This window comes from Aythya ferina (assembly GCF_964211825.1).
Source record: "Aythya ferina genome assembly, chromosome: 8".
NCBI classification, from domain to species: domain Eukaryota; kingdom Metazoa; phylum Chordata; class Aves; order Anseriformes; family Anatidae; genus Aythya; species Aythya ferina.
In genome coordinates, this window is record NC_140304.1 from 1,681,201 (window position 1) to 1,794,198 (window position 112,998).

The 112,998-nt window shown below is 39.9% G+C and overlaps 2 protein-coding genes and 1 long non-coding RNA gene across 17 annotated transcripts; all 3 read right to left on the minus strand.

Annotated features, from left to right (window-relative positions):
• Window positions 1–2,982: 2,982 nt before the first annotated feature.
• Window positions 2,983–14,740, minus strand: LOC311440991. Its single transcript, XR_014695705.1, has 3 exons — window positions 14,550–14,740; window positions 3,633–3,767; window positions 2,983–3,337 (listed from the first exon to the last, which is right to left on the minus strand). It is a non-coding gene; the product is annotated as an uncharacterized lncRNA (long non-coding RNA).
• A 5,047-nt stretch (window positions 14,741–19,787) lies between these two features.
• ZNF644 (zinc finger protein 644) lies at window positions 19,788–73,757 on the minus strand. Of its 11 annotated transcripts, XR_014695525.1 has the most exons (10): window positions 72,121–72,306; window positions 52,212–52,267; window positions 39,629–39,701; window positions 36,888–38,937; window positions 35,906–36,461; window positions 35,125–35,730; window positions 34,774–34,871; window positions 32,379–32,501; window positions 24,903–25,005; window positions 19,788–24,431 (listed from the first exon to the last, which is right to left on the minus strand). XR_014695525.1 is itself a non-coding variant. In XM_084527823.1 (9 exons), exons 4-9 carry the CDS (start codon window positions 38,904–38,906, stop codon window positions 24,239–24,241), a joined length of 3,600 nt encoding a protein of 1,199 aa, XP_084383949.1. In that variant the 5' UTR covers window positions 38,907–38,937; window positions 39,629–39,701; window positions 52,212–52,267; window positions 72,121–72,306; the 3' UTR covers window positions 19,788–24,238. The 11 variants fall into 11 exon arrangements, 10 of the variants coding, with proteins under 10 accessions (XP_084383949.1, XP_084383950.1, XP_084383947.1 ...); XM_084527823.1 differs by lacking the exon at window positions 34,774–34,871; XM_084527824.1 differs by lacking the exons at window positions 32,379–32,501; window positions 34,774–34,871 and having other exon boundaries at window positions 72,121–72,305.
• Window positions 73,758–74,978: 1,221 nt separating this feature from the next.
• LOC311440662 (uncharacterized protein) lies at window positions 74,979–104,263 on the minus strand. Of its 5 annotated transcripts, XR_014695526.1 has the most exons (6): window positions 103,901–104,263; window positions 99,943–100,232; window positions 85,571–85,690; window positions 83,325–83,746; window positions 82,904–83,205; window positions 77,520–78,064 (listed from the first exon to the last, which is right to left on the minus strand). XR_014695526.1 is itself a non-coding variant. In XM_084527826.1 (5 exons), exons 1-4 carry the CDS (start codon window positions 103,970–103,972, stop codon window positions 76,943–76,945), a joined length of 339 nt encoding a protein of 112 aa, XP_084383952.1. In that variant the 5' UTR covers window positions 103,973–104,263; the 3' UTR covers window positions 74,979–75,690; window positions 76,918–76,942. The 5 variants fall into 5 exon arrangements, 1 of the variants encoding a protein (XP_084383952.1); XM_084527826.1 differs by lacking the exons at window positions 77,520–78,064; window positions 82,904–83,205; window positions 83,325–83,746; window positions 99,943–100,232 and adding exons at window positions 74,979–75,690; window positions 76,918–77,005; window positions 81,158–81,241; XR_014695529.1 differs by lacking the exon at window positions 77,520–78,064 and having other exon boundaries at window positions 81,646–83,205.
• Between the last annotated feature and the right edge of the window lie 8,735 nt (window positions 104,264–112,998).

Below are 112,998 nucleotides of genomic sequence, written 5' to 3' on the forward strand. Positions count from 1 at the left end.
GCCCGTCTATTCTTATTTTCAAAGAGCTGTCTTTTCCACGGGGATGGTTGTTTACCTCCTGACCCATCGATAGCCTATTAATACAATTTAATTCTGCAGTTGTTCCTGTTTAAGGAGTGTTTGGAGTGAATTGTTTCTTTTGTTTACGATCAAACAAACGAGCCCTGGTAATCTTATGTTTTATCTCCCTAACATATGGAAAAGCTATTTATCCTAGCCAATCACAATAAAGTGAAGAAAACCCCATTTTATGGAAAGGTATATATCACAAGTTTGTTCATCATTAAAGATATGATTACCAGTGAAAACCCTCCGAAAGTGGCACATTTATGATTCCAGGAACAGATGGGGACATCCATTTTCCTTGCAAATACTTTTGAAATTGCTCTACTGGTAGCAGTATAAAAATGATATACAGATGCCAGTGCCAACGAAGGCAGGACAAGAGGTCCAGATTTACACAGTAAAAGCTTCACATGCGCTCTGTCAGCTTTGATTGATCTGCGCTATACCTCAGAAACTTGTTGACTGGTAAAGGGAACAGCGCAAATAATTCACCGCAACAAGCCAGATAATTCACCCAGCCAATCGGTCTGCTCCACTTCTCCTGGCGGTGACATACGAGTCCTCCTCCCGCACAGAGATGCATCATTCTACAGCCTGGCAGCGCTCGGTGTCGCGGCGGGGGTGGGGGAGGCAGGCAAGAAGAGAAAGAAAGGGGGGCAAGGGAAGGAAGGGAGGGAGAAAGAAAGGTGGGAGCAGCGTACACAAAAGGAAAGGCGAGACAAGGAGAAGTTGGGTTTGGGTAATGGGCACAGCCATCTACCTTTTCCATGCTGAGCCCAGGCAAAGCCATTCAGCCCCAGTGGTCATTATCATATTGATTAAGTTCATCAGAGAGCAATTTTGGGTTTAACGCCAGCGGATTGGGAAGGGGAGCAAATAATTATCTAAGAAAAGCACAACATTCTTACCGCAGGGACGTTTCCCTGTTCCAGTTCATTGAGGGAGTTGATTAAGTTTAAATGAAGCAGACACTGGATAAAAGTAAGGGTATTGACCACTGGGCAGCGCGGGCTGCGCTTGAAAAGGCCTGATACATGCAGAAAAGCAAGATTTGCTAAATGCTCTAATCTTCAATCAAATCTTACATCAATACAGACAAAGTTTGGTAATGAGAGATTCAATGAAGCATGCGGGAGAAAGAATTAATCCTCTTGGTCTAAACTGGGTTCAACTTTGAAGCCTGCTCCGAAGGAAAGACAGTTATCTAAATGCTAAATAAGAAACTTATTGTACTTTTCTTGGCATGCTAATCTTTTGTCTATTTCATCTCTATTATTTGTATGCTTATAGACGGCAGTTGTCATGGTGATTATATCAAGCCACTTGTGTGCGGATGACTGCGAGGAATCAGGGTCTCCCCGCAGCCCCAGGCACAGCGCGGCGGGGCCACCCTCCCGTTCCCCCCCTCCCCCCCCCCGCGCTGCCGTGCGCGCCCGCGGAGTGCCGCGGCTGGAAGGGGGAAGCGGTCCCCATCGCCTGACAGCACCTGTCCCCCCCTCTCCTCTTTTCCCCCAAGATAACCCAAACCGGAGCCCATCAAGAGGTGCATTTTTTTTTTTTTTTTTTGAGCTTGCCTTGATAAGCTTTTGATGTCACAAATCAAACACTCGCCAGGAGGTAGATAATGGGGAGTGTGATCTCCTCCATTTGTACACAGACAGCGCTTTGGCACCGGCGCTGCCTTGAACCGGCGTCAAACCCCGCGGATGGCTGGACCCCGTCGCCGTCCCCGGGCCCCGCCGCTCCCCGGGGCTGGGCAGCCCCCGCCGCGGGGAATTAAGATTCATGACATGCAAACAGCGAGGTGAGCGCGCACTGCAGCCGCGAAAGGGTCGGAGGGAAGGAGGAAAGCGGCGCGGGGGGTAAGGAGGGAGAGAGCGCATGGGACCGCTCTGCCGCGCCTGCTGGCAGGCACCGGAACCGGGACAGCCCCCGGGGGGCTCAGGCACCTTAATACCCCTTCCGGCCCCTGGAGGACCGGCAGACTGCGTGGGTGCAGCAAAAAGGGGGGTTTCCCCCGGGCTCCCCGCGATGCAGTCATTGGAGCGCACAAGGGTGGCACCCGAGCTTTTATGCGTTTTACAAAAGTTGTCAAATTAATGCCGGATTAGGACTCCCTTCAGGATTTGTGGGCTCTTCAGAGGCTGGGAGCTGCCCCTACATCCCGTCAGTGCTTATGAAAAGCTTAAAAAGTAATAAAAGGGGGAGTGATCTTGAGAGAAAGTAACATGCATAACTCTTATTAAATGAGCAGCGAGCGGGGCTGTGAACTTGAATAACTGTTTGAACTTTAATTTGTTCATTAACAGGATTTGCCCCCGACTGTGAATGTTATTACTTCTCTTAAAAGCGAGGTGCAAATGCAAAGCTATAATGAAAGAGCCTGGCAAAAAGTTAAACGCCCAGTAATTACACCAGCCTCACTGAAAACTTAAAGTAACACAAAAGTGGAGACATCGAGGTCGGGCTGCTGCTCTCCCGGCCCGGGCAGCGGCGGCCGCGCACCCGCAGCACCCCCGGGACCTCGCTCGCTGAATGCGTTCGAACAGCTTGGAAACGACTTTAAAACATTACAAATAATAACAGAAATAATAATAATAATAAAGATAAAAAAGTGTACTTCTGTTTTCCTCGGTGGCGGAATTCTGCTTTATGCTTCTAACTGTTTTAAATTTTGAGTGAAACGCGGTGTCTGAAGTCTGATCTAATCTGCATGTTTGTATCCTAAACAGGGCACATTAGCTCCTCTCTCCCCCTTCACACCGACAGTAGATAAAACTCTGGAGAACCGGAATAAAACAAACTGCTACTCCTCTCAGAAAGTATATGACTTTATACTGATGCGTTTGCCAGTTAGCTCCGCATCGACTGCCTTTTCATCTGTCATTCCTTTCCTGTTTTTGTCAACTGACTCTGTTTTTTTTTTTTTTTTTTTTTTAATAGACTCACTTGTCATCTGCATCCTTCCTCAACAGGAACATGCAGCCAGGTCGCAATTAAATATACAGATACACGAGCTGTTAGCAAGACTTCACCCTCGTAGCCGAATCTGAAAGCAGCCGAGCCGGGGAAATGATGACCCTGTCACTTATTCTTCAGACTTAAAATGCGCCCAAACTCGCCGGCAGAGCCCGCGGCTCTCGCTCGGGGGCTCTCTTTTGTCGGCGCCCCTCGCCCTGCCCACGGCGGCTCCGGGGCTCTCCTCTTCCTCTTCTTCCTCCTCCGGCAGAGATGGGAAGGGGCGAACCTGACCGCAGCGCTTCACTGTCACCTTTCGGAGCAGAAGAAAAGCAAGACAGCGCTACGCAGAGTGCGAATGAAAACCCAGTGCCAGTCTCAAAGGCTCTCCTGCTCCTACAACAGTGTACTCAGGAAAGGGATCGTGCTGTCTTAACGTTACTAAGCTGAACTGTTTCAATTACAGAGCTGTAAATAAAGATATAGCTTATTTTATAGATCTAATTATTCAGTTTTTACAAATTTTTCATCAGGAAAAAAATATAGTATTGATACCCAGAAAAAAAACAAACAAAAAAAAAAACTTACATACAAAAAAAATTACTTACAAAGTAAATTAATTTCTTCAGCTACGTTTGTCCGTCCCAGCCTGGACCATCAGAACTGACACCCGAGGGGAGGTCTGCAGACAAGGAAGCTTCCTCAGTGTGAGCTGAGCAGCCACGAATGCAGCCTGGGCTTGACTAAGAATACAGGAGGAGAGAGCCAGGAAGGGGACAGCATTTTCTGTACTTTTACCGATCAGAATGGTTGTACCAACTAGATTTTCTAACACCACTAGGTCCAAAGACAGGAGCATCTTAGCCAAAAAAATACCTGGGACGACACAGTGCATCTCCTGCCAGAATCAGGGCACAACTCACACACCTGTATTCTGTGCCATGTTTGGGTGGCCTTCAGCTTCCACCCCCACCACAAAAGCTCTGCACAAGCACTAAGATGGTCTTAAGAGTGTGCCTACAGGAAAAAACCCAGCCTTCTAACCAGGCAGAAAAAAGCATCGCTGGCAAGGATTGCTAACTAATGGCACGTCCAAGTTGTGACTTGCTGGTAAATAGCGACAGTGGCCATAGGAGAGCCACGCTGTGGCTTTGGTCCTGCCAAGCCCTCACCCCAGTATCGACTGCTGCTTCTCCGGTGAGACCGACTGAAGCGGCTTTTTTGTAGGATCAGGGCAGCGACTGCTCCTGTTGTGTTAGGTTCCCCCCATCTAACCTCTGGAGATCGCTTTACAGCCCAAGGGAATCGAACGCAGCACAGATAAATAACACCGGGGGTCGGGCAGACACTGATTAAATTGTTGAACTTCACCAAGCGGACTCGATTAACCGCAGACTTGGCGCTGGATGTCACCTTCAGACGAGCACCACCAGCCTGCACGTTCCTGCCGTAGCCCCCTGCACGCCGGCGGGGGGGATAATAAAATGGAGCCTGACCGAGCGCTCCGGGCGCGGAGGCGACGGAGGCTGCTCGGAAAGAAGCCGGCTACTGAAAAGCAGTTGCCCCGAGTGTCTGTCAGCGTCAAAAAAAAGAGATTTTTAAAAGGCGAGGGGCACCCGGCCAGGCGGAGGGATGCTTTGCCACTGCGGCCCAGCGCCCTTACTTCCCAGGACATCCCGAATTCTGCTTTGGACACAGGCTGGCAGATCAGCCTTCTGTATTTGGGATGGCTCATTTCGTGCCACCCGAACTGCAGGCTGCAAAGGCTGTAACAGCCGTTCCGCAGGCTGCACCTCGCTGCTATTAGCTCTCCCCGACGGCAGGGCTGGCAAATACCGGCTGGCAGCGCCGGCGCCGCGGCTTGGAGCCACCCAAGGTGTGCGAGTCGGCGTATCCCGAAATGAGGACATAGACACTGCGCCGCGCGCCTGGTATTGAGTCGTGAAACAGTCAGGAGTTAAAGTCTTGATACAGTGGGGGAAAAAAAAAAAAAAAAAAAAAAAAAAAAAAAAAAAAAAACACTAGCTAGAGTTTTAAAGCCGAGAAGCCCTCAGGCTGTAGGGAAATCATCGCTGTTGATTTCAGCCGGAGCATCTGTATTTCGGTGACAGCAGGATCACACGCACAAAAACACAAAACAAGAAGTAAAACTGTTTCCTCTTCTGCAGATAAAATAAAATAAAGGCGATTTTGCAGCTTGCTAGGGAGGCGTTTGCATGCCACCGTCCTGCCGGCAGCGGCTTGCCGTGACGCGGCGGCTCCCGGGAGCGGGACCGGCCGGGGCGGGGAGCGGGCAGCGGCCGCGCGTGAGCGGCGCCCCCTGACGGCCATGGTGGGAACTGCGCCCGCCTCTGCCATGTCGGGGCCGGGGCCCGGCGGGACGGGGAGGGATGGATGGATGGATGGATCGATCGGACGGGACGGGAAGAGATAAGATGGGATGGTCCCGCCCCGCTCGCCGAATCCATAATCAAGACCCCAATTTTGTCATTTGGAAATACTAATTATCTAATCACACCACACTATGGAGCGTACTTGTCTGCCCAATTAGCTAGGACAATTATTAAAATGCGGCGGCCTAATTACGTCTCAATTTAATGCTGGCAAACCCGTGTATAGAGCAGTAATTAAAACCCTCTCCTTGCCTCTGCCTTTAGGGCAGGGGTTGATTAGGACCTGTCAGGGGCTGTGCTGAACCAAAGCAGTCAGGCGTATTGTGCAACATGACCCCACATTGTTAAGTGTGTCAACATATTAACCTGAATTCCCTTCAGCCCACATAATCACATTCAGTGGGAGGAAGAAAAGGGCTAAAACATGAAGCATTTTATTAAAAAAAAAAAAAATCTTTTTAATTAATGCTGTAAGAGATCTGACGCATTTTGAGCTACTAAGTGCTGCAAGTCATGTAAGACTGGTGCTTCTAATTACCAGCAAAGCAAGGTTTGCCCTTCTCTGGTAAAAATACTTCCCTCTCCTCTCATTTAAAGAAAATAATCTTTCTTTTGGGTAGTGTGTTTTTTAAAAGCCAGTTAGTTGGCTTCCAGTGATAAAGTTGATTACCAGGTTTTTGTTTGATGATGGAACACAAGTGAATATAGACATATGCGAGAATCAAACAGAAGACTTGAGGCGTAAATAAAACGGCCAGGATTTAACACTTGAAAGAAGTTAATAAATTTGAAAATTAAAAATCATAATATTGGGATAATTTCTAAGTATTTATTTTTTGCTCAGCACTCAAGTTTGATAGGAAGTCAGTGTTGAAACACAGGCAGGCAAGAGGGAGCATGAGCCCCATGGTCACATGTGTGCCCACAACCTGGCTGTGCCCTGTGCTTGCAGCAGCCCAGGGCCTGGCCTCCCCTAGCCATGGCCACCTCAGGAAGGCCCCACTGGACATGGCAGTAGTGGTGTTCCTGTTAGCATGTCCTTTTTTGGCTTGAAACACACTGTGCCAAGGGATTGGCTCCTTCTTCTCCAGTTTGCAAGCTCTCTGACATTTGGGGCTACAGAAACAAATGTTGTTTCCCTGGAAAAGAGGTGGCCCCTTCTCCAACTGCATGTGCCCTACATCTTGGAAGTGGCCCCTTCTGAGTCTCCTCAGATGGTGAACTGAAGTGCAAATCTGTGTTCTGACTTGTTCTCGTGGCTGTCAGCGTGTTTTCCTCTTGTCAGCAGCAATTGACTGGTCAGGTTCACCCTTGTACAGCAACTGTAACAGCTCATTGACAGACCAGTGACCCAGCCAGACCCGATAATGGAAAACTATTGATTTCTGTGGGCTCAGCAGATCTAAAATGAATGCCCAGTATAATGTCATCAGCTGTTTCTGACTCTGATAGAAAGACAAAGTATCAAAGACGTGCTGCCTATTCTGACAAGTTGCTCACCAAAAAAAATAGTGCCCAGAAGCAAATAAAGTGTCCTTTCTCAGTTTCTCCCCCTAGCAAACAGGGACCACTCGGTGTCTGCGTCAAGGCTGAGGAACCATGGTCCAGGTGTGCTGGGGACACTGGCTGCCCTTTCCAGTGAGCAGACTGTGACAGCCCCTTCAGACTTCCAACACCTGCCATGGAAGAACAACCGTGTGGGCACATGGCACAGCAGCCCTCACCCACCTGCCCAACTGCAGAGAGCAGGGAACGCAAGAGCAGGAAGGCTGCCAGGGGACATGGTGCTGCTCCTGCCTCCAGCAAAGCCAAAGACTTGAACAAGCCCGCAGCGCCTGAGCTGCGTGCACCCTGCTCCCATGCCATAACAAATAAGGCATAGGTTTAGAAGGAAGTTAGATGGTAATAAGTTCTGCTAATAAAAATCTGATAGAGATCAACACTTAAAGATTTGTGGGATTGTAACAGCTATTTGATATAAGGATCACTGTATTTAAGTTCAGCTAGGAAGAGGAACCAGTATGGCATCCTTCTCAAAAAGTGTTTAACTCCAGGGGACAAGGAAGCTTGCCAAGTTACTTTTTGGCCCCAGGGAACCCCATCCCAGAGCAGTGGCCTGTCTTTCCCACACAGATCGTTCCATCTGGGTAAAACAGCAGCCACAGATGTCCCTTGCAGCTAACCAAGCTCAGATCACAGCAGTACTTAGCAGAGCACAAAGTCATCGGGACACTCACCAGCACATGGTGGAAAGTCTAAATGGAACGAGGATCAGACAGATGCTGGCATCCCGTGTGACACCGCTACCTGCTGAGGATGTTTCAATGAGCCCCAGAGCCCTTGAGTGGGGCCTGGAGCTTTCCAGAACTCAGCACCTTCCAGATTAATGAATCTTCCTATAAGGCATGGGAGGAAAAAGCTGAGATAGCCCTGCAGATGCCAGCACTCACTCAATGCAAGATCCCATACCAGTGGAGATTGGAACAGCTTTGTGATCCTGGCAAAAAACTCAAGTGGCCTTAGAGGAAGTATTTAGATTAATTATGAACAAACAGTCCATTTTATTAAAAACACCACACACAGCCCTTCCTCTATGTGTTTTCACCTTTTGTAGCTTTTTGCTGTGTGGCTTCTCCGTGTGCATACTTTGCGCCCCTCTCCCCATTGCTTTGTCCACTGCAGGCAGACATGTCCTGCCCGTACCTCTGGCAGCCAGCATGGCACAGCGTTGTACCATGCACACATGTCAGGGGAGTGCCTGCATGGATTACTTGAGCATGACCACAGCTGAACACATTTCAGTTTCTGCATACGTTCATTTCCTATGTACATTGCACTGCACAGCCTAGGCTCCCTCTCCTCCAGCTCCTGAATCCACCCACCTCCACTCAAGCTTTTATTTCGTGTTCAGTTTCCATATGGTCCTCTCCAGCATCCCTCTTCACAGTGTCCCCTCAAGGCCTGGTCCTGAGGGGGTGAGCATGCTGCACCTGAGAAGCATTAAGCACAGCTGTGCAAATTACAGACTACCCTCTGGGTTTTTGCCTTTTTAATGATCATTTTGAATTAAATGAAATGTAAACTCTCACAGGTTTCTGTTTTGTTTTTTCCTCCCAAACAAAACCACAGCACATTTCCCATTAATGAGAACAAGGAATGGAAACCCTTCCTACCTCCCTCACAGGGGAGTGTTTCAGAGCATCAGTAGCTCAGGGTGATGTTCAAATCAGATTGTCATCTCTGGAGAGTCTCAGGTCAGTTCTCAGCTCCTCTTCCTGCCCATTTATTTTACCCCCAAATCTTGTGTTAAGCCAAGTGGAGCTAACACCTACACTCTGCTCACTTCCTAAGCACAAAGAACATGTTCAGGCCCTTGGACAGCAAGCTCCTGAGGCAGGGATTATGCTCTGTAGTATTACTGTTGTCATATTTTCCCTGCTGTAATGTTCCGAGCACATTTATGTCATTTATAAAATAAATTTTGCAGACATATTGAAATCCACAATGGCACAAAGAAAGGAGTAATAAAAGTAACCATGTACATTTGCTTCTGACAACAGTGTTGGCTGTGACAAGCCACTCCTAATCAGCAAATAAGTAACATAAATGAAATAGAGTTCTGAACACTTAAAAGAATAGGGAAGCTGCCCACAGTCCCCTTCCATAGCATAGACTTTATGGCTGCGTTCAGCTCTTCACCACCTGAGCTCTGATCCTCCTGTCCTCAGCACACCTCTCCTCATTCTGGTGAGCATGCACAACTGATGCTTGGTAGCTTTATCGTCTGTTGGCTTGTCCAGCCACAAAAACAAAACAAAAAACCAAAAAAAACAAAAACACACATCTCAACACAGCAAACCCCTGCAAGCACTTGCCAAAATTAGCCACTGGAAAACTTTTATCAAGTCCTTGTCTGTTCTGGCTGGTTCCTAACCACACCTCCAGAAGTGCTCAGTATGGGATCAGAAAGGCATAAAACATAAAAGGAACATAGATTTCCACATTTTTACTAAAGTCCTCCTGAATCAGTGTACATATATATGTATATATTCCATAGCATTCAGTATTTCAGTAGTGTTGAGGTGCCTCTGTCCAGCCCCTCCTGTTCTCAGGGATGAGCCTATCTGGCAGCCTCAGCCATACAGCCTCCCAAGGGAGGACAGAGCCCACCAGGCTGGGCTGAGGTTTTGTAGGCCGCTGTCATCTGACAAAGCCCATCCTGTGGTTTTTAACATTTACAAATAGCTCTGTGCAAATAATTGATTCTCCTGTAGAGAAACTGAATGAAACTAAAATAAGCAAAAGAAAATCCAAATTCAGATCAATCTGAAATAATTTCCAGTTTTTGTTGCTGAAATAAGACAACCTCTGTAAATTTTGTATCGAGGAAGGTGTTTTGTTTCAGCCAATATGTTGCATTTGGGGCACTTGCAATACGAAAAAAAAAAAAAAATCACAAAGGAAACAAGAGCTTAGATGCACCACAGCTGCTGTCATTCCCCTTTTATCCACTAACCCAGTAATCAGGGCACTGACCCAGGATGTGGGAGATCCATGTTCAGTCCCCTCACCGCCTGAAGGGATGTGAACCTCCTTCTCTCACCCCAAGAGCATGACGGGGAGGAAGAGCAGCTTTCTTTTGTCTCCTGGTGACTCTACTCCCTGCTGGACAGGTGCTCGGGCATTGGCTGGGCCATGGCTGCAGCTCAGGGCCACAGCCTGCACAGGGACAGATGAAACCCCAGGACTTGCCTGCCCCAGAGCTTTTGCCCTGTGTCTGGGCAAGCGCTGCATGCTCCATGGCTCAGCAGATCACAAGAGTTGCAGTAGCACTACACCAAGGTGTTTCAGGTGAATTCCTAACCAGGTCCCAGATGCGGCTGCCAATCCTATAAGGCAAAACCTGAGTTCTCCTTCCTAGACATGTCATAATCCCAGGGCTTTTCCCTGGTAAAGGAAAAATGTACCAAAACCAACTGTTCAGGTAAATATTATATTTCTCTAAATAAAATTTTCCCCCACTTTTCTAACCACACTTTGCTACAATTTTTGGTTATTCCCCAATTTTTTTTATAATATATTTCCTGTGATGTTTCAAAAGACTGATGCTAAGAAGAATTTCCTGTTGCACAGTTACTACTTTTACGTTATTGTTTTTTGTACCTTTTAAACATAATTAATTTTATAAGCAGCCTGCACTAGCCCAGGAACTAGCTATACAACACTGAGTACAGAAATGAAATCTCACATCACCAGCCTTATGCATGGTGGCTCTTCACACAGCAGTTCATGCACTTAATTTTCATAAATGAATGAAATCAACTGAAGTTCTTTTTTCTGAGTTAGGAAAATCTGCCACTGCAATGATACATTTTTTTTGTTAACTACAAAATTAATCATTTTAATAATTACTATTTAAAATTATTTTCTACAGAAAAGAAAGTCCTACTTTACACAATTTTTGCTCTTTTTTTTTTTTCCCCCTAGATGGTAAACAAATTATCTGGAATTTTTTTTATAAGCAGACTTTGGTTGCTGAACAGAAGTCTATAATCTCACAGTATTTGTGAATCTTTTATCACAGCAGACCTCAGGGGACTCCCCAGGCAAGTGGCCACATGAAGTCACCACTGGAGAAGGGGATTCTCCCATCCAAGTGTGAGGAGGACTCCTTTATAACAAACATTAAAAACCACTCTACTTTCATCTTGTGTTAAGAGCCTCTAGCACAGCATATTTATGGTATAATAAAACAGGGCTTCGGGCCTTTTATTCTCATATGCCAGTAACATTATTCTCCTATCATGCTTACACTAAATTACATAGTGTACAGAACATGTATCTACCTTCTCACAGCTAATAGTTTCAAACACGGTAAATGCAATAAACCTTCTGATACTGTTATCACACAAGAATTAAATCATGGCACAAAACTGGCTGAAAATAGCCCCACGACAACATCCATGTCCCCTCAGAAACTGCTAACCCACCTCATCCTGGCACGCTGCTCATGCAGCCGGTTTGTTCTCACTCAGTGCAAACTACTACCACTCTGATTATTACAACTTATTCACATTATCAAGAAGAAACTTAAAATGAAGTGCCCAGTACCAAAAGATATACAGACACAAAACTTGGGGGTTTCCCTTTGCACAGGGCTGGTGCTGCGAAGAGGCAGAGCAGGCAGCTGGCAGGAGCAGGGTGCTGGTAAGTGCAGCAACCACAGAGCCAATTGGGTGCTCCAACAAAGGACAAACTGTCTCCACAAGTAACACTCTCTCTCCTTTACACCGATTTTAGAAAGGATCAGAAACTTCGTAGTTGCTAGATTTAGAACTGGAAGCACTGAATGAATGACTTGTTCTGGGGAATAACATGAATCACAATCCACCAAGGTAACCTTAGACCTTTATCTCAAAAGTAATAAACATCTGGGATTATTATACCCACTCAAGCCATTGAAAAAAGGCTACTGCAAATTATTTGTATTTCATGTGCATGTGTATTTTTCATTGTTTCATTTCATTTTTGTATCAACCAAAAATATACTAAATGATATAGAAAAAGTAACTGCCTTTCTTCTCACAGTATTTTTGTACAGGAAATTAAAAAAACACCCAACAAAACAAAACACCCAAAGTCTCATGCTACCTATGCTACCTGAAGAGTTATAAATGGCTTTTTTTTGTTTGTTACTGAAGGCTGACAGCAATTGCAACCAAACAACACAGGGGCCCACAGCAGCCCGGTGCCCCCATGACACAGGTGCTTGCAGCCCTGTGCAGTGAGGTTACGCACCCAGACATAGGCCAACAGCCTCCTGTGCCTGGGCAGAGGCCCACAGCCTCACACACCTACCCTGCCTCACGGGCAGCACAGGAGTGGTGCAAAACCAGCATGGAGCTGGGTCTAGTTCCTGAACTGCCCTCCCGATCAGGCCAAGGACAGGAGCACTGAGAAGCAAAGAGCAGAGCCCCCAGCATCCCCTCTCAGTGACCAAGGAGTGCCCACAGTTGAAGTGAAGCGTAAAACATTGGTGTTTTTATGGGTTAGTGAAAATTCCCTGCTAAGAACTCCCCTATTTCTAACACCATATGGGGCACTTTAAATTTAGTCTCACTTGGAGCACCAGATGCTCTAATTACATCATCCTGGTCTTTTATAAGGTGTATTAGATAAGCAAATGTTTTATCTGTAATAAGTATTATCTTTGATTGTATCCATGATGGTTTCATTGCAAGGTTCAAGACTCCTCTTCAGCAGGCCTATTTGATGTTTTTACACCACTGAAGAGCCTCAGCGAGGAATTCCTAGGATGCGTTCACTGGTATCTGTTTATGAAAAGGCCCAGACACAGAAGACCATGAACACTTTGTGCTCATCTGCTCCATAAATTTTTCTGTAAGGCTTATTGTAAAAAACAGTAAATGACTTACAGCTGGTCAGCTGTTGCTTTCCATTTTCACTGCAATTGTTGCTGAAGGTGCTGCAGGTACAGCCCCTATCTGCATCACCTGGTTTGATACAATTCCTGCCCAAATTTCAGTACTGCATTCAAATGACTGTATCTGCATCATCCTCAATGATTCACTTTCTCTAGTCATATACAGGTGCTGGAAAGGGTTTTCAGCTCTAAAGTTCTCTTATTGCAATATCACATCAAAGAAGCTTTTCCCTTATTTCTGATGGCATTTTTATACTCTGCCTGGGACAATTAGAAATTCAGTAGCCTGGAGACTGATTATCCAGCACTAACAAATTTTCATATTATCTTTTTTGTTGTTGTTCTTAGATCGTTATGTATTTTCTTGCCTCCCTCTATCACCTTGGAATGCAAAGAAAACTTTTGAAGAGTACTTCTCTACTAACTTTCTTTAAGAACAGCAGCACTGATACCCAACGGGATGAGTGGCTGTTCAGATGTGACTGAACTCCATACAGAAGTATAAGACATGAAGCCAAGTATCTCCATCAGCTGAAGCATCCCATTCTGACACAGCATTAGCTTTCTCATTTACTCCAAATCAGACACAACAGAGCTTAATTCACTCACCTGATTCCTCTCAGGATGCTGCCCATTTCAGAGCTTTCATTATGCTTGAAAGCCAACTTATGAAAACAGTAAAACATACTTTAAGTGAAAAAGCACAAGCTAAAATTGGGATCATTTTCTGAGTAGCAGCAGCAGCACTGACACCCATTAAGCTCCAGCAACTTCCATGTTTGTTCCAGAACAATTCATTTCAAAAAGTGGATTTGGGACAAACAAAAGGAAGACAATTACAACAACATATCTTCTGCTCTGCCAACATCACCAGTCTCAGAGAATTTCAGGTCCTTGTGTTTGCTCTGCCTACTGTTCCATTAGCACGATGGATAAACCTCCAGCCCACGGCATGGGTGTCACAGAATCTTCTAGCCATTGATCCTGTTTGACTGATAACTTCCCGAACTTAGTCATCAGAACTTCTTTTGGGGCTGAGACCCATTGCCTTTAGGAACTTCACATGGAGAAAGTGTTCAGTGCCTCATCCCATGGTGGGCAGGAAATGTTCTCAGCATAAACAAGGCAAAAAGAGACAAGCAAGCAGAAGAAAACACAAGCACGATGCATTTGGCATGCACAACAATTTTCAGGGTCATGTCTTTCACAGCAGAGCTGATCTTTCTAGAGAGCTCCAGTGTTAGCTATTATCTACTTTAGTGACGCATTTGTCTCTTTTTAGTTGAGTGTTTTCTGCAGCTCTGGTACCTCATTTGCCTTTAAATTGTGTCTTCCATCTCTGTAGTTTGTCCTTTACGCAAGCAAACACCTGAAATCCATCTACTTTCTGAGAAAATATTTAATATTTGGTATTTCTGTAAAGTATCTAATTATTTGTTTACTTCACAGAATAATTTTGACCAACAAGAACTGTGTGGCCCAAATAAAGCCTTACAACTAGAGCCTATATCATGCCTGTGTATTTATGGCATGCAAAATAAAAAAATAAAATAAAAATAAAAAATGGTACTATCAGGAGAAAGAGGTGTAAGGGGAAAATCCCCATCAGCAGCCAAGGCAGCAGTTGAAAACAAAACAAAACAAAAGAACAGAGTGAAGTAACTGCAATCAATTCTCAAAGAAGTTACCTGCTGGAAAGTGCACATGGTGGTTTAGGCAGAGACTTCAGAAAAGGAGCTGCCATACACGCAGTTAGTGATGAGCTCTGCTCAAGAATCAGCAGAAGGAAAATAAATTCATTTTTCTTTAAAGAACAGCAATGCACACCCACGTGGATGCAATGGAGTAGTGGCCATCCTGCACATCCTTGGCATTGCTAGGCCATCAGCCCCATGGCCACACATTTTACCTATACTAACCTCGTTGCCTAAATGCAGCACTTCTGTGCAGCCCGTGCCACCCAGTCAGCACCTTATCCTCTGCACCTGTGAGCAACAAAAACGTATGGGGGACATTTATAGGCATGTGTCCAAAACCCCCTGTCTTTGTTTTTAGTCTCTTTTAAATGACATACTTCCACATGAGGTAAAATTAGGCCATATTCAGGCTTTTGTTATGAAAAGATGATGTGCCTACATTTAAGCAAATTTGGTAGGTCCCGCTGGGGGATGTGTCATTCACTGAGCCATGCTCCCCAAGCCTGAGCCAGATGGTTGATGCAGAAGCCTCTTACAGGAATACATCTCTATAGAGGATGATGGTGCACTGTACTTGGTGACCAGGCTGTCACTGAATGCAACTCCGTCACGGTATTTAAATCACATTAAAGCTTCCTTTTATTCCATACCCCCTTGTGATTTTGTCTCGGTACATTCTAATTACCAGCCTTGCTGCAGCACACGCATATTCCACTGCTCACTGTCCATCAGACTTTATGGGAAATTATTTTGCACAAACTCAATGAAAATATTGCAAAGACGGCTCTCTCCTTTTCACCTTGCTTTTCTCATTCTCTAGCATAAACTGTTTTATACAGTTTTGGTGGGGAGAGAGACAGCAAAATATTCATGTTTACATTAATTTTTAGAACCTGCAGATACACGTGTTAAGCCTTCCCAAAGTACTGGTTAATCGCTTTTTCTGTTTGCTTACTTAATAGCCAATCTTGACATATCAACATATTTTTCTGAAAGATGCCAGATGTCAGCTGTGTCTGTTTTTCAGAAATGCTACATTTCACATTCCTTATTCTCCAGCTATTAACTTCCCCAACAGACCATGTTAGAGGAGATGCACTTCTCTAATTTCTGACGTCTTGTACCATCTTTCTCTGAGCTGCATTTTCAGCAGCAGGCACAGTTTCTTCCTCTTGCCCAATACTCCCCAGCACTGACCAGGTCAGAGGCCATGTGGACTTTAATGATACCCTAACAGAGGAAGGCCCAGGACCTGGGCATCACTCAGCACCTCCACAGCAGCACCCTGCCATTTAGCCCCAGCTTTGCCATTTTCAATTTTCTAATTACAGCACCAACCTTACTTAAATGGGGATTTTGTACTATCTTGATTCTAAACCATGGCAAAATAGCCATGTGGTGAAAGCCTCTGTTCATGCTCTCTATCTCATTTGACCCAGCTCCTAGGCACAAGGCAGGAGACCGGTCCCATTCCCCATGCAGGCCAAGCCCAGCTCTGGGTAGGGAGGTCCTTCAGATCCATACCTCAAAGCTAGGCCCAAGGCCTCACCTTTGCAAGTCTGCCTGGAGTAAATGCAGACTTTCAATGGAGACCCTCCTAGAAAAAACTACACAACTTCCCTTGGGCAAGAGGGAGGGACTGTCAGAGACAGTCCAGGCATGGAAAGTCTAATGAAAGCAGGGAAAATGCTCAGATTTCTCTGGTGATAAATGAGCTGACGGAGACAGCAGTGATCGCTAGCACTGACTGCAGGCAGCTCGTGCTGCATCTGATTCAATTTTCAGGAACTGCTCAATTTGTTACTTTGATCCAAAAACAATCCGGGTTTTCCCTCCATGCTCAGCAACAGTAACTGGTACTGTGTACCATCACGCAGCTTCCTCAGCACAGTGCACAGCACACATTATAGCAGGGGCAACTGAAAACCAGGCCTTCCCCTTCTCCCCACACTGCATTAAATTATGCTCCAGGTGCTACGTCTTGCAGGAAATTACAGTAACCTGCAGGTTGCTGATTTTGTTTGCTGTTAACAGGGTGTGTGTGTGTGTGCTGCTCCTCAGATACTTCTGGCACATTTTTACATGTAAATCTGAAACCTCAGTTAAATTTCCTAAGAACTTCATGATATATATACTGCATTCATCATTTACTAAGAAAGGGTCTGAAATTTTTAATCTTGAATGTGTTTTCCCAGCTTTTAATACCTATCCCTGTTTCCCTTTGCTCACAGAAACTAACCAGCTGCTTGTTCACAAGAACCATTCAAGCAAATGCTCCATTTTCTAAATACTTCAATGTTTTCAGAAAGGCTGTCAGAAATAAATAAATAAATAAATAAATAAATAAATAAATAAAATTGGATTATTGCTCTGTGTAATTTCCCTTCCAAAGTCACTTCAAAATCTAAACACCTCCCCCCCGCCCCAGCTAGTCTCTCCATGTACAATATATCAGAAATCAGACCACTAGATATGTCTTTAAGAATACTAAGCAATACTCTGGATGTACTCACACTGATATAGCTCGTAGGACTTTCTCTAAAAAAGCTTCAGCAGTGATAGCCAGTAGTAAAATCCTAAAGAACAAGACAGACGAAAGGTGGAGAAAAAAAAAATCAAATGTGGACATAAACAAAAATTTAAGAAAAGGAAAACAGAACAAGCCAGGAATGAAGATAACACAGTCAGGTGAGCAGCCCAGTGAAACACACATAAGTATCATCCCCAGATGGGAACCCAGGCCTGAGGGCAAAGAAATGAATTTTGGCTCCTGGATGAACACTTCCACTCTGAGTTAGGAATCTTCGTTTCTGTATTCTTGGCCAGCTGAAGTCAGAAGGCACTGGTTTTAGTAGCAGAGGCTATTTTAGTTAGAAGGACAGGGTATAAAATGAGTGATGTTAAATAGTAAAGAGGAGAGAGGGTTATTTTTTTTTTTTTTTAGATGATGAATGGTAAACCCTGCAAGAGCAAAATCTGGAAGATTAAGATTTCAGTACCAAGTTTGTGACTGAGGCTGTACGTGGGAAGAGCAGCTCATGCTCACCCACACCACCAAGTGTCTGTGGATTTATAAACAGCACTTAAACAGCAACAGCAAACATACTCCAGATGGCAAAGGGCGTGGGTGGCCTTCCAACACAAGAACTTGGATTTAAAGCCACTTTTCCCTGTCACGGCCTATTTAAGAGTCTGGAGTTAAAATTTATTCCTTGGATGCTGTAGCAAGGCTAACACATGTCCTAACCACCTCTGTGCCAGGAATACAAAGCACACCCCTGAAGACTGAGAGGCACGAGAAATGCAGCCATCAGCTGGATTTTGGAGACTGTCAACTGTGCATCAACCTGAGGTTGGAATGTCTTTCCCTGCTTGCGATTTCTATTTCAACGTTCTTTTTTTCCTGCTTCTTTATCCAAATAAGGTTATTTTCTTTCTCCTACTTACACACAATTGTTTTTTTCATGGAAGACACAGATGAAAGAATTACTTCTTGTCAGCAAGATTACTACCTGGCTGACATGCAGTTCCTTATTTGGTTAAAACACAGGTTAATCGTGGTAGCTCGCATGCTGTTTTATCAATCACTGCCTTGCTGGAGCTGTCTCCAAGAGCACAATGGGATTCAGTGCTTCAGCGTTTGTTGCTACAGCAGTGGTGATGAATTTGGATGGCTTTCAGAGAGCTACAAGCATGATTCACAGCTGCTGCTGACTTAGATATACATAAGCAAATGTCTAAGCATGAAAAGGTTTGGAGTTTCTAATAAACAGATTCTGTGAAGTGGCAGACTACTGATACATAGAGGAACAGTCAGCAGAAAAATAACAAGCGTGTTTCATGTTGCAGGTCTCTGACAAAAGCAGAGTGATTATCATCATCATCACTGAACACACAAGCCTGAACTCTTGTGAGTTAAAAGTGAACTTCTAGGTGAAAATATAGGAGACAAATCTCCCCAGTGCTGCCATTTATACAAGGTGAGATGTACAAATATTTAGGAGGTCACGAGAAGGCTCCAGCCCCCCAGCTCCCCCGTGCAGTTGCTCAGGTGTAGGTGAGGGTTCTGTGCTGTTACTGCTTGTTTCTTGGGTTTTAAATTTGGAAAAAAAAAATGCACGGAGCCTGCCTGCCTGAGAAAAGCCTGTCTCTCGGGGCTTTTCAAAGAAACTGCTTTCACCACAAGAGCATTCCTACGAGGATGCACTTATTCATTTTTTTTTTTTTTTTTAAATTTCTAGATGAATTAATAGCACATCAGTCCAGACAACAAATGCAAGCCATATTCCTAAGTAGTGCCACACTGCGCAGACCCACCTGCCCCATGTTCTGGCCCCGCAGAGCTGTCTGGGCTGGTGAAGCCAGCCAGAGGGGATACCCTGAAGGACAGGGCCACAGCCATACCACTGCACCCACACCAGCCACTTAGACCACACTTTCTTTCTACTTGTTAAGCCTAAGTTTTACAAAAAGGTTGACGCTGACTTACACTGCAATAGGGGAACGGGACACTAAAACTAGGATTTTTTTTCTTTTTGAACAAAAGGTTGTCAGCCTATTGCCCACCTAGAGATGAGAACAAGCAATGCTAGGTTATTAATCCTTGAAACCCACTCTCCAGCTCTTTAAAAAAAGGAGGGGGGAGGGGAAGGTGGCTAAATGTGGTCAACTTCTACATTTTTGGTGTGGTGTGTACATACATACGGTTGTGGTATGGCAATTAATCCTTCCATGGTACAGCTGAGGCTGAGAAGAAATGGAGAGGGCCCAGGGGCACACCAGAGGCGCTGACAGGGTTTTTCAGTGTATGCTGGGTCTAGGCCTCTCCAGAAACCTCCAGGCAAACTGATGCTGTAAGGGATACAGCAACAGCTTTAACCTGGGAAAGAAGGTATCAGCAAAACTAGAGGATACAAAACAAGATCTAGGGGGGCTATTTGCAGATGATAGCCATAGTTACTCATGAAATGATGAATTCAGCTTCAGACCTGGGCACCTGGCTCTGGTGATGTTCCCTACAACCCTCAGATCTCAGTCTACAACCCTGGCATGTAAACACCACCTCTCTCCCTCCCTCACCTGTTTGCATTTTTAGAAGGCCATGAGCATTAAGCCTTGACATTTGACCCATCCAGCAAAGCAGATCCAGGTAAGAGTGAAAGCCCTCAATCTAGCTGAAGCATGCTGTGTGGCTCACCTCAGGACAAGAAGAACACCAAGAAGCCTGCATTGTTAAAAAGGAACATTTTATTGCAAGATATTACAGACCTGGCACTACAGCCAAATTTTTTCCATTACATTGAAATTGCTACCCATATATCAGGCAACAGCACCTACAAAGCATGGCAGATTGAAATATCTGAACTCATCCTTTTAAAATAAATTCTGACCTAAACAGAAGCTTTTTAAAACACAAACCAAAACAAATTCAAGACTATATAAACCGACTTTTGAAATATGAAACTGGTGTTTTAGTATCTGGGACACTAACCATTGTGATAAAAAGTAAAGTTTGTTAATGGTATTACTTAAGAGATGAGGCTCCTTTCACAGCCCTTTTGATTTAGTGAAAAACAAGTATTTGTTATTCATTGATAATTTTTCCACATATTTTCCACCATTTTTTTTTTCTTGCAGATTTTCTAAATCGGGTAGATTTAATGAATGAATAACCCTTTTAAAGTATTACTGACATGCAGGATAAACTTGAATGGGCCCAGAAAAAGCATTCATTTCAAAATAGCTTTGTAGGAACAGTCTCATTAAGCTGACATCTCCAAGCTTCAGATGTATGCACATCCTCTGAGCCTCAGGTCATGATTCACATTCTTCCTGTGATGCACTTACCTCTGAGACCTTGGTGGTTTTCCTGAGCATGACTGAAAAGGTAGGACTTTAAGCAGGCACATAGCTCAAACATGAAAAGTCTGGCCAAGGACATAAATCCCAACTGTCAAAATCCCTGTCTGTTGCACATTAGGTGCTCTCACTCCCAAGTAGTGTTATTGTCTTCTCTATGCTTTTTCTCCCATCAGGAAGAATCATCAGCTTAACCCTGACACCACTGAGGGGTAAGGTGAACCCCAAACAAGTAACTTTCATCTGCAGGCAGAGCTGGACTGCCTCAGCTTGTGGGTGCAGACCACCTAAAAGGAGTCACACACTCCGTATGAAGCAGCGCGTAGCAAACAGGACTGAATGCCTAGTGATGTTTTACTATCCACCTGCCTCCATATCCAGTTTTCCGTGCATACAGCCTAGCCACACTACCATTTGGCAGGTACTCCAAAATCACATTTCCAAAGTCCTACAAAGCTCTTTTAAACGAATGAAATGGTACTGGGATTAGAATATACAAGCAGTCATCTTACGAAGTGTGGGATTGGACTTTTACAGTTTCCTGGCTTAAGCATTCTGAAAATTTTCATAATTTTCCAGAGGCTGTTACTTGAAAGAGCTTTACCAGAAGGTATATTAGGTACTGGAAGAGAAGTGCAACTCCAGAACCATGGAAGATTGTGATAAGGAACCAAAACCAACTGAACAACCACAAAATCACTAAACCACTGCAGTCTTTAGTCTGAAGCAATACAGCCAAGGTGAACAAAGGCACACTCATGCTTGTATGTGCAATTACAGAAGTCCAGCTCTTTAGCACAGACTGCCATAGACTCTCTATAGCCTAGCAGTAAAACCAAGACAGTAAGACCCAGTTATTGATTCCAAGGTATATGTGTGCCACACACATCTCAAAACATGAGATCTGTACAATAAAGTGACTGGCTTAATCAACTCTCTCCTCTACCCACTTAATTAGAACCTTCCTAATTCTGTTAAGGTGGGTTTATCTTCTAACAACAAAAGATGTGCATTTCCAAGCAATAGAAACCAAGAAAACAAATAGTCCCCCTTGAAGTCTAGAAGCTAAAGAAAAAGCTTAAAGTGGCTTTTTTTTTTTTTTTTTTTTTTTTTTTTTTTTAAGATCATTCAGTCCATATCAGCTAAATATGCAATTAATTTAATGATCAGAGGACTTCTAGGACTTCTCTCTATGTATTTCAAACTCTATTGGCAAGGTCCTGATGCAAGCAGGGCAGGAGCATTAACAAAAACCACACAGCTAACTACCTGGGCAGCTCCAATGATCACACTGAGAAAACCTGCCACTGAAAACAGCTGCTCCTAACCTAAGAGCATCATTTTAGAAACTAGCCAGGACCAGAGCTTCCTGCTTTTCAGGCACAACTTTACATTTTTGGTGTTACAACAAAATAGTTCACTATTGGGGCTTAAATAATTAAATAAAATTAACTAGGCTTACTATTATAAACCTAGTTTAATTCTTTTGCTACTGCTTTTGCTACTGTTTAATTCTTTTGCTACTGCTAAATTTTGCATGGTATGGCTTTGCCTTATAAACATTCTTAACATTAGATATAATTTGCACTTAATTGATTTTTTCATGTTAAACAGACATAGAATATGGTGCTCACAGGCACCTTTTTTGGTGATGAGTAAACAACCACTCTATTAAAGCACTATAAACTTTCAAGATGATCTGATCACTTCCCTCTATTCTCTGCTTTAACAACATGTTGCTGTAAATCTTCCAACTTTCACAGCATATTATAAAAAAGTCCACAATCATCCACAAATTTAGAATTTTTTTACTTAGACTGTATACACATAATTCATCTGCAATACACTTCAACATTCTAGTTATCTTTCCTGAAATCTCAAACGTAATTTTATCCCCAGCCTTTAGATGTACTGATGTGTGCTTTCTGATTAAACAACAGTAGGAATACATTTGGACAATAATGCTTATGTTACCTGCAGGAACTTTCACAGTAAAACACCTGATAGCACTAATTTAATAATAACCTTAATAGATACTGGATGCCCTTGTCTCAGAACGCCATCCTGCACAACTGTTTATTTTTCTCATCTATTTTATCAGAATGTTAACAAGCCTTGTGTGTTAACCGCACACACACAGGAAGACAGACATTTATTCATATTTTCCACGAACCAAATGTAATATGTCTGAACACATCATTTTATTGCAAGTAAATGTATTTTTACTTAAGATCATGTGAGCATTTTAATCTCGTCAAGACAAATCAGTTTCACAAACTTAATTCACACAAAGCAAATAAACGCTTCACATTATAGACATGTAGATTTTCTTTAAACCTTTTTATTTAGAGATTTTTTCTGGTAAGGAGATATACCATAGGAAAGCAATTTCACTGGCAGTGAGGTATGTATATACTCTACCAAAATACTCCTCTTGTTTTAACTGCTTTTAACTTTATTTACATATAAAGAAAATATCAATGCATATCCTTGGCTTAACTACAGTATTAGTTACCCTATATGAGTAAAATGAAATGTTACTTGCATACAAAATTGATTTGTAGAGGAATCTGACTTATGATTTAAACAAAAATCATTTTCTGAAGACAGCTTGAATGAACAAACACAATTCAGCATGACCAAGACACCTGCACCATATTTCCATCCTCACAGCACATTTATTTCAGTAATTCTGTAAGTAGGTCCTTAGCATGAGCATAGTGTTACAGTTTTCATACATATAATCACATCCAAAACAAGCTCTAAAATTTAAGTTGTAAACATTCTCTTCATATGTAGAAACATTTCCATCTGTGTTCAAATTTTCTAAAATGATCAATCTTTTAAACAGAATTATAAATGAAAAAGTCTACTCTAACCATGTAGTGAGCGATGCTTACTAGTACATTTCTACAGTGTTAAATAAAATAGTAGAGAGGCAAACTTCTGTAAGCATGTCAGACCTTAAGTAAATCATCATAAAGAAACAAACTTGTTAACAAGATGCTTTGTAATAAAGAAAGTTGGATTGAAATCTACTATGATACAAAAACATAAGGGTAAATACCATCTTTGTTGACAAGTAGGAGGTAGCATGGATGCACCACTTTGTTGTCAGTGAGAAATGCAACTGAAGTAAAGAATATTTCCTTACCACAAATTTCCAGTATTATGTACATATTTATCTTAGAAATTTGTTTAAACAAGTTTCCCTCCACTTTTTAGTACAAAAAGCCTCATGTGATTTAAAAAAAACACTTACACACCTAGATAGAAGAGTACTAATTGCCCTATTTGAATGAAACAGTCTCTTGAACTATGAAGTACATGGTATTTAATGCCCTAATTTGAGTAAATTGTATTAGCAGTTCTTGGTATTATACAAAACACTACATACATACAAACAAAATATAATAATATCTTATTTTACTATGTAATTCTTTTTGGAATAAACAGAGCCTTGATTTGGGTAACACTGCAGAGAACATGTTTTTTTTGTTTTTATTAAAATCTGTCTTAAGTACCCATGTGCAACGATTTAAAAATGGCTGCCATACATGTAATGGTCTTGTATTGATAGTGAACACAGTAACTGACAAAAACATAATAAACCTTAAAAACACATCTTCCACCCTATATAAAATATAAAGACTACTTACTGTAACTGTTAAGTATTCAATTTATTTTGATGTTACTGTAATCCACTTCCTCTATTTTTGTCTTTAGGATTTATAAACATAATTTAGTGTAACAACTTATTTAAAAAAATGACGAAGTATTTCAAATTTACATCCAATTCAAATTTAAAATGTTTCCTTGTTCTATGATGCTGCTTCTGCCATCAGTAAAGAAAATGAAGTTTCAGTAATTGAAGCAGGTTTTTTAAGTAGCGATGTGACTTCAACCATGCCAGCTCCAGTCCGTGGAAGATTTGCGTTGACAATGTGTCGCTGCAAGTGCTTTATCCAGTCTTCTTGAACAGACAAAGGTCCTCGAAAGACCAGACCACAAAACCTACACAAATATTAAAATTATTCCATCAAGATATATCTAGCATTACTGAAAAATTACGAAGTCTTAATTTTTCTCAAAGTCTGCTTCTACATATTTTAGCCAAAAACTAGTAATTGTGTCCACTTATAGTAATCGCGAACACAAAACATCATGGTTCACACAACTTATACTCTTACATTCGTAACACTAGCAATAGTAATCTGTTCCTCTTAGGGTTTCTTTTGAAGAACAGAATACTACTTTAACATGACCAGTATGATTTTAGCTAGAGAAACAGGAGTTGGCAATCTAACAACTAAGCATGACTGATTCAAATCCTTTTCTAAATTAATGAAAATAATCACCTACTTTCCCTCCCCCCCTTATTCAATTTAATCACAAACACAGTACATGACAATCTTAAATATTCCTATAACTAAGATTAGTAAGCTCTTCAAAACATTTTATTTCCATTAAAATAACCCTATGTACCTGCATCTGAGTATGTAAACTTCATCAGCACTATGAGGTAATGGCAGCATTTTTTTCTTGCTTCCAGATCTTGACCTTGACTTCTTTTGCTTACAGTCTAAAGCTAAGAAGAGAGAAATTTCCACATATGAAAGTGATATTTCAGTCAGTGTTGAACAGAGATATTCAATATGTATCCCCTAAAGAAGTGGTGAAAAGGTATCTACCTCCTTGTTATTGTACATTTAATTATAACAATTACAAAGCAATTATTGTGTGCTCTAAAAAAAATTACTGGTGAAACATCTGACATATTTGAAAAAAAAAAACAAAAACACTGCACTTGCTCTTTTAAAGACTAGATAATTGACATTCAGCATTAAACTGTTGTCTTAGTACCAGCAGGCACCTACTAACTTATTGTGGAATTGCACAGAAACAAAGTACCATTGGAAATATCCTTTCATTCATAAAACACTGTCAAAATCCTGGAATTTGTCTTGCAATTCAAATAACATCGTAAGACCATTCATGCACAACCAGGCTGCACCTTCACAAAGTTGTAGCTTTCAGGTAACACAATCAAGAATTTCTAGTTTGAACAGAACACTTGTCATTTGTTTTCAACGAAGAAAAATAAAGTTTGTCTTTTTATATACTATACTAAGAATTTCAAACGAAGCTTCCTCCTCACTCCTCCCTGAACTCTAAAGCACCTTGTAAAAACTATTTATTGATCCTTTTCAGATGGAGATGGCATTAGAACAATCAACAGGGATGTCAAGGCCGTTCTTTAAATTCAGTCTGTTTGAAACATTATTTGGCAGTAACGTGTATGAACAGGAAGCACGAAGCACATAGAAAACAGTTTCAATTAGCATTAAGGTCTGCCTATACCTCCCATAAACAGATGCATCAGGAATCTGTACCAAAACCTGGAGATTCTAGGAAGCTGCCAGTTGGGGGATGAGGGGATTAAACTGCATTAATACTGTTATGGTGAAAACAGCTGATAAAAATCAAGAAAGACAAGAAGTTTGGGACTGCTCAAACTGAGAAGTGGATCTAGACACACTCTACTCCAAAACACAAGACACTGATGCTAAAACTACACAGAAACATGAAGGACAGTAACAAGGGGTATTGATACAAAAAAAAAAAATGTATGCTCTGCTACTAAGACATATTAACAGTAATATACAAAAGTTTTTAAACTTGTCTAAGTTTTGGCTCACATAACAGAACCACTAAGCATCCTGAAGCATAAGACATCGTCTGTGGGGCATAACATGGTGATTCGAAGAAATATGTCTTGATTGCATCCTTCATTTTTCTTATCTCCACCTAATGAGTACCTCTCAAACATGGCTTTAGCCCTGTAGCCAAACTCTGAACTTCTAAACATAGCAATCATTTTCCACTTCCATCTGCAGATTCAAGATTCTTACGGTACCTTGAAAAATTAGAATGATTTCTGGGGGCTTGAAGGAACCAGAGAACTAGCCAGACTGCAAACAAGTAGAAAGCAGACACCAATCTAAAGAAAATTCCTTCAGATCCCAGACAAAGCCATCATTAAGATGATCCTCAACAGTGTTTTTTTCCTGACAGTACCAAGGAAAGCAGTCTCAATACAAAGCCAGTAACTGAGATAGAGAAATGGCCAAGATAACTTCTGAAGAATTCAACAGGTAAGGCATTCTTACCGTTTTCATGCTCTCACCAAATGATATCCTTCATACAATTTGGAAGGAAAAAAGCTAACTATCTTTAAAAGCTTTAGGAATTACCTAAAGTAGTATTAATATTTCACATACTGCAACACCAGTAACATCACCAGAAATGTAAGCAGACAAAATACTGAAACCTAGACACCATTTCTCTGAAGAGAATTACTTGTATAAGCGAAGACTTAAAGCACTTGCTATAGCAAAAGCTTTGCTACTTCTGATTTTGCAGAACATCAGTGGTAGGTAGGAAACAAAGTCATGGTCTTATCTGAATGCAAACACATCCAAGTTGCACTTGATGTCTGTTAGCTGATTTCAGTTGATACAAATGAGTAAACCAAACAGTAGACAGCAGACTCCTTCTAGAGAAGCCCACAAGTACTTGAAACAAGAACTAGCTCATTTCCTTCATACTGGCAAATTTAAGACATTCATTCCCATCGAGAATTTTGATGCTGCTCACACGTATCCCAAGCATTTTCAGAGAGTCTTCTTATTAGACCTTTTTTAGTTTTCTGTAACAGAATCCTGAATAGTTTCAAACATTGGTCTAAAAATTTTGGGTAGACCTGTGCGGTGCCAGGAGTTGGACTTGATGATCCTTATAGGTCCCTTCCAACTTGGGATATTCTATGATTCTATGATTGGTATAACCTTCTAGGAAAAAAAAAACAAACAAACTCTGAACAACTATGTAATCAAATTGACAGCAACACAGATAAACAGAAACTATCATAATATATCAACATAGGTAGTTTCTACTTCCTTGAAAAGTACATTTTTCCCAAGAACAATATGAAAACAAAGCAAAAAAACTACAGACATCTTCTCTAAGCCATTTGCCACAGATGCTCTAGATAGAGAAATCAAAAAACAATGAGCAGAAAATAACATGAGACATCAAGAAAAAGTCAGATTACTTGAAGAATGCACTGAGTGATTTAGACAAGATTGGAAGCAGAACATTTGCCCAGCAAGAAGCAGTTACAAAATATAAATACAAAAAATACCAAACCTGTGTTCTGCAAGGGTTATTTTTTGTTCCCTTTGTCTTTTGACCTAGTGAATATATTTCTTTACGTTTTAGGGAGCACAAAACAACACATTTTGAAGTTATTCCACTGAAGCAGAAAGGTGAGGAAAAAGTATAAGCTCTGGGTAAAGTTTATTGAAACTGTATTTCCAATACCAGTTATCAAAGATTTGTATTGTCTTTGGTAATACATATCTTTTGACTGCCACATTAATTCCACTTTTGTTCATCCAGACAACAAGTTTAAATGAAGTTACATGGTCACACTTGCTTATACACTCTTTTGGAACAATGCTTACAGATGTTTGCAAGCATGAAATAAGGCTTACCATTGTATCACCCATAACAAAGCATAGCCAGCTTCTGACCAAAGCTCTTCCTATGCCATTAGTGTAACAACAGATAACCTCAACAAAAAGTTTTTACCACATTCAGGAAGAGACCAAAGACAAATTGCAAAATGCTCTTGCAAAATGCATGGATATTCAGACCACACTTGCAGCAAACTTCCAGAGACAGGCAGGAACTACCTATCCTATTGCCTACTTTGTGGCTAACACAGCTCCCAGAACTATCGTCCTGCATTCTCCATAAAGGCCCAGTTCTCTTTACAGGTCTCCTTCCATTTGTCCACCTGCTGCTTCCAAAAGCTTTTTGCAAACAACAAGTTATACCGCTTCATCAAAACTCTGATACAACGTTGACAGTGAGAAACAACTCATTTAAAACTGAAGATAATGAAACTTTGGAGTAAACTAAAGGCACTCGCGTTCAATTTGAAATCACACTGTTTAGAAAAACATGCTACATAAAAAAGGCTGTGTATAAAAAACTACTGCATCTGTGATAGCTTATCAAGACCTTAGAAACAGATGGAGATATGAGGCTACACTGAGCGTGCCCAGAAAAATATGAATTACTGAAGTCACAGTCAGAGGTCCTTCATCCCATGACATTTAATCTGAGCTTCAAAACCAAACCTTATCTATGCTACCTTATACTCTCCACTTCTTAATATCCCTTGAAGTAAAACACCTTTCATTTCAGGTAGACTGAACTTAGGTCCTTATTAAGGCTTAATTACTTCTGTCATAGTGGACGTAAGCTAACACAAGTTGAATAATTGCATACATAAATGGGTCTAATTAACCATTTGAAAACACAGCCAATTAAAAAATAAAAAATATTTCTTGCATATTTTTTCATTAATTCGTCAAATTCAATCATTTTCTGTTTTGTTTCATCATTACTAAAGAGTAAAATGCAACTAAAAGACATTCTTTTTTAAAAAAAACATATGTATGTGTTGTATATTTATTTATTTTTTTAACTCCAGTAATGTGGTCTATGAAAGACTTTATATGATGCTACCAAATTAGCCTGCTGTGTGGGCTGATCAGGTGTAATTGCAACAGCACAGAATGAAGACATACAAAGACAGCAGATCTCAGATCTCCACTATGGTTGCACATGCTTCTCCAGAAGATTCCCTGAAGCTACAATTTTGCCAATGCAGTATTAGAATATTTGGAAATGTTGTGGCCACAGGAATCACTGCTTCAGTCACACTACTGGCTCAAAGGTCAGACTCCTTCACTGTATATTATTGTTCTCTCCCAAACTTCTGAAAAAAGTTTGTTTCTACAGAAACAAAGACTGAAGAAGAAGAGAGTGATGATTCCCAGAAGATGACAGCTAGTAAGAAGTGATTTAGTATGTGAGAAGAGTAAAAGAGAAGATGTAAAAAGCCAAGGTGTGAGACAGAATCAGGAGACTTCAGGGAGGAAATACAAGTCTGGAAAGAAAAAAAAAGGAAGGAAGCTGGATATCCAACTGCACCAAGAAGGGCAAGATGCATTTTGAAAATTTTGCACAGGTCTGATACTCTAGAGATAATCATAAGAAAGAAGTCAGTCTGACACATGCTCTGAGAAATACAAATGGGTGGTTACTCATCAAATCAGTTATAAAAGGAAATTAGCATCTATTCAAAATAAGAGATTAAGCCATTACATTGTTCAAAATTGGACACCATAACAAAAAAATATTGTTCTAGTCAAGACATCCAAAGACCAGTATGTAATCACTAATCAAAAGCCAGTAACCATACAAATCAATCTAGTCAGGTTTTTGCTGTACGTTGGATAGGCACAAACTACTAACAAACACTAATCTTGAACTTCTTAGCCAACAGCCTAGAAGGTTCCACTTTTTTTTTTTGAGTTTATTCTTAAAAGTTTATTATGCAACTATTTCTATTATGTAACTAAAAATGTCAAGTTGCATTCAGAAAAAAAAAATGCTAACATTCAACTAAATGCAATTGAAATACTGATTCTGAAGAAGCAGGGCATCTGCTAGAAAGGCAGTATGGTAACAGTCAATATTGAAAACATGCAAACAAAATGAAAAATTGGAGTATAAGACTAGCACATATGCTAATGTGGCCCTGGAACAACTCTCACTTTGGTGACTCATATAGATTGCTGTATTTCTCTAGCACCTAAACAGCTTCCCTAACAATTATTAAATCATGAAAGAACTGCAACATTCATGTTTACAAACAATTTTTAAACTACAGCCAGAAACAGAGATAAACATTAAGCCAACGCAATTCCTTTACAGTACTTCTGTTTGCTTTAGAAGATTTAAGAAAGGCTTTGTGAAAACAGGAAAAAGTAACCTGTATAAGTGTATTCTCACTGTATCCGTAGAGGTTCCAAACTGAAGTCAGCTCTAAATTGCTCTCAACGACAACCATTTTTAATTAAAAAAAAAAAAAGTGATCTCCCCAAGCACAACACTCATAGCAAAACTTAAAAGTAGTGTATGCTAGTGAAATCTTGCATTTAAGATATTCTCCTAAAAAAAACAAAAAACACTATAAAGTGGAGTATCAGATAAAACCACTGCCTAAAAGTATATTTTCTGATCTATCAGACACGCATTGAGCTTACTCAAATGAAAAGTCATGGAGCAAACTGTCAAATTTACAAACTTTGTGAAGTTACAGAAGTTTTAACAGTAATGACTAAATGAACAGATGTATATTGGTTGCATAATATTACAGATCTGACAGGTCTCCCCTTAAGACACCTATATCAGTAAAATGCCTTCATATGCATGGCACAGGCTATTTATCTAGCTCAGGTCTAGCTTCTGAGATCAAAAGTATGTTTGTTGGTTTTATTTTTTAAGTTCCGTTTCTAACCTCATTTTAAACAAACTTCTAGATCCAATGATAAAACAACACCCAGAACTTTTAAGTTCTTTTTAAGAAAGCATCAACTGCTCTGAGGAGTATGCCACTACTAAGCTAGCTGAATGTTTCTTAACAAAACAAAACAAAAAAAACACCACACAACACAAAACGAAACACCTTCAAAGCACCTTTACAAGCTACATTCACATTTCCTACTTAGCAAAAAAGAACCTGAGGTACAAGGATCTTGTCCAGGATCCAGTCTCTGTGTACTATCCTCTTTGCCACAATGCCTCCCTCCATTTAATAACTGTTAATTTTGATGTGCAATTTATATATATGGTTACTGAAAAATATTTCACTGGTAGGTATATAAGCAAAATAACTTACCACAGGGCTAATCAAAGCATCAAATCACAGCAGTGTTAAAATGAAGTCCACTATCATCGTCTTTCTATTGTGTAAATATGAAAACTTTCAGAATCACTAACTAAAAGCATATACTCCAACAAAATGGATGTTATTACATCTACTGTTTTCATTCTACTAAATCTACTTTGTTACAGCATTAACTTAGCATAACAAGATCAGGCATTGACTGGCTCAATGCATAAATATATTTAAATATTTCTTTTAGGCTTCTGCAGAGAAAGCCTGAAACTACTTTTTGTTACTATATGTAGCATAATGAATTATGTCTACAGATAAAAAAAAGTAATGATATATTTTTTCCAGCATTATGTAAATCTGTGTTTGTTGACACAGAAAACTAATGGTTGCCCATTTCAAACTTTGTATCTTTAAGTTTTCCTCACTATATTCCATCTCTGCTCCTGAACTTGCTGCTGACCATAAAAAGTCCCACTAATCTTAGCAATACTCCAAGTAAACTCAGGAATTTGCCTACAGCCAAGAAAACTGAAGGTCTCTGGAAAAGTCAAAATATGTAATTTCAATATAAGCATTGTATTAATAAAAAAAGCATTAATAGTAGTGCCAAATGATGTACTACACTCACTCCATTGTCAGTCACTCCATAACTGGTTTGTCAGCCAAACAAAAAATGAAACCAGCTACATATATTATGTTGTTAGAAATACACAAGCTGGAAAACTATTTGTTTCTCCTATTTTAGCTACAGTACTCTTAGTAATTATATGTAATATAATTGCTTTTTTTTGTTTATTTTTTGAGGTACTTATAAACACTTTGTTAAATGCCCAACTAGCTGGTTTTGAAGTTGTGGTATTGTGGGAAAATGGATTTATATGAACATCTCTTGGTTTTGCTTACATACCTTAAGTGTTGGATCCAAAATGAGTAAGAATGAAAATCAGACATGAGAGTGGACAACAGCAACATACCTTTGTTTAAAAGTTGCTGAAGTTTTAGGGCAAATAATTTTTTTATTTATTTATTTTTAAACCAACGGAAGCTTCAAAATTATTTGGAATTAACAAATGCTTTTGTCCAGTCTGATGAAGAAAATGCATCATAGACAGACTTGCTTTTACATCTGTAACAAAACATACCTGTCCCAGTCAAAAGTCCAGCACTCTTCTTTCGTGCATAAGCGCGTAAGTGGTTGGACAGGCTAACAGCACTTGTAAACGTCGTATTGCAATGCACACACGTTCTAAGCTTCACAGGCATACCTATCATTCAAAAGAAAACTATAATCCAGTTCTCTCTTCAAAAAAATGAAATTCTCAAAGCGTTGTAAAAAGTTTTCTGTAATAAAGATGGTTTAAAATATATTCACTGCATTGATGCAATTGTTTAGTATATTAGAAGGATTGAAGTTAACCATTATTAGTTTTCCATGTAGTGCTTTAAGCCAAACCTTGTTATTTGAACAGAAAGAAGGCAACTTGAACCCCCTAGGCTACTCTGCATTTAATACCTAATATGAAATTCCTACAGATCTCCACGTTATGAAGCTCTATTCCCAAAATAAAACCCTACAGTTTGAATAGCACAGTTCTGTTCAGAAATTTCAGAGCTTGCAACATTTCCAATAAAGAGAATTTTAAAAGTATAGTTGACAAAGTGGTAATTAAAACCCATAAGACTAAAAGGCTCAACACTAAATTAGGCTGCTGCTGAAGGCTTAGAGAGAGGTGGTAAAACACATCACTGAACAGCTGTTAAACAAAACATTTTGTTCAGTGCATTTTCTATTCATTACTTTAGATGCGCAATCAATAATGAAAGTTAATGATTTGAAGTTTTTTGCTAAAATCTCTGTGCTAAATAAATAATCAACAAAGCAACATGCTACTTATCACAGGAAAACAGTGAAAGTGAAATAATACTGAACTCCTCACTTACCAGACAAAGAAACCATTATAACTTCTCCCTTGCTCAACTTTACCATCATGTTCTCCATTTATTTTACCCAAGATACAGTGTTTTGGTCAACTAATGTTTCCAGTTCTCTGCTGATGAATCATTAAAAGAACAACAACAAAAAAAAAGCTATATCTATCCAACTGGAAAGCCTCAGTTTACAGGAAAGGAAGAATCCTATTCTCCAGCAGCCCACAGAAGACATGCTGTTTTTTCAGGCAAGTTACAGAAGAAGAGTATCTGGTTGGTAAAAACAAAAAACAAACAAACAAAAAAAAACAACAACAACAAAAAAAAAAGCCACAACTTTTTCACTCTAAAACCAGGATTAAAAAGATTTGCCTTTTTAAGAAAAACTAAAGTATTTCAACTTGATGTTAAATATTTTCTCATTAACTCAACTGGCACAGTGCATTTGTTAGTTGTCAAATTCCATTACCTCAGCCACAGATAATTATAGGTCCCCATTCATAGCTGTTAGTATTACGCAAGCACATGTTTGTTTTTACCTGGTTGTTCATCACAACCAAACAGGTTCTATACCTAGTATTCAGCAGTAAATATTAAACAGAAAGCAATACACAGTGTCAGATTTGGCAAGCTACTCCTTTAGCATTGTTTTTCAAATAATTAAGCCTGTCAAAGACACACTTCCTTTATTAAACAACCTCCTGTCTTAAAGGACAACCATATACATCCAGAAGACATTAAAGGTAATTCTGTTCTGCCTCTGTCATTTTAGAAAGCCACCTTTGTTAAGAAATTGATTGCCACACTTTCATAGCCCCCTAAAAGAACTTCTGAGCACGCTGGACTTGTTGCTGTTATTTCTTTAAAGGAAGACGAGAGTATATGTGAAAAAGTACTACGCAGTGCCAGTTTTACTAACCTACATTGAGTAATAACAAGAAAACCAAAAGAACTGAAAAAGTCATGGGTATAAAACTAAGATCTTACTCCTCAGTTTAAAGAATCCTGCAGCATTATAAGGTGTTGTCCAAATAAGAAATATATAAATGCAAGCTCTACATACACATTAAAAAGGATCCTGCACGAATTCCTCAAGACTAGAAATAGCTCTGACAATTAAAAACATTCTAAAAAAAACGAACATATTAGTATAGATTGTCTAGAAAGTCAATTATAGAATTGTTTCATTAGCACAATCCTCAGCGGATGGGGACACCTTTGTCCATATCAGTCAGGGGCTGAATATTAGAACACTGCTGACTACAGCTGCTTTCCATCAAAGCTTAAACTAGCACACATCTTCACTCAGGATAGACAGGCCCTAAGCAAGCATGAGTTTCCCCCAGCAGCCACGATTTTAAACCAAACAAGAATTAATCTATGGTGCAAGAGTCTGTTTGCCTAAGACATCAAAATTAGTCAATAGATATTAATCAGCTTAAAATATTATGTGCTTAAAATGTCATTAACAATTCTGTCGGTTTGAACAAATGCCGCTTTGCACAAGTCTCGAACATTTAAATGAAACAGCTTGCAAACCAGCAGTTTTAAAGCCCAGAAACAGGGTCCAAGCCCAAACACTTCAGAACTGTTAAGTCTGCCAAATACCTCAACTTATTGGTGGTCTAGGATGTGTCTTCTTCCTTACTGAGGTTCGTTTTGTGCCCACTTTGGATTGGTAAACTCAAACATATGCAGAAAAGGAGCTACATTCCATGCAAAAAAAAAAAACAAAAAACAAACAAACAAAAAAAACAACCCTCAGTGCTGCTGAATATTCACTTAAGAAAAAACATGCAAGAAAAATTTGCTGTGCTACCTCTCATGGTCAGCATCCTCTGGAAATGAAATAATCAAATGAACAGAATCCCCCTACAAAGTACTGTGTACTTGTATGTTTTCTGTGAATTAATGCGTTCTTTGGAAATGTTGTCAAGACAGCGAGAAACATCATCTTACCTGACTGCATAGTCAAGTCCATTTTTTGTGGCTGATACATCAATGGACTGTCTTCATTTAATGGAAGAACACATTTCTGAACAAACCTCTTTCTCGCAGTTTGATTATGAATCTTTTGAGGAGAAATATCAGGATTCCTTTCTTCTCCTAACCTTTTATTTTTCAGAAGTTCTATCAGTGTAAGTGACTGATTTTTTTTTTCATCTTGTAGTACTGCTTTTGTTTCATCACATTCATTTAGGAAACTCAGCCCTTCTTCCTCCGATGCAGACACAGATGTATCTTCAGTCTTTAGGCCATTATGGTATGCTTCAAGAGGTATAACATTCTGAGATAAGAAGTCATCATTTGATGCAAATTTCTGAGCAACAAACGGTCTGGGAATAATGCGGCGACTATTCAAAGCCTTTAGAATTTTTTCATACTTCTCTTCGTTTTGCATCATCTCATTCAGAACACAGATCGGAGACTTGTGAGCATCCCACTTGGTTTTGCCAAGCCTCTTCAGGTGTCCGCGCACATGATTTGACAATCCAATTTTAGTATCAAACCAGCCTCCACAGAGCTGACACGTATGCTCAGAGGAAGTTTCAGATTTCTCAATTGCTATAAAGAAAATAATTTTCATGTATTTTGACAATTATGTACTGTTAAATATTACTACGGCAAATCATAAGAACAGGCTTTACAACAAAATGAAGCAAGTCTTGTTTATTGTTCAACTTAGCATCTTTGTCCCCTCTAATTTACACCCAAATTAAAAAACAAAAGAAACACATACCTTTTCTAACACGCTTAACAGGAGTTCCTGTTCCAGTTCTTTTAAAATGTTGCATTTTGTCACTCGTTGCTATCTGTTCTGGTGAAACAACATGACGGGCTTCGTAGCTCAATCCAGCTCTGTGAAGATGCCCTCTGACATGATTGGACAATCCAACACCTGTTTCAAAGGTTGCTGGGCAGTATGGGCAGGACTTCTTTTCAAGCGACAAATCAGTCCAATGGAAAACTGAATTATGTTTTGGCAATGCTGATCCTACATTTTCTAAATTCTGAGGATCATGCAGCTCACGGAGGAAGTTACTACCCTCAGCATCTTCATAATATTCAAAATAAAAGCCATCATTCTGCTCATAACTAAGCGAAGATTTATCAACAGCTTCATGATCTTCTATTTTACCTTTGAATATAGGGAATAGGCTTACATGCTCCTGATTAATATCACTGTAAGATTCATCCTCCACAGAGTGTGTAGTGTAATCACATAGTTCAACATTATCCCATGAACTTTCATCCTCCGTTTCATAGCTGTCTTTTTTTTCAGCAGAGTTAAGTTTCTGTAAAACAACAACAGTCATTTTATGCAGAAAATCTGGATAGCAATCCAAATCATTTCCTGTAACAGAGCCTTCCCTCTTGGATTCTTTAACCACTCTTTTTACAGCTACATGCCTATGACCTTTATAGCCTTTTGCCCTTTTGCAATCAAGATTATTTGAATCCATGACAAAACAATTATTATGGGGACTTCTACGTAAAGAACTGACACAGTTGGACTCTTCCTTTTTTAAATGCAAAGGATAAGAGTCACTAGATTTTTTAATCATCCCGTAGTTTTCATATTTGTGTCTATATAAATAATTATTGCTTGTTTTGACACTAGCTTTCTGCTTTGCTGCTTGATGAAAATATTTAGGTTTCTGGTCAATGCTATTTCTAATCAAAAAGGTCTTGTTTGTAGAATTTAGATTGCACACACTTACAGATGACTGTGAAACGCTTTTCCGGGCCTTCTGTATCCTGTAGGGTCTCTTGTGAAGTTTGGTGAAGTTACTGGACTGTGAAGTAGAGCCAAAAGATCTTTTTACATCCTGTTTTAAAACTGAGTTCTTCGGAAATGTAGAAGATTGTTTCATCAACTGTTTTGTCCTGCTACCAAAATCTAAAGATTCTTCTATAATGCTGCCTTTCCTCTTTTCCAGTCTAAGATGGCTACGAAAGGGATCGATGCAAGATGTTGGATGCAGGTATTCCATGTGTTTTTTTAAAATGCTTCTAGCCGAAGTTGTAAATGGACACATCTTACACATGTACGTTGCTGACTTTTTTGAGGATCCTAAATATGGATCTTTCATGGATGCCTTTTTCTGTGATTTCCTCTGGGACATGTCACTACCAATAATGGAACATTTGACTACTGCTCCATGAGCAATCCCTCGATGGCATTCAAGTTCATTTTCTGTCACAGCCATGAAATTGCATTCCTCACAGCAATAGTATCTTTTATCTTTTTCATGGGTCTTTGCATGCTGCACAAATGTTTTGGGACAATTAGTACCAAATACACATTGGGGACACTGTAACCGTGCACTCCTACCCTCATCCTGAAGTTCTTTAAGCTCACGGATTTCTTCCATCAGTTTCTGCCTTCTTTCCTGGTGAATTATCATATGTTTGAGAAGTGAATTACGATCTCGAAATGTCCTTCCACATTCCCTACATGCATAGGGCCTCGGGACATTGAGATGTCGGAAATGGCTGTTCCCATCTAAATGGTACATCATATGCCTATGCAGATGTTTTTTCTCCCTAAAATTCACATTGCACTTTGTACAGGGATAAAATGATGGTTCATCAGTACTGAAAGTAGATGGTGATTCAGAATCATTCTGTTCACATTTATTTTTTAAAGTATTGGAAAGAAAAGTGCTAGTGTGAACAGGAGAAGCATCTTCTGCACAGCTACCAGTGGGACTATAAATGAGTTGTTGGATAGCATCAACAGCTTCCAGCTCTTCATCTGTGGATTCAGGCTTTACTTTATTCAATGAATATTTTTGTGGTTCTACCATTTGTAGCTCTTCATTCTGTTCTAAGAAGTCAACACTTAGAAGTTTTGATTTACTAGGAATATAACCTGTATCACCAAAACAGTCTTCAGTATAGCGTGTTATTTTACTAACGTCCATTTTTCTTTTTCTCTTTTTTTCTAAACCTACTTTACAGTGAATTGGAGACTTCTCTATTGTTTCTTCATTTGTCATAAGAAACTGTATAAACTCTTTCTGTGGATCCCAGCTGGGATCACATGTCGATCTGAAACCACCTGTACCTGAGGAAATGCCTGTTAATGTATCAACACAATCATCTTTTACCAGTAAATTTTTATCATCCTCACAAACTTCTACTTGGCCTACTAAAGTGCTATCTACACTATTACCTACTGATTTCTGTGAATCACAACCAATTGAAGCAGAGGTAGGTAGATTTTTAATGGAATGAGTCATGTTCTTAGCATGTGCTACATCAGGTAACAAAAATAAAACTTGGTGCTGATTTGATTTTTGTGTTGTACTCTTTGCAGGCAGCTGAAGGTCTTGAACCACTGTCAAAGTTGAGCAGGAATCTGTATGATGACCTACAGGCTGTCCAGTGGTTAATGAAACACTGCCTTTATTCATAATGGAAGTCTTAGTTGAGGTGGAGTGTGAAACTGGTCCATTAACAGCAGTTCCTCTAGACAAGATAAAGTTTTCACTAGAAACAGTAGGAGCACCAGTGTGTATAAATAGAGAAGTCTGGCCTCCACTTAAGGCTTTTTCAGATAAGTCCCTTGATAGCTCCTCAGGCAGAGTCAGTGTATTGTTCTTCTGAAATGACGTGTCACTCTCTTGTGATTTAGGAATGCCACCTTCTTCCTCAGATATGAAATTATCACCACACAGAATTTCTTCTTCTTCTTTAGCACCAGTGACTTCAGTATTTATCTCTAAGTCATCCATGTTGCTGGTCTGTCCATTAAGCACATTTAGACTGAAGCAAAAAAAAAAAAAAAAAGAAAAGAAAAGAATCAGGCAATCACAGAAATAAAGTGTCAATTTTAATTTACAATATTTTCCAGGAACAGCCTTCTTCACACTGCAATCAGAAAAAAAATAAGTTTTGAATAAGAACATGCATTTTTAACAAGTTTAAGATATTCAAGACATGTTTAAAATTTATAAATGAAGCAATCAAAAACTATGCATTTTTTTGCTATGCTACATTACCTACAAAAATACAAAACACCTACAAGCAAGATGGGAAAAAAATGTGATTAACAAAAACTGAGCATTCTACATGCGCAGTAACATGAACCCAGAGTTTATCTTTAGTTGCTTTCTAGAGGCAAAACAAGTTAGCAGTAAAAGCTATCCAGATATCTGCTAGTTATTTCAGTGACTTTTTTTTAAACCATACTTCCATTTAGCACCTAGGAAATAAACTAATTTTTACGTATCTCAAGGTATCACTTTTTTCAATTTGTTTGTATACAACTGACATGATGATACACACAAGCTTGTAGAGTGTTTACTTTGGTATTAATTGAGAAAACACATAACAAGCCCAATTTTGAACATATGATTACTGATGGAAACGACAAAGAATCTAGAGTTAATCAAATTAGAGTTGTGCTAAAAGGAGTCATTACCTAGACTCTTTGAATTAAAATGTTATAACTCACAACAAATATCCATGGCTCCCTGCAATGGTCCTTTATTGAAATCAAGGAAGACCATGCTTGACATCCTTTTTTCCTAAAGAGAGAAAACAAGCTGATTAAAGGATACCATTTTCATTTTTTTACATCACACATCAAAATGAGTTTAGAATTTCAATTCAACATCATGACAGTTATCCATACAATTCAAAGCTAGCTATCACTTAATGGAAATTCTCTGCTACTGCTTTTGTTTCAAATCAGCAAAAAGACAAAAATAAAATAATTTCATCTTCTAAAAGTTTGTAAGAAACAAATCTTAATATGCCATGACTTTTTTTTTTTTTACTTTTTTTTTTTTTTTTAACTGTTTAGAAGAAAAATAAGCTGTATTTGGAGTACAAATATAATGGAAAAAACTTATTGCAAGAAGTTAAAACATTATTTTCTTTGCTACCCAATTACTGAATTACCCAATTTAGAAATATGGTTTTATTCTATGCCAGCTATGTAATAAATATTTAATATATGAGAAACAACACTATTTTATTACGTTAGTTATAACATGCCCTTATGCAAATGTTCTACTAGAAAGGCCACATATTCAGCTTCCCATTTCTTAGACTTCTGAATTTCTTCGCTGTTTTCAGATGGGTCAGTTTCTACCACAAAGAAGACCTCTATTAAGATCATATTCAGAGCTTTCACTATAAAATGGTGATAATGCACCACACAGCAGGTGTCTTTACATCACATACACAAGTTGGAAATTGGCAGTGCAAGCCTGCACTAAAAATCAGTAAAGCGAAATTTACAGGAGGGAAAGCTCCAAGAATATACAACTACTCCAGTAATTTTATCACTGAGTAATGTAAGCTTCATATAATATTAGCAATGGAGTATAAAAATGTTCACAAAAAAATTAGAAGCAATATAGTAAAGTCAGTTTTGCCTGCAAGATAGTGCATTTTCCCTGTTTTGCTACTGCAGAAGTAGACAAACGTATGCTCAGTCAATTTGAGAGCCTATATTAGCTTTTCTCAACAGGAAGCAATGTCGCTAACGAAGTGGTAAATTCAGTGTTAATGAGTGGCTTCACTGTTACCACCTGTGAGGTAAAATCTTCCATGTTCCAAGTTCCACCCATCTGTTCTGGTGTTAGGGGTTCAGAGGAAGAACAGACGCTTCCCATTTAAAGCAACCTCATTGGTACCCCCTGAACAGCAGGGAGGCAAACTGAGAACATCGTGCCTGCTTGGAGATTGCAACCCTCATTATCAGAATGGCTCCTGAAAACTTTTCACAGGTTCATGTGATGAAGACAAAATCATGTTGCTCCACATACAAAAAAACATATGTTGACTTTAAATATTAGTGTTAAAGCTTGAGCTAAAACAAGGTGGATAGGGCACCACACAACCACCTCAAACTTGAGAGTCCCTTCAAAACTATCCTGAACAAGAAACATTACATCGTGCAATCATAAGAGACTCATTTCCATATTGTGTATTTATGGAGATTGTGAACTATTCCATATGGATCTGATTAGAAGACTTCTATGGTAATACAGCTGTCCCTACAGATTTCAGGCTTTGAATTAAGCCTGAAATGCTTATCATATTGATAATATCACTGTTACATTTTAATCATTTTCTGCTAATTATCTTCTCTCCCCGCCCCCCCCCCCAGCTACCAGAGTGGTACAATTCACTATTATACACCCAGGACAAACGCGAAAAAGTTCTAACAGTGTGGTCCTAAAGAAAACATACAAAAAATATTGTTAAGTAACATTAATAAGTAACATTAATTAAGAGTATTGTGATAACAGTGAGCCACATGCAATACAAGTGCAGAAAATTACTCCGTGGCAATGATTCCACACAATACCATCATTTTTGAGGAAATCATTAACTTGTATCACATTCAGGAAGCCTATGGGTGGTAACCCATACTGAAACACTACCTAAACGTGAACATATTGGGAGGAAAAAAAAAAAAGCAGAAAGAAAATCAAAGCTACTAGCTACTAGCATTTAATCAAGGCTATACAATATTCTTTGCATATTTCCATCACTGTTTTGTAAGTATTGTTTTCTATACCACATCACAGATGCACACAATATTAATTCTCTTGAAATGCATGGTAAATAAATCCTTAATGTAGTTGAAAAAATAAACTTCAAGTTTAAACTTGAAATTTAGTATTGCAAATAGTGTTTGTTATAACTGTATGGTGTTTGCCCTGGTGAGTTACATAGTGCTTACATTGGAGATAAGTACAGAAGAGCAATGCTCAAAAAGCCTAGCCTACATAAACATGCACAATTCCAGGCTCATACTATTGAAACACTTTACCTAAAAGGCCAAATTCTATTCAATTATTTTAGCTAAACCTGGAATCACTGTCACACAGTAAACAGTTATTTTTAATTTACATGATACATTGTTTATTATAGCGGAATTATTTCATACTCAAGAGTAAAACCCAACCAATTATTTAGCCAACTTCCACCCTGACTTAATTAACTACTTTTCAATTTACATATTAATTTTTAAAAATACTGTTTTTCTTCATAAAATATCAGTTTCAAATAATAATGAGTTCTGCAGATATGACTGCCTGTGGCCAGATACCCTAAGCATTAAAAAAGTGTAAGGTCAGATCTGTCTTCAAGATGACAGATCATTTAAATGCCTTAAGCTAATCATATTGTCTCAAAAATCTTGAACATCAGTATTTTTGCAAACTATCAGCACTTGCTATAACACCTTTACTACACTACATCTTGAGGTTACTACAGAAAAAATGAGGTGATAATTGCATATTAACATAATTATTCGGTAATCCCTCTCAGCAAGCTTCCCAGGTCACTCAGTAATTCAGATTAGATGCAACCTTCTTGTCATCAGATCTATGCTGTCCACTTTCTGTTCATTAATAATTCTTTTTGATAGGAACGTACTTAATTCCACTGTTCTATGTACATTATTAACTGTATTTATTAAAAGTAGGTTCATGACATTTCCAGGTTCCTGTTTCATAATGACAACCTTTGCGATGTAGTAGTGTCACACACCAAATTTTATGCCTTTATGCAATACTAGTTCATTAAAGCTTACACTCCAACACTGTGCTGTCGCCTACTAGCAGTTATAGCTAGATGTTTGTCAATTTCTGTTACAAAAAAAAAAAAACAACACCTTATGTTATGCAGATTTACAACAGATTTGAGAGCACACAGGAGGTGAAAAATTAAGATGGAAAAAATTGACTGAGTTTGTGAAAAGCATGAAGTGTGTTTATGTATTTTGATACCAAGTTTCATAGTCACAGTGACTATTAAATGGCACAAAAACTTAAAACCCATCTCCCAAATAGACTGAATTTACTCAGCCTAATTAAATGAACTAAAGAAACAAATTATTTCAACAGTGTTGTAATGAAGGCGAAAAGCTCTGTTTGTCCTGTGCCAAGTAATTTGTCATAAATGAAGTTCTTTAAGCAGATATGTGAATAACCAGGGCACTTGTGATTATTAAAGAGATAGGAAAGGTGTTTCATGCTTGCACTGATTCCATTTAATTTATTTCTTCAAGACTTTGCTATGTAAAGAGAGAAAACTAACATACCTCATCTCTTTATCCGCAAGCATTCCTGTAATAAAGCTTTTTCAAATGACAGAAGATACAAAAAATGATGGAACCAGTCACAGATTTTTGAGCAAGAAGCGGCAGACCTGAGAGCTTGTACGTTGTGGCACCAGACAGAAGCAGAAGCTCCTTCCGTTTTGCCTAATTTGCAGTCTATTCCTATATTAACTTAGTTATGATCCATGTCACACATTCTGTCAAAAGTGAAATGTTTAAGAACCTTTGGAAAATGAAGGATTATGCAGAGTAAGTTTTACCCAGGTCAACTGAAGGAGTGGGGTGAGAAATCCAAAACCCTTGCCTCTCAAATAACTAAGTGTATTAGTATAAACTAGCTGCACCTTCAGGGAAAAGTAATCTTTTTGGAGAGCATCTTTTTACGTGGGCAGATAGTGACAAGACAAGGGAGAATGGCTTTAAACTAAAAGAGGGGAAATTTAGATGAAAAGTTAGAAGGAAATTTTTCACGCAGAGGGTGGCGAGGCACTGGAACAGGTTGCCCAAAGAAGCTGTGATGTCCCATCCCTGGAGGTGTTCAAGGCTGGGCTGGATGAGGCCCTGGGCAACCTGGTCTGGTGGCAGGTGTCCATGCCCAAGGCAGGGGTTGGAACTGGGTGGTCTTGTAGTTTCAATCTAACCCAAGCCATTCTATGATCTCACTTAGTGAATATCTGGACAATATTTTTGCCTCTTCCATACAGTAATTCACACTCTTCATACCTACTGAGTTTTGGGTGTTATCTAACAAGATCAATATCCAAAGCTAGTATGATTATGGTATTGTAATAGTTAGAAAAATACATATTACTAGTTTCCCTCTTTATCTAAAAGCTATCTTGATCCACCCTCAGATGGAAATAGAGCTATAAAGCCTGACAACCAAAGGTCAAGTCAGTGACTCACCTTGCCTTTCTCCAGCATGTTCGCAAATTAAATTGTTGAAAATACATTCCATTCTCCACAGCACAGGTGGATTATTCTTAGATTTCCTTACTTAACTTTGAAACCTACAAATTCATCTGAACACTTCTGGAACTTAACTTCTGCAGCTAACATAGGGCTAGTTTAGTATGCACAGCACTTATAAATGCTGCCCTCCCACACCTACTCTACACGCAAGCATATGATTATTAATCTAACTAGTCTGAGCAGTTCCACTGAAAATTAAGCTTTTCTGATTCCAATGTTTACATGAAAACATAAACATCATAAAGTTCCCATAGCTAACGAGACTCCTGTATTAGGTAATTTTCAAAGCAGCATGAAAATACTCCAATGCAAAACTAAGAATACAAAAGTTGCCACCATCCACAGTAATGACAATACTACAACCTATTATGCATTTTAATATTTATTTTTAAACTGCACAAATTGCTCCCAATTCCTTAAAAAAGGTAGGAACAAGAAATTATGTAAACCAAGATGTAAAATTCAAAATGAAATTCACCAAGATGTCATATTGCTGTGGAAAAAGTTGACCAAAGAGAAATTTACAATTATACAGGAGTAAATTACACAAAGTTCTCTCCAGGAGCTTGCAAAAGATCAACATAACTGAAGAAAGATAACTGTCATTGCTCAGGAATGGAAGATTCCCCACCAGCTTTTAATAGCTAGACAGCCTTACCACAAACAACAGGTTTCCTGCATAGCCTGTGAGTCAAACTCAAAACTGCTACTTTGTGTGGAAGTCTCAGATTTGAGACAGATATGTTAATTCTAATTCATACAGTAGCACTGCAAGTCTTAACACTACAACTACCATTTACCTCTCTTGTTGACTACCAGAATGTATAGAGATTAAAACTGATCTCAAACAGTTTTCTGTATTTTTTAATACTGACTCAGTTTGAAACCAATCCAACTAATTAATTTCTCATCTGGTCACACGTTGCCTTAGATTTCTAAAGCTATTTCTACTCTAAAACACATGCAACCAACCTCAGTTCAAAGTCTGACATTAATGTCAAACAAAAATACTGCTTCAAGGTATCAGGCGGAAAAAAAATGAAATTATAAGATTTTACCTGTATTGCAAAAAATCCAAAACATGATACAAAATAATCAGAAAGAAATAATTAGTTTCTTAGGAGCAATTTACTAGTTTTTAGAATTCAGAATCTTCTAAACAGTCAACACAAAGACATTAAAGTCTACAAAATCTTTAGGAAATAAAATGCAACCAAGGCAAAAGAACTTTCTTCATGATGAGAAACTATCAAGTTCAGATCTTTAAGGAAAAGTGGGCTGGTATTCCACTAAACCATCACCCTACAAAAAAACCTGTCTATTCATTATACTCAGGAACATCACACTAATTTTCGTAACACTCATTTACATGAAACTCTGTTACTAGTGAAACTTCTTCAAAAACTGTGTATAAAATAGAAAAAAAAAGTTTCTTTAAAAATGTCAGGCTTTTAGAAACTTGATTTCTGGTCTAGAATGTGTAAGAGTAATATTTAACATCTCATATCTGCAAGGCAACAGTTTACAACTGAAGCACGACTGTCTTACAATTCAAAAAACATATCATTGCTGCCACCAACCATTCTCATTCTTATTTCTTGAATATTGATTTGCTTGGGCTGCGTTTGGAGGACTGCTGCCAGCATGCTGAGGGAGGTGATCCTTCCCCTTTACTCTGCACTGGTGAAGCCACACCTGGAGTCCTACATCCAGTTCTGGGCTCCCCAGTACAAGAGACATGGAGCTACCAGAGAGAGTCCCCTTGAAGGGCCACTAATTTGATTAAGAGATTGGGGCATCTCGTATGAGGAGAAGGCTGACGGACTGTTTACCCTAGAAAATAATACGTGATCAGTATGGGATGTCACCCACGTGTGCAAACATCCGAAGGGAGGCAGAACTGCACTTTCTTCAGTGGTGTCCAGTGACAGAAAAAGAGGCAAACAAGCACATGAGTTTCCACTTGAAAATAAGGAATTTGGTTTTTTATTTTTATTTATTTATTTATTTTTAACTGCAAGGGTGACTGGCAGAGGTTGCCCAGAAAGTCTCTATCCTTGGAGATATTCAAAAGCCTTCCAGATGTGGTCCTAGGCAAGCTGCTCTAGGTGACCCTGCTTAAGAAGAAAGGTTGGACAAGACCTGTAGAGGTCCCTACCAACCTCAACTATTCTGTAATTCCGTTTGAGTACATTTTTTCCACAGAGTATCCCAATTCTCACTTACCTTACTCCCCATTAAGAGTGCTACTTACATTCAGACTATCTGCTTTTATCATTTATTGTAAAATATCAGAAATATAAGCATAAGTATCTTAATTAAAAGAAGTTTCTGAACACTACCTTTAGATTTTCCATTCTGACAGTTTAAGAAATCAACAACAAAAAATCAGGTACGTAGGAGAAGTGCATTTTCTCTACCCCACGCTAGGTAGAACATATCCACAGCAAAACCCTAATTCTATGTCCCTCACCTCCAGTGTTCCTGTTTTCCAGAGTTCTCTCTCACTAAATAAAGCAATAATATTATTCTGAAATTTATAAACCTGCATTTTCTAAGTTCCTCACCATTTTTTATTAATATTTCTACTATTCAGGACTTTCTACAACCGTTACAATTACTTTTCCATAGGATGAATCCCCTCTTCTAGGCCACAATTTGCTTTGATGTCTTTTTGATATATCACACCTCAGAGAGGCCTAAGGACGCCAGATTCTCAGTGTCAGCTTTTCAGGCGATACAAGAAAAGTATTTCCTCATCATCCAGCCCATTGCCATCAGTAATGCACTTTTGTAACTGTAGTCACAGTGAGTCAGAAATTTCCTAAACAATGTGTTTAGGAAAGTACATGCTTTCTTATGGGCTCTAGTGCTATCACTACAGTACTCATGAGAGGGAAAAAAATAAATAATACAAAAAGAAAAGGAAAGACCTGCTGTCATTGCAGAAGATTTTGGCTTGCAGAGAAGAGAAAGTTGTCTCAACATGTAGCCATATACTGTCAAATTACTTTGCTGTATGTTGGAATTATGCTTTTCTTAGCAGCAAAGCCAATTTAAATGACTCCTGCCTTCCTCTACTCCTCCACATTTCTTCTTTCAGTTTATCAACAATTTCATTACCTAGCTTAAAAGGCTGGCATATACACTGCTGAATCAGCACAACTGACAGGCAACAACTAAGAGTAAGGGCACAAACTTTTCCTAGCTTTGTTGACAGAAAAATCTAATGGAGAATCCTTTCCTAAAACTTGCATCAATGAAAAGTAAAAATGCAGAGAATTGCAGAAGGCAAAAAAGTAAGTTTTGTCAGTCCCATATTTACCTGCAAAAGGCATTATGAGGAACGCTACTATGAAGAAATTTTATGCTCTAAAATTACTTGAAGTATACTATTCGAAGTAAAATGCTAGAAATAAATGCTACAATAATTCAACTCGGGAACATTAGGTATTACAATTTCTGAGAATACTACTGATGTAAGAAATTACCTTAAATTACGTTTTAGACATTATAGCTAGATTTTCCACAAACACATACAAAGACAAATCCTTTCATTAGGTTAAACATGAAGCATTTTCATTTCTAAAACTCATCGCTGACTTTTATAAAATTCAAAACAAACCTACTCTCCTTTAAACCATAGTTCTGCAGATTCAAAGCCAGTTTATTTGTTCAGACAGAAGTCATTCTTAAGCCAAGTACTGCCACCAAGTGGTGATGAAATTTCATATGCAAATCTAATGATTCCCCAAATGCAGAGCTCACAGAACTAAAAATGTTTTCCCCAGTTCCAAGTAAGTGACTGATGGTGTACTAAGAAAAAGACTTAAAACTAATCAGTCAAAGCAGAACTGCATATTTTTCATAGTGAATCAAAAACCGACTTTTAATTTAAAACAAAGTTTTTTCCTACATTTAGGCACTTTTGGTCAGACACCTTTTGTGAGCAATGGAGAAAAAAGCTTTCTTCCACTACAAATCCAATACACATAAGCCAAATGACTCTAATAATTAGCTGTTTTCCATAACTCTGTGCAAACCCCCAGTGATTACAACTATATGGCCACAGAAGTCTTGTTTTCAGGGTACTCTCAAATTTCAGAGAAAGTCAAATTCAGTAACTGAAGCAGCTCCACCTGCCCCGACTTTTAGCATAGAAACATCCAGCATTTTATTTGCACAAGCTTTACCCTTTGTTAATAGAAAGAGAACACAGACAGCCAATTTTAATTTAACTATTCTGAGGAATATTTCTCAAATTCATTAAGTTTATATTGTTATCTGCACAAGTTATTCCTGAGGTGTTATACCCAAAGATCATTGATGAGAACACTGCACAACAACAACATGATGCCACATAACAGACTTACAGTACAACGCTCTTAAAAGACATTAAAAGAGTTAAGCTCAATTTTATTGGCATATATCTTAAAATATTACACACCATTCAACTTTGGGGAAAATTCCAACTTTATTTCCCATTACACTGAAAAAAAAAGTGGTAATCGTTTTTTTCCAGCATGTTCTGAGACCTATTTAGCAATTTCTCAAGTGTTTTTTCTCTTATATCCATTTTACTGCACACATTTTAATAGCATCACAAGTTCTAGAATTTTATCTTCTGCTGACATAGAGACTTACCCTTTAAAGCATGCTATCTTTCCCAATTACAAAAATACTTCTTCCTCAAATAAACACTCTGCTTTTACTCATTTGCTTTAGAACTTCAGTGTAATGAATGACATTTAGTGACTCATAACTAGGCAAACCGCTTCTAATCAACCTCTGTATTCTTTCAGTGATCAAAGGTTAAGAAGCTAGCGAGATGGTAAGCAACAGTGCAAAGAAAGCCCAAAAACTCTCTTGTGCTTTTTTAGATTAAGATGAAAATATTCTGTCCACTTGGAGACTGTTATCATCCTTACTTGCAAACGTATGAAATTGAGTTTTTAGGAGACCTGCAGCTGTATAATATTGAACTTACACTTCCAACTAATAAGAAATGTAAGTCAGTCCCCTAATAATTGTTCTGTTTTTGTTTTATTGTAAGTAATTTATGGCAGAAAACAAGTCTTCATAGTAACTGAGACAATCTGAACAGTAACATAAATTGTGTAAGATTCCTGCCTGAACCAAAGCAAAATAAATCAGGCATGCCTTATCCTGTGCCTCTAAATATAACCTATCCTTCAACACCTGTGGTAGTATTATTCATTTATTACATTTTCTGCTTTTAGGTAAAGCAATATTAAATACGTTCAAGACAGCTTCTGGAAACAAGTGTGGTTTTGCATGGGGTCTCAATTGGTTAAAACTTATCCTAACTCTACAACCAATTATAGAAAAATTCAGCACAATTATCTATCCTCTGTAAACTTTCCTGTTACATAAAAGTAACCCATTATACTGTTAACACACTGAGACAGATTATTGTTCTTAACTTTCACCCATATTTAAAAGAAGATAGGTTTTCCAAGTTCCAGATTGTGTCTTTTGAGCTTCACTGGAGGACCTAAGAACAGAGACTACAGTGACCCCAATAAGGGACATGCACTGTTTGTAAATAGTATCGTACACTTGTGTATTTTTAACTGACAACAGGTTTTTTGATTTCCAGAAGTCAGGTCATCTTACTATCTACATTTGCAATTAGGAAAACAAGTGATTGCAATTAAAGCAAAAAACTCTAAATTCATTATTCACATAAAGAAAACGTTCAGTCATTAGGAAATGCCTTCTTGTAAAGTATACAAGATGTTTGAGTGAATCATTAAGAGACTTTTTCATCTAGTGCTTTAAGTGACATAAGCTTACGCGAAAGGCCAAGCCTGCACTGAATTGTGTGAGTTAAGTTCATTGTTTAGAAGTCTACAAGACACTGCAGTGTCTACACTATTGAGTGGAGACAGAAGACACACAGTTGATAAGTACAGGCTGTTTGTTAAAATCTTTCAGAGTTGTCCTTGCTGCCATTCTCTGAATCTTCTTCAGCTCTATGTTGCTTTTCAGTCACAGGACTAAACTAGCACCAAGCTTCGATACAGTTTGTTCATACCATACATAGCACAGCATTGCAAATTCAGATAAATGGATATTTGTTTTTTGGTTTGTTCCCTTATAATATGTAGCATTTTCATTGATTTATTGACTATTCAATTGTCATTTTCATAGTTCCATCAGAACCACAAGATCTCCTTCAATCAATAACAGTATTGATCAAATGTCATTATACTGTTTGCATATATTCTTTCACATTTTTCTGTCCTCTTGCTGTATATGCAAGAATACATACAGGCTTTCTCCTCAGAGAACAGCTTAATTCTATTGTACATAGCTAACCACAATTAAGATGAAAGGTCTTTGGAATTTCATTCAGAAGACTGATTTCACACTCAAAGAACACAATCAGTTACTTTCATGTTGCAGACTTCTCAACTAACTTTCTGTATTTACACCAACAACAAGATACCACATAAATTAAAGGGAAAATGTAAGCTAAGTACTGAAAGCATCAGAATACACAATGACCAATTTAAACCTTACTGTGAAATCACATCACCTGCCTAGCTAGGATTCTTTTGTTTTAAGCCCAACCTCAGATAAAGAAATTTACTTCCTTTTGCAGAGTTACATTTATTCCTTTTCTCAAAGCAGCACATTCTATAAACCTGCAGTGTCAGTCAAAGGCATAAAATATTCCTCTACACATAAGTATATGCACACTACAGCAGTATAGCTTGCTTTTAATTCTTTGTAGTTCAGAAGACAATTCATAATTTAAGTCCTGAATCAGTTACACATTATACAAAGAAAAAAAAAATAAAAGAATTGTTTTCAATTCCTCACAAAGTATTCTGTTAAAAATCAACATTTTACAGTTGACAGTAGTAGCTCTAAAAGTCCTAGCAGAGCAGAAAATACCAACAAAGCAGGTCATGCCAATTTTAAAATGCACATACTACATTTTTTTAAAAGCTGTAGTAAGTCTAATATTAGAAATGAAATACAAACTCACTTGAGCAAATGGGACTTCCCTCTCACTTCTTCAGAATACAAAGTCACCATGAGCAGCTAAATTCTAAGATAACAAACCAGTCAAGAGCAAGCAGAAAACTTGAGAATCCAGCTCTTATTTGCTAAGGAAGCCTGCATACCCAGTTCCATCAAGACCCATGTCTACATTAATGAGAATTTACTTTGCATTCTTACCTAAAGACGCTCATGAAAGAATCAGGCTAAAACAGATGAAACCAAATTGCTCTTAAAAGTGTTTAATGTAATTTAATGGAGAAAGATTAGTTTTTATAGTCCAAAGTATTCCCAAAGTAGAACACTAAGCAACATGAAGAGAAGCAAAATCTGTGTTTAGCTAAGTTCCATATCAAAATAATTATTGTAATAGCGGGGTGTGGACAATAAGTGTTGAAGTAACAGATTTTTTTGTTTCCCTGACTGCTGACAGCTTGCAACTGCAAATGGACACCCAGATTCCACAGTAAGCCTTCATATGCTTTGTCTTACAAATAGCTCCCAAAAGAGCTAAGGGCAGGATAGGATTTTTTTTTTTTTTTATTTTAATAATTTGCTGTTTGGTAGCTGGTCAGATTTATCACAGTTATTTATTAATAGTGTAAGTGTTTTGACAATGCAACATACATTTTCAGTTCTTAGAAACTAGGTAGGTAGTATGCAGGAAACAAAATTAATCTCAAGTACTCATAATTCTGCCTCTCGATAACTAACAGAATGCCATGATAGCTTTTTGACTATAATAGTTTGCAGGAAAAATGTCATGATAATTTTAAGTACTGGGGAAGGGGGTGTTCCTGTTTTTGTATCATAACACTGTACACATAAATCACAGTAATCCAGATACAAGTTGCAATACAATTCATTTTTTCAATGACTTTTTGTCCTCAGTGTTTAGCTGTATGTCTAACGGACCCAAGGAATCCAGGGAAAAAAAAAAAAATCTACTCACCTTTGTTTGTTTTATTTGTACTAAGCTGTGAGATCCACTTCCGCATTAAAACAAACCTGCAAAGTAAAACAAAAATTTACTGCACAGCTGTCATTGTTTTCTGCTTGTGTTCTATAACACCAGCCAAGAAAAGCAAAACAAGAAATTCCTACCCACAGATGAATTCTACCAGTTTTGTCTCAGGTTGGAATATCAAAATTCTAGTGTATTTCTGTCAAATAAGCATGATTTTCAAATAACAAATGTTGTTTCTAATCTACCAAGAAACCATATCAAGTATACGTATGCTATTAAAGTAAGTGGGCAGAAAAGGGGGAAAAAAGTCGCATTACAAGAAAAGTTCTCCTGCATCCTCTGCCAGTGCCTTCACACTCAGCTATCTTATTTTCACCAAATGGGGAATGAAGCACAGAGAGGAAAATGGCTACAAACAAAAACAATTTTCTAACCTTCTTAGTAAAAACTATCAGCATATCTGGAATTAAGTGTTGGGACAGTTTTAATACCAGGCCTCACCAACTCCTTGCTTTTCCTAGGAAAAAGTTGTGTTAACTATCATTTTAAGGTTAGCCGTCCCATTTAAAAATCTTAAACTACTTTGCCTTCATGAAGGCTGATTAATGTCAGATTAAACATTCTATTTTCAGTTTTGCTTATGGATCTTCAAAATAACTACACAAGGAAACTTTTCACTTTCTAGTTGGAGGCATCAAGCTAAATGACCTCTGGAAGATGCTCTGAAAGTCACTGAAGTTGCACCAGATTTGGGTACAGAACTGGTTTATTACCAAAGACAACCAGCATTCAGCTTTCCAGCAGAGGTTATTCGTATATAGACTAAACCCATGTATCTATCACCAGAATTAACTCCGGAAGAGATACGTATCCTCACATACTACCTAAAGATTCCTCTCCTAAATTTGTCAGTTTTTTGAATCTGAGTTCCCCAGACAGCCTGTCTCAAAGCCACCCGTCTAAATTACACAGGCAACATAGTTTTCATGGTTCCTGACTCAACTGCAGACCAAATCTTTGCATCGAAGGACTGAGCCCAGACAACCGAAGGCGACAACTGCAGTAATCCAGCAGGCTGTAACACTTTTTTCATGGAATACCTTATTCTGGACCTAGCAGTTCGGACTGTTGCATGAAACCGAAAGCCTTAGCCTACATAATCTGGAAAGCATCTACTCCTTAGATAAAGCTTAAACACAGGTATTCTCAAATGTAGTACTCTTTGTTCACAGGGAGCTCACAAAGCACTTCAGGGGAAAAAAAAAAAAAAAAAAAAGTGGGGTTACCCTTTATTTACATCTGGCACAGAAGCAACGAGAAGGGAATACAGAAGATGGACCATCATAATTAGGATATTGTCCAGCTGAAGGGAAGGTGACATAAATTTCACCATGAGACTATCAACAAGCAAACTGCTGAAGGACCAAAGGGCTGGCCACCGCAGCCCTGCATTACAATTCTGCAGGGCCCTTTGAAGTTTATCTCCCCCTTTAGGGATTTCAAAACCTCTGGTGTTCAAAGATTCACCCCACGGGAGACGCTACCTGCAGGGGCATGCAAGCATTTCAGTGCAGGCAATGCAACCCACAGTGAGACACACCAACCTTAGCCCACACTACTGACAGCATCATGACTCGCACTGTTCAAAGTGGCCGAACCCACACTACTTAACCAACACTCACCCCTCAAAGTCCTAATGCTGTGAAGGACAATTCCTCTCACTCCAGCACAAACAATCAAATCTTAACACCTACTATTCATTTCAAGAGTGTTGACACTTGAAATAACCGAGCACCTGAAATTCTCTCCCAGTAGATCCAAGAGAGGTACTTCTCCAAGACTCCTCAGGGAAAGGCAAAGATTTCAAAATCACAAATGCTTTGCCTCTGATTTTTCCTGTCTTAATTCTCATTATCAGGAAAGGAAGTGGAAATGAAAGTGGCTCTCCCTCACCAGGTACTAAAGCAAGCATCACAGGGGACTGGGAAGCCAGTAAGAAATGCAGTTACAGTGCACTCACCTCGAGGCGTGACACAAGGGAAAAGTGGCCCACAGCAGTAAAAGGACCGCTACAAAAATGTTATGCTTCTGACCACTGACACACAGCTAGCCTGTTCTCCAGCAGAGAACAGCAAGTAGGAAGAAAACTGCAAAGGCAGAGATGGGCAACACCTCACAGGTACCCCCAGTGATATTAAAGGGACACGGACTCGAAGTGTCTAAAAGTACAAGCATTTCTCATCAAACAATAAATATGAAATAAGGCTGGTTTGTGGGCAGGGATTTCGCTTTGTCCAGTGGGAAAAAAAAAAAAAAAAAAAGCAGCATATCAATGATACTTCTTTTCATACAACATTGGAAAAAGGCCAAAGCAGGCACAATTTCTCCAGTTTATACGCAATGACTAAGTCACATACGTGGATATTGCTCAAAGGTAGAAGCACAGTCATGTGCACGCTACAGAAAGAGAGAAAAAGATTCTCAAAAAGCATCTGAGGAGTAAGCTAAAAATATGCAGGCTGTAAATTAATTGTTGATGATTACAACACACCAGTTAATAAAATGAAATCTTTCTGACCAGCTGGAGATCAGCTCCAAAAGCTTCCATTATACTGCTTTTCCAAGTATACAACAGTTATAGTTGCTACCCCCAAATTCAGGTTCATTAACAACAGTTAACTACTTTCCCATCTATACAAATAGCAGAGAACACTTCATCCATGACTCGTATCAAGCTCACAGCCATTCACAATAAAAGGTTTACATGATGACAAATAATCTGAGTTCAGACATGAGGTACTTCACAAAACTTGTTCAACTACCCCTTTGGTCATTACCACCACATTTTATTTTTAAGACTAAATTTGCTTTTGTTCACCTCTTATTCAAGTTATTAGGGTCCTGCTTGCAATAATAAAATATCTCCTAAATCATGCCCTTCTCTGTGGAGAAGTGTTTGAGAAACATAAGAACGCAAAGGTGTACAATGAAAAAATAAAATTTGCAGTAATCCTGCTAAGGGTTCTGATGCGTTTTTCTACCATTTAGTCCTTATCTGTAATACAAAAATTATTTCCTAACAGATCTGTAACAACGGATACTTCTACATCTATCCAGGGAAAGACCCTTATCTATCTCTAACCACCACCTTCTCCTGGAAAGGTTGCAGTCAGGAACATAAGGACATAAGGTGTTTTTGTTTTGTTTTGCTGTTTCTTTAAAGTAAGGAGCTACAATGTAATATAAAACTTGCTTTTGCCTCCATAGCTGCTTTTGATTTGAGGGGAAGGAAGGAAGACAAAAAAACAAGGGCTAGAATAAAATGTAAGAACTACTTTTGTTAGTGTAAGATGCAAAAACCACAAAACCAATATAAGAACAATATAACAGTATTAAAATGCAAAAACACAGCACAACACTTGCAGCTGTAGTCTTCACTTCAAGTACTTACTGAGATTAACATGACTTCATTAGTTGGTTGAGAGTGACATTTACCTTTATTAGGACACTGACGTCCCAGCAATAAGATCTGCTAAATTCAAAGGTGGTGGAGAGATTTGACAGGAGAAAGGATTGAAATTTCCTTCTAATATCTGATACAGCTCTGGAAATCTTTTATAATCTTACAGAAATCTAACAAACCTAACAAGGCAGAAAAAAAAGCTAACAGAAAGCAGAGGTTACAAAAAGCCCAGAAGCTGCTCCAGTTAACATCTCACCCACAACTACCAAGGATAAAATAATTTCAGAAGAGGACTGAAAAAGGAAAAACCTAGCTGACAGTAGTCTCTTTCAAATCAGTTACTATAGCTGAATACTCACTGAATACAAACCCAGACCTCCATTTTATCAACAAGTAGCGAGGAATAACCTCATCTGTACAAAATGTAGCTTCAGCTCTCTGCTAGCAGAAGTGGTTTTAATGCATTTTGATTTCTATTGAAAAGTATAAACCTAACTTAACATTCAGTACCGACAAATATATAGAACTAACATTCAGTGTATGCTAAACAAACACCTTGAATTTGAACATGAGATTCTTCTCTAAAGCCACAAAACTAATTCCCTTTGACAATTTGCAAGCGTTACCTGAACCTGTACTACACCAATCAAATGAATTATAAATGCCACATATTTTACCAAAAAGTTAAATTTGCAAAGGAAAAAATCACAGTTCTTGCAATAGTTATTGCAAAGTGTTATTTACATGCAGGTACCCTACTGCAGTCATAATTATCCAGACGTATAATTAATCATAAACTTAACACTTCACAACCTACATGGAGACAAAATTTAAGTCCTTTTATTGGAGATGCTTCTGCCTTCAAAGAGTCTTCACTGAATAAAAGAAAGCAAGAAAACAAGGGACTGAGAAGACTGCCTCCTGCATTTTCAATCTCCTGCTAGATTTTGAGTTATATCTGAAAAAATAGTTCAAAGAAGCTACAGTTCTTCAGTTATCTATTCACCACAGTAAAACGCAGAGGCACAGTTCCCAAAGCTGTGGTGAGGCTTTCACATGGAACTGCTGAAATCTTTCATTTTCCTATTCACAGGAAGTTTTGCTTTTTTACAACACCCCATATGGGACGGCGAAGCACTTCAAGGAAAAGTACGACAGCATAGGAGATGAACACATCCGATCATCTGAAGCTGTTTCAGTCCAAACAAGATGATTACAAGTAGATGAACGCAACACCAATAGGATTATCACAGTGGAGAAAAAAAAAAAAGTAGTCAGAGAGAATAACTTGATAAAACACAAGTTTGTTTTTTTTTAAATCAACTTATCAATCAAGTCAAATGACAAATTTAATTATTATTTCAAAAATGTCTATTACTTAGATGAAAAAAATGGAAAAGCCCTTGGAGGGAAAAACATTCTAGGTAGGCTGGGGTTTGGACTAATAGAACAGCCGTTAGTTAAAAAGGTTGCTTTTCATCTCCATCTCTAAACAGATATAGAAGTAAGCATGTAGATGTATACACAACAGGCACACAATCGAGATGGAAAGACATCTACAGAGAAACAAGAGGATATGAACAAAAAGCAGAAATATTGAAGAGCTGTTTGCTTTGAGCATGTATCATCCAGCAAGCAAATATATAACAATCAACATACAAATGAAAGCATCATAAAAGTACTAAATTCAAGTATCAGTTTAAAGATAGAGTTCTGAAAACATTTAGAACTTCCAGACTTCAAGAAATAATATTAATATATCATCTCTGAAGGGTACTTATCAATGCTGTTTCCCCACCAAATAAGCTGTAATATTCTAAATACTGTTGATATTCAATGTTTACAGTCCATCAATATTCAACTAAATTAAATGGCATCCTCATGCCATAACTAAAAATGATAGTTAACAGAACATAAGCAATAAGCTATAGAGAAATAATTCACCTTCTTTCTACATCATTTCTTTACCAGTTTAAAGTACTGGTCGATATTGCACTTGCATGATAAACACCTGCAAGTTTTCAGTCATCCTGCAGCCTATTTATCTTGACCACATGAACTAGCTCATGGTTCCCTGCAGTTACATACCTTAACGATAACCGCTTCTCTCAAATAGGATTCTCTCAAGAAAAGTCTAAAGCAGGGTGACAATGCATCTCCATTTCACTTCAAACTACTGACACAGTACACAACCTTGGCATCATCCTTGACACTGAACACTTCTCTTTTCATTAGACTATCTCTTCAATCTCTTTATCTCTTCAATAAGTTACCTGTGCAGTAACTGCCTCAGCCCTTTAGCTATGGAATTCCTCTCTCCTCCAGCCTGAATTACAATGTGTTCCTTCACTGTATCACCACATATGCTTTATATACAGCACTCCAAAATACAGCAACATACCTCCCGACCATGAGCACTGCATGAATGTGCTCCAGAAAATAGATAGAGTTACAAGAGATCTTGTGTACTTCACAGAAGCTGGTCATGGTTCCTTCAGAATTTCTAGTCTAGGTTTGCGTACTTAAGTTTCTCAGCTGAAGTAAGTTTTCAGAAATTCAAAACAGAAAGTTTTTTCACTACAGTACTTTTTCCTGAAGATAGTCTTTCAACACCTGAGGCAGCACCTTCCACTTGCTCATTTTAATAAAATATCTTGTTCCACTTCAAAGTTCATTTTCAGAGTAGCCAACTGTACTGTTGTTGCATGTTTGTAGTGTCATCCTCTCTTCTACAAAGCCCACTGAATTTTGATAAAACAAAAAAGGAAGCAAAGCTGAGTGTAAGAGTCAAAAAGTTTTCACAGTTGTGTACATCCCCTTTCATATATCATGAAGCAACAACATTCCATTGTCCAAATGATTTAAAAAAAAAAAACAAAAAAAACAAAAAACATATTATGCATTTTCCTACAGTCACGAAAGATGTGATTTATGTATTTGGCACAAGTTTGAGATGCAGTAAATAAGGCAGGAGGATTCTGCTGAAATGAGTCAGAAGATTGTTTTGTACAAGATTGTGAAGATGTGAAATAGATTCTAAGATAAAAATAATAAGCATGTACATTCAAAGTAAATAAAGCATATACAGTACTTAAGAAATACCATGCTTTAAGTACAGATACTCGCATTCCAAGCCTTAGGCAACCAGATACTAAGGGCCCTCTCAACTTCTTACCAATGACCACTGAGTAATCTTTCAGAAGTCCCCTTAATACAGAACTGTTACCAGCTCCATCTCTACTGAATGACTTGGGTGCTTTTTCAGTCAGGACATCTGACAGAACTTCTCAAGAAATTTAAAGCACTGCAGAAAAGTGGAACTGCTATAGGTATACAAGACATACCACACATATGGGACTTTGATGAAGAATAGACAGTTTATTCTCAGCCTATACCCACCCCCAAGCCTGCCACCTGTGGAATCCTGCCACACACAAAAATTCATCATTTAGTCTTCACACATCCCCTTCCTGACTGACCTCTTCATTATACCCCTTCTGAAATTCTTCAGCGTCACCGTGTTCTTCACAATTAATGAAAAAAGGCAAAAAGTTCATTCCAGAATACATACATTTACATCCCCATGCAAGGAAGTATAATCCAGATAGCTGCATGCATATCACTCTTACATACACCCCTTTCTTATTTTTAAATTTTCAAACAAGATGTAGGTTTTCTCTCTTTTTAAAGTTTAGATCAAAATACAAAACTGTTTAAAAAAAAAGATTTGCTAAAAAAAAAAAAACAAAAAAAAACAAAACAACACATTAAGGGCTTAATTTCTGGAAAACAGAATTACATTGACACATACCAAATAATTTGCAAAATAGCATTAGTTTTCTTTTAAAATGATTACCGAAAGAGATCACTTACAGTACTTCTTTTTCCCCTGCAAGTTGCTTTTATAAAGACAAAGCTATTACTAAAATTTAAAACCATTAAGTAATTTATTTTTGTAGAAAACAATTTTTATAATTATTTACTAGAAATTAGTATTTCCAGTAAATTGATTAATATTCTAAAACAAGAAGCTTGATGATATCCATTAATATTTAAGTGGATTTAAATCTCTGTTTCCAGTAAGGACTCTTTAACCTAAAAGAAGTATCTTATGCAACGTATCTAACAGTAGATGAAAGCAGCATATTAATAGTCAAGCCATGTTGTTACTGTAGCAACACTGATTTTGGGAAGCCATTTTCTCTTCAGCTTTAACACACTTCCATCACCAACAGTTCTTGCTACAATCTCTGTTTAAATCCCACAGCGGTAAATTGCTTAAGTTTTCTCTCTGGCTACATACTTTAGGATACCTCCCTCTAGACTATATTCTTTAGTCAAGTGTACTTACCTAACAGCATTCTCTAACGCTGTACTCTACATGATTTCAGCTTACACTAATGAAATCATAACAGTATGGCAATGCACTTTTAGAACAAGTGAATTTCAGAGACTAAGCGGTTTACAGCACAATGGTAAAGAAGAAGAGCAATGTAATTAATTACTTCAACCTTCAGGCTATGAGAACACAGTCCAGTACACGATTACTCAAGTAGCAGAGTGTATCCTTGGTCATTACACTAAGAGCAGTGACAGAAAAACCCTCAGATCAGAGATGACAAAATCAAAGCAGGTGCTGTAGCCAAAAGCAATTTCTTAGTAGATTCACATCTCCCTGGATTTTCTGTTAGAAAACTCATCTGAAACAAAAATAGCATGCACATTCATTTCCAACTCCTCCTCTACACTTTTGCAGTCTTAAAAATGACAGCACCTTAAGCACTTTCCTTGCTTTCTTGCAATGCCATTTTTAGAAAGGGCAGAGCCTAAAATCCTACAGCTCAAAATCAGTGATAAATTACACTATTTTCACAGAAACATAGAACTGTTTAGGTTGGGAAGGACCTTAACTCCACCTAATTCCAACCCCATGCCATGGGCAGGGATACCTCCCGCCAGACCAGGCTGCTCAGAGCCCCATCCAGCCTGGCCTTGAACACCTCCAGGGATAGGGCATCCACAGCCTCTCTGGGCAGCCTGTACCAGTGCCTCACCACCATCTGAGTGAAGAATTTCTTCCGAATATCTAATCTAGAACTATTCTCTTTTAACTTAAAGCCATTACTTCTTGTCCTATCCCTATCACTCATGTCCCTCCCCAGCTTTCCTTTAGGTCCCCTGTAGGTACTGGAAAGCGGCTATAAGGTCTCACTGGAGCCTTCTCTTCTCCAGGCTGAACAACCCCAGCTCCCTCAGCCTCTTTTAATAAGAGAGGTGTTCTGGCCCTCTGAAAAAAAAATATATATATAATTTTTCCATTACAGTTTGAAAGCAAGAAGTTGTGTGAGGGTAATAATAAGAAAGTGAAATACACTCCATTCACTGCAGCAACGAAAGGAAAGATAACAGAAAAGATTAAACTAGAATTTCTGAAAGTTGCCTGCAGGAAATCAACCTGCAAGTACCTCAACTAAACAGGATCCTACATCCAGATGCATTTCCTCACGAGCTAGTTGTACTTCAATGCATGGCTATCTTAGGATCATGAGCTGTAACGCCCATCAATGTCTGGTGAGGCAGCATTTCTGACACTTCTCATAGACCACAACAGGAAAGGGAATCTCATGTTCACAGCCTTAGAGGAAGCGTATATTCCACGTACGTGAACCTGCAAAGTCTAAGAAAAAAAATTCTGAAGATTTCATGCACTTAGATTTCCATAAACATTTGTAAAACTGTGCTTATAAACTAATAACAAATATCCTGCATACAAGGGCATAAACTTGAAATGTAGATAGGCTTATGTTGACCAGTCAGTAAGTTAGTATGGCTGAGATATTTTATTCTGATATCCCTACGATGGTAACCTCCAGCAGAGGACAGAACAGACACTGGAGTATTAGCATCTTTAAACACCACAGTTAATTCCCAGTCTGCTCATCAGAGGGCTAAGCTGTCACTATAATGAATGTCCCAGGAAGAAGAAAACTACATAATCACTTAAGATATCTATCTATGCCAGTACCAGCATTCTTCCTACAATAGTTTTGTCCATATAAAATACACATACAAAAATTTGCTTTATACAATTAAATTCAACTACTGTTTTTCAGATTTGAAAAGAAGCTGTAAAATACTTTTGTTTCTAATTGGGTTTGTATACATTCTATTCCTTGTGATATATGAAAGACTTCTTTGAAGAGTTGCACACAGGTACCAGTAATGTAAAGCTGCTTCTTCATTTTGCAGGAGCCTGCTTTATGAAGGCAGCAGGCTGCTTTGGGTGATAGGGTCAAGATGCGTCTCCCCAGAAGTGTTCAAACCCAGGCTGGATGGGACCTTGAGCAACCTGATTTAATGGAAGGTGTCCCTCCCCAGCCATGGTGATGGGGTGGACTAGAAGGTATATTTAAGTTGCCTTCCAACCCAAACCATTCTAGGATTGTATAGTAGGCATTGAATTTTTTTTTTTTTTTTGGTTAAGTAAAAACCCATTCCCCACTGAGCTACTCAATGTTCACTCTTGGTTTGGTAGCACTTTAAGCTTCTGACATTGTCTATCATATGGAAATGCTTCTCTCTTTGAACATATGCCCTTTAAATGTTTGTGGACTTTGTTTCACTGTTCACTTCCTTTTGCTTAGTCAGAACCTGGGCAAAAGTTTTCTATCTTCAAATAGTATTTGAAATAATTTTAAATTGCTTGAATTATTTGAAATAATTCTTCCAAATACACAATAGCCAATGGACAATCTCAATCTTTCCAATGTGTAAAATAAAATATTTTTAGTAATAAAATATCTGAGATTTCAGTTGTAAGCATGTAGTGTTTCATGTGCAGACATCTTCCTTCATTTGCATACACAGAGTATACTGCTTTTTTACTGCCTTGTCACACCTGCAGAAATAGATCTTCTGGCCGCGTTTCCACTACCTAGCAGTAACGCAGACCAGTCAATAAGCTGAGGCAGGACCTACAGGTTCTAACAAATCTATTTAAGGTCACAACATTCATGGCATACCACAAAACAGAAACCCCATTACACTGCAAGTGTTCAGTGACTTCATCTCCACCTCCTTAGCTGTTCCATTTGGCCACGTGACACACATTGCCACTTGTATGAAATATCGTACTCATGATAAAAGTGCTGATGTATCCATCACATGATGGATTACAGCAACGAATACCTTTGTTCTGGCTTTAGGAAAACATCCTCCTGGTACGCCCTCAAAGCAGCTGTGAGACTTTCAGAAGAGGCGACAGCAAAAAGGAAGCCACGCTGGTTATCCTGATGTGTGCATACCCTGTCCACTGGCTGTAGTTAGGCGTCTGATCTAGTTGTGGCTTTACAGTACACTGGGTTGTCAAATACACACATACCACAACGCTGTAAGTTCAGTTTTCCTGACCAAAACAGATTTTCCAAGCAAACTTTATAAAGCAGCCCAAGAAACAGAACAGACGTGAAATATATTCCCTAAGCCTACTTCACACACTTGACACTGGGTTACAGGAAGACTGCAGAAGAACAGGACCTGAACCAGCTAAAAAATAATTCAAAAATCATTAAGTCATTTGTATAAAATCAAGAGTATGAAATAAATACCCGCACATTTGGCACACGCCACACACACAACCACTCCATTTCAAAACACTGAAGACATTATGTCTGAATGGCTAGATTCACTAAAGAAAATCTAAAGAACAAGTAAAACAGAAGCTGAAAGAAGTTAACAACAAAGAACAGGCCAGCTTTCCCAGTATTACACTTCAGAATACCCTAACTAAAGCTATTCCCTGACTGTATTTAAACCTAGCAGAAAGTTGCTGGGAATTCATAATGTTTAGAGGAAAACAACATGACATTTGCCTTTACTTTTTTTTTTTTTTTTTTTTTTTTGGAGTTACAGGTTTCATAAATACTCAGATTTGTAAAGAAAGAAAAAGTAAAGAAATCAAGACTAAAAAAAAAAAAGTAAAAAAGTAAAGAAATCAAGACTAAAAGTAAAAAAGTAAAGAAATCAAGACTAAATAAAGGGAAGGATTTTTTTTTTTTTTCATTTTACCATTTTTTTTAAATCAGTTGAGTTGCCCTATTAAGAACAAAGTGTGAACTCTGAATTAAAAAGTATTGGTAACAAAAGGTTAAGCTTCATAGTTGAACTTCAATATTTATATATTCTCATAAATAAGCTGTTGATTAACATCATACTTCTTTGATTTTCACTTCTGAATGCCAAAATCTCCTTTACAATCAAAAAGAAATGCAAATGAATCAATAGTGATAGAAAACATTAAGAAAAAGGACAACCTTAAGCATATTGGAAAAAATACACTTTTTCCTGCTGAAAACGGCTTTCCAGAAGATGACTTTTTTTTTTTTTTTAATGAAGTTAAGATAAAACTGTTTGGAGGAATGAAAGTGAAGTCACAGGCAGATTATTTTGAATAAAATCACCCTGGGCCCTAGCATTAATAGTTATTTGGAAGTTGGAAGCGGGATTTGTTTTAAGATCATAGAAACCACAACACAAGGAATCACTTCTCCTCCTTTGTTATGTTCTCATCTCTTGACAAGAAGTAGGCACCAGCATTCTTCAGAACCAGCTTACTAGATGGACCTAAGGCCACGTCAATTTGAAATGCATTAAATAGAATTTCTTTTAAAAGAGCCCAACATCCTAAACACCAAAACGATCATGTAAAAGGAATTGAACAAAAACACTTTTCTATAAATGTCTTGGCAGACAAAAGAACAACTCCCTATTAACACTCCAAAATGGTATAAAGAAGTTATCAGAGGGGGTACTGCAGTACTTGGCCTGCAGACATATAAATTCATTCTTCTAATTCCTTAGTGCATACTACTGGATTTCTGAAGAGACCACAGAACCTGGATATCTTCTCAATTTTCCTAAATGACAATAAATTACCCTAGACATAGCCTTAATTTAGAACTTCATATCTTGTTCTGCAACACAACACTCTTACATTCAAAAGTAATAAAATAAGATTAAAATAGTTCATCTCTATGTGAAAATATTTGCATAGATAGGCAAAGGAACACACACAACTTCTGCAGTGATTACAAAATAATTAACATCTAAATAATTTTTGACATAAAGACTTGTTATACTACCTCTTGTATATCTTCTTCTCTGTTCACCTCTGCTACAACTTCAGTGGACTCAAAAACGTAAGCTAAATTAACAAGATTTTAAATAACTAAACTCCCAAACCGACCCATCTCAAGTCAAACAAACCTTACAGAATCCTCAATCAAGAGAAGAGATGCAGAAAACAAAAGGGGAACTACAGCTCTCAATTCCTACTACCCTGTCAAACATTTAAAGAACCATCTGTGTTGAAAGATGACCTCTTTCAAGAAGGCTGCAATAATTTTTTTTCCTCTCTGCAGGATCAAAATCGGAGAGCTCTCTGTATTTTAGACATTTCTAAAAAATAATTATTGCTGCATGTGTATGGTATTTTTGGAAATGGTAGGACACTTCAGCTATATAGTAACTCAAGTGGTTTCTCCCCAGCATCACTTCTATTTTTGGTTCTTTTCCTTGTGCAGAAGTAATCCCTGTTAACGCACATGACTGGTACAATGGTAAAAAATAAAAATAAAAATAATAAAATAGCAGTCTTTCAAAGTAGAGTGGCAGGCCTGGTAAACAATTTTTTTCTGTACAAGCTGTTCCTCTCCAGTCCTTATCCACACCAGGAAAGGAGATGGACTTTTCTAATCCTCCAGCACTTTCTGCCACAGGTATAGCAGTGAGAATCACCATGAGCTTAACCAGTAAGTCTTGCCACCTAGGGAGTTTGGGAACAGGGACTCGTAATTTACAGGAACATGGCACTGAATACTTGTGATGCACTTTATCTTAAAAAACTACCAAAAGAAAACATCTGTGAGAATCTTTGCTAAAGCCACTCATCAACACCTTCCCATCATAACATGTGTCACTGCTACCCAATACAGTCAAGGCTTTATAAGGACACGGAAAATGACAAACGCTATCCCAAAGTTAACAAGTCAGACAAAACAAACCTTCTGAGGTTTCTCCAATGCAAAGATATAGGAAGAATATGCAACATGCTGTCTCTACAGTCTTCGTTTCATGTACTACACAAGCAACCTTTCCACCTCAGTTTCACCAGCATTTCAGCTTGCATATGAGAAGCAAACTCTCCTGCCTCCCATTCTACAATTGCTCCAAAGCTTCCAAGTTTTTCCTTCACAGCTAATTGAGGTTAATTCACTAGTATCACATGCCCCCCCAACTTACCCTCCCACCTTTTCCCCAGAAGAAAATTGCCACAACATAATTTTTTTCTTAGTTATTAAGTACCTAAGTAGGGGGCACTAATTTCTACTTTGTTTTCAACTTCACAGAAGATGAAAAACTGTTTTTCTAGTTACTTCAGAGTTGTAACCATCATCATTATTTTTATGCACTGCAGTTGCTTTCACTAGATGCAACAGTTTCTCGGTTTTTAAAATGTTGCTCAAGAACAGAATAGATTAAGTGATGTCACTGATGCCTATTGGCATTTTCAAATTCCACATATAGATCCAGTAATAACAACAATAATAAAGGAGCCAGGAACTAAGCAGAAAAGGACGGAGTACCCACTTCACTGTGGGCGAGAACTGAGCGAAGGCAGCTGCGAAACTGTCACTTCCCACTCACTGCGATAGCACAAACAACCCCGATTTTCTCACAGAAGATACACTCATAACTATAGCATTAAAACAACAAAGCCCAGCACTTCTGTGTGAAGAAACAAGGTTATTTGTATCAGAACTTCTCAAGCAAAGGCTGTCCTCCCTTGAAAATATAGTTTCTAATATCAAGTCAGCTTATAGCAACAAAATAAAATGCTTTCGGAGCACAGAATCTAGTCTCAGGTTCCCTAAGATCATGCAGAAAAACAGTTTGTTGGCAAACAAAACAATCATAAATACAATAAACTCTTCAGTAACCTACAATCACTTTTTTGCTGGTTGGGAACCTAATTTAAGGGTCTACATTTTATAAAATTCCTACCCCCTTTTGATTGAAAAAATATAAATTTTTAATGTTAGTTTAACAACAGATGCAGTCTCTGAAACTCTACAGCCACAAAGCTGTGGGTTTATGCCTACATATGAAGATGAAGAAAGACACCAGCAATAAGTATTATAAACATTAAGTGCTTTTGCAAAAAGAGAAAGCCAAGAATTACTTCAAATCGGAAACGCTCCTAGAAAAGCTGAGTAGAATCAGAAACAAACAGCAGATATACTCAGAGGCCTGCTGCTCATGAAGGAAAAAAAAAAAAGTTGAAAAAGAAAAAAAAAGGCATCCTACAAACCAGGATGCTCTAGGAAGAAGAGCAAAACCAAAACCAGACAAAACCAAGCACACCAACTAGCACCCAGCACCCCAGGGACTGCAGCAGACAAGAACCAGACACCTGGCCACAACTTCTTACCAGCAGGAGCACAGCAGCTTCACAAGTGCTATGCTTTATAAGCAGCCATCAGTAAGAGTTTTCCAAAAGCAGCCCCCCAACCTCCTCTGCAGGCCTTTGCTGAAGGGAAACCTCAATGAGAAAGCCCAGCGCTGTCCCAGTCAGGAAGCCGACCTAGGAAGGTAGGTGGGATAAAGCACAATTCATGCTACCAGTGTGCCAGATGTTACTCAGTGAAGGAGCAGGTTGGACAGATTCAGTTACTACTCTTCAACGTTACAATGATCTGATCACATCCTAAGGACCTCTGCACTATTCACTCAAGCAAAAAAAGGACATGTAGAAGTAAAAGGTTGTAAATAAAGATAATCTATACAAGACCTGTAACATGCATCTTGCTTTGTTTGTGTTCTACCACTTACTTGTGGGAAGCACTCTCCCAGGGCAGAGCTAGCAGCCAGCCCAGGGAACCTGAGAGTTGCAATGATCGCAGTTCCAGTCTTCAGCTACAAGAGGACAAATCAATATAGCACCTGTTTCCCAGGATGCATCCTTCTCCCTTACAGCTGCTTTGTGAAGACTGAAACATTAAAGGCAGGCAAAAACCAACAAACAAAACAAAAACAACCTTCAAATACTCATAAAATAACAACCCTTTATAAAAAAAAAATCTGATGGCAAATACCAGACCGTAACTTTTTTTTTATTTATTATTTTTCACTCAAAAAACAGTAGGCCCTTAAATCCAAAGTTTTTGTAAGTATGGTACGTCCCTAACTTGCAATGTCAAGCCTACTGAAGTTACTGCACACTAACAACAGGCCTACTATATTCCCAAACCCAGCAACCTGACCTTTGTTCTGATTTGAGCACAGACTGCATCCTTTGGATTAAGTTTCAAGAAATACTAAATTTCTAAATAAGCCACCATCCTTCATCTAGTTACATGTGAGATGAAGCACTCAGTACCAATCAATACATGCCAACTAGAGATTTACCTTTTCCAATAGCTGGGCTGAGTCACAGTAAGAACAGTAGTTTCCCTACCAACATTACCACAAGTGCATCAATTGGAGGGAGAGCTTTCTGTGTTACCAAACTGGCCAAGAAATGACCAGTTAATATTTAGCATAACAAAATGCACCTGAAAAATGCATACTCACTGTTAAGCCACTCTCTCTCCCCCCCCCTTAACTTCATTGGCAGCATAAGGGCATTGCTGCAATAGTTCATCAACCTAACAGCTGCTGTGTACAGTTAACAGTGGCAGGAACGCAGCACAACAAGGAGATACTATTATTTGGGTTATTTGCTTACTTTTAAATTAAAGAAAGCTTGCTCTCTTTCAATGAACCAACACCATTTATGAGTAAATACAATATCATTAAGAGTAGACTTTATACCAAGATTAAATACTCATTACATTGCACACTAGGTAACATGACTGATCCTGTGACTACCAGGCTACAACAAAAAAAAACACATGTAAGTCCATGCAAACTCATTACATGGTCTTTCTTGACAGACAGCTGTGATTTGATCATCAAATTGCATGTTCTCTAACACTATTATTGCATTTGGCTTCATTTTGGTCATTTCAGTAATGAGGGAAATCACTGCAACTATTTCACATCCTCACACATCAAAAAGAAGCCCTTTCTGCAGCTTGGTGAACAATATGGCCGTGACTCTTATACCATCACTGCTTGTGTGAATTCTCTGCTACTAGCTGACAGAAGTTTAGGTTTAGACAACACGCTGTATACAGGCATAAAAAGCTATTTTTTTAATTAAGCATAAAAATGATGTCTTTTTCAGGATGGTACAAACTGTGGGGATTCCCTTAACCCATACAGACCGGTGTTATCTTTATGCATATGAACCAAAATGACCAACATACACAATTTCCTTGGGTAACTTTAAATCTTTTCCCAGTAGCTATACCAAGTTTACATCTACATTCAACAAAGCAACAAGGAAAAACACTTCACTATCAAAAACCTGCTTATATTTAGTGCACTCAAGGATAAGTGTATTCTGAGAGAAGAAAGACTTGTTTGGGTTTATTTTACCACTAATTTCTTCACACAATGAAGTTGTGTGAACACTAATTTCAGGTGAAGGAATCATGCTTTGGAGGCTCTGCCAATTTAAACCAGTCTAAAAGTCAATTAAATTGAGTGCAATCTTGTTCAGATATAACCTAATTTTATTAAGTGATCTTTTCCCCAGTCTCTTAATATATAGTACAGAATATCAAAATGTAGAGCACAGAGGGAACCAGTTCAATTTGGCTTAAAATAACTATATCATCAGAGTAGTGCATTTGGCATTGAAATGATACAATAAAAAAAAAAAAAAATACAACACAAAACGAACACACCTTAACAGGTAGTCCTGTAACAGCTGCATCACTTCAACTTTGTTGAACACAAAACGTTGTTTTAAGCTATAAAAATGTAAAAAGAAGGTGATGATCCCAACTAGCCAAATCAACAAGGCCTGTCAGCAACTGCTCAAAGGACTTTCATTCAAACCAACCTCAGGGGAAACCGCAAAAGAAGTGGCATGGCTACTCTGCCTTTTTCCAATTTTAAGTTCTGAGATCTTTTGCAAGTTGGTAAAAAAAACAACTGAAAGCGTTCCAAGTTAATAGGTGTGTGTGAGCATGCATGCGCTTTATTATTACTAAGAATTTTATTTCCTTTTCAGTTGTTTTCTCCAGAAGTGCCTTCAAAAGGCTTGAATGAAAACGTTTGTGCATTTGTAGGTTCTGCTAATGTGTGCAAGGATAGGCACAAACTATTGATTCCAACAGAAATTCCACTGACAACCAAGTGTCCATATTCAGCCTTCACTGTTATTTTCAAGTGGAAGGCATTGCCACTATTGTTTAACATCCTGTTTATTCAATTGCTGATACTCCTATTTCAATCAGTTGTTGCTCTAATAATTAACCTTACAAGGATGCTTCAAGTCATCAGTGCCTTTTCTTCTTACTAGCCATGTCACCCATTGAGATTTCAAGACTGTAGTAACCTCTTTTAGCATTCACTGGTAAACTTTCATACACATTTTCCTGGGCATATACCTTCAAGTTGCTACTCATTATAGAATAGATGCTGGATTTCAGGAAAAAAAAAAAAAAAAATGTTGAAGTAATACACCTTTGTCCTGAATTTGTTAAATTTGTTAAAAAAAAAAAAAAAAAAAAGGATCATTTTGAATATGACAATATACCATACAGATCAAAGAAAAAAAAGAGTTCTCTCTATAAACAAGAAAAGTTGGTGACAGTAACTGTGAAATCAACTCCTCCCTCCCAACTCCTTTTCCCTGCAGAGCTTTTTTTTTTTTGTATTAAAACAAAACAACAAACCTCTGCTTGAACAAGTGCTAGATGTTGGAAGACAGTACTTTGAGGGTTCCCTCCTGTGGTTATAATTCATGTATAACTCTGCACCACATCCCTCCGCAGTTACGTTAGACAGGTTTGCAACATCAGCTTAGATTATAAATCAATGTAATAGGATTGTCACACTACACTGCTCCTCTATGTGCTCTACTTAAGCTCCTCTCCCAAAAGGAAATCACAGAATTTTCTCTGCATCTAAGTGACCCACTAAAAGCTTCTCAGGACCTGTTTCACTTTGTCTAATCAGTTCATTTATTCTGCCCTCAAGTCATCTGCCTTACACAAGTCAGGTAGCAAAGAATTTTATATAGGAGAATCACATCCAGTTGTCAAAACTCCCAAGTACCTCTTACATGTGAAAATTCTTCCATTAAAGACTTGTTTTATAATTTGAATGAAAAAATATTTAACAGCTTTTATAAAGAAAATGTATTGCGCAAACTTGTCAGTAACAGGTAAAATTCTGCAGTGGAATTCCAGAGATGCTTATCAGCCTCTTGGAGTGTTTGTCGCATGTGTTAATTCATTAATCTACACAACACGAAACAGCTTCTTCCTCTAAAATCTGGTGTACATTCATTCCCCATATGCATCTCAAAGAGAAGTTCCATGACACAATCTTCATAATTAAACTATGTGCTAGAAAGGACAGGGGGGTCAGAATATCACTGCAAATGAGATCTTGCTTAAAGGGCCAGAGTTGTACAGCACGAACAGAAGCCTATTTTGATATACCATGCTTACATTCCACTGCCTCCGTGACTTGTCAATTTACAGCCCGCGTTACCCACTTCCAACAGAGTAAAGGCTGCACATAAAGGAAGGAAGAAAACTTGGTAGATCGCAGACGGCTCAAGCCGACGCCGATCACCGCACACAAACTTTGCGAGGCCCGTCGGCCCCCGAGGCAGACGGCAGCACAGCCGCACGACCCGAACGCCGCCGCCATGCCCCAGGGCCCGCACCCGGGGCAGGCGGCGGGCCTGCAGCCCCCAGCCCTTCGCAGCGGTGCCGGGCGGCTCCGAGGCCGGAGGGAAGGGACCGGCCGAGGAAAGCGGAACCCAGGCGACCCGGAGCGCCCCGGCCGTGCCACTCGGTCTCAAGCCGGGCGGAGCCCCCCAGGGTGACCCCGGGCCCCGCCAAGCCGCCGGTGGCCTCCTACCCTGGCCGTGCTGCGGGCGGTCGGCCCGGCTGCGGTTACCTGGTCCCCGCGGCCCCCGCTGCGTGCGGCCGGGCCCCGGCGCCCATCCCCGCGCCCCGCCGAGGCGGCCCGGAGCTGCCCCGCTCCTCCGCGCCTGGCAATGGCGGCGGCCGCGCCGCCTCCCCCCAGCTCCGCGCTCACTGGCTGCGCCGCTTCATGTGACCGAGCGGGGCCCTCCCGGCGCAGCCCTTTGTGTCCGGGGCACCGGGGAGGCCGCCCGCCGGCCGGCCGGCTCGGGGCGGGGGGGCGGCTCGGCGCCCACGGAGGCCGCGGGGCCGGCGGGGAGCACAGCGGCCGCCCCCTCCCCGCCCGCCTCTCCCCGCGCCGCTGCCCCGACCCCTCACTCACCGCGGCGCAGGCGGCAGCGGCGGCGCAGCAGGTCGGAGGCGGCCGCCATGTTCCCGCTGCGGCAGGGTGGAGGAGAGCCGCCCGCCAACCGCCGCTCGGCCCCGCTCCGCCCGCGCTCCCCCCCCACGCTGGCCGGGGGGGGCGAGAGGAGGGGGAGGGCGGGAGGGGCGGGGGAGGGCGCGTAGGAAAGAAGCCTAGCGGGAACTCACGGGCTCGCCGGGCTGTGCGTCACGCCGGGGTTACGTCCTGCGCGCGCCGTCATGACGTCATCGCGCAAGCTTCCCGACCTTCCCCCGGCGTACACACACACACACGCGCGCGCGCGCGCACCCACCGAGCCGCACACGCGTCCGGAGGGTGGGGGGGTGCAGCGCGCATGCGTGCGGTGTTCCCGCGCCGCCGCTGCCCAACCCCCTCCCGCGGCCGGGCGGGGGGCGGCAGGGGACGCGCGGCCCTTCCCGCCCCGTTAGCGCCGCTCCCTCGACGCCGCGGGGGCCGCGCGCATTGGCCCCGCGGGGCCGGTGCCGGCAGCGCCGTGCGAGCAGTTGGGGGCTGCCCCCGCAGGCACTCAAAGAGCCCTCCCCGAAAGGGGAGTACAGCGCGCCCCGGCGCAGCCGCCCCTTACCTGCGTCAGGCTTACCAGGCTCGGGAGGTCGGAGCGTGTGCTGCCTCGCGGTGCCTTTCCCACAGAAAGCAGAAAAGTAGGTCAAACGCTGAGGGAGCCGCACAAAGGAGGCAGAGTCCTGCAACAAGCAGCGTCTGGCAAAAGATGTGACAGGGCAGCGTGAGGCGGGAGCATGAAACCCGAACGAAGCAGCAACGCGAGGGGAGAGGAGAGCCACGGGGCAGTCTGTCCTTCCCGAGGGAACAAGTAGGACAGGACCCTAAGAAAGCAGCACTTGGTGCCAATTTTCCTTCAGATTGATGGTTCTGCTGGCAAACCCCGACTCAAAAGGGCAGGGCTTCAAGCGAGACAAGTAAACTGGTGAATTAGAGACTGCTTCGATAAATTTGTAAATTAGACTTTTCCTGCAGATTTGCTAGGCCCAAAAGATTTCACACTAGAGTGAGGAGTTGATAAGGCAGCTTCAGAGGTGTGAGCGGCTGTTGCTGAGAGCTCATGAAGACTTGAGAAGAGGAAAAGGAAACACATAGCACATATAATTCAAAGGGGAGCATAGGTAGAGCCAGGAACTGCCAATCATTCCAGCCTCCATTCCCAGGAAAGTACTGTAGGAATAGAAATGTTGGTTTTGCAGAGTAACATTGTTTAGAAGGAAGGAGTGTGGTACTGAGATATGCTTACAGTGATAAGAAAGCTTAAGCAGGTGACCTTGTAAAATGCAGACAACCAGACTCCTTAGGACAATTAGGTGAAAATCACAGTATTAAGTCAAGACAGATAAGTGAAGAAACATTACCACTTCAAACAGTAAAAATGGCAAAAGGAAACTGAAATTTGACAGGCCAGCTACTGAAGGCCATGCATTGTTTGTGAAGCATCAGATAGATTGTGAACCTGGATTACCCACTCAGTGGGGAAACAGGGGAGGGTCCTGTCATCAAAAAGTATATAAACTGTGTTTTGGAACTAGCAGATGCGCTCTCCTGCTTGTGGGGCACCCGCCATTGCAATCGCAAATAAATTACTACTTCACTGGGATCCTCGCCTGAGCCTAAGTTACTGGCTACGGAGTGTTTCTCACAGTACTGAAGCAAATAATCACACATCTTTAAGTATATGGTAGCTAATGAAGTGGTAAGTTACAGCCAACGTGGATTTGCCAATAAAATCATATCAAGCCAAACTCTGAAATGACTGCAGTGGTGCAAAACTGCTCAAAAAGCAATGCTTTACTTTGAAAAATAGCAGAATATAGCAAATATGGTTCCTTAGGCCTGGATATGTCCTGGGTCTGGTACCAAGTCTCTAATTACATGAATGATGGGGCACAGTTTACATTGATTGGATTTGTTGGCAATACCAAACTGGGGCAGCTGGAGGAGAACCGAATAGCAGGGCAAAAATAGAACTCAAAATGTTCTTGATAAACTGGTTGCAGAAATAGGATGTAATTTAATAAATGCACATGCCAGTTTCTACATTTAAGTAGGAAGATAACTGCACAATTACAAGACTAGGAATAGATAAATAAATACCAGGTCTTTAGAACAGGGACTGGGGATCACAGTAGATCACAAACTGAATGTGTGTCAACAATGTCACGCTGTTGTGAAAAAAGCCACAGTACAGGGAGGTGTGTAAACAGAACTGTTATATCTAGGATGTACGAAGAATTTATCCTCATATTTAACACTGGTAAAGCCTTGCCTGGAATACTGTGTTCAGTATTAGTGCTCTGCCTTTCAAGAAAAATGTGTCTTTTAAAATAGACCAATAGAAGAGAGTCAATGAAATAAACAAACAAAAACAACAACAACAAAACAGGAATTTCAAAAGATGTGACACTAACTGAAAATAGGAATGATTAAAATTTCCTAGTCTAGAGGAGAGAGGACCATAGGAAGAAAAATACATTGTTCACTAAATCCACCCAGGAGAAGACAAAAAGTAGCAGTTTCAAACTGTACTGAAAGAAATTTAGGTTAGACATTAGGAAAAGTTTTACTATGGTATGAATAAATAAAACTGCTGTATATTCTCTGGAGGGTTCTGGAAACTTCATTCCCATTTTTTAAAGCTGAGTTAAAAGATCAGAAGCATTGGACTCTGCTGTGAAGTAATGAAGACACACCAGGCAGGCAGTCAAATTTTTTTTCAGTATCATTTTCCATAACAGCAATTACTATCCAGGTATCTGTTCTGATCTTTTTGGTTTTTTTTGTTTTTTTTTTTGTTTTTTTTTTTTTAATAGAAATCCCAGAGACATTTAAAATTTAATGTGTTGGTGTGATCTTATGCGCAGGTGTAGATATCCCCTTTGGGAGTCTTTGTCATATTGAATTCTGTGTGGCAACATATGTCACATGCTCAGATATTTTGCTAATTTACAAACTTTATATAATGCTACAAATCCCACATTTACAAATAATGTGTTTGTTAGTACTCATGTAACTAGTGTGAATTAAGACTTTTGCCCTTGCTTTCTCTCTCTCTTCCCCCCTCCCCATAGTAACAGATGGTTCTTTCCCCAGAATCCGTTAAACTTTGGGGTTTCTCCGGAGCTTGCCAGTTAGAAGGCAGCATGAACAGTTTATATTATGGGACTGGGACCTACCAAACTCATCTCATTAGTAATGATTCAAAGGCCATTAAATAGGACAATTTTTAATCTCCACTGAGTTCGACTGAATTCAAACTGATAGCCCACAGGCAAAAGGCTATGAATTTCATTAACAGTACCCTGAAGCACTTAGTCCCCTAATGAGTGCTAATGTTACTCTTCTGAGAATTAAGCTTGTTTTCTGAAAAGATACATTTATGAAATCAAGTTCTGATATTTTGGAGCTTGTATGTATGGTTTTCCTCTGCTCTTAAACAAAAGAAACATTATCATCTCACACAATCAACAGATTTCTTCTAAGAGTCTTGGTAATATGTTCTCCAGGCTAACAAAAATGCAAACAAAAACATGGAAAAGCAAATATTAATACTACCTCTCCATTTCATGCTAAAAATATATACATATATTTTTAATACCAATTATTTTAATGTAATCACACTCACTTATATTTTTAAGCAGTAGTAATTCCTCCTTCAATTCTGTGACAAATAATTGAAAGAAAATACCAAATTCTATGAAAGTAGTAACACACAGAAGAAGATGCAGTGTTGTACTATAACAAGTAAAATGGATAGCGTAAGGAAAGCTGAACTTTAATTCTACTGCTGCCAAATCTCCCAATTTTATTAAGGGCTTAAAGATATTTAGCATTTTATTTAGTACCTCAACTTATTACTTGACCTAAAATTCCCAGTTCTATAAACAGGACTGAACTCTATAAAAATACATATGATTCACACATTGTGGATACAGATTCAGTGTGAATTCATGGAGGCCATAACTGCAACATTTCATCAAAATGGCAGTGTGCTAAAATGATTAAGACTATGTCCAGTCATGTCACAACCCTTGTTTTGATTTCTGATTATGCCAGCTTTGACGCGTACACTTTAATATGTGAAAAGTGGTAGATTATCTTAAACATTGCATGCTAGGTTAAAACAAGTTGAGAAATATATAACAAAAAAAATCAGTCTAATTTTGGGTGACAGAAAAAGGCTCCATTGAGGCCCTCCAAGATCAGTGAAAGAATGTGCACAACAAATAAAGGACCGTAAAATATAACTTGAAATTTAAGAACCATACTGCACAGTTGGCTTTTTATTTCCATGAATTCTGTCTGTGAACCTGTATTATTCCTCCACTGATGCAGACAAGGCCTAATAACGTTTAAAACAGCAACTGAAAACCTCTTGAGAAAAGGTTGCTACCTAGTTCTGCTTGGTCTTCAAAATGGTTTTATAAAGCTTATACCAAAGCAGGCTCTTTCATGTTAGCAGCAAAATATGATTAATTGAAACCAATTTGGAAACTGTTTTTTCATATAAACATTTTTGTAGATGATACTACAGAGGGAGAGTTGGAGCAGGTCTAAACTGAAGCATTTTGAATGAAAGATTGCAAATGCCTCCTTGCAACACACACAGCAAAATCCCAAATGCCTGGAGGGAAAAACTTTTTAATGATAATTTCTTACATTTATATAGCACCTTTTATTCCCTGGGACCCCAAGCACTTCATTAACTCTATGCAAAAAAGTAAAAAGATTCACCATGGAAATGTAGCCACTATATGCATCACTCTGAAAATTTCATTTTCAGTTGAAACATTTCTTTCAATATCAAAATACTGTCGTTATCCTGTACATAAGAACAAAAACAAAATCAGAGAAAATATTAGATTACATAGTTTTGAGACATAGAACAATTTAAGCCTGTATGATTTGCAAATAACAATGCACTTATGTAATGGATACATTGCGTTAATCCCATTTCCCCTCTCCATTTCTACTTCTATCTCATCTTCATACTGTCACCTTTAGTAGAAAATTTTGTCTTCTGTAACATTCCAAAATGGGAATGACCCTTGATGTCAGAATTTCAGACAAAAATTGGGTTTATAGGAAAAAGTAGCATCTTTTATTAAATTCACTACTGTGAAGTGAAAAAGTAGAAGAGTTTTGGAGTACTTGAGACCTAATGCCTTTTTTTTTTTTTTTTTTTTTATAGCTAAGATGGATGTTTTAAAAAAGCATGCTACCTCTACTTATAAGGTTTTTCTTGTCATCATTTGTAGACCCTTAGAATCACAAAAACAAGCCCCCAGAAACATCATGTGAAAGATCTGTGTGTTACTGCTCACCTTACCACAGAGTTTTTCTTTTCATCCTACAGAGATGTTTCCAATTTCTTGGCCTTTCTTACAACGATACCATTTCACCAATATCAACAAATTTAGGAACTCAATATACTGGTCATTTTTACAGAGTAATTAGCATATTTCTACTGAAATTTTGAAGAACTAAAAGCAGAATTAATTACAGCAGTTTGGTTTACCTCAACACTGTAAAAATTGAAAGGGGAAAAATGACAACTTTTGTTTTTTGTTTGAGCTGTTGATTCATGTTCCGTTGGCTTGCTTGTTACACAGGCTCTTTTGAAATACAGTTGTCAAAGAGGACTGTCTAGTCTTTTTCAGACGGAAACAAATCTATTTTATTCAGAATATAAATTTATTCTCTGCTATTAATCAAGATATTTTAATTTTTTTTTTTTTTGTCAGTATCAATTAAACTTTTAAAATTACCTGTAAAACAGTAAGAGGGCAGTAAGAATGTATAGGTGAAGTTATATGTCACTATAGCCTTTGACTCTCCGAACAGTAATTCCAAGATAAGGTTAGTCCTGAAGTACAATACTCTGCAACAGAAGGATATTTGGAAACGCTTTCTGGGGAAGTAGTTTTACTTGCCACTATGAATTGCCTTTAGAACCATCATACTGTTTTAAATCTCTCACCTAGGAAAATATTTTCAAGTTAAATTAATACAGACAACTGCCACTTTGTTTTCATTTTTCTAGGTTTCTGTCCATGGGCAGTAGCTGGAAAATACAGTATCTGTTGCTCAGACCTGCTCCTGTTGGCTAAGACTATTCCAGCAATTACAGAACAGCTTCTGTCACAAGGACACCAGCTATGTATCCAGCCTCCCACAGTTGCCTCCTCTTTTGAGTCTTGCCAGTAAGAAGTGTTATTGTCATCTCTCACTGATCAGAGAGGAGCAGCTGCTGGGACAACACTGTCTGCCTGGCACACAAGGCTCCATTCTTCCCTGCTCCTCAGGTACCACTGTAATAAATATTATTAATTAGAAAATCCTAGATTAATTATCAATAGACCAAATTAACCATGGTTTTTATGCTTATTTACTTTTATCTTGCGTTATTCTAATCCATCACACATTAAAAAGGAGATAGTTAATCCTACATCTTTGTTCCCTTCAGGAGGAGCTGACACCTCTTTTCTCATGTCTGAGTTACTGAGCTCAAGTCTCATACAATTCAAAGATCACAAGAAGGTAGATTAGAGCAGGAAAATACCACCATATATTATAGCACTCACCTTCTTGAAAACAACAATGTATTGCCTTGGAGGGTTGCCATTTGCATCATGCAGGAAGTATTAATATAAGAAAATATGCTATGAGCAACAAAACTAACAGATTTCTTCCTGAGTCTGCTGACTGAATTATAATTTAGTGAGAGAGGAAGAAAGCTGCAGCAGCAAACTGGCCTTCAGCAGATGATGGAAAGGACCGAGATATAATAGGTATAAATAATCATAGTTTTGCTTAACCCAGTCTGATGATTCAGTTCACATTATACTCCTGAAATAGCTCACAGAGAAGACAGAGTAATTTCAAGTTCTCTCTCTCAATTGTCACACCAGTAACCTTAACATACCCCTGCAGAGGAAGGGGCATTAGAGTCCAGCTCCTATCACTACCAACCTGATCTTCGACATGACCACCCTATGCTAACAAAGAATTGCCTATGAGAATGAAATTGCACTGGGCCTGTAGGGTGACATGTTCTGGTCTTCCAGTTGTGTCACGCCCCACCTCTGGGACTGGCATTAGGGGCACACCTATGACTAGGACACATACTGGAGTCCTGAGCAATTTTAATGTGGGGAGTTAGTAACAATGACCCTTTTAGCCATGCTTCATCTCCAAATTTGTATTTGTGACTTCTACATATTCCAGTGAAGGACCCAGGTTGCACCACACAGGGAAAGCCGCTTCCCTCAGCTGATCACTATTTCAACACCCCTACAAGGGGATAAAAGTTTTTGCAGCCAACCCCCACCATTTCTGTACTTCAAGGTCACCTGGCCATACAGAAGTAAGGACAATGGTCCAAGTGAAGACATTTTTAACAGAAAATGTAGCCTTTAGAAGGAAGTGCTCTATGTTGAAAAATGAAAAAGAACAGGATCTCTCAGTTGTGGTTGGCATTGCCAGGGTGTCACTACATACTAGGCAGGATTTCAAACCGCCTTCTTTTCCCCACAGCTTTCTATTGTTCTGCCCTGCAGCTCCTGCATAGTAATTGTGAATTCTTGCATTAAGTCAGATGGACATACACCCTCTTGTCCTTATGCTTGACACAAACATTCACGTCAATCTTTGTTATCATCCGTTTGTAGAGCTCCAGAGGTTTATGCATGGGAAGACATAATAACATTACTTAAAGGAGAAGTAAAGAAACAAAAAAGCACTTTATTACTCTTAATCTAAAAGTACCAATGAGCTTATTTTGTCTTTAGATAAGATCACAGCAGCAGAAAGTGTGTTTGATATGCCATACCTTCTGTTTGTTTCTTAATTGTAAGGAGTTTGGTTTTGATCAAGACAATGAATTATGAATATAGCTGAGTTTTCTAACATCAGAGATAAAGCTTAAAAAAACTACAAAAGCTTTTTTAGAGTATAGTGTACTGTATAGGTACGTGTATATCTTCAGGGCATGAAAACAGACATCTTTGCAATTGAATCTTGAAAAGGAGGGAAAAATATATGAAACTGTGATAGTTTCTGACAGGCTTAGAGTTAACATCCAATTTTGAAAAATTATTTATCAGATTTTGTGGTTGCACAGTATCAGTATATAGCATGGTAGGTTTGTATATCTCATATCTCATTTTGACCACTGGAATATAAAGTCTCCTCTTGTAGAATAAAATTAATGTCAAAAAAGAAAAGAGCAAGTTAAAACCTAGGGTTATTACTATGAGAGATTTGTTACTCAGGAACTTTTTTTCTTTCCAATCTCCCTGCCAGTCCCTCGCTATACAAAGAAAGGAGAAACATCTCCTTGTTTCTCAGCTCGGCTACATCCTTTACCCCTCATCTACCAGAAAGTATCTTCAGTGCAATGATCAAAGCTATATTAAAACTTTTGCTTCTCTCTTGTTCATCCAGTATTTCCAGATCATATCCTGCATGTACTCTCAGATGAATTATTTGTTCAGCAGTTCACTTGCTATTATCCCTTTCGAGAAATATTATCTTAGGTATGGGATTTGCAGGCAGATCTTATAGTATAATATTGCTGCTTTTAGTATGAAGCTCATAGGAACATAAAACTTCTAATTATAAGCTCAGTGAAATAGCTGCAAAGACTTTAATGAACTTTCAGAAAGGCTCAAAGAAAGAAAATTCCAATACTAATTTCCTAGTAATAGAAATCTACATATTAAAAATAACTGTAAAATAATTATTTTGGTATCTTGGAATGCAACCTGAGTAGAGGTTTCTCAAACAAAATAATGAAGAAACTTAGAGGAACAGTCATGCTCACTTTTAAAATTTGTCCCAGTTTCACATTTCTTGGCTTTGGATTCCAATGATGTGTTCAAAGCTCAGTGTGCGGAAATGAGCTCAGGTAAGGCTTTGGGAGTGTATTTTTAGCTAGAGCATGCAGACAATTCATAGAGTGAAAATGTGCTACCTGTAACAGCAGAATAGTCAGTAGAGTAGTTCCATTTGGGGAATTGCAGCAAAAGAAGCTATGTCTGAATGTTGTCAGGAATCTCTGAAATCATATTAAAATTAAAATCTCTGAAAGTATGTTAAAATTCCTCCGTAAGAATTTATATGTGAACGATCATTCAAATATACCTTCAGCTTTGAGTAGCAATGTTCATATTCTGCTTTAAAACAGAATTGTTTTTACTTGCTCTACTCAAGGGAATCTAATTTTGAATCATTACAAGAGCCAATGAGGTAACAGCAATTTAAAATTTCATGTAGACATCTTAACCAGCAGGTCCTTTAAGCCAATCAGTGTAAGAGTGAGAGTATTTTAAAAGTATCCCATTTATGAGTAAGCGATAACCATGTCTTTGTCACATTCTACCAATTACACATTCTAAAAGAGGTTGGTGTCATCACAGTTCTGATAGTACATTAGGAAGCGCAGCTTTTCACAGTGGCACATGCTGAGGAAAACAGTGTTTATTAGGATTATTTTAAGACAATGGGTACTCACTAAGCATGAATTGTATATGATCACTTTCATCATTCACATTACAGTTTATCTTATCCCTTATAAAGAGATTGAGATCATACTAAGAGCTCATTTTAGTCTTAGATACTGGCTGGCAGGAACTAACTGAATTCAACTCTCAAGCCTGAGGAAGGCAAGCAGTAGCCTACAGCACACAGCACTCCCAATCTGCAGCAGGACAGCGCAAAGGGCAGTTGTGGCCAGCAAGGGTTTTGGGGAATGCTGACTGCCTGTCCTTTTAGAAGTTTCATCTGGTAGGCTGAGGAAAACTAGTAATGCCTAACAAAGTTTGCACTGATCAAGCAGCTCTCCAGCGGGCTGTGAACACCATCTGAGAGGACAGTGCTTTTGTTGCTTAGGGCCCCCCAACAGATGACAGTGGTTCTCCACAGAAGTTCAGGAGGCTGATCCCAGATGCTAGCAAGAGGGAAGGGCTGGAAATGGCGGTGAACCTCCAACACACGGAGCCACCATTTCTAAGCCCAGGCACCGAGGAAAATTGGAATTTTCTTTCATTGAAAGAAAGAAAATATATATATATATTTTTTTTTTTCTTGTTGAAAGCTCAGGAACTTTTATGTTCCTCCTGCTGAAAAGGGTCACTGTAAGTACAGCTTGGGCAGAACAGCCAGTTAAAGAGTCCTTGAATGCAGAGGAGATGGGAGTCAAGGCAGCAACACAGGGGCTGCCCCTACATACCATGAGAGGGCTCTAGCTCTTTGTCACATCTGCATGGCACAGCAAGTGAGGCACATCTGCCCCACAATGCTAACAGAATTCCATGTAAGGCCACTTGAGTACTCACATGATATTAGCAGATTTCCACCACATACAACCCACAACCTACACATTCCCTACCTTTATATATATAAAAAAAACCCTCACAGATCACCATCCTTCTGGTCTCACTGCAGCAACCCATTGTGAAGAGCTGCCATTCCTGAGGCTGGGGAATGCTGGGCAAGAGTGTAGGAGGCCCTACAAAGGCAGGGAGAGAAGTAAAGCCTCTGCACCAACACAAAGCTAGTCAGCATCGACATATCATGCTGTGTAAAATAACCCCCACAGTTAGCAAAAGCACTAAGAATGCCTCATGTGCTGCTCCCTCACACACCAAGAGCATGCCTGCACTGCCACAGGCTGTCCTCGCTGAAATCACATTTGGCCCTACACACACATCACCAGTACCTTCTGGGACAGCACGGAGGTCACTTCAAAGTGAGCAGCTGCAGGAACACCGAGTATTTTCTAGTATTTCTCCTCAGCCCAGCACTGATGCTGAGGGCAGTCACAGGTGTGGGGAAGGGCATGAGAAGAGGTGGTTCTGGATAGGGAAATGGTGAACCAAGCCCAGCTTGCTGGCTGGGAGAGCAGGGCTCCTGCTCAAACAATCACCAGGAGTACTTGGTTTGCCTGTTAGTCCAGTCTTTGCATGCAGGCAGCATCTGACATATTTGAGGATATGCCACATGAGCTTGTTGAGTCTGTACCTGTGGAGAGATAAGCAGAGCCTGAAGACCATATTCCTACCTATGCTTCACCCTCCCTGGGATAGCCAGCACCTCTGTGGCCTCTCAGTAAATTCTCGGACAACCTACTCAGGCCTTACCTACGCTTCAGAAACAGACTCTGTAGTGCCCTCCTTTTTGCAGACAATGCAGAGAAAGGGGTCACGCTTCCTTCTGGGAAAGAACATTGTTGCTCCTCTTCTGGGTTAATAGAAGCAAGAAAAGCTCATCTTGTAGCTGTGGCTTCTTAAGTGTGGGGGAAGACTGTCTATGAGGTGGCCAAAGTGCTTGCAGGTGGTAGCCCAGGGCCAGGTGGAGAAGGCTGGGTGGGGGAGGCACAGAGGACATGTCACTGCAGACAAGAGGGCTGCATGGGCAGATGGTGCTAAGCAGGTCTGAGCAGGTAGGGCATGCTTGCAGGTGCAGAGCTGCAGTACAGGTGCCAGGCCATATGGCTCTGTTGAACACATATGAGGGTGCTCCAGGGAGAAGCACTGAGGAGTGGCGGTAGTCCAGACCATACCTGGGAGATAGGGGGGCAACAGAGAAGGTTTCTGAAGAATGTCCCCCCAACATCCTAGCTGGGACACTCTCAGGGAGCCCCAGAAGGCATACAATGGACAGGCAATAAAGCCTTAATGGCAGCACAGGAGCACTTCTACTGGGCAGAAGGTCGTAGCTGGCTAGCTGGCCTCCCTGTGCCTGCCAGTTCTTCTGCTCCAAGTCGGATGAGGACACTTCACTTGCAGGGCAGCTGAATGAACAAATTCCATTTCCCAGTAGGAACAGGAAAATTAAACAGCTTGAGGAGTTCCCACTGCTTATTTGGAAATGTCTTGTGAGTGATTAACTCACATCCTAACCATGTGAGCCTTTCTTCCAAAGGTCATACAATTTTCAAAAGCATGCCTTTGATGAAGTGAGTGAAAAAAATCTCAAATCCCATATTAATTTAGAAATTACAATTATTATTTTTTTTTATTTTTTTTACAATGGGCTAAGAAGAAACTATATAAGTAGGAACTATCATGAAAGAGCTTGTAGAAAGAATCCAATTCATTTATTTATTTATTTTACTTCAATGGAACTACATGTGTACAGGGGCTCATTTTGTCCAGATTTAATCCTTCTCTTTTGGGCCTGGGAGACTTGCAGAAGAAGAGCCTGGACCTCTTTTCACTTTGTTTTACAGGAATATTATTTTGATTATCATTCTACTACTATTTAAAAACCCTAGAAGTTCCTGCAGCTGTTTGGTCATATAATAACAGACAGGCTCTAATTTCTCATGCATGGTACCCAGCATGGTGCATCAGAGAAAAGGCCCCAAACCTGCTCCTGAATTCTAATAAGTGTGTGTGTCACTTTGTAGGAGATCAGACTCCTGTTCAAATTCTGCGAAGTCTACAGAACAACAGTTGCCAAATGACAAAACCTATCAGAAGAAAGAGAGTAAAAAGGCATGTCTTTGTTTCAGAACTTCACGGCTTCAGTACTGGCAAGAGAAATGACAACGTTTCCAAAATAAAGCCAGTTATCCACTGTAACTGCTATTAAATATAAACAAGGACATAAAAATAGAGATGTTGGAAGCCAGGATAAGAACATTTGAAACAGTAGCTATGTATACAATGACAGTTTTGTTAGCATTGCCTGCTCCTGGGGCTGTGCAGCACCACCAGCTGTGACCGCACAGGGAACAGAGGCAGGAACCTCTAGGGCCTCCAGCATCCAACCAGCCAGGGGCAGCCCCAGGTCAGGTGGTTGTGCAGTGATGCTGCAGCCTGGTGGAAGCAGTAGCAGGACTGCAAAGACATGCATCTTGCTCCCCTTCACTGTTGTGCAGGAGACATGCTATGCAAGGAAGCAGCAAGACTGCTTTTGCTGCCATTTGCCCCAGTAACTCCCCTCATCTTATCTGATGCAAGCAAGCTAAATTCACAACAGCAGCCCAGTTGTTTTAAATGCTCACAACCAGAGAAGAATGGATTAGATCTATTATGTTGCTGTGGCGGTAAGACAATACATGCTAGCATCCTAAACCAGATAAAATAACTTGGAAGATAATATAAAAGTGAGAACTTAATGGGCATCAGTTAGTCTCTTAAAAATATCACTATTTTCCTTGCATAGAGACAGCTGTTGAATAAATGCACTGCTCAGCACTGATCATCCATGTGACATGGTAGATGAACATGGCATTTTCCTAAGTAAGAATTATGCTCTTGCTTGTACACAAAATTGCATCCATTTAATTTAATGAGTAAAGAAATGGATGTAGCACAGCCAATACACAGACAAAATTCAGGGGGTAAAATAACATTACATGCATCTAGCCAAGACTTACAATTTTAGCAGCCTTGTGTTCAGTCCAAGCACAACATAAAATGATTGAGCTCCTAGATGTGAGGAAGAAGAGAAAGAAGACTGATCCACAACCTGTGGAGTCCGTGCTGGTCTTTCGGAGCTGTGAAAAGAAAACAAAAAGGATTGTTCATCTGCAGAATTGCACTTAACTGCTATGTGAGATGTAGTCATTATTGGACTACTCCATGTGAGACGTGGTCATTATTGGACTACTCCTGGTGTTTCAGTTAAACAAAAGAAATATGCTAAAGTAATTAACAGATGTCATTAAACTACTGTGGTGTTGAACACATATTGCACTTAAAAATAATGAATGGAGGTAGTCCAGACCATACCTGAGAGGTAGGGGGGCAACTCATTATTTGGGTTGACAATTCATTATTTAAGGTTTTATGGTAATACCTCCATGGTAAATATTTCTACAAATTCTGATGTCACGAGTAGGGAGAAGAAGTCTGCACATTACAAACGTCCACAAAACCAAAGAGTTGTCAAAACAAAATGAGCTATAAAAGTAATATTATTAAGGCGACGTCACTCTCATTAAACACCTAATGATGCCACAGGCACATTAGTAGGGAAGTGCTCATGAGGATCACAAAGAATTAGGAGAAAATAAATAAATAAATAAAAATCCTACCCCTAAAACCGCTTGCCAAGCTGTTTGTTAATTCTGCTGCAGGCAGTTTCTTGAAAAAGATGGATACGTGAGTGGAAACAGTCAGTGGCTATTAGATGCTGATGATGGAGAGGGCAAACAGAACAATTTATGCTAGAGATTAAGGGCTGCGTTTTGCTTTCAGTTATGTCTCACGTCTCAACATTTCATAGTGTTTAAATTAGTGTTTAAATGAATTTGTTACATAAGGCATTTATTCTGTCTACGCTGCTCAGCAGCCATATTCTGCTTTCTGGTATGGACTGTCTTGGGAAAGTTGCCAAGCTGTGACAGAGCAGTGCATAAAAGGAAATCATGCTCATGTGCTGGGGGTGGGGAAAGCTGCAGGTGAACAGATCCAGTGCAGCAATGTATATACAGGCTCCTGTCTCAAAAACTCAGGGTTTAAATGAAATGGGAGCCAGTACACTTTTACAAAAAAATGCACAGGGCACTAGATGCACTAGAGACCCCAAACCATCTCATTCATTTGCTCCAGGGAATGTATGAGCACAGTGCAATAGGATTGCTCAGGGCTGCACAGGCTGCCACCTTAGCAGATCAGAAGAACAAACAAGTATTTCCTCTTAAAATGCTGGAAAAGCCCCATGCAGCTTTGGAGGCCATTCCTGACAGATGCTGAACATCTCCTTTACACTTGCAATGGATCTGGAGCTTTTAATTAAAGACAGAGAGAAATGAGGGTGGACCCAGACTCTTATGGGAGTAAGCTACCACCTACCTGCCAGGACCTGCCCAAAAGACCAGGCTCTTCCTACAGAATTCGGTGAATGCCCTCATTGTTTCTAATATTCATTATTCTATTTATTAATATCCAAGCTCTAAGGTAGTTGTTGCCGTTTCATCTCTAGACCTCAAAGTGCTTTACAAAGGAGATTATTATCAACAAAGGCACACAGACATCTACATTTGGGCTTTGGCACATAAAGAGCATCTCAGTTCACCAACACAGTAGATTTGCCAATTGAATCATAGAATCATAGAATATCCCAAGTTGGAAGGGACCCAAAAGGATCATCAAGTCCAACTCCTGGCACCACACAGGTCAACCCAAAAATTCAGACCATGTGACTATGTGCACAGTCCGAACAATTCTTAAACTCCAACATGTTTGAGCTTTACTCTAGCCACCTGCCCTGGAAACAACCTCCAGATCTTAAGGGGGGTCGGGGGAGCCTTTTCAGCAGAAGTTCAGTGACACCAACACATACAGAGCATTAGGCAGTCCTGCACAACACACCTGGCTGAAAGGGCTCTCAAGGAGACTCTCATCTTGAAGTCTACAAGATGAACACTGGGGCAACCTCTGGGCACTGCTATATCAGACCAGGATTTGTCACCACGAGCTATTTCTGTTGATTAAAGCAGCTAGCACTTTTAACTGCTCCATACCTGAAGACAAGATTTACCATCCTTTTGCCACCTTCAATTGTTATAGTAAAAGACAGGTGAGAAAATGTGCTTGGGCTGACATTTTTTTGGCAGTTTTGCACTGCACACAGACTAGGATTTTTCATCTTAATGACCTGCAGCTGAAACAGATGTTTTGCTTTAGTGTTTTAAAAGCACTTCACAGAACTTAACACTAATTTATTCTTTCACAGTGCAGAAAAAAAAGATGTTTGATATCGTTACTCACATAACAGAACAATGTGAAAAATAGAAACAGATGTTTCTCGTTTAAGCATGAATAAGAAGGAAGTGAAAGAAAAAAGATGATACAGAGGTAATGATTAAGAGAAATGTGAGGGCTTGGTTAATTCAAGACAATTTCTTATGGATCTCCAGTCAGTCCTGAAAGATCTTTCTAACAACTTGGTCCCTGATTCAGAAAGCACGTGAAAGTGCTTAACTCCAGCTGTCGATGTTGTCTCACTCGCTTCATTGACAGTATTTTTAAAGCTGAATAGCCAAATGAATGTTTTATAGTTAGCAGTTGAGGATGGAGGGATCAACAGCGTTGTTCCTGTAGATAGTAAAGCACTGACTCTTCATAAACTACAGACACCAAAATTTGAATATCAGCACAGAAATAAAGTCAAACTGAAAATCCTTTGCTTCTTGAAACCAGAAAGGTTTGTTTTTACTGCAGCACAGACAATGCATCATGAGACCCTGCAGCAGCAAGCAGGGCCCCGTTACATGCTCCCTGCCAAGAGACCCAAATCCCCCAGGGCGGCGGTGCCCAGCAGCTGGGCCCTGCTCCTCTGGCACTAGCCTCTCACCTCCTGTCCCCAGCAGGAGAGCTCCTGCTCCAGCTGCAGGGCCCCTCCGAGTAGACACCTTTAGGAGACCTCCATTGACTCCGCATTCACTGCAGAAAAGCAACCCCTTCCCAGTCCTGATTTGTGTCTGGCAGGATTCAGTTGCAGTCTGAAGAACACACCTTTCAATGTTGGTGCGACTTTTTGTCTAAAATTCCTATGGCAGGTGAAGGATCCAAGCATGCCAATGCAGACCATTGGGCTTAGAAAAAAATTGTCCCCCTCCTTACTTCTTTCCCTCCTTTCCTCCTTTCCTTCCTTTGAAGTGGAGCCTAGGCCCAGAGCCTCCCCAGGGCTCGCCTGGCAGAAGGCAGGGACAGCCAGGAGAGAGCTGCGGGATCTAACTTCCCCCCCGCGCCCCCCCAGGAGAATCCTTCCAGCGATTTCAGCACACCAAGCGCCAGCTCAGTTTTCACTCTTTGTTACCCCTGAGAAAATGACGCTGTCTCCAGCCTCACAGAATTATTTTTGGTCCATCTACACCAGCACATTCCACCCTTTCCAGGGCAACCTGCCCCAACCAGCCTTGCAGAAGTGTAGCTACTCCTGGTGTTCCCGAAAAGGAGGAATGGCAAAAGAAATGTTCAGATTCTTTATGGATTAAAGCACTGTTAAAAAAAAAAATAATCCCTTTGTTTCCAGACTGTACTAACCTATTAGGAACCATTGGATAGAAATACAGAGCAGTATATAAGTTCTTTTACAAAGGAATACTTAGAAGGAAAAATTGAAAACTAAGATTCAAATTCTTGTTTGTGTTGTAAAGAAATGTCCCAATTCTAGGAAATTGTCACCTTCCACTCACTGTTTGTAATATTAAAATAATGTTTCTGAAATTTTCACTGATTTCAGCACAGTTGCTGAGAGAGATTTGGCCCTGTGTGCAGTCCACAGACTGTGTATGCAGAATTAATAATCTCGCTAACATTACTATGTGCAAGTGCTCCTAGGATGTAAAGAGATTTGTATTTCAGATTAATATTTTACAGGAATTTTGTGTGTACATGATAAATGAATAAATGGAGAGACACAAGGGGACATGCAGAACACGTGCTTCAAGTGTGAGAACCGCATTAATTCTTAAATGTTTGCAATGGCCACAAGATGATTAAGGAACAAAAAGATTTATAATTGTAATTACATAGGAGGAGAGAGTAAGAGAAGAAAAATGAGAGATCAAGGCAGCTATTTCATGTTACAGTTTCTCCAGCTGCAGAGCTGGCTTGAGATGTTCTTCAAAGCCTCTGGCCCCCATCCTGTATATGCAATGTGCCTTCCCCTGGCTGCAGATTACCATCCCTCCAATTCTGCCAATTCAACCGTTTGCATGTTCGAGCTCTTAACCAGCTCTTAATCACAACGCAGAGTCACACCCTTAGTCTGCTTGGTCTCTCACTCATTTTCAGCTGCTATGTAACAAGAGGCAATACCAGATCTCAGCACTGATACAGTGCTGTGATATGAAACGGGCACAGAAGGGAGACTGAGAGCAGGTCTCAGAGCTGGGGTTTGAAGGTTTGGAGAGATCACTGTTTCCCCGCTGCTTCAGATCCTGGGTCACCCCCTTCCCCACCTTTCCAGTCATCCTTGTTCCATTGAAGTTATATTGCTACTCTGGAATGGCACAAAGCTCTCTCATGCTTCAACTATAAAAAAAATATAATATTGTATTTGTCCAAAAACCTACATAAGTAAAAGAAGATCCCTGAGGGAATATTATTAACTGCCTGCTACTTATCATTGATGGTTATTCTCTGAGACAACTCTCCTGTTTAATCTTTATGCTCTCAACAATAACCCTCTCTCTTTTTGATCAAGTGTTTAATTTTCTTGAAAGATTTTCTCTGACTTTAGTCATTATTGAAAGGGATTTTAATTTTACCCCAACTCTTTAATGGCTAAATCTTGCATATCCACTATTTCAGATAGGGGTATTTCAGTTATTCTAAGTAAATAGTTCAAGGATTTGGTCTTGATAGGTAGCTGGAAAATTTCAAATCAAAACAAAATTGAAATTGCACTTTCTGTTCCACTCCAGAATAGAATTTTTAGTCTCCCTGAGTGACCTGTCAGTGCATTGGAATAAGAAATGGATACTGATAGCCTGCTACAGAGCATACTCCTGTGTCAGGGAGTTTCGTCAGCGTGAGTGGCAGCCCTTTATGTGAAATCAGTTAGCTGGTTATTTCATCTGCAGCTGATCAAAGATAAACAAGATAAAAAAGACAAAGGGAAGCAGTGATGTAGAATGCATTCTTACTTTCCTAGTCTCCACAGGCAGTATTATCACCAAATTTCCTCTAATTGTTTACAGTAGAACTTTAAAGAAAAGCAATGGAGAAAAAATAAAGAAAAAGCCAGCTGAGGTTCAGAGAGCAAGGCCCAGAAACCTTTGAAGCCTGCTTGCTTTCCCTTCCCACGAGCATCTTCAATTCTTGCCCATAGACACTGTAGCTCTGCAGCCCAGTCGAAGACCAGGTTATGAGTAAATATCTAATAATATTTAGGAGAGCCCCCTTAGGAGATCCCAAACTGTTCTGGAGCCAGTAAAATATTAGGTTGGGCCCTTGAATTTGTCGACTCTATTCCATGCTCCCAATAGTGGCTTACTGTCTTTGCTTGCCCTGTCTGAAAGGGCATGTGTGAAATCACAGAGCCTTGATCTGCTCTCTCTGTGCTCTGTTCTGCTGTGTGCCGTTCCCAGAGACCCAAGTTCAAAATGAGAGCTCAGCATGTCTTCCTTGCAGGTTGAAGGAAGATGGTCCTTCATTCATCTTTAACGCTCCTTTTCTACTATAATCCATCTTCAGAGGTACCCTCTTGGCATGGAATCACTCACAGGATGAAATCAGACAGGTGCCAAGAGCTGCACAGGGCACAGCTACTCCGTGACCGGGAACTCCAGTGAGGAAAAGACTTGAGTGAAAGCGAGTAGGGCCAAACACACAGCAGACATGAGGGTATGTAGATCTAAATCTCTACAACAAACTCTTTTTTTTCCCATCTGTAAAAACGGCATTGAAACACTACCCTATTTCTCAAGAAAGTTATTAGGGATAATAAAATAATTGACGCTTATATAATACCATATTATCACAAAAATTGTTTCCCTAAACCAACATACTTTCAAATATTTCAGTTGAAGGCAAATTAATTTCACAAACAGGTACAATACAGACTATAAATGAGGGCTAGTAACTTCAAGATGATCTCCTTAAGATGAATCCAATATTGCAAAGTCCTTCAGAATATGTATTTACTTCCCCTGTTGCATTTCTTTTGAGGCAGTTGGACTCAGCAGCCCCATTTGCTTTCTCAGCATTCAATGCCAGAGTACACAAGCTGTACAGGTGGAAAGAACACAGCAAGAGAGATATGTAATCACCAAAGAATAGGAGCAACAGACTTAAAAAGAGCAAGATTCTCACAGCAGGTCAGCTGAAGTGGCAGCTGCGTGTTTCTGGGCTAGTACCAAGTGTCCACCACCACCTTGCAAGAGCCTTGTGACTTTAGATTTTATCTCCACTGACTGAAATACATAAATATTTCTAACAGTACTGCTGCTTCTCAGAAAGCATCAGTTCAGCCCCAGCATAGGACAAACTTTTTCCAACACTATTTTTCGAATCTCCAAGGGTCAAACAAGAGACGTGTGGAGAATATTTCTGTGCTGCCCTTCACAGTTGCATTCAGATCTTCCCTGCTTAATGAGCCATGGGCAGTTGCTCTGAAACAGAGGACATTAACAGTTCAGAAAAAATAAACCCTTGCAGATTAATCACCTGGCTTCCTCGTGGGCCCAATTCCAATCAGCAGACAGTGTGAAAGCAAAATATCACCACATACACTGTCTGACTGATAAGCACGTTAGCTGATAGCTATGCCTGGCTTTGACAAGCATGTAGTATATGCGTCCTATTCCATTGTTCATTTCAAATAAATAACAGAGGACTCCAAATGTCACTATATTCACAAAAATTGACAACTGTTTAGCCATCATGATTCTCTTTGCATTCCCCTTTCTCTGTGCCAGTGAAATAATGTCTATTTCATACTTCTTGACTTTTAAAGTGAATGTTTTATTGCTTTCTAAACAGCAGTAAACTGCGGTTTAAACAGTAAATGTGATGGACCCAGAAGGGTCCACCACACAATAATCCTTGTACAGACAAGAATCTTGATTCACCTTGAGAACTACACTTTGCTAGAATCTGGCCACTAATGGTTCTGCTCCTTGGTAAACCACTAGTAGCTTTATTTTTGCTTAACCCATCCATTCCATCTTAGTACAAATGTGGTAGTATGAAAAAGAAACAGGATTAAAAGTTGGCCAAAGGAATGGCAAACCCTTTGCCTAACCCTAAACATAGCATAGGCGGGACACAGTACTTAATTCTCTAGAAACACAGAGAAAGGAAACAGCGAAACAAGTTGTGCTGTTACCACAATCTGCCCCATCGCACAGCAGGCAACTTAGAAAACACAGATGGGATATGGCAGTAAACAGTTAAACAGACCTGAACTGCTCCAGTTTATGTATCAGCAATAACTGCCTCATCACCATAACCCAACTCTTTTCCCCTGTCTGCTCCAGCCTTCCGTGGTTTAGGAGACTTTTTGAACGGTGATTCTATCATGAAATGAAGTAACTACCAGCTCTACCTTTTATAGAATCATAGAATCATAGAATATCCTGAGTTGGAAGGGACCCTTACGGATCATCAAGTCCAACTCTTGACACCGCACAGGTCTACCCAAAAGTTCAGACCATGTGACTAAGTGCACAGTCCAATCTCTTCTTAAATTCAGACAGGCTCGGTGCAGTGACCACTTCCCTGGGGAGCCTGTTCCAGTGTGCAACCACCCTCTCTGTGAAGAACCCCCTCCTGACGTCCAGCCTAAATTTCCCCTGCCTCAGCTTAACCCCGTTCCCGCGGGTCCTGTCACTGGTGTTAATGGAGAAAAGGTCTCCTGCCTCTCGACACCCCCTTACGAGGAAGTTGTAGACTGTGATGAGGTCTCCCCTCAGCCTCCTCTTCTCCAGGCTGAACAGGCCCAGTGACCTCAGCCGTTCTTCGTACGTCTTCCCCTCCAGGCCTTTCACCATCTTCGTAGCCCTCCTCTGGACACTCTCCAACAGTTTCATGTCCTTTTTATACTGCGGTGCCCAGAACTGCACACAGTACTCGAGGTGAGGCCTCATTTCTTACTCACCTTCAGTCTATTGTTGGGTCAAATCTCAGTCCCCCTGAACTCATTTAGCATATTAGCAAGGAAGGGTGAACACTCATCCTCATTTCTTCCCCTCACAATCTACCAGCTCGTTTCCCAATGTCTCCATTGTTATAGCCTGTAGAGGCTACAGGAGCATGCTGCTTTGATTGCCTCTACCTTATCCTTCCAACAGGTCATGCAGGTCAGTGGCATACCTGGAATAAACTGGCACTGTTATTTCAATTGTCAGTCATGCTTCAGCTGGAAGGCAGAGTCCTGTTAGCAGGGAGACTGAAGTGCTGTAGAGCAAAGCAGAGGACAGTAGCCTCTTCGATGGCAACTGTGCGCTTCAGCTCCTGCCTGTTAACAGGTATCCACGGGCACTGCTGTTCCCCTGCTCTGTTTCCCTTTGATTGTTTTGCGTTGCTATTGGAACACTTCAGTAAACAGGGCCCCTGTGACCATGCACCACAGGCTAGATCCTCCACAGATTAAAAGCCAAAAAAAAAAGACAAGGTGTTTTTCCTGAGATGAGGGTTTGGCCCTTTATTCTTAATATTTCTCTGCCACCAAGCAGGGCCTCATCAGGCAAGATGCTGAGCGCACTGGGTCTAAGACCAAGTGAACGGAGTACACACAGCACCACAGATTCCTAGAAAAGGTCCTTTACAAAGAACAAGCTGGAGTTACCAGATGAGCTGCATGTGGACTCCCCATAAATACAACAGAGCTTCAAACTGGACTTCTTTGTAGAATTCCAGCCTGTGCTGGAGTCACAAGCTCTCAATCTGTGCACATTAATTCCTCACTTCTTTGTAGAGGCAAAAACACTGCTGAGAGGGATGCAAACATATTTGCTTTATGATGACGCATAAAGACTCTGCCTGGATTCTCCCAAACAAGCTTTTCCTTTGCTTTAGTGGCATGCGAACAGTGCACACTGCATGTTTTAAATGGGATTCGAGTCACTTTTTTCATTGCTACTAGAGCAGGTACTGCTGGAGATAAAAGCAACTGTCTCAGAAGAGCAGGTATGACATCTGGTACATAGCACCAAAAATAAATCTTTAACTTCTTCTCTTACCTGCCAAACCTGCCCCAAGGAAATAAACCTGGGAAATATTACAAATGCACACTGCTCTCTGATTTCAAAGGAAGAACTGACCTATTTTTTCTTTGCCCATTTTAAACATTTCCTATGACAAAGTCAGTTTGCTAAAACAATAGGTTATGTTTGGAGTAACCCAAATCATGACAGAAAACTACATGTATATGACAAAGCCAAGTGGCCTGATGTTTGCACAGGAGGTAATTTGCACTGTTAACGCTATTTATAGAGCAGCAGCACCTTGGGCAACCAGTCAAGCTCACCACACGTACTTGGTAGGCACTATACAAACGTGAAATCTGATGGTCTCTTCCCTGCAGTGCACTCATACTTGGGATTTATGAAGACTGATTGTGTCAGTCACCATGCAATTTGGGAGCGGTCCTTTGCAGAATTATTTTCTCTGGTCATATTTGCGTAATAAATATTTTCCACATCCATTCAATAGTCTACCTGGCTTATAAGATGGGAGATTTGTGTATTGGCGGAGGTGACCTACTTAAATCAGGAACAATTAAAGACCCGCTTCCTATTTACAGGCTTGACTAAGGAACCACACATACGCAAAAAAATATCAAACAAGAAATCAGGAAATGTTTCTCAGTGCTACATTTCTGGTCATATGGGAGGGTCTATAGGGGGGATCAAAAAAGGCAGTGCTTGTGATTCTTTATTAGCAATGTAAATAGGACACATTTGGAGGCTGTCACCATCCCAATCACTCATCTGCTTTTATTAGTCTTCGTTCTTTATTCTTATTGTCTTTGGTTTTCAGCGCTCGTTGTTAAGGTTACTTATGCTATAGGCATCTGTTTAGCATACTCTATATGAAAATGCAAATGGAGATGAAAAACAGTAAAATAAATATATGCAGTTTCCATATCACATATATATTTGACTGTAGCATGTCAAATACAAAAGAATTGTTTATCACTTCGAAAGTCTGCTTGTTTGTTACATGCATTTCTTTTTTACCAGCAGATGGCAGCTTACCATTATTTTAAATAGGTTCCTTTGTTAATATCTGATATTTTTAAGTTCTATGTGGTTTGTAAAAAGCCTTGAGCCCATCTCAAAGGTAATCTTTAATTCAACTTCCTTGTGCATCATCCACTCTAGAAAAAGTAATCTGGACTGAGATATCGTTTCAGTTTACAACCCTGCTGTTGACTGAAGCTAAACATTATCTATAGAGTTACCTGACAGCAAGTTCAGCCAGCACCAGCAGGCATTATCCAGCCTCAAACATTCACTGCTGCCACCAGCCCCCTGAGGTCCACTTTACACTCCCTGACTCCCATCTGCACTGGGGGAATTGCAGACAACGTAATTAATACCAGTAGCAGTACACACATAAAGGATGTGACTGTACAAAGGGGCCCGTGGTTTATCTACCTCTGTGTCACTTGGGCACTGTCTGAATTTTAGATAACAAAGAGTTAAAACTATTGTCGTGGCAGCAGGGAGCTGCCTCCAGCACTTAAGCAAGGAGGACCATGGGCACAGGGAATCTGTGCCAGGAGACACAGCCTGCAGGGTGCTTCCAGAAACCCTGCTGCTGCCCAGGACCACCCCCTAACCCAGTCAGAGGCACAACTACAAGACGATCCTGACTGGTCTTGCACAGGGCTGACAACAAGCGCTTTCCTGGTGAAAATTTCCAGCTGTGAATGCAAATAAAATGAAGGGATAGGTCTGTCAGTCACATGCTGCTTTAACATGGGCACCTATTTACCCTGGGCATTGCCTGACAGCCCTCACAGACACAGTATTATCAACCACATCCTACAAGCAGGCACTGGGGAGAGACTAATGCACCAGAAGCCTCATTCTCCACTGAAACTGTGGCAACACTGCTCAGTCTGTGTGAGCGCGACTCCCCCCGCCTCCTGCCCCAACGACTCCCTCCTCCGTGTCAATACCAGCATTCAGGCCAGCCCGATGAGGCTGGATTTGTTCCTCCTCCAACTCTGCAACCCACCACAGCACACAACTGCTCCTTTTGACAGCATCAGACACAGAGATTTTTAGAGGATTGAAGCAATCACACGGACCCCAGCTTCTTGCAGGAAAATGGCAAAGGAAGAGCAGAACTCCTCTCACCTTACACAACAGACACACCAGCCCAGCCTTTTGTGATGTGATGGTATGTCAGGCACATAGCCACTTCTGCCAGCTCTTCAGCCACTGAGCACGATGGTGGGTTGAAACAGGCTGCAGAGAGAACAGGAGTGGGAGGTAGGAAAGGGCTTCCCTCACCTGCCCACAGGCTGGGGACAGACTGGTTTTGTGGGATTTTGTTCCTTTGTTTTTTCATTTTGCTTGCATGGCAAACTGCCCTTTCCCTAGGGCTGCACAGGTCCTCTCAAGTCCTGCAACTTTTGAATTTATGTGTTCCTTGTATTCTCACGCTGAAGTGGCAAACAGGTTACAATATAGAGTTGGTTTTGCACCTGTTAAACAACTAAACAAATCTAAAAGTTCCTAAACAGCTACTAGTACTGCTACACATCAGCCTGTGGGCTATCTTGGGAATGCAGGAGGGTTTTTTTGTAAGCAGTCCCACTTAGCCTCTTTCTAATGATTTGCAGAGGGAGCGAGAAATTCACCAGTGCTAGTAAATTAGAAGCTGAAAACAAGTGCCTAGATGCATTATACAAATGGAGAAAGAAAGGTGAAAAACATGGGGAGGAGAAAGGAAACGTGACATTATTTGGGAAAATCAGGAGCCCCTTACACTGCAGGGAGTAATAGGACACACATGTCCATGATACCAGGCACAGGCTGACCGGGGAAAGGGCCAGGAGAAGCGCCCACACTTCTGTGCCACTGGATCCTTTCACAAGATGGCCCCCATACAGATGGGGCTGGATCCACCTCAAAACCTACAAGGAGGAGCAACAGGATGGCAAACAGGAAAGGAAACTGCACTTTGAATATCACAAGAAACCACTGACACCAAGATGAATGATGTGCTGCCAAAAAGTTCATCTGGGACTTTTAAAGCTAGGCTGAACAAAATACTCAAAGATGTGCCAAGAGAGACAGCTCAGCACTATCAGGACTGACTAACAGGCTAATTCTGAAGATTCATGAAGATGCAGAACACTGGGTACCCATCATGAGGTCTGCATAGGCAGAGCTGTGCTTGTAAAATAAGACTGATAAAATTCCATCAGTCTTTTGTAGGAATAAAGAGCAAATGCATGTATCACACAATGACTTTTAAGCCTTTCATAGTTCCTGAGACAATCATACAAGCAGAAAAGACATATCAATCAACCTCTTTTCCATGTGCAACTACATAGACAAGAAGGTGTCCAAGTGAACCTGAAACCATCCTATTAACTTCTGTTTCCAGCTGGGAATTACATTAAGTAATATTCAAAATAGATTTAACATCAGTTATTACTCTGTTTGATTATTGCATTTCTAGGATAATGGATTTCAAAATTGTATTTTCCAGTTGATGATTAAAGAGCTACTTCTAGGCTTCCTACCTTCTTTAATAAAGTAAGATTCAATCTAGTCTCAAAAGTTGAACATTAATATAAAGGAGATTTGTTGTCATCTTAGTAAGCGTTAGCAGTAATCATTTAGCATTCCAATTACTTTCCCACCTAAATCTCATCTACTCACTTAGAGAAGCAAACTGGATTTCTTATACACGTCACCTTTATCTTGCAGGCACTCAGGGATATGTCCCAGTGTTGGACCTCAGCTTTTCTGCTCTGCCTGGCAGAGTGAAAGCAGGTTTGCGCCTGAGGGCAGAAGGAGGGCAGCTCTTCACGCCTGTGACACACAGGTACCCCCAGACCTGAGCAGCCTGCTCCCTCTCAGGGGAGGCGGTTGTGTTCAGGGGAAAACACAGCTGGCTCACTGCATGGTCGATGTAAAAATAGCACCTAGGAGCCACATTTGATGCTGCAGTGTGTAGCCAGCATTGGAAAGCAACACACTTTCCTCCAGAGTGCAAGACAAGCAGGGATCCTTTTAACTGTCTGATCATGCACATCAGCAAGCAGTGGAAGTCCATTTAGCTAGCCTTGCACTTCTTCTATGCACATCATCACCTTTATGTTGCAGGGAAAGTCCCAGCACTTGCCTATGACTATAGCGTAGTCCCCAGAAAGAGGGGCCGGGGGAAGGAGGAACAGAAGACATATCTCTTAGCAACGTGCAGAGCCGGGCCCTCTCAATTTCACCTTGTAGAGCTGAGGTTAGCTCCTGGCCTTGCTGCTGGTGAAAACCAAGGGAAAATCCCACATCCTGATGAGAGTCTGAATCAAAACTATGCTCCATGGATTTTTTCTGGCATAGAGTGTTGCTTAATCTCAAAGTTGACCTTGCTAAAATGCGAGTTCTGATCACCACATGATACAGGACAGAGAATCTCTTAATTTACCCAGAATCTGCCTCTAGGCCAAGAGCACTCAGCCTCTTCATAATCTGCACTATGTCATATTAAAAGTTAAATCAACAGCAGGACTCAACCTAGGTTTGCCACTCTCCAAACGTGCACTGCATAGGGAGGAAGGAAGAGTTGCAATCTGAGCCTAAAAGCCAGGGTGTGCATTTCCTCCCCACCACCATCTTTCCCCCGGCTTTATGCCAAAAGCAGAGCAGCAACCAGGTGACTTTATCTGCTATCAGCACCTTCTGTTTTTCTGTGTTTCCTATCAGAACACAGAGAAACCATGATGCTGAACAACTACAGAAGCTCACTTTGCACCAAATTTTCCACCTCCCTTGTTAGGCACCGTGCCAAACTCTTTGCCACTTGAGTGATATGAAAAGCAGATGAAGGCTGATCAAAAACTGCAGTTTTGCCCATGATATGCAGCGAATGTATAATTAGAAATTAATATTTATAGACTATGTTCCTCTATCATAATTTTTCTGCCACAAAGTATCGCTACAATGTCACTTAGAAGACTAGAAGGGTTGAGGAGAAGTCTCTGAGTGGAGAAAAATGGCAGGAACAGAAGCAGATCAGAGCCTCACCGTACTTGGCTCTAATGGGACAGTGGCCTGCAGGACAGGGACAGAGCAGCCCAAGGGCAGGAGAGCTTCAGGACGTTAAGTACCTGGTGGCTGAGAGCTGGTGCAGCTGCAGCAACCAAGACAGGTTTGTCTTCATCTGCTGTGAGCAGGGCTGTGGGCTCCTTCCCGGTGGAGGCGGACGTGGGTCAGGTCACGTGCGGCTGTGTCCCTGGAGTCTGGCTTCCTGCAGCATGCTCTGCAGAGGGCAGCAGCTCAGGAGCTGAAGCTAGTGAAAACAACTCAGCCTCTCTCACGTCACATGTCTTACTGCATGTCCCTGCACAAGAGCTCTGCCTTTGCCTGTTGTTTTTTGGGTAAAGTCCTAGGCATGAGCCTGGCACCAAATAAAAAAAAAAAAAAAAGAGCTTCTAAATAACTGGATGCTTTAAAATATTTGTACAATAGTGTGTGTATCAAATCTGAGAATTTGAGAATTAAATGTATGGCAGAAGTTCACGATTTGACTGTGTGAAGGAGGCCACATCATATCAGAAGCCAATCTATGACTAAAATCAGGAACAAAACAAGACCTGGTCACCTACAGAATGGAGAACACCCTCAAGTGAAGCAAAGAGATGAAACAAAAAGAACGATTTGTGTCAAATACCCTTTAGCTCCTGGCAGCACATAAACTCCAAAAGGCCAAACTTGCTTTTGTGGCAACTTTTCTCTGACTAAGAACTTGGTGTTTTAGTCCAGCACCTGAGGAGATCTTTTGGACAAGCTGCATGCTGCTACATGTACATACTCTGCAATTCTACTTGGCTGGAGTGTTGGACAAATGCAAGACTAATACTCCATCCAAGACTCATCTACTGTGGAACGTATGATAGAGCAAGTATACGCTGGCTAGGTCATTGGGTTCTATAAAGTACAAGTGTGGCAAGGGTTACAAACAAAAGAAATTGCAGGACGTTATGGAGTTTCATTTACAGCTTGTTTATTGAAAGTAAGGATACTTACCCTGGAGTAAATTTTGCTCAACGAAACTCAAAGTTTAAGTAAATGCAAATAGCCTACCATGAAAATGTGAAAAATAAACAAAATTTAATTTAATTTGAGCACCCAAGCAAGTCATTTGCAAGTCTTTTTAATGTTTAGGAAGAAGGCTTAGTTCAGTCTCTACAAATGGTTTTACTTACTTCTGTTACTTTCCATCTCTTGAGGATAATCTACTCCTAATAAGGACAATTGCTTAGATTTATTACCCCACTGAGGTCTCATTAAAGATCTAACAAAAATCCTATTTAAATGAAAGGACAATAGAATCTTTAAAGTCAGTGTAGAGTTTAATTAAAACCTGAAACAGCACCCATGTCTTCATGCGTAAGAAAAGCAAAAACAGATTTCAAAGCTGTTAAACTACATGTAATTGGCATAAACTATCCATTGAGCCAAAGTTAAAAAAAAAACGTAGGTTATCGCATGAAATTTGGAGTCTATTAATAAATAACAAACCTGATAGAAGTGCACGGCACCACTTTTTTGCATGCATTTTTTAATTTCCCTAATTTGCTACGCATATCTTAGAGCAAACATGAGACATACTAGCTGTTAAGTTGAACATATCCAAAAGGGACAAAAAAAGAGGCTGACTGAAATCAATGCATTAACATGCACCAGTATTTAAAAACGTTTCACGTTCCCGAAGAGAGCATGTAAACTGCAGCAATCTCAGTGCAAAACTGCTGTTATCTGTGTTCCCATGTAGTCATTATTCACACATAGGAGTATACAGTTCCTACAGTGCATTTTTTATGCATTAATTCTTTAAAACCCCAAATCACTGACATAAATACACAAGGGGGACCTCCCTTTCAAAATTTAGCATTTTATGAACTCTGGAAGGGAACGTGAAGATAAATGCCAGTCTGACACAGCTCTCCTGTAGGGGCCTGTGAAGCCCTCTGCAACTGCAGGCACACCAGAGCCTCCCTGGGCCAAGAGCCCCCAGCAGCCCCTCGGCCCCCAGCTGCAGCGCCATACTCAGCAGGATCCGCACAGGACAGAGCCATGTCTTCCAAATCTCCCTTCCCCCTGCCACCATGCAACTGGGGCTGCACGTGTGAGGAAGGGAGGTCAGCCCGACAGCTGCTATGGGCATGCAATGTCCGTCTCAGGAAGTAATAAATTCTGAGGAAAAAAAAAAAAAAAAAAAAAAAAAAAAGTTCATTTGCTTATTTCTGCATTAAATAAAAGCCACTTTTGCTTCTCTGCTTTTCCACGCGATGAAGGCCGATCGGCTGAGCAGGGACGGCACACGGACGGGCTGTGCTGAGGAGGCCCAGACAGGGGCGGCAAGAACAGCGCCGCACGGCCAGCAGCGGGGAGCCGCAGCCCGAGGCGGGCCGTGAGTCCCTGCCGGGCAGCCCGGCGCCGCCTGCACGACCCGGCCCCTGCGAGTCTGCCCAGCGCTACCGGCACCGGGCGCAGGACACGGCCCCGCCGTCACCATGGCGGCTGCTGAGCCCGCCCCGCGGGACAGAGGCAAGATGGCGCCCGCTCCGCCCTCTCGATGGCGACGGCCGCGGAAAGGGGGCGCAAGGAAATGGCGCCACAGCCCGGCGGCCTGCGCAAGGCCCGGCCCCGCGGAGGGCCCCGAAGCGCAGCCCGGGGACAGCGCGGCCCTTCTGCCAGCCCGGCAAGGCCGCCTCGGCCCCGGGAGCTGCCTTCGTGGCAGTTTTAAACCCAGTCGCGCCTCTTAACGCCCGTTCGTACGCCTGGCTTAAGTAAAACAAAACAAACGCCAGCTCCTCCCGCGTACAGCTTTCTCAAGGCAGGCGAGTGATCTGCAGTGCACCTCTGGCTGGGGCGTGTTGGTGTAGCAAGGGGAGATGCCCAACGTGAGGCTGCTGTGGAAGCCGCATTAACAGGGCATGCAGCGCTCTTTTTAAATAAATGTGGTCTGAAGCCTTGTGTCAGAGGCTTTCGGAGATGTTTACAGCTGTTAGCCAGTACTTGGAATTATTACCAATTCCAGATAGTGGTAGAGAGCTCATTTCCCAGTGCATGCTCCTAGCAACTGACAATGTAAAGTTCATGCTACTCTTTTTGCAGCTCTTTCACCAGAGACACAAACCCAGTGCTATTTCAAGGCCACATGTAAAGCTGCAAAGCTGTGATGAGATCTTGGAGCATCCCAAGCACTTTCAACTTTTCATGAGGCTACCACACAGGACTACATCTTAGTAAGTTGTTACTAAGACAGAAATAAAAAACACAATTGAAAAGACATTAATAGCTGCCAATGGCAATTCCAAGCAAGATTTAGGATCTCTATTTTACTAGCATTGTGTTGTTCACTTGTCATATGCGTGAGCTTTAGTCTGCTTTGCTTTTTGCACACATCCACTTCTTCCTAGTAAGAACAGCACTGATAAGAGACAAGCTTCCTAAAGGGCTGGAGACAGTGTATAATCAGTCACCGGTTTTAAGTAATTTCACAGAACAACCCTACAGAACAACTGTGTTGGCGCAACAGCTGGGGTGGCACAAGGCAGGAGCAGCACTCAGCCTCAAGTAGTGCCAGCCAGTTTTTCTGCTGGAACACATTTAACACAGAATTACACTCTCAGTGAGTACTTTCATTATTGGCTAGGTTCCAGTTTCTTCATGAGCATGTTCCAGTCACACTAACTTCTAAAAATAGCTGGCCGGTCAGCACAGTCTTGTCTAGCAATAGAAACCATGGCTTCTTAACTGCATCTGCATTATGTTTGTCCACAGCAGAGAAAGGGCAAAATACAAGCAATGAGGATGAAGAATGCCCATAACTTAGCATGTCTGCATTGCTCCAGAAGCCTCAGTACTCAGATGGTTCCTAAAGCTGTGCCTCTGGAGGTGGCAATATGTTGCCTGATAGTTTTTGTTTTCTTTTCTTTTTTAAGTTATGAGATGAATTGAATTAAAAGTCTTAGACCAGATGTTCCTCTCCACAATAAAAGTTATGGGACAGGTTTCTTCATAAAAATAACCTGTGGGAGTCTTCCTTAACAATCTTACCTGATCTGCCCGTGCCTTCAGGGGAGCTGATTGATTCTCTTGAGCTGCTCTGCGGAGGCTGACACTCAACATGTGGCTGCTCTGAGTGCTTGCCTTGATCCACAACCTATATCAGAGTATTTCCATGTCTGACAGCCGCCTTACGTATAGCCACACTCACAAGTTTTCCAGTGAATACTTATAATGTAGCTTCAGCAGCTGACACTGTATCAGCCTAGCACTCCCAGAACATATAAAGGATATGGAGGAGTATGAAGAAGTGCTTTACTTCCTTCTCCACATCATCCCACCCCAGAAGAGGAAACAGTTTCTTATAGGCTTTCAAGTCAGCAAAAGGTGTGTCCTACAATTAGCGTGCAACCCTCAACACCTCAATGCATAGTTGAACATTTCAGTGCTAACACCTGAAACCTTGAAAGCAGAGGACATTTTAAAATCAACCTAAGAGTGACAAATAACCCAAAGAAGAGTATATAGCTACTCTGGAAAGCATTAATGCAGAGTAAATCTAGTCAATAGCAGAAATCAGAGTTATTCCTAATCTCTTCTGGTTTTCAAATTTGCTTTTCTCTAAGAAAGGCACTTCAGCACTTTAAGAACATGACCAATACTTGGAATTTACACACTTTCCCAGAGCTCATGCATGCCCGAGTGAGCCTGACTGTGCTCCAGTGAGTGACCAGGCCTGTCCCACACCTGTTACAACTTACCCTTTTTGCAGGACCAGCACCCAATTTTCTCTTTTCTAAAGCTAAAACCAACCAAACAAAAACATAAAAGACAACATTAAAGAATAGTTAGCTCTTTTTGAGCTGAATTGGGATCCTGAATTAGCCAGTTTCTTCAGGTGAAAGCTTTTCCTTCTGACGAGCACACCCACAGAATCCAGATTTCTAAGAGAAGGTATTATTAGAATCACAGGAGAGAATTACTCTTTAAACCATTAGAAGTCTGATGGGCTGGATGGACTAGACTAAATAGAAAAGCGTGAAAATGAACACCCCCCCCCCCCCCCCCCCCTTTGGGTCGATGTAGGGTGAATCTTTGCATTTTTGCTTCCAATATGAAAATTTCCAAGTGATTCACAGAGTACCACAGATACCACTCAACCTTCTTGAGGGAACTCTTTATTTTTCTGTCACATAAAAAGCTTGGGTCTAACCTCATGCAATTCCCCAGCTCCTCCACAATGCTGCCTACAGGATCTTGGCTCACTGCACTTTCCTTCTCCAACCCATTTGGGAGTGCCAGATGTTCCCTCCCCTGAGCATTACTCAGTTCCTCTCAGAGCAGCAGACATCTGCCTCTCCCTCCTGTAATTCAGAATACAGGAGGTGAACGGGCATTCTCCTTGCAGCCTGCCTCTCCATGCCCTACCAAAGTCCCAGCAACACAGTAGTGGAACAGGCAGTACTTCTGCAGTGAACTGAGCATGCACACTGAACGCTCATCACATCACAAACAGGCAGAATTCAAGATTCTTTTTACATGAGGAGGAACTGAAGGATGACTTGGGTTTTTCTTTGAACCAATACTTTTTGTTTATATAGACTGTAAAAAGTCCTGTTTTCTTGAGCTTGCTTTTTTTTTTTTTTTTTTTTTTTTAAAGCAGGATGTATTTTTTTGCTCAAAATTCATAGAGATGCACTCAACCATACTAAACAAAAACACTTTCAGCATTTTACAGTGACACCAAAAGTAACCCACCTAATGACTAGTCCCCTTTACCACCACCTTACTTTCCCCACTATTGCTCAGTAGTGTTCCATTTCACAGGCAATTACATGCAGATACACCCAGCTAATAAAACAAAATGCACTGAAACCTCTACCCAACTTTGCATCTACTTAAACTGACAGTGAAGCCATACAGTATGCTAGGAACTATCTTTAAGTATTCTCAAGTAAATACAATTAAATTTAAATAAAATCCACAAGTCATAACAAAGTTTACAGCAGGTCCTATGTGAATGCTGAGACAATAAATTAATACCTTGTTTCTTTTCAGTTTACTACTTGTTTTGTTCTATGTTTAACTACTGAAGAATGCTAGCAAGAAAAACGGTTTTGTTGTTTTTCTTTTAGTGTTCTTCCAGGCACCATAAGGCAGTCATTCTTCAGCAAAACTTCTGCAGAAGCACGTTCTGTGGATAGGATGAATTTTAAAAGGGTGACCAGATGGTGGCACAGTAAATGCCCTTCGTTTGAAGGGTTGCATGTGCACATTAGTAACGTGTCTTTTTTTCCATATGCATAGAAGAGAGGGTTAGACACACATACTTCTCCTCACACAGACCAATGACTTCCCAAAACATTTGTCAACAGAGTATTTACTACCAAATCCAGGAGTTTGAGATTCTAACACTGTCCCCATTAATGAGAAAAAAATGTCACTGTACAAAAGCTTTTTTTCCCCCTACTCTTTCTTATCAAATCCTTCAAACAGCTAACTAGCTTTTATAGATTGTAAAATCAGATAGAATTATATTATTTTACTAAAACCCCAGGGGTCAACTTATCACCTGAAAACCAGTTTACATGGACAACTTGACTTTCATGTGGAGTGTCAGAACATACCCTAGAAGTGAATCTAAAATAAATTATATAGAGTACTGCCTTATTTGTGCTGAAATTTATTGGTCCCACACTGCAATAATTTTGAAAACTGTATCCCTTAAGCTACAGTGCTGAAATATTATTAACTGCTTGAACTGATAGAGCATTTCTGATTGGCTGCTATAAACTCTATGGACAGAGACTAATTTCAATTGAATCACATGCTTATCTGAAACCATTTTCCACCATTTCAAGCAGCCAACTTTATTTTCTTCCAGAATATACTGTCCATTTTATTACCATCATCCTCAGTATACACTGTCATTTCTGTAAATCTGTTCCAGAAACTAAGAATGTATCTAAGCTTCTGCTAATATGGTTGTCTGAAACAATCACACCCAGGAGAGAGATCCACTTGTACCTCTTATCTTCCTAAAACAGGTTATTTTCCTCACTAAGCAAGCCTCCAGTCTCTGAAATGCCATTAATCACTTTCTTTCTTTCATTTTTTCTACTGCCATCCTTTTGAATTAAAATTATTTTGATAATGTGGTGATGCTTTACTGAATGCTGTTTCTACACCTATCAGTATGATTGTAAGAAACCACCCAACTAATCTCAGAACCCAAAATCTTTTTAACTGAGGAGATACTGAAAATGTTGTCAATGATCCAGCTTCTTGGAGCTGAAATTTCCAACTAGGCAGAAAAACCTCCTCCAGGCATAACTTGTAAGACACAAGAATGGTGCCATGGGATAAAATCTTTTTATTTCCTGCACACAGTAACCTAAGAAGTCTGGACGACAAAAGCTACAATATTATATCACAATCATGAAACAAAACCAAAACAAATAAAAAATACTCACCTTTGGAAATCCTAGTAATAAATTCTATTGACTCACTTCCACTCAGATGAATTAATAACACTTATAAACCAAAAGAAATTGCTAAGAAAGAAGTTCTTACCTCAATATATACCAGTTTATAAACAGCACTACCCACACTTTTCCTTTACTAAGCTGCATCAAGCCTCTTCAGGCGGCATTCAGGCTAATGACAATTCGCTATGGCTAGTCAGTCCCTCTGAGCAGAAAACCCATAGCTCCTGGCAATGGCATACATCTCAGTAAGGCCTCTGCCTAGCAAAAATTTGAAAAACAAAATTTGGCAACCTTAGGGAGACATTTCCTTCTCTTCCAAACCCTTTATTACCTGGCTCCCTAACATCCTTCTTTTATGCTAGGATGTATCTAAGAAATAGCAGGAGCCTGTCGATAAACAAATACTCCATTGCAAAGTCCCAGTCCTAGCCCTGCAGGAAGGGAAGTGGCTAGCTGTTGACTGGAGCTCCATGTTCACTTTCTCTCACGCTACACGACTTCCTGAGGATACTCCTCAAACTTTAAGCTTTGGAACACTTGATTTTTGTTTTGGCCATGCACTTCAATTAGCCAGTGGTGGCCTATGATGGGCAGTAAATTTAGAAGCATGAACTTATCTTTAGTAAAATGGAAAACCTGGAGGAAACTATTTGGGACAGTAAAACTAATGTTCCCATGTCTGCCTTATATCCTACCACTTACTGAAGTGACTAGAGCAAGTTAGCAGGACTCTTTCTGTCTTATCTAAACAAGAGAAGTTCCCTCACACCACACATTCACAGTACTGAAGAAGTAGTATAGAAATTGCCCTTGCCCACTTGTATTAATAAAATATTCTGAGAATTTGTAAGTGCTTAAACAGCTTAGATAAATGTTTTGGAATCTATTTTTAAAAAATGATAGCTTAATTAGCCCAAAAGCAGAGATTCACAATTCCATAGTGGGTACAGCTGATAGAGACCAAGTGTAGCTGGAAGCATGATCAGATGTCAACATGCAGCAGGCTAAAAAAGTTACACAAGCTGATCTTAATATGTGTGACTATCAGATTTTCACTGTAGAAATACACATTTTTCTATATCCTTTTCCTTTTCTGAGCTGAAATCATGTCATTTATATGTAAATCAGACTATATTCTGCAGCTGTTTCTTCTCTGCTGAAGTCATGGGAATTATTTGCACTTAATAAAGCCTCATAAATAGTTTTTGCCTCTAAGTGGGTGGGGGAGCAGCAAACAGATCATAGTCATTTACAGTTACAAGCATCTTCTTTATTTTGAAAGTTATGTGCATCCTTTAATAGGAAGTTTCACAGTTATGAAAGAAGCGTTGTTTCATTTATACAAACAAAATACTCTACCAGCCTCCAAAACGTTTTGCATTTTTCCCTGTGCTCAGCTATCTGAAATTAAAAAATTGCCATGTAGCATGAACCAAAAGGATAGTCTATGTAATCATTACATGCTAGCTCCATGTACTATGTTCATTATACAAAACAAACAAACAAAAAACTAATTAGCATTTCTAGGCCCTTTAACTGTATTTGAAAGAACATGTATCTGTTTTATACCAAGCATGCCTACCTAGTGTAATGCCAATTTAATCTACTCCATTTCTGTGAAATATGTAAGATTTTCACACACCACTGCCCAGATGGGTCTCCCCAAAAGTGCTGTCATGTTTAAAACCTGCAGGAAGACAGACTCAGTTACAACCAAAACAATCCCACAGGACCAGAAAGAAAGTGTAGCTGTGTGTCAGTTAGCATACTAAAGTGAATTGGGAAGCAGCTCTTCCTAACTGGTATAAAAAGCCTGTATTAGGACCTCTCATTAAGAGCAGCACATGCAGTGCAGGACTGCAGGTTAACAGCAGCACAGCTTTTCCAGTCACTTCACAACCACAGCAAAGCAGAACCGTGAACAGTGATCAGGATCACCTAGAGCAGCATCAAATACTTCCTGTCCCCAAGGGCCCATATTACTTATGAGGATACAGCCTAAATCTCCATCTCAAATACCTGCTAAGAGCACATAGAGACCAGGAGTTACATCACTGGCAGACAGGAGATGGCTTAATGGGATACAATTTTCTCTCATATTGGTTTAAAGAACAAAGAATGGCAACATGGTTAAACAGGGGTGGCCCTTATTCTCAGCTGTACAGCGATGGTCAATAAACCTATTGCCCCTTTTCTCATTCTTTCAGCCTGAGTTGAATTTCATAACTACAAACTATCACAAGGTATATACCTCAGTTTATTTTCATGTCAGCCTTCACTGTGTTTTAGTTCTCTACAGGAAGTGAATTTCACTTTGTGAGTACCACCTCCTTTTTTAATTCCTTGTTAAGCAGACGAGCTAGGAAAAAAAAAAAAAAAGGCACTCATGGATCTCATTTCATGGATACCATTTAAAGATTGTCAGTCGAACAACTGTCATGATACTGCTCTCTTGTTCCTACATATAAAGCAGAAGGGGTGAAGTAAAGAGGTAAATCATGATACTGTTTCTTTTAGAAAAGAGACCATTGATTCTGTCACGATGATGCCCTAGAGTAATCATTTATGCTCTACAAAATGACTGATTTTTAACTATTTTTCAGATGCATATTGATTCTATACAGCAATTTGTGTTTAAACTTTATTATTGTGTTGACTGCCTTTAAGAGCACCAACTTGTGTAACTCACGCAACTGTTCTGTGAAGGTACATCTCAGCAAAAATACATTCCAAACTGTCATGATTATCTTAATAATTACTGCAACGTTTAGGCCACTAAAGTGCTCAAATACATGAAGGAAGTCTATGTAACCAAAATGAGCATGAGACAAGCTGCATACAATTGTCACTATATATTCACAGTATTCCATATGCTATAAACTTACCTTATACATAAACATGTCTGGCAACATGTTTAAACACTATATGTAATTTTCTCCTAACAATTTTTGATGATCATGGTTTTTCAGTGCATATTGTATTTTCTTCAAGCACAGATACAGTTGACCTTAGTTTATATTTTGAAACCAGTATACGTGATAGGACAAAGAAGCATATAAGGAAGTTGAAGTTAAATTAAAAGCAGGTATGAGCATGTATTTTATTACAGAGAGTCAGACAAGTAAGATGGTAAAATCTGACTTCTTGTCACATTGAATTTTCTTTCACTATTCCATTATGGAAAACAGTATTTTTGCAAAGTATATTTTATAGAATCATCCCCAGACTAAAGTCTATGACATTCTGAAAGAATTACTTATACAATCCCACTGATTCAAACTCAAGCTGCTTATTTAACATTGCAACTCTATGCAGAATTAAAAACAAAAAACTAAAACCAACAGGATCCCTTCAGACTTTAACAATGTTTTTATGTATTTAAGTCTGTATTTCATCTATTGGTAGTAACTTAGTGAAACCGTGTTATGTTAACTGGTTGAATTTAATTAGTACATTCTATCATTTGGGTAGCACCTGAAAGGAAGTTGAATGCAGCAGCATTTGTGGAGCACAGCCGTCTTTTGCTGTACAGAAGAAACAAGGCTATTCAACATAGAAAAGTAGGATCCTTATGTGGGTAAAAGAACCCAGGCATCTCATTTGCACAAGAAAAGCCATATTCAGAGAGCCTGGCTGTGAATTTACAGCACAACAGCTTCTCCACCCTAACTGTGTGTGGTCACTTTCATCATAACATAATTTGATGAGTTCCACCAGAGAGCAATCCAGCCCACTTACAATCTGAATCCTCTTCTGACAGTGTCTGCCGCTTTCTAGTGACTACACAGGGAGTCCACATAAACTAGGTTTATCTCTTAAGATGATTCTGTTAAATGACTAAAATTAGACAGCTCTTAACAGCTATGTCTATATTTACCTTTTGGGGCGTGACTTCAGATTTTGTTCCCCTGACCATTTATATCAAGCACCCGTGCAGAAACACCACAGTTCCTGCCTGGGAGCCATGTAATTTCTATTTCTATAGAAATCAGAAATGGTGGTTGGCAGGAGGTAAACTGCATTCTTAAATGAGACAGGACTCAGATGTGACTAGGAGGTGCATGACTAGGACTGCTGGGCTAAACAGCAGTAGCATAGTAATTGTGAGTACCTTACCTTGGGAGTTTAATTAAAAACAAACCAACAGCAACAAAAACCTAGTATGGTTATCACTTTTTATCTTTAAACTATTATGATTTGAAAAATGGAACAATGAGAAAACAAACATTACCATATGAAAAATACTTCCTTCTCTTGAGATAGAGAACACTTTAGCGTCTTTAAGAACTACTAAATTGGTTTACTGAAAATGATTTAGACTTGAACAAGTCATAGAGCTAATATGAATAATGAAGTAAACCAACATCAAATAAAGCACTTATTTCAAAAAAAAAAAAAATGTTTTTCAACATTACTGTAAAGATATTGCAGTTTTCAAAGACGTATGTTCTGAAATCTGTGAAATGTTTTCAAGAACAACAGCATGTTTTTACATCCTATATCAAAGTTGGAAAATTACCAGTTTCTTGTGAAAAACAGAGTCAGGAATTGATCTTATAAACCATCTGCAAAGTACTCCAAATAGTCTGAAAGTACTGAAATGCGTTTACTATCCTGTGTTCTGCCTATGGATGAAAATGGAAATAAAAGCCTTTTAAAACCAACTGAAGGAAAAAACTTGAATACAGCATCAGAGAATTAATCAGCTTCAACCTTCATGAAATCAAACAATAACTACTGAACTCTTCCACTGGAAAATATTTTAATTGGAAGATAAAATATTTGCAAGGATAATTTTCTTTGAAGTAACAATCTAAATATAAGCCTATAAACTAAGCTAAGAGTAAGTGGATATATTTAGATTATACTAAAAATTGAAGCAAAAGTGGCAAGTTAGTTACATCATGTAACAAAACTTTAAGTTGTAACATTAAGTTACAAAACTTACCAGAATATTTCAGAGAAAAATGGAAATACACTCTCAGTGCAGAAATGAGGCCAAAGACCATCCCCAATCTGAAAAAATACTTTAGTACAGAGAAACAAATACCCTATTCATTTTTATGAAGACATAAGCATGACCATTACAGTCACTGTCTCACAGTTCTGCGCATTTAAAAGGAGCTTCATGCAGACAAGCATGAAAAAGTGTAGCACCTGCTATCAGAAGCACATTCAGATTGCTGGTGAGACCTGAACAGAATCACAGAATCACAGAATTTTCTAGGTTGGAAGAGACCTCAAGGTCATCGAGTCCAACCTCTGACCTAACGCTAACAGTCCCCACTAAACCATTTCCCTAAGCTCTACATCTAAACGTCTTTTGAAGACTTCCAGGGATGGTGACTCCACCACTTCCCTGGGCAGCCTGTTCCAGTGCCTCGAAGCAAGGTTTTGAAAAGTCACAAGTTGTATCACTACAAGATTACACAAATTATATATAATCACAAAATTATACAAATCATTTCATTCTCCTGCCCCTCTTATTCTCCATAATTGAAGCTCAGCTTTGTATTGCTATGTATTGCTATGCCCTTATCAAATCTGAAGAAACTGAAGAACAGCCCAATTAGTTGTTGCAAGGTAACACCCCACAGAACAGCAGGATACAAGGGCAATTAAAGAATGCTACATAATAGGAACTATAAATCTGTGGGGAAA

Excerpts from the sequence above, each read along its gene's own strand:
- LOC311440662 (XM_084527826.1), bottom strand. The coding sequence starts at position 103,972 with ATGTTGAGTGTCAGCCTCCGCAGAGCAGCTCAAGAGAATCAATCAGCT. Across the intron at positions 85,691-103,900 it reads TGAAGGCACGGGCAGATCAG|CTCCGAAAGACCAGCACGGA; the intron begins GTAAGATTGTTA and ends TTCTTTTCACAG. Across the intron at positions 77,006-81,157 it reads TGACTATTCTGCTGTTACAG|GATAACGACAGTATTTTGAT; the intron begins GTAGCACATTTT and ends TCTTATGTACAG.
- ZNF644 (XM_084527821.1), bottom strand. The coding sequence starts at position 38,906 with ATGGATGACTTAGAGATAAATACTGAAGTCACTGGTGCTAAAGAAGAA. Across the intron at positions 35,731-35,905 it reads TGTTAAGCGTGTTAGAAAAG|CAATTGAGAAATCTGAAACT; the intron begins GTATGTGTTTCT and ends TTTTCTTTATAG. Across the intron at positions 25,006-35,124 it reads GGACTTGACTATGCAGTCAG|CTTTAGACTGTAAGCAAAAG; the intron begins GTAAGATGATGT and ends CTCTCTTCTTAG.